Source organism: Pogona vitticeps, chromosome 3 (assembly GCF_051106095.1).
Source record: "Pogona vitticeps strain Pit_001003342236 chromosome 3, PviZW2.1, whole genome shotgun sequence".
NCBI lineage: Eukaryota > Metazoa > Chordata > Lepidosauria > Squamata > Agamidae > Pogona > Pogona vitticeps.
This window is the reverse complement of record NC_135785.1, coordinates 25,254,096-25,398,274: the sequence shown is the minus strand read 5'-3', so window position 1 is coordinate 25,398,274 and position 144,179 is coordinate 25,254,096. Positions and strand designations below refer to the sequence as shown.

The 144,179-nt window shown below is 41.0% G+C and overlaps 1 protein-coding gene and 2 long non-coding RNA genes across 10 annotated transcripts; 1 reads left to right on the top strand and 2 right to left on the bottom strand.

Annotated features, from left to right (window-relative positions):
- Positions 1-38,635: 38,635 nt before the first annotated feature.
- LOC140706045 (uncharacterized) lies at positions 38,636-40,421 on the bottom strand. 3 transcript variants are annotated; one of them, XR_013542937.1, is made up of 3 exons: positions 40,321-40,421; positions 39,411-39,514; positions 38,636-39,142 (listed from the first exon to the last, which is right to left on the bottom strand). It is a non-coding gene; the product is annotated as an uncharacterized LOC140706045 (long non-coding RNA). The 3 variants fall into 3 exon arrangements; XR_012085751.2 differs by having other exon boundaries at positions 40,265-40,390; XR_012085750.2 differs by lacking the exon at positions 40,321-40,421 and adding an exon at positions 40,235-40,279.
- Positions 40,319-120,602, top strand: LEKR1 (leucine, glutamate and lysine rich 1). 6 transcript variants are annotated; one of them, XM_072996109.2, is made up of 14 exons: positions 40,319-40,452; positions 44,053-44,143; positions 53,125-53,339; positions 65,504-65,554; positions 68,248-68,367; positions 70,060-70,235; positions 74,365-74,550; positions 90,137-90,218; positions 103,291-103,368; positions 104,370-104,573; positions 110,309-110,402; positions 115,602-115,757; positions 117,545-117,844; positions 119,971-120,602. In XM_072996109.2, exons 2-14 carry the CDS (start codon positions 44,096-44,098, stop codon positions 120,376-120,378), a joined length of 2,118 nt encoding a protein of 705 aa, XP_072852210.2. In that variant the 5' UTR covers positions 40,319-40,452; positions 44,053-44,095; the 3' UTR covers positions 120,379-120,602. The 6 variants fall into 6 exon arrangements, with proteins under 6 accessions (XP_072852210.2, XP_020637615.3, XP_078245198.1 ...); XM_020781956.3 differs by lacking the exon at positions 65,504-65,554; XM_078389072.1 differs by lacking the exon at positions 53,125-53,339 and having other exon boundaries at positions 40,410-40,452; positions 65,504-66,019.
- On the bottom strand, positions 87,794-89,373 carry LOC144587791 (uncharacterized). Its single transcript, XR_013542938.1, has 2 exons — positions 88,327-89,373; positions 87,794-88,067 (listed from the first exon to the last, which is right to left on the bottom strand). It is a non-coding gene; the product is annotated as an uncharacterized LOC144587791 (long non-coding RNA).
- Positions 120,603-144,179: the final 23,577 nt, after the last annotated feature.

Genomic DNA, 144,179 nt, shown 5'->3' with positions numbered 1-144,179 from the left:
CTAGTTATTTGTAATAAGTACTTTCAGGCACTGTTGTAAAGACCCAATGCCAGATCTCAAGAGTAGAAGTTTGAACCTGTTATTTCATCCCCCTACTCCTTTTTAGTACATGAGGGTTTTTGAAACTAAAGTCACTTAAGGTATCCACAGCAAATAGGTTATTCCCAAGATGACTGTGAGAATCATGCCTGACCAGTTGTGGAGAAAACACCACCAGCAGTTCCAGCAGCTAAGAACAATTTTGCATCTTCCCAGCTACGCTGGTAGTAATATACTCACTGTGGTCAGGAACACCAGACAACAGAAATTTTATGAAGCTCTAAATCCACAACATGACAAACAGGTTCCCAGGAGGTTAATGAAATCAGATTGATTATGCAGGCATTGATGCCTGTGCATTCTTTCCCTCAGCACCTATTCTGCAGATGATAGGAACATATGCAAATAAAGAGGTCAAATAAGAAGTGTGCACATGGAGGAATGTTCAAAACTACAAATGTGCCAACAGTGAAACGTGCTATGGATAATTCACTGAAGTGAGACACCCTGTCTGCCTTCTTAACTTCACTCTGCTTGAAACCTCTCATAAGGTACCTTTCACTGGAACATTTCTGCCGTTAATTCTCACAGGTGGGGGCAGATTTCAGGCTGTGAGGACTAATACTAAGTCATACTCTGTTCTACCCTGCTCCCAGTTTGTGACCAGCAGCCAGTAAATGTTTCTTGCCAAAGTAATGATAAGTGTTGTTTGATTGGGGAAAAGAGGCCGTAAACCCATTGTGGGACAAGCTGTGAATTCAAAACATAGTTGTAATATCAGGAGAATACTTAGGACATAGCAGGGCATGAAGAGGGGCTGTAGCTCAGTGGTAGAGCACATTTTTTGCATGCAGAAGTTGCCAAGTTAAGTCCCCAGCATCTCCAGGTAGGGTTAGGGAAAGATCCTGGTTTGTAAGCTGTGGCCGCTTGGAACTGACAGTACCTGGACTAGATGGACAAATGCTATGACTCCATATAATAAGAGTTTTTTTATGTTCCTCAATTCTGTGTTGGCTGACAGGTTATTAACACTGCTCTCCATTTGTACCTGGACCTGTCCTCAGTAACGGCAGTCGTAAGCTGGGGGAAGGGGCTTGCAGTGCTTCAGCTGTTGATGGTTCACAGTAGCCAACTAACTTAGTCAACACACTTAATCATAGGCGATAACAAGAACTCCAGTCAGACAACAATTGGAGGACCACAAATTGTCCACCCCATATCAAAACAAGAATGGTGGCAAATGGGCCTTACATGAAAGAGAGACTACATCTAGTGCAGTATTTTTTATGATATATTTGCTGGAGAAAGCTCAGCCCCTCAAACAATTATTAGGAACACAGTGAACCTGCTTCTCCCATGCACCATGTTCTGATCATGCTGATCTTGTGGTTCTGGCTGGGCTAGATGGCAATCTCCGTAGATACCGGCACAGGGTGGTATGGAAGAGCTTGTGGGGGAGAGCATTTCATTCAGGGCCAGTTACTGTTACTACTTTTTAGGGCCATTAATTCAAGGAAAATGTAGAATCATAGAATAATTGAGTTGGAAGGGGCCGAAAAGGCCATTGAGTCCAACTCCTTGCTTAAGGAGCCTCGTGGCGCAGTGGTTAAACCGCTGTACTGCAGCTAAAACTGTGCTCACAACCTGGGGTTCAAATCCCAAGTAGCCGGCTCAAGGTTTACTCAGCCTTCTATCCTTCCGAAGTTGGTAAAATGAGTACCCAGCTCGCTGGGGGGGCAAAGTGTAGCCTGCATAATTAAATTGTAAACCGCCCAGAGAGTGCTTGAAGCGCTATGGGGCGGTATATAAGCAGCACACTTTGCTTTGCTTTGCTTTAATGCAGGAATCCAAACTCCAAAGCAGATCAGATGGTTGTCTAATTTTCCCATGAGTACCTCCAAGGTAATTGGTTCCGTTGTCGTACTGTTCTAAGAGTTAATAATTTTAGAAATACTTTTGTCACCTTGAGTTACGAACACAAAAGAGAGTCAGAGATGGGTCCAAAAGCATATACATAGTCTAGCATTCTATTCCCACAGTGGTCAACTAGATGTTCATGGGAAGTCTGCAGACTGGACAGGAAAGCAAGAGCACCCTCCTACTAATGTTACCCAGTAACTTATGTTTAGAAACACATTGCCTCTTATACATAGGGAATACATACTGTAGCCAGCATGATCAGTAGCCATTGGATAGACTCAACCTAGGGTACAATCAGACTGGAAAATAGCTCACATTTTGGACCACTTTTGGCGCAGTCTGATGTGAGAGCTATTTCTCAGCAATCATGTGACCTAAGGGCCATAGCACTAGAGTGTGACCTTGATCCATGCTCAGACTGAATCATCAGCAGAGCAGTTTTCTTTTGAGGACTGGACTGGAGTAATTCCCAAATGGACAGAAGGGTTCATTTAAGATAGATCACTCCCAGCAAAACAGCTGTTTCCAATCAGATGTGATACTTTTTTGCCATCTGATCACCTTCATAGCATTCATCAATTTGCCTACCACCCCACCCCCCCTTTAAAACTATCCAAGTTGGTGGTCATCATCATATCTTGGGCTAATGAATTTCCCAAGTGCATGGGCTTATATGGTTGTATTGTTCCAACTGCTACCGTAATATTGTGAGTTGATTCCTGTTTTGAAAGAAGAAACACCACTTCTTGAATGGATGCCTGGGTGGCTAACACCAGGCTGGTTTCATTTCTATATCTCAGCACTCTGTCTCTTCCTCATCCATTTGCACTGTCTGAGCAACTTCCTCTACAGCAGTGGTTCCCAACCTTAAGTAACCCAGGTGTTCTTGGACTGCAACTCCCAAAAGCCTTCACCACTAACTGTGCTGGCTGAGGTTTCTGGGAGTTGCAGTCCAAGAATATCTAGGTTACCCAAGGTTGGGAACCACTGCTCTATGGAACCAACAGAGCTTTGGATATCATGTTTATTTGCAGAGCATATGCAACATCAGAAGGAAAAATGGCAACCAAGGTGTGGGTGAGGGAGAAGCGCTGTCAAGAAATGGGCACATGGGGTATTCTGAGGGTACAACTAGGCAAAAACAGAGTTCTGGTGTGCTGCAAAACTGAACAGAACAGCACTAATAAATTGAAATCAAAGTCATAAGATTGTGCTGACTTAAGAATGGCATTGAGATCAGCTTGCAGGGTGGAATAAGAACATGTTTCCCCTATACCATATATCATGGAACACCAGAAAGAGCAAGATGCACTTTACTGTATTGTTAAGGAAGCTTATATTCTGTATGGGAAAAAAGAATCACTTACTGTAGAACAGCCCTTATTGGCATTCCAATGTGTGAAGGTTTATCCCTATATACTTGTAGCTACAACTAGTGATTAACCCTAAGCGACAGCACTGTGCTTCTTTTTGTACTGTATTTACAGCTGTAAATACTGCAGTACTTACCATCTGAAAATGAAGGTGAACATTACAAATTTCACAGGCAAATAAACAGGGCAATGGGGACAGTTTTAACAGTAGTGATGAACAGAGATCAAGATGGCAAATTTCACTAGTACTCTCTACATCGCGTTTACTGAAAAATCCCGAATGAAGGGACAGATCCCAAATCTAAAACTTGGGGACCATTTTCTTGAGAAGCCTTAAAAAGTCATCAGTGTTGTGATAAATGTGCTGGTGCCAAAAATTACCAGTGCATTCTTAAGTACTATTCCTGTTCATCTAAGATTCTGTCCTCTTCTTAAGGTTTTTTTCTCCAACATTCCTCTTTACACATAAACAACTGCTCAAGTTCACAATGACCGCTTTTGCAATAATGCTGTCAAATTCCAAGTTCTCAGGATTTTCCTCCCACTATAGGCTTCTAAACGTCACTAAATATGACACTAAGGCTCCAGACATGTAAAATACCACAAGTATTATGTAGCAATGTGTGTGCCATGCACACAGTATGTTCACAAACTCCTATCCTAGTTCTCAATTGTCACTTGGAGGAGAAATGGGCAGCCAGATGAACTGAATCATAGCTCCTGTGGTTTCTCGCTGGAAATGATGGGAGTTGTAGCCCTACACATCAGGAGCACTCTGAGGAAATCTCTGCTAAAGTGTAAAGCACCAAGAAATTGTATTATTCACAATTGCATCACATAAATGTTGGAGTAACCAAGGGTGTACAGTATGTCATGTTTACACAGACTCCCAAACTTTCCTTCTATGAATTTTTAATAATAATAATAATAATAATAATAATAATAATAATAATAATAATAATAATAATAATAATAATAATAATAATAATAATAATAATAATAATAATAATTCAACTGGATTTAAGAGGTGCATGGTCAAACCTCCAATTTAACAAAATTTTTAAAAATCTCTTAAAGTCACCTCTGAGAAGAAAACTGGGCCAAGGCTATGGGGTGGATGTTAAATGCCTCCACCCTAATTGCCATTTCTCTTATCTAAGTCAAACCCAGACATTGCCTTCAGCCATTCAGAGAAAAGAGCTCAATATAATAGAATTTAGCATTTGAAAGAGCAAAACTTCACATGTTCAAGTGTAGAAAATTAAAAGATGCTCTAAAAGATAATCATTCATCTTGCATTCATCTTTTTTTAAACTGATTGATTCAGTTTGATTTGGTTTGGTTTATCTTCTGCCTTTCTCCCAGATGGGGACCAAAGCTGCTCACAACACGATTAAAAAACAGGAAGAGCTAAATACATACAAGAGGTTATTAGTCTGAAATGCTATCTAACGATAGTGTCACAACATGACTAAATTAAAACATTGGTTGTGACAATTTCACTCTAGGCAGGAGAAGAAAAGAAACAAGATTGTCACAAGCTAATCCTTTCTTGGGAGTATGAGGCATGGATGGTAATTTGCCAGACAAGGAAACTGCTACAATTCAAATAAACAAGGTTTTGTGTTCAGGCTGTTTCACGGAACACAGTCAGTGGCCCAGATTAATATTTATCTTTCATTTCCACATCCACCTGATATCTTGATTTAGTTTCTGTTTTGTTTTGTTTGGGAAGACTGTGAAAAAATGATTTGATTCCTAGTGTTCACTCTTAAATTAGTATAGAGGTAAATTGTGTTCCTATCCTCACTCAAAGTCAGTGGGAATTTTGCCACTGAGGTAAATGGGTGCCAAATTGTGACAGGCTACTCTTATTAGGCAATATTTATTTCCTGCTGTGAAACAGAAGGTCAGAATTAAGGCAAGAGTGCATAATAAAAAGCACACCCTGTCCTGTCCTATCCTGCGGGGTTGCCACCTGTTTAGTTGTCTAATCACACCACACTACGAGAGTGATTTTGAGTCACGATGGACAGAATATCAAGAGAAGAAAGAGGGTAAGGGTAAACTTAGGAGTGGTTGGTTTAGCCCGCCTAAAATCAGTGAACATGCCTGGAAGCCCAGAACAGCTAGTGGAAGAAATAAGACCGCCTTCTTCAGGCTTCCACTCACATCTAGACTGGGCACGTGACATAAATTTAGAGAAGACAATTGCCTATTTTGGAAGGAAATGCCCAATCCACAAGCTTAAATGTCCTATGTAGGGCTGCAGAGGACCTGGTCCCCAAAGGCTGTTTCTGCAGCAGAGATTCCACTGCATGTTCTTACAAACAAGCATCGTATCATCCAACTGCCTCATACACAATATTTTCCAATGTCCAACATTCACATGCTCACCCAGAAGGGACTTGTGGAATTCCAGGATGATGATGAGCAACATCAGATCCCTTTGACATCCAAAGCAGAGTAAAACAAGGCTGTGTCCTTGCACCAACCCTGTTTGGGATCTTCTTTGCTGTCATGCTGAAGCAGGCCTTTGGAACTGCAACAGAAGGTGTCTATCTCCGGACTAGATCAAATGGAAAGCTCTTTAATCTCTCTAGATTGAGAGCAAAGACCAAAGTCCAACTGAAATGCATGCGGGATTTCCTCTTTGCCGATGATGCAGCCATTGTTGCCCACTCTGCTGAAGACCTCCAACAACTCATAAATCGTTTTAGCAAGGCCTGCCAAGACTTTGGACTAACTATCAGCCTGAAGAAAACACAAGCCATGTGCCAGGGCGTGGACTTACCTCCCTCTATTACTATCTCCATGCAAGAATTGGAGGTTGTTCATGAATTTGTGTACCTTGGCTCAACAATCTCTGACACACTCTCTCCCTAGATGTCAAGCTGGATAAACACATTGGGAAAGCAGCTACCATGTTCTCTAGACTCACAAAGAGAGTAGGGCTTAATAAGAAGTTGACGGCATACACCAAAATCCAGGTCTATAGAGCCTGTGTCCTGAGCACACTCCTATACTGCAGCGAGTCCTGGACCCTTTGTGCATGGCAGGAGAGAAAGTTGAACACCTTCCATATGCGTTGCCTCTGAAGCATTTTTGATATCACCTGGCAGGACAAAGTTCCAAATAGAGTAGTCCTAGAACAAGCTGGAATTTTCAGCATGTATACATTATTGAAACAGCGCTGTCTCCGTTGGCTTGGGCACGTCATGAGAATGGCTGATGGTCAGATTCCAAAAGATCTCCTGTATGGAGAATTAGTGCAGGGAAGCCGCCCCCGAGGGAGACCACAGCTGCGTTACAAGGACATCTGCAAGCGGGATCTGAAGGCCTTAGGAATGGACCTCAACAGATGGGAAACCTTGACGTCTGAGTGTTCAGCCTGGAGGCAGGCGGTGCATCATGGCCTCTCCCAATTCGAAGAGACACTTGTACAGCAGGCTGAGGCAAAGAGGCATTTCCGAAACAAGCCAAACCAGGGAGCTGGACAGGGGACAGATTGTATTTGTCTTCAATGTGGAAGAGATTGTCACTCTCGAATTGGCCTTCTCAGCCACACAAGACACTGTTCCAAGACCTTCATACAGATCACGTTACCATAGTCTCTCGAGACTGAAGGATGCCTACGTTGATGAGCAACACTGTCTCTTATTTGATCAGGACTCAATTGAGACCAAGGCTGTATTTCCCACTAGAGATGTTAAGTTTGCATAATAAAACCAAGGAAATTGTGTTTTTGCCAAATAGGGCTATGGTAAATGGTCAATCAGATTAACTTGTATATGATGAAGCTTTGCCTTGCATTGTTGCAGATCACAGCCTTACACCTGAGGAAGGAAAGCATGCTTGACCCACTCCTCTCCATCATTGTTTCCATTACCCTCTAGGCTTGGAGGGCAAAAGAAATTGCAAGGAGAGGGTACTCACCTTCCTGATCTGCTAATTCTACTTCAATACAAAACACCTCAACAGGGCTTCCTAGCTTTGCTGCATTTTATGACTTTTTGCCACTAGTGTTTACATAGCATGGTTACTCCTCTAGGTATACCTAAGTATATGAGATATGAAGTGACTGATTCACTAGTAGTGCATTACATCCCCCATGTGTGTATAATAGGCCTCATACTTGAGAAATAGAGCACTGAGCATAGAAACATCTTATACACCCCACCCCCACCTGGTGCACTTTTAGCCTCTTCCTTGAAATCTCTTGATATTAATCCTCTTGGCTTCACCTCCATAAGACTAACAACAATCTCTACCCCCCCCCCAGCCCGTGTTCCAATCTGTATTGAAAACCTTTGTCATCTGTAAGTGTGCCTCGTCCTTCTGCCCATATCACCTTCGCTCTGGCCTTTTTCTGACTCTTGCTTTGCCCCCTTCTGAGCCCGTCCAAATTGCTGCCAAAACCATCTTTTACGCTTGTCATTCTGACCATGTCCCTTTCTCCTCCTCCTCCTCCTCCCAGCCACTTGGCTGGCACAGTGCCTCCACCGTGCATTAAATGCAATCTTCTTGCCTTTGTTTTCAGGCACAGTGCCCTCCCCCCAGCTCAGCTTCCATGCACCAGCCCTCTTTCCATCCCCAACTCTTATGTCTCGCCATGCTGTGAAGCGACTCTCTGCTCACACAGCTTGCTTTATCCCCCCCCAAATATGGCCACATTTGACTCTAAGCCATAACACTTCCTGCCTCATGCCCCCTCCCAATTACAAAATATTCTTTATCTTGGTCTTTTTGCCTTTTCATCTGACCTTCTATAGGCGAATCGTTTACTTCATAACTTTGTCCAGGGCCCGGGTCTAGGGTTAGTGTCTTTATTCATTTATTTGTCACGTTCACATCTCACTTTTCCTCCAGTGAGCTAAAGGAAACACACATGGTTCTTCTCCTCCCATGTATGCTCATACCAACCCTATGAGGTTCATGAGGCTAAGCAACTGTGACTGGCTTAAGATCAGCCAGTGGATTTCAAGGCCCAGTGGGGATTTGAACCCAGGTCTCCTGAGTCCTAGTCCAATACAGTAATCACTACACCACACTGAATAAATCCAGACAATGGAGTAGGTACTCATTTTGGACAGAGAAGATAGGTGGTATGAGAGAGGGTTCAAGGAGGCCATACATGTGCATATAGAAAATCCCTTACTCAAGAGGGGTGGAGGCCTTAGATCAGGGGTCAGGGAACTTTTTTACCTTTTACCCCCCCCCCCAAATTTATACACGCCGACATTCCCCCCTTGATTCGAAAGGAAGGAAATCATACATTATTTGAATTACAAATATTATTGAATCTACACAGGCTGTGTACCGAACTAGCAGGATGCACCAAATTTGATAAAGATGTGCACTATTTTTGCTGGAACACACTGCACTCCAGCCATGGTGTGGTGTAGGGAGTAGTAAGGTGTCCAATGTGCCTAGCAAGTTGCATTAAATTTTTGCTAGCTTGCAGAGGATTTAATCATCATCAGTGGCTGCCAGAGTGGTAATAGCAAAGACATGCTTGCTAGAGACAGCCAACGCAGAATTGGGGGAGGGGCTTTCCCTACTACTTTAATCATTCTATGTGTGGTGTGCAAAAAGGAACAAACCAGGCTAAAGGTCATGTCACACACCCTGGTGCCACAGCCCAATATCAAAGGACCAGTGTGTTTTTTTATCATCATCAATGGAAAACTCAGCAGTGGCCAGAGGATTGGAAAAGATCCATCTACATCCCAATCCCAAAGAAGGGAAGTGCCAAAGAATGCTCCAACTACCATACAATTGCACTCATTTCATATGCTAGCAAGGTTATGCTCAAAATCCTACAAGACAGGCTTCAGCAGTATGTGGACCAAGAACTCCCACAAGTACAAGCTGGATTTCGAAGGGACAGAGGAACTAGAGATCAAATTGCTAACATGTGCTGGATTATGGAGAAAGCCAGAGAGTTCCAGAAAAACATCTAGTTCTGCTTCATTGACTATGCAAAAGCATGGCAAAAAGTGAGGAGGACTTAAAGAACCTCTTAATGAGGGTGAAAGAGGGCAGCACAAAAAATGGTCTGAAGCTCAACATCAAAAAGACTAAGACCATGGCCACTGGTCCCATCACCTCCTGGCAAATAGAAGGGGAAGATATGGAGGCAGATACGGATTAAATGGTTTTCAGTGCATTCCTATGGGAAATAGTGCTTCGACTTAAGAACGTTTCAACTTAAGAACGCAGTCCCAATACAGATTAAGTTCTTAAGTCGAGGTAACACTGTATTTTGGAAGTATCATGTGAAGACAAGAGTCACTGGAAAACACAGCAGTGTTAGGAAAAGTGGAAGGAGGTGGGGGGGGAAGAATAACCTTACATGAAAGGGATTGACTCAAGAAAGGAAATCATGGTCTTTAACATGAAAACCTGAGCAGAGCTGTTAATGATAGGATCGTCTGAGTGAGAAGCAGTTGGACAACATGGTATGCAGAATTGCCCATATAGTGATTATTTCATATTACCTTATCAATAACATTTGATTCTATTAAAAAAGGAAAAATAAGTTATGAGAAATCACCTTCATTCATTCATTCATTCATTCATTCATTCATTCATTCATTCATTCATTCATTCATTCATTCATTTAACTTATATGCCGCCCACACTACCCAAAGGTCTCTGGACGGCTTACAGCAATTTAACTACAGTAAAAATACAATTAAAATATATACTCTGAAAGTTGCCATCAGGACCCACAGTTGATATTATTTCAATTAAAAGCCTTCTGGAACAGGAAGGTTTTGACCTGGTGCCGAAATGTCATCAGCGTTGGAACCAGACAAATCTCCTTTGGCAGGGCATTCCGTAGTCTGGCGGCAGCTGCCGAAAAGGCCCTTTGTCTACAAGCCATCCCTCTTACCTCCTTGAGGAATGGCTCTTTCAAAAGGGCCCCCTGGCTCGATCTTAACTGCCCAGTAGGTTCATATTGAAGGAGACAGTCCTTCAGGTATCCAGGGCCCAAGCCGTTTAGGGCTTAACAGTATATGTCCAAACAAGCACTTTGAATTGGGCCCAGGCAGCAACTGGTAGTCAATGTAATTTAAAAAGAATTGGCTTGATGTGTCCCCTAACAGCCCCACCACTCCCCAGCTGCACAGCTTGACTCTGGACCAGTTGCAGTCACCGGACTGTCTTCAAAGGCAGCCCCATGTAGAGTGCATTGCAGTAATCTATACAAGATGTTTCCAGTGCGTGTGTAACTAATGAGACTCCACTCATCCAGGTAGGACCATAGCTGGTATAATTTCCACAGCTGAAGGAAGGCACCCCTGGCCACCGAGTCCACCTGGGCTTCCAGAGTTAGACTGGGGTCCAGGATCACCCCCAGGCTGTGAAACCTGTCCCTTACAGGGAGTACAACCGCATTCAGGGCAGGGAAATGGCCCTCCAGCCTGTCCGATGAAGCACCCACTAACGGCACTTATGTCTTGTCTGGACTGAGTTTTAATTTATTAACCCTCATCCAGTCCATTATCAGGTCCAGACACGAGTTCAGCACAGAAACCAACTCACCTGGATTGGTGGAAAACGAGAGGTAGAGCTGAGCGTCGTCAGTGTATTGCTGACTCCTCAGCTCAAACCTCCTGATGACCTCTCCCAGCAGTTCCATGTAGATTTTATTAAAAATTACTGTCCCCCATGTTAAACAGCATGGGGGACAGTATCGAGCCCTGAGAAACCCCATAACATAAACGCCATGGGGCATAGCAACTGTTCCCCAGCACCATCCTCTGGACACAGTCAGCCAGGAAGGAGCGGAACCACCATAAAGCAGTGCCCTCAACTCCCAACCCAGCCAGTCTATCCAGAAGGACACCAGGGTCAATGGTGTCAAAAGCTGTTGAGAGGTCCAGGAGTATCAACAGGGTCACACTCCCTCTCTCTCCTAGTAAAGGTCATCGTACAGGGCGACCAAGGCAGTCTCCATACCAAAACCCGGCCTGAAACCCAACTGAAATGGATCCAGAAAATCAGTTTCATCCAGCAGCGCTTGGAGTTGCCCGGCCACAACCCGCTCCAACACTTTGTCCAAGTAAGGGAGGTTTGCCACTGGTTGGTAATTAACCACCAGCCTTGGGTCCAGGTTAGGCATTTTAAGGAGTGGCTAAATTACTGCCTCTTTCAAGGTGGTAGGGACCACTCTCTCAAAGAGGTGTTCACTGCCTCCTGGACCCAGGTGCGAATGCCTCTGGCAGATCTTCCAATTAGCCAAGACGGGCAAGGGTCGAGCGGAGTGGTGGTAGAACGGACAGATCCAAGCACCCTGTCCGCATTCTCATGTCTCAACAATTGAAACTCATCCATTAATATTTGACCTAAGCACGGCACACTGGACACATCCTCTGATTTTACAGTAACGGTGGAGTCCAAACCACTGTGAATTTGAGTGATATTCCTCAAAATGAATGACAAACTCATCACAGCAAGCTGATGAGCAGTTCAGGACCTCCACTGGATTTCCTGGTTGAAGAAGATCCCGGACCATCTAAAACAGCTCTGCTGGATGACATTCTGAGGAAGCAATACGGTTGGAGAAATATTGCCGTTTCGCCAGCCGTATTGCCACGAAATAGGCCCAATAATGGGCTCAAAGTCGTGTTTGATTGGACTCCCAGTAGGATTTCTCCACCTGCACCCCAGCCGTCTCCGCTCTCACTTCATCGCCCGCAGTTCAGATGTATACCAAGGAGCTGTCTGGCCTCTGCATGAAGGGACAGGGAGGCTTAGGCAGAATCGTGTCAACCGCCCGGCTCATCTCCCTATTCCATAGGGTGACCTGAGCTTCAACAGGAACACCGATTATATCAGACGGATAATCCCTCAGAGCATTTAAGAAACCATCCAGATCCATTAGTCTCCGAGGGCAGATCATCTTAATAGATCCCCCACCCTTGCAGAGGGGAGAAGAAGCTAATAGACTAAACTTGACCACGAAGTGGTCTGCCCCGCCACATCCAGACCATAATCTTCCAGTCCCGTTGAAAAAACCGGGTCCAAAGTATGGTCCTTCTCATGTGTCAAGCCAATGACACATTGAGACAGCCCCATGGTTGTCATGGAGGCCATGAAATCCTGAGTCACCCCAGTCAAGGCAGCCTCGGCATGGATGTTGAGGTCCCCCAGCACCAACAGCCTGGGAGTCCTCAACACCAGGTCCGAGACTATCTCTGTCAGCTCAGGTAGGGAGACTGTTGATACGCAGCAGGGTGGGCTGTACACCAACAGAATCCCCAATCTGTCTCGTAAGCCCAGCACACAATATAGTCCCTCAAGACCTCCTCTCAAAGCGATAGGGAGCCTGGTCAAGGAGATAGAACTCCTATATATAGCAATTCCCCTTCCCCGACCTTCTGAGTGACATTGGTGCTGGACTGAGTACCTAGAAACAGCTGGGAGAGGGGACCACCACCCTGTTCTCCCACCCAGCTCTCAGTAATGCACGCCAGGTCAGCACCCTCATCCAGAATTACATCATGGATGAGGGCAGTCTTATTTTGTACTGACTTGGCATTCATCAACATGACATTATGCTTTACATATTTACAAAATGTCCCTTTCAATTTCTCCCTGTTTTGGAGGGGTTGCTTTTTACTGTCAATCTTCAAACCTAGAACCTGACAAATTGTGCACTATAGGACCCCTATCCTAATGTGATCATATATGGTGACTAGGAGTGGCTTTGAATTCCCAGATCTTTCAGTGGATGACTAACGTGCTAGACATCATGCATTGAAGAGGGGGCTGTTGTATGGTATTAAAATACATGACATATGAGCAGTTCTGTATTGTCTTTGCCAAACCTTACAAACATTGTTAAATCTTACAAACTGTACAAAATTGACTACTGTAATGCAGTCTATGTGGGGCTTCCCTTGAGGCTGATACAGAAGATTCAAAAGATCCAGAATGCAGTGGCCAGACTGATTGCTGGGGTGAGGAAATTGAATCATATCACCCTTACTCTGGTCTGTCTGCACTGGTTACCGGTTCACTTCTGTGCCAGGTTCAAGGTTTTGGTTCTAACGTACTATACAGCCTTAAATAATTTTGGACCTCTCTACTTGTCTGAATATGTTCTGCCAGGTTCAACTGACCATCTGATCTGGCCCTCAGAGACCTCATGCTTGTGGATGTCAACACCTCGAGAGGGCTGGAAAACATCAACTTGAAGTTAGGCCTTTTCAGTTGTGGCACCCTCCTTTTGGAATGTGCTACATGAAGAGCTACACCTTTGTGTCTTTAAAAATCATCTCCATAGCCTTTTAGATTAGCTTTTGGGGATGTTCTCCCAAATTAGTTGGGATAGACGAGGAAGAAGAAGGGACACATTTTATACTGAGGAACATTTATTCTGCCGCCCATCTTGTTACTCACAATGACAGAGTTAGTTTGTTGTAATAAATTTTTATATAATGGTTGTTGTGGGTTTTTCGGGCTCTTTGGCCGTGTTCTGAAGGTTGTTCTTCCTAACGTTTCGCCAGTCTCTGTGGCCGGCATCTTCAGAGGACAGCACTCTGTGCTCTGGGAAATTTTTATATAATTTATGTTTTATATAAATGTTGTATTTCCATTTCTGTTGCACGCCACCCAGAGTAGCAATTTATTAGATGGATGGTATATAAACTAAATAAATAAACAAACTGTGTAAATGTTCACATATTAGAGTGTATTGAGAGAACACATCAAATTTCTTCTTTCAAATCTTTTATTTCAAATAGCAATGCTCTTGAGCATCACTATTTTTTAAAGCAAACTCAATGGTTTCAAGTTTGCTTTAAAAATAGTAATGCTCAAGCACCTTCTTTGCAAAGCTCAGAAGTGTCTAGTCTCTTTTATCCATGAGATTGATAAAAAGCTCTCTTCCTCTCTCTTTTTCTCTCATTTCTCTGAAACTAACGTGACAATAACACTCCACAGCAAATCTATTTCACATTAGACAAGGAGGGGGGAAATGAGATATAAGATGGCTGCTTCGTGCACGCAGTCCCATTATGATGAGAAATGAACACTCTGAGAGGATGTGAAATGGTTCAGAATGAGATCTCTTAGCACCTAGCCTCAGACTTGGTATTAGCTTGACTTCTAGATGTATACTCCAGAATTGCCTGTTTCTCCGCATCGTGATTTCTTAAGTGCTGTGGGAAGCCTCACATGTGTATTTTAATGCCAAACCAATATAACGCTTCCTTAGGAGGAAATCAATGGAGAGAGTAAAGAGTTACTGTGTGCCTTTCATATTTCACATATTGCTCCTTCACTTTCTCCCAGAATTGTTTTGTGTATGACTTAGAGAGAGAACATCTGTAAATGTTTCACACAAACCTGCAAAACTGAACAGTGTGGACATGACAAAACTCCTTTTGATGGTCGGTTATGGTTTCCTGACACTCACTGGCAGACAGAAGTCTGCTTGCTGTCACATGTGTGAGAAAAACATTACAGCCTTTTCAGACATGACCTAAGAGGTAGGCCTGGCTTTGCCTCCATATTTACATGCAGGAATGTGGGGCAGCCAATGACTACTACCTGATGAGTGTACTGGTATATCACATATGTTTGCAAACATGTACTTCTCACTTATACATTTTGTGGTATTAAAACCTCTAAGATATGAACATAGTGGTCAATATGACCAGATAGGCAGGGAATATGTAATAAATATGGAATAAATAAATAAAAATTCATTCAGATTCACCTCCTCATTGCAGCTTTTTTTTCTCATGAAGTTCCCAATGTCTCTTAGTAAGGGTAAAAATGGATCTGGAATCATAGAGGAGAAAATACAACTCTGTATGTAAGTGTGTATGCATGTGTGAGAGAGATTCTAAGAGTAGTGCCTCAGCACTAATGGGAGTGGGATAGAATGATGGGTGGAGAATAGGCATCACTTTCTTCCACTGTCTCCACTAAAAACTTCTCTTCCTCTATTTGTCTTCACAAAAGCAACAAATCTTTTCCCAGAAATGTATCCGATTCCTGTCTACCATAAATGTACCATAAATCTTTAGCCCACCCCTTCCAAAATTTTAAGCTCTCCGTGATGAAGTGCTTTCTTGACCACCTTGGGGAAAGTATTACCTCAAGATGGATGCCACACTGAAAACACCTGGCCTTTAGTAGCTGCTTTTATTGAAATGTCACATGGTGAGACTAACCAGAGTACCATTATCCTGTTATTGTCAATGCTTGTGCAAGGAATCATCTTGGTGAATGGCATTCCTTGTGTGCACAAGACAAAGCTTTCTCTGTAGCAGTGCGCTGATTGTGGAACTTCTTCCCAAATGAAGGTAAATAGTAATAATAATACTTGTTATTGTGATGTGCCGTCAAGTTGGAATTGACTTACACTAACCCTAACAGGACTTTCAAGGTAAGTGAGATATTTAAGCAGGGCTACACCCCCAGTGAGTTTCAATGGCTGAATGGGGATTCAAGCCCAGGCCTCCTGAGTCCTAGTCCGTCATTGTTCGTTACACCATACTGGGTATAATTATGTGTTGTCAAATTGATCAGGCTGGTTCTATCTCTGTTGAGCTTTCAACAGACAGTTATGACCATATGATTCCAAAGCTTCAAGGACTGGATTTTAGAAGTGGCTTTTAGGGAATAATATATCTATTTTTAAATGGTGTCTTTAATCTGATGGAAATATTAATACGTACTCTATTGTAAAGCCGTTTGGAAGCTAGTTGACACATAGACAATAAACAAAGGATAAACATATAATAATAAATCATTGTATAGATTGTGTATGGGAAGTGCGAGGGAAAGCACAGGAATGTATTTTTTTTTGCTTGTTTTGTCGTGTTTCTTGCTGAAAGAGCCATTATTAGGCACTTCTAGACTGATAGTCACACTTTATAACCAGATAACCAATGATGTTTTTTCCCTACAGTTGAGGAACCAAGCCTTTGGGGAATCCAGGAGCACTCTGCACATGTTCAGAGAGTCTCACCTAATATAATCCCCAGAACTACCACCATCACTGGTACCACTGTCTCAAACACACCAGGGCACACAGGTGACTCCTTGAAACTACAGTACTAAGAAACACAGGAGCTAAATCTGACATAGAAGGTGAGCAAGGGAGTCCAGTAGCCCTCCAAGGCGAGGCTATCGCTAGGCGAGCAGCCAGGCCAGACCTTCCCAGCAGGCCGGCTCATCCTATACCCTCTGCACTTCCTAGAGCATGTAAAAGGCAAGGTGAGCTTCTGAGGAGACGGCAGCTCTTTCTGGGGCTGCTTGCTGGCTCACTAAGCACTGCGAGGCGCCTAAATTTCGGGAAAAAGAAAGGGGAGAGGAGGGGGCGGCAAAGGAAGGGAAAGGGAAATTTCCGAGTGTTTTAAAACCAGCAAGAAAGCAGGGAGAGCTAAGGGCCTCACCGCGAGGCACAGTGGAAGAGGCTTGTGTGTGCGTGCGTGTGGGTGTGAGCGCGCCTTTTCTTGCCTGCCTCCGTGCCAGCCCCCCCCCGCCTCTCCTCGCCCTCTCACGTTTTAAACTCTGCTCTATACCGATCCGCAAGGCCTTTGAGTCTCCCTCCGCTCCAAGGCGCCCAGCGCCTCCCCCTCCTGCCTTTCGCAACAGCAGAGCGAGCGAGCGAGCGACAGTGCCGCCAGCCAGGCAGCGACCGGGGCGGCGTGCGCGTGTGCCTGCGCCCCGCGTGCCTTCCAAGCCAGGCAGCGGGAGGCTGAGGAGGAGGCGAAGAGGCAGGCAGGGCTTTCATGGCGGAGGTGGAGTCCCTCGGCCTGCTCCCCGACCCACCCACCCCCTCTCCCGTTGCCGGCTGGCTGCTGCGTGACTACTCCGTTTCACAACCACAACGCTGTGGTTATTTAAACTGATCGCGCGGCCGAGCTGCACGACACCCTTCGCTTGGAATCTGCACAGCGATAGCGTGAGAAGAGCCGAGGCTGCTCGGAGGAAACTGTCCCCAGCTTTCTCCCTTCCTCGCGCTCTCCCCATGCCCTCCGCCTGCAGCCCCAAACTCTGCCCCGCCGAGCCTGTTACTACCGTGCGAGTCGCACGCAGGAGGGACATATGTTCAAAGGGCACAATCGGGCGCGGGGAGGAAGGCGCTCCTTTTGTTTCCGAATAATGCCGGCCGAAGCACCAGACTCGGCCTGCCTTGCCTTTCTGCCTCTCCGGCAGGTGCGCAAGGGCCGGAATTAAATATTTCCAGGGATGGTTGAGAACCAGAGTGGTGCCACGACCTTGCATTTATAAGATCTCAGTGGGACTGATTTATTATTATTATTATTATTATTATTATTATTATTATTATTATTATTATTATTATTATTATTATTATTATTATTATTAACAACAACAACAACAACAACAACAACAACAACAACAACAACAACAACAACAACAACAATAATAATAATAATAATAATAATAATAATAATAATAATAATAATAATAATAATAATAATAATAATAATAATAATAATAATAATAATAATAATAATAATAATAATAATAAAAACTGAAGAGCTGGAAGGGATTCTAGGGATCATCAAGTCCAGCCCCTGTCAAGGATGCATCGTGGGAAATTGAACTGCCAACTGTACCCAAACCACTCAGCTCTCCAGCTTTTTAATGTGAACAAACTGTAATGTAATATAATGTGTAAATGTTAAGGCTGGTACCGTCTGGTGGTCATTCATTCAGTAGATTGTCACAAGTGGGAAGGGATTTGAGGGTCTTGTGTGGCTACATAATGGTGGCCATAATGATAATAAAATAGAGTAGGAGGGGCCAGCTCATGACCTATTATATCTGCAAAAAGAAATTGCACTCAATTTAAACAACAAGACACATCTATTAGTGGGGAGGAGGGAAGCCATGTGGGAGTTACACTCAGGTAGGTGTATATAGAATTGCGGCTTTATTATCCATGTAAACTTGTGCACAGCTAACTGCTCAGTGAGATAGGCCTCTGGCTGTGGAGCCACAGGCTGGGAGTTCAGTTCCCCACTGTGCCTCCCAGAAGAGGCTGCCTGTCTGGCCTTGGGCAAGCTGCACAGCCTCAGCATGCCCCCAGAAGAAGTGAATGGTAAACCACTTCTGAGTTATCTCTATCTAGAAAGCCTGTAAAATGGTGAACTACATTACTGTACTACCCAAGACTCCATCTCCTACATGGTGTTGTTATCCTCAGACCTATGTGTCTGTTTTTATAAACATCTTCAAGACAGCAGAAGTCTTTTTGATGTTGCTCTTATGAATGTATAACCCTACCCCTTGGCAGAGCTCATCCCTATAATTACAGATGTGCCTGTTATGTTTACGTTGCCTTTAGCTGAACTAAAATATTTACATAGAGGGCTAGTCTATGTGTAGATCATGACATATGACAAAAGTACATCATTAATGTTGTATTACGTATGGCTTTATGTACACTTCTCTCTTCAACTATGCTGGGGTTAGGGGCGCAGGCTCCCTCCCAATGTAGTTAAAAATCCATATATAACTCCTATACTTCCAAAAAAACATAGCTAAGTTTATTAAAACACACAAATTCAAAACAGTTCTCTCTATTTGGGTTCTTTTCCATAGCACTGAAAATTCTTTCCATACAGCAGGGGTCCCCAACCCCCAGTCCACAGCCCTGTGCCAGTCCATGGCCTTGGCAGGGCCAGGCCCTAGAGACAGATGTCCCACCCCACACGCACCCCCCATGCATGCATGGCCAGCCCACCCGCACGCACAGGTACCCCACCCTTGCAAGGGTGCCCCACCCTATTTGTGCCACCACAGGCACCCCCTGCACCATCCACACATGCACACGAGTGCGCCCTGCCCCCACAAGTGCACCCCGTGCTATCAACACATGTGCGCAAGCACGCCCCGCCACCCCGCAATCGCGGGGTGGTGCCCACCATGCATGGGCCCCACACACCCAACCGGTCCCCACACACTGGAAAGAGTTGGGGGCCACTGCCATACAGTACTGCGTGTAATGAATGAGTCGTAAAGGTGCTTATGACCTGATCTAGAGGCTAAATTAGAGACGTTGTGTTTGTGGGCAAATAGATCACTTTGATGCCTTCAGTGTTGAACTCATGCCCCTGGGTTCTTGGTAACAAGGGATACAGTATTTATTGAATGTTTATTTCTTGAATACTGTACGGCAGGGGTCCCCAACGTTTTCCACTGTTCATTCTCAGAGACTTTAAAGCTAGAGTTGGTGCTGATTACAGTTCTTGGCCCATTTGTCTAGGCCGTTTTGGCATTGGGAAGCTGAACGGAAATGACCACTGCTTGCTGGGGTTTTGCTGTTATTATGGTCTTATAAGTGTCAGCAATATGCTCTTTAATAAGAAGCTTCAACACAGATTTTTCTGGAGACATTCAGGATCTAAGCATTGGCATCAGCTCGATTTGATCCTCACTAGACGTTCTAGCCTTTCTAGTACAGTATTATGATAACCCACAGTTACCATAGTGCTGATTGCTATACAGATCACTCCCTGGTGTGTAGTAGAGTAAAACTGCGAAGAAAGAGAATGTATCACACGAAAAAGGAAGGAAGACCACATATTGACATCAGCAAGACTCGTAATAAAAGAAAAGTGGAGGAATTTGCCCAAGCGCTTGAGGAAACCCTTCCAGGCCCAGCTGATGCAAATGCACCTGAACGATGGGAACATTTCAAGAACGCTGTGTATAAGACCAAAAAGATGGCAGACTGGTTTGAAGCCCATTCGGAGGAGCTGATGCCAGCCATTGAGGATAAGAAGAGAGCTCTAGCAGCATACAAAGCCTGTCCTAGTGAGTACAACTTGCAGGCTCTTCGAGCTGCTCGCAACCAAGTCCAACAGGCTGCCAGGAGATGTTCCAATAATTATTGGCTTTGGCTGTGCTCTCAGATACAGATAGCAGCAGACACAGGTAACATCAAGGGAATGTATGATGGTATCAAGCAGGCTTTAGGTCCAATACAGAAAAAAAATCTCCCTTGAGCTCTGCTACAGGCGTGATCATCCAGGACCGAGCACAGCAGATGGAATGCTGGGTGCAGCACTACTCTGAGCTATATTCCAGAGAGAATGTAGTAACCGAAGGGGCATTAAATAACATCGAGTACCTGCCTGTCTTGGAAGAGTTGGACAGAGAACCAACTTTAACAAAAAATAAAAGTGGCCTTCGATTCCCTCGGCACCTGGGTAGGATAACACCCCTGCTGAAGTGCTGTGAAGAGATAATCACCACTGAGCTGTATGAAATCTTTTGTCTTTGCTGAAGGAAAGGTGGAGTACCACAGGACATGAAGGATGCAAATATTATCACATTGCATAAGAACAAAGGAGACAGAGGCGACTGCAGTAACTACCGTGGCATCTCTTTTCTTAGCTTTGTAGGGAAGCTGCTTGCCCTTGTGCTGAAAAGACTCCAGGTGCTTTCAGATAGAATCTATCCAGAATCACAGTGTGGATTTCGAGCTAACTGACATGGTATTCTCCCTCATACAGTTGCAGGAGAAATGTAGGGAACAACAACAGTCACTCTTTGTGGCATTCATAGAACTCACAAAGGCCTTTGATTCGGTTAGCGGGGCCGGCCTTTTTTAAATACTTCCCAAGATTAGATGTTCACCTTGACTCTTCAACATCATCAGGTCCCTTCATGAGGAATTGAGGGCACTGTAGTTCTTGATGGCTTAACATCAGATCCCTTTAACATCTGAAGTGGAGTGAAACAGGGCTGTGTCCTCACGCCGACCCTGTTTGGGATCTTTTTGGCTGTCATGCTGAAGCACACCTTTGGAACTGCAACAGAAGGTGTCTATCTCTAGACTAGATCAGATGGAAAGCTCTTTAATCTCTTTAGATTGAGAGCAAAGACCAAAGTCTAGCTGAAAGGCATGCAGGAGTTCCTCTTCGCCAATGATACAGCTGTTGTTGCCCACTCTGCTGAAGACCTCCAACAACTTATGAATCGCTTTAGCATCATCCTGAAGAAAACACAAGTCATGGGCCAGGGTGTAGACTCAGCTCTCTCTATTACTATCTCCATGCAAGAATTGGAGGTTTTTCATGATTTTGTGTACCTTGGCTCAATGATCTCTGGCACTCTCTCCTTAGATGTCGAACTGGATAAACACATTGGGAAAGCAGCTACCACGTTCTCTAGATTCACAAAGAGAGTATGGCTTAATAAGAAGCTGACAGCATATACCAAGATCCAGGTCTACAGAGCCTGTGTCCTGAGCACACTCCTGTACTGCAGTGAGTCCTGGACCCTTTGTGCACGGAGGGAGAGGAAGCTGAACATGTTCCATATGCATTGTCTCCAATGCATTTTTGGTATCACCTGGTAGGACAAAGTTCCAAATAGAGTAGTGCTAGAACGAGATGGAATATTTAGCATGTATACATTACTGAAACAGCGACATCTATGTTGGCTTGGGCATGTCGTGAGAATGGCTGATGATCGGATTCCAAAAGATCTCCTGTATGGAGAATTAGTGCAGGGAAGCCGCCCCCGAGGGAGACCACAGCTGCGTTACAAGGACATCTGCAAGCGGGATCTGATGGCCTTAGTCATGGACCTCAACAGATGGGAAACCTTGACATCTAAGCATTCAGCCTGTAGGCAAGCAGTGCATCATGGCCTCTCCCATTTTGAAGAGACCCTTGTTCAGCAGGCTGAGGCAAAGAGGCAGTCCCGAAACCAGCAAAATCAGGGAGCCAGACAGGGGACAGATTGTATTTGTCTTCAGTGTGGAAGGGATTGTCACTCTCGATTTGGCCTTCTCAGCCACACTAGATGTTGATCCAAGTCCTTTATTTAGAGCACATTACCATAGTCCCTCGAGACTGAAGGATGCCTAATCTAATTTATTGAAATATTTATTTATTATTCCTTTAAAATGTGCATAACCAAAATGGACTGCTCAGACCTATGCAATTCAAGAGAAAAGTGTACTAGGGAGCTGGGATTGGCTTTGAATTCCAAGTGATTCGCATTGCCTGTGCCATACAGCATGATGACCTTTTTAGGATTGTGGAAGGTGCTGTTGTTCATAGCAGTTTCCAAATATTTCTGGTGCAGGAATGTTCTCTTGCATACTTTATTATGGTTCATAGTCTCAGCTAAACACAGAAAAGCCATTGAGAGGGGCAGCAGTTGTGCTGATAGGTAAGAAGGTTTTTGAAGTGAAGAGATTTGGTGCTTGAAAAAAAGAGTGCTGTGCAACAGGAAAACTTGCTACTTACCATGATGTTATCTTTTGTTCAAATTTTCTTTTTTTACACAACTGTCCCCAGACAGATATAAAGTTAGAGTCGCTCTCAGTAGACTGTGTCACTCTTCTACACTTCTGCTTCATATCTTTCAAAAGACACATGTGTCATGATGTCATCAAAATTTGCATTTCTCCACTCTAGGTCTAATAAATCTTTCAATAACATTTATTTCCACATTACTGTGGCCACCTATGAGGAGGTGCACCTTTATTTATTTATTTATTTATTTATTTATTCATTCATTCATTCATTCATTCATTCATTCATTCATTTAGTAGGTACGTAGGTATACTTCCCCATTAGTTGAAAGCACTATTGTGCGTGGTTTGCAACAATAGACAAAACATACAGTGCTAAAGAATAAGTACAAAACAATTTAAACATCAGTAGAATAAGGACGAGAGGCACCGAAGACAATTCTCAGTATGATGACATGACAGGGACAGAGAGGTTAGGAGCTTTTCCCTGTACCTGTTAGTAAGGTTTGGGGTGGAGGTGGAGGTTTGGAAAGGAAAGCAAATATACACTGATTTCTAAAGTGTATAAGGAGTGAATGTTTTGCTGTTAATGCATGGGTGTGGAAGACAAATGCAGTTCAAAAGGGATCGTAAATACTCCTTTTCCACCTTGAAATTATTGTTCAGGAAGAATACCTGAGTCTGAAACAAACCTCTTACTTCAATATAAGGCATTCTGCAGCTTTCGCCAACCTGATGCCCTCCAGATACATTGCGCTTGTCTTCCATAATCTACAGTCAGAATGGCCAGAGGTCATGGGCAATAGGAGTTATACAAGCTGGTGTACATCAGCTTGGGGAAGACTTGTTGGTGGTCACAGTGGATATCAATGTGCTCATCATAAATCTAGGACAGAATAACGGGTTAGAAACTGGTCCTTCAGAAGCTGAATTTCAGTTCTACTACCCCCAGCCAACATGCCCAGTGGTCAGATTAAGGGACCTGTTGTCCAACATCTGGATAACACCAGGCTGGGGAATCCTAATTGGGTGCTACCCCCAGTTCATAGACATCTGCCTAAAATGGATTTATCGCTGAATGATTTACAGTGCAAACTCTTCTAGATTGAGGTCCAGCTCCCATTGGCCCCAGCTACTGTAACAAATCTTCAGTGACAATGGGAGTTGCTTTTCAACAATATCTGGAGGGCCAAAGGTTCTTCAGTGCCAAGTCCTTGGGGAAATGACAGGAATATTATCCATTTGGAGTGGGGGAAATCCTGCTTTATGAGTTAACACTTTATTACAGAAGAAGCACCAGCAGAAGCTTCAAGCAGTTGGTCTGACCTTTGAACATATGGCCCTCCTACGTGACAGTACACCATTTGTTAGTTTATAAGGAGCTTTCACCTTGTAAAGCACTATGTCAGTGCTAAGCAGTGTACTAGAGTGATGATTTATTAAAAGGATCTGTAAACTGGGCTGAAGAAAGAAGACTAGAAATATGGGCTAATCTAATAATGTTATCTAGGCCTGTATAGGGGGAACTTGCAGCCTGCTTTGGTTTATGTTTATTCAGAAACTCTAAGCAATCTAGATGCATAAAGTGTTGTGATTCATGTGTGCTCTGCAAATTGTGGGGAAAGAGAGTCTCATGTTTTTTTCTCCCTGGAAAACCAGCCTTACCAAAGCTCCATATTGAAGAGGGAAGTTTGCTCCCTACCTTTTCCCACATATGGAAGGACATCCAAACAAAGTATCACAACCCTGAACAGCCTGCACTATACATATCTACAATTTTAAAAAAATATGCTTGCCAAAGGAGATGCAAAATTCCTGGTCTCACACAACGGCAGCAGGTGTACTTTCAACAGAAAACGTCTGCTACACTCCTGTTTATCCTTTGGTTGCTATGCAAATCAGATCAAATATACTATTGGGGAGGGGGTTAGAGAGAGAGAGAACAGGGTCCAGTTGCTGATATAAAATGGACAGATGGCAATTTCCTTGGGCTATCATCAAAATGCTGCAGATAATGGGGGGAAGGTATATGCAAAACCAAAACTTTGCTTTTTCTTTGAAAGCTTTCGGTTTAGGGCCTCAATATCTGGCGGAACGCCTACTCCCACCAAAATCTAGCTGTATCACCCGATTGAGTCAGGAGGTGAGGCTGAGGAGCCTTCTCGGCGGTAGCTCCTCGCCTCTGGAATAACCTTCCTCTGGAGATTTGTGTGGCCCCTTCGCTGGACATCTTTATAAACCAACTGAAAATGTAGGTGTTTATGCAGGCCTTCCCTACAGTTAATGGTTGATTTCTTTTTTTCTCTTCTTATATTTTTTTCTTTTTCCCCTTTTTTCATCTTGAATAACTTGGCTATTGATGTTTAAAATTTTTGCTATATTTTATATGTGGTTATATATGTTGGTAGCTGCCTAGAGTGGTCATTTGACTAGATAGGCGGGGTATAAATGCAATCAATCAATCAAGCAAGAAATAGTTGTTCTGGGTTTTTTCGGGCTCTTTGGCCATGTTCTGAAGGTTGTTCTTCCTGATGTTTCGCCAGTCTCTGTGGCCGGCATCTTCAGAGGACAGCAACCTGTGCTCTGGTGTAGTTGGCTTGGGAGCACCAGAGCACAGGCTGCTGTCCTCTGAAGATGCCGGCCACAGAGACTGGTGAAACGTCAGGAAGAACAACCTTCAGAACACGGCCAAAGAGCCTGAAAAACCCACAACAACCATTAGATCCCGGCCGTGAAAGCCTTCGCGAATATATCAAGCAATAAATCTTTCCTAAATCCATTTTCGGTTTGTACTGTCCCACGTATTGATATCTTGTTTTGTACTCAAAAGAATAGGAAAGCCCTCTCATTTTCCCAATGCTTTTGCCACTCTGTTCAAATATTTAGATTGATGTTACAATTATACAATCCTTTTATGTCTACTCTGAAGAAGGAGTTCAAGAGGGCTCATGCTTGATCCTAGGATTACAAGACAGCAACCTCCAAGCCATTTTTCACTTATTTAGGAGTAGGAACCATTAAACCCGATGGTTACTGCTGCTGAACAAGTGCATATAGAATTGTAGTGTATGGTGCATCAATTCATACCTTCTTTCTTCCTGGCTTGGCACAAAAATAAATCATAAACAAAAGTATGCCTACTTGAGTGGCAAGATGAGCTGGCCACATCAATTGAGTCTTGTAAGGTACCATGTGTGTGTTCTGTGTTGTCAAGTCAGAAGTGACTTGTACTGACCCTAATAGGGCTTTCAAGGTAAGTGAGATATTTAAGGAGTGGTTTTATCTGTTCCACATTGCCAGTAAGATTCCATGGCTGAGTGGGGATTCAAACCCTGTTCTCCAGAGTCCTCGTCAATTGCTCTGTCCACTACACCACACTGATTCTGTAGGGTGCCATAAAGGATGACAAAGCTGAGCTGTAAGAAATTCTGTGTGTATTTCACTAGAATAGCTGTTGCAAATGTGAGTTGCTACTGTATTCCCTTAGCCAGAATGGCTATTGGTAATGCTGGCAAATGCTGGGAGTTGTATTATACAAAGTAACTTTTCCTATCTTTGTGCAAACAAGCAATACAGAGCATGCAACATGAAGAAATGCTCACTCTTGTGTACACAGAGAACACTTTGTACCCCTGTTTTGCAAACAGAACATCTCATTTGCATTTCTGATTGATTTCTGATCAGTACTTGTTTTCTCAAAGTTACATGTGTCTTTAAACAGACAAGAGCAACAACACAGGTGATGCAATAAATGTGATTTTTGGCTAATAGTTGCTAGCCTATCCATATCTGCAAGTTTTCACTTGGTAGAGGAACTTCCAAAGAATGAACATACATGTGTGAACAATATGTATGCACCCATAGTGTACAGAATCTGTGTCCTGGCTTGTGAACATTGCTCAGAATTTGTGCTGTTCTTAAATATTACTAGCAGGCCAAGCCTTGTTTTCCAAATGACTGCTGAATCACAAGCAGACCTTGTGTTTATACAGCAGCAGGTTCTTCTGTACCAAAGGAGGTATCCTGGGGCTTTGTCATTTTTCAAAACACATCATTGTGATTATTTTTTAATCTCATGGAGAACTGGGCGAAATTCAGAAAGAAAACCACACAGAGGGACATGCAGTTCTGCAGAATTACTTACTTTCTTCTCTGCTGGGAGGAAACCAGTTTTACTGTTTTGTGTCAGGCAGGAGATTAGCAGAAAATGGTCTGAAAGAAATCAAAGTAGTTCTAGACAAATGAAAACTAAGCAGGCCTGGTTTTATAGGCTAGGAAGGATACTGTGTGGGAACAAAGTAAGTTGTATAGTAAAAACAAATATGAGGTAAACAAAAGTAGAGGAACAGCTAGGGAGGGCCCTGGTTAACTAGACGGTGACCTTGTCTTGATGTAACAGATCTACTTTTGTAGCACACTTAACTCTTTCTGAATATTCAGTTAATGATTTCATACAAAACTTGAAAGTGGTGATATGATCCATTTAGAAATGGGCATGAACCTCTGGTTTGCGCCAATTTGTTTTTTGGCCAAGCAAGTCCCTGCCTCCTCTGGCAAGTGCCCACTCAGAGGCAGTGCCTGGAGGAGGAAGGAAAGGAAGCTGAGGTTTCGCCTCTGAGTGGGTGCCTGCCAGAGGAGGCAGGGCTGGGAAGGGGCAAACAGCTGTTAGGCTCAAAAATGAATGAGCACGAACTATTGTACTGGTTCAGCGGTTTGTGCCCACCTCTAGATCCATTCATAATATCATCATTTTAGAACTGCAGAGCTTGAAGGGAACCTATGGATCATCAAGTCCAGTTGCTGTCAAGATACGGAGTTTAGGTTCCGTACGAGGCTGAGGTGACAAAAGTACCAATTGACAGTCTCTTTCCTCTCTGCAAACGAAAGGCGAGCTATTTCCTTGCCTCCACAGATCCTCCAGTTGCTTTAGGTGAGGCCATAGGCTTCCTTGTAAGCATGGAAAAGAAAAAAAACATGGGCCTTAGCCTATGCATCAGCAAAATAAAATAACACTAGGTTAAGTGGATTACAGCCAAAACTGGTAGCCATATCTAAACAGATTGGAACAGAAGGAATCCTCCATTCTGCTTGACTGACAGTCTTGGCTTTGTGAACCATGGGAGTTGAACTACATGCCTGAACACCAAATTCTATAACCACCTTTGTTGATGTAAGAGTCCTAGAGAACTTGTCTTTTAACATTTCGTGAGTGAGACCGTACTGCCTCATTGAGATCCTTGTTACTAAAATGTTGTTTAACATCATCTTAATGGCAAGGAGTCCACAACACAACCAGGAGAGTTCATTTCACACCGATGTCTAGGTACCACTTAAAGAAGCGGGCTTTCTGTTGTAATAATGTGCTTCTTGTCACCCCAGATCATGTAGTACCTGGAAAAGTGCAACAGAGGCACCTCTATGATCTGGGGTGACAAGAAGCCACTGCCAGCAGCAGTATTTGGGTGAGTCAATCAGGTGCTTTATATATATATATATAGGATTTATACTCCGCTCTACAGCTCAAGTTCCCCAGAGTAGTATAGGTATCCCTATGAAAATACACAAGGCAGTCGCTGCCCTCAAGTTTACAATTGCAAAAAGGCAACACACGAAAGGAGGGAAGGGAAGGAAGGCTGAGGCGCAAGGTCTTCCCGTGAACTCGGTGTCCACATTCAGCGAGTCCCTGCGAAGCACGCGTGCGTGCGTTCGTGTGCGTGTGTGCCATCCATCAGGGGGCTACGTGTATCCCTCCCTCGCTTCTCCCGTATCTCAAAATAGCGCCTGTAGGCAGACGTGATAATTGCCTCATTTCCAGCTACAGCGGCGCTGTGGCGCGACCAAGGGGGGGCGTTGCGAGCGAGGGAGGAGGCGGAGGAGGGGGGAATATGCCAAGGCGGCGCGTGCCACGCCTCGCGTCAAAGCCCCGTTTCGTCTCGTGGGTCAACCTGAGCGAAACCAGGTAAGGTCAAGGCCAGGTCAGGCCAGGCCGCCGGGATGATGGTTCCAGCTGGGCGCATGGATGGCCCTCGCCGCCTTTCCGCCCCCCCCTCGCCTCGCCTTCGAGAGATCAAAGGGGCTCGGGGGCTCCGATGCTTTTGCCAAGCTCGGGATTAAGCGATGTCAGGCCAGCTTGCAGGTCGGCACGCAAAGCTCCCAGCAGCGCGTCTCCGAGCCCAGCCCGGAGGGAGCCGCGGCCCTCTTAAGCTGGTTAACACGCCAAGCGCAGCTGAAAAAGAAAGACCGCGGCGGCGACCGCCTTCCAAGGAAGACAGCTGGCGAGCAGAGCCCGGCGATGACGCGCGCCGGGACGGCCGGGGGAAGACCCGGGCAGGGAGGGGCGCGCCGGCCTCCCCAAGGAGTCGGGTTGCTGCCCTACATTGCCTAGAGGGGATCGCGGGGGGGGGGGGGAGAGGCGGCCGCCTCCTTGGCCGATGTCGGAGAGTTCAGCCCTTCTTCTGCCCTGCAGAGAAGAGAGACCGTGCGCTACAAGAGGAGCGTTGCGCTCAGTTTAGCACCGGGGCAGCAAAGGAAGGGGCACCTCCTGCCAAGGACAAGCGGCCCGCGAGGTCCCAAACGGAGCGCGGACGGAGAGCGATCCGGTCCGCTCCAGGGAGGAATGCAACTTTCTACACGTACTCAAGAGGTCCGCTCATCGCCGTCCCTCTCTGGGGTTGCCAACGTGTTGCATGCAGGCTGGGGGCTGCTGTGAATGGTGGGGCGAGCGACGGTGTGTGTGTGTGTGGGGGGGGGGGAAAGGGAACATCCGCACACGTCCGCACTCCCGAGACAGGCCAGGCACACATTTGGCTGCAGACAGGAAGACGAGCAAGGAGTCCCTTCCTTCCTTCCCGTGCCCACACAAAGACAAGCAGGCATTCACCCCCCCCCCCGAGCCCAGCCAAGGAAGCGCAAACAAGCCAAGCCGTCTCGCCCTCAAAGCAGAGCCCTTGCGCCCTCCCTCCGCCTGGTTTCCGAGACGACTTTATTGCCCCTCTTCAAGAGTCCGGGAGCTCAGCGAGGGGGGGGGACCCACGAGAACCCCCGCTGGGAGGGCGCAGGCAGGCCTGGGAGGGAACCGGAGGCGGCCCAGTGCCCCGTTGGCCCTCGCCGGCCAGCCTCCGCCGCGACCGAGTGTCGTGCGTGACGTCGGAGGCATCGCCGGTCTGCGTGCCAAGTCGGTCAAGAGTTGCCCTCGGCAGTGAACCAGCCTGTCCTGGGCCTCTTCCTTCCGAAACCGTGTGCAATCACCCGGCCGGGGGGAGGGGGAGAGAAAGGATGCTTTCAATTTCTACCCGAATAAAATAACCGTCCCGTCCGGTGATAGTGCTTAAAGTGTGCGGGGGTCGAATCCTCACCCCCGAGGTTACTTAGTTTAACTGACAGTCAACACGGAAGCCAGAGGGGGAGAGACTCGTGATTCTTGGTCAGGAAAGATGGGAATACTGTGTGTCGTCGCCGGCGACCGCTTCGCCATTATTCTGGGGGCGTCGTGCCTTGCAGCGCCACATGGATCCCTTGGGGCTGTTCGGGCCTGCCTGCCTGCCCGCCCGCCCGCCCGCATACCCGGGGGCTCGGTTTAAGTCATTTTAAATTGGGGCCCAGGACCCGAACAAAGAAAGGAGGAAAAGGATGCCTCCGATTCCGTTCCTGTCCTTCGCTAGGCTGATGAATCCGTGACAGCCGAGCCACGCGCTTAGCCCTGTAGGATTGGCATCTTGTGGAAAAGATTGCGGGGAGGGGGGATCCAAGAAACCTGAGAAGCGGGTATCTCCGCTACGAACCGAGAGAAAACTGTCATCATCACAATGTCGAGCTTGTACCTGCCAGGTGTCTTGTTAAATAAGGAATCCTGACCGCGGGGCGGGTACCTCTAAGGAGGCTGGCTTCTCCAATACGTGGAGGAACCTAACCACAGCCAGCCAGGGGGGCAACCCCCGCCCTCCTCCCCCCCAGTCGGGATCCGGATCTACTATTCCGTCTGTCACGCCCGACGGGTTCCTTGGGAAACGAGGCGTCCTTCCTGTCTTGTTCTCGCCATTTATACCTTTCCTTTCTATCCAATATTCAATACTCCTGCGAGCCTGACCGCCTCGCCCCCGGGCGCGCCTCGTGCTTTGCAGTGCCAGTTCCGCCGCTTTCGCCCCAGATCGTGACGTGCGGGGTGCGAGAGGAGGGTCTCCCCCTCCCCCGGACCGTTCCCGGCTCAGAGCCGCGGCCTCCAGGGGCCACCCGGCTCCCTCCCTTGCCGGGCGCCCCTTCCCGCTCCGCAAGGAGGAGGAGTGGGGGAGAGGAGACGCTCTCTCTCCGCGAGCCAGATCGTGACGCCGCAGCGCCGGCTGCTCGCTTCCTCCCCCCTCCCCGCCTGCGGGGCGGGCTCCTGGCTTGCGGCGCCCGGGTCTCCCTGGGGGAATGAAGCCACCTCGCGCTCGCTCGCGCGCCTCCGCGTGCACGCGCGGCGAGGGGTGGGGGGTGGGGAGGTGAAGGCGGGGCCGCGGGTCGGGCGCGCGGAGGGCGGGGGAGCGCTTTCCGTGCTGGAGCCCAGCCCGTGCAGTGCCTTGCGTGCGCGGCTGGCACGCAAAGCCAGCTGCCGCGGCCTCCTGGGCTCCTCCGGGCTTGCGTGCTGCGACGGGATCAGCGGGCTGGCGGCAGAGCGCGCACGCACTTGCTGCTGCTGCTGCTCCCGCCCGCCGCCCGCCCTTCTCCAGTGACCTCGGCGCCCTCGCCCTGCTGTTCCCGCCGGGCTGGCGTGCAGGTGCCGCGGCGGGGTGGAGCCGCTTAATCTCTAAGCCTTTGTGACTCCCGCTTGCCGGAACGGGGCCGGCCCGGAGAGGCCAGTCACGCTAAGTCCTCCGGACGAGCAGGGAAGGTTCGTCTCGTCCTGGGAGGAAGCGCCGCAAGCGCGGGAACGCGGCGTCTCCTCCTCTCTCTCTCTCGTGTTGTCAGAGGCGGCGATCGCTCCAGCCAGTCCCAGGCTCGCCGCCTTGGCAACCGGATCGTGTTGACGCTGCAGGGCTGGAAGTGTCACGCAGGTTGTGGAGACGCACACTTCTCGTTGATAACACGGGTGGATGATTATACCCCGAGAATTTTCTCCAAACACGACGGCGTTCTCCGAAGACCCGGGGGGGGGGCCGAAATCTCCCCTCCTCATTTTATTTTATTATGACATATGGATGAAGCAAAAGGTCACTTTCTGCCTCCTTTCTCTTCTCCCACCTTCTCGGCTGCTAAAAACTCTGGTTTAAATGAATCCGGTGCATCCTGAATGACAACAAACAAAAACAACGGCTTTAGGTGGTATGGTGGAAATCTGGAGATTTAAAACTGGTCTTTTATAAAAGGAAGAGAGTTTTGAAGGCGTGTTTCACTTCTGATCATAAACAATCCAGATCTCCCTGCATCCTTCTTATAAGGCAACATGCTGTTATTAGGATTACAGGGATCCTTGCATTTTGAGGCAAAATATTGGCAGCAGTTCATTCCCATAAACTAGGCAGTTTTGAATGGTGTCTGGGTGCCTCCCCAGCAGTTGTCATGGTGCAGGCTAGAGATCACGAGTTTTAGCAAAACTACATCTAAGCTCAAAAATATCAGGAACTGTAATGCTATTGGCATTTACATCTGCTTGCTCAGATGCATGGGTGCCACCTAGTTTTCATTTATGTAGGCATCCTCCCTATCTCTGCTCCTCTACTTCTTGCTACACACCTCATTTGGAACCAGAAGACACAACTTGGTCAGGTGGGAGAAGTATATTGTAAATAGCTTGGCCACATGGGAACATACGTTCAAACTGTCTTGTCTTTTTGTTGCTCCTAAGTTGCATCAGACTGCTGCCACAAAAAATAGACTCAATGGCCAGGTAGAAATATTAAATAAAACCACAGGGTAGTCATAGAGAGTAAGTCTAACAATTATTACTATTAGTCACAATGACAGATACCTGAAAACTCATTGTGAAGCATATGAATCTAAGAGGAGCCATTGTGAATCAGAACAAAGGCCTACTTAGTCCACTTCTACTCAGTGGCCAAGCAATTGTTTATGGGAAAACCCATCAGCCAGACATGAGTACACGTTCCTGCTTGTTCTCTAAGTAACGGTATACTGCCTGTGCTACTAGAGGAAATATCTATCTACCCTGAGAGGCAGGCACTATCTTAGCCATATCCTCCCTGAAATTATTCAGTATCCCTTTAAAGCTGCTCAAGTTGGCAACCATCACAACACTGCAGAGAAGTGAACTCCGCAGTGCACACTCTTTAGAAGTACTTCCTAATCTGTCTTGAATTTCCCATTATTCAGCTTCAGTAGAGGAACCCCGCTTTCTAGCATTAGGAGAGAGGAAGAAAAACTTCTCCATACTATAGATTGTTTTATTTTCTTTGGGCTCTCCTATTCTGTGCTAAACAGCCCCAAGTTTTTAATCTTTCCTTATGGAAGGAGGAGATGGTGGTTCATGGATTAAGGTTCATGTTCATTCACAGATCATCTCTTTTGATCCTGTGAGAGGTAGAGGTGCTGGATGAGACGAGTCTTGGATCTGCTCGAGTGGCACTTTTCTTTTGTTCTCACATTTATGTATCAGGACTACTGTTCAGGGAAAGGCTGTCATACAGAGGAGGGGCAACATCTGTTCTCAATCATCTCAGAATGCAGGACACACAACAATGGGCTCAAGTTAAAGGAAACCAGATTTTGGTTGAATTTCAGGAAAAACTTCCTGACTGTTAGAGCAGTACAACAGTGGAACCAGTTACCTCAGGAGCTGGTGAGTGCTCCAACATTGGAGGCATTCAAGAAAAACTTAGATAATCACCTGTCAGATATGCTTTGATTGTATTCCTGCACTGATCAGGGGGTTGGACTTGATGGCCTTGTAGGCCCCTTCCAACTTCACTTTTCTATGATTCTATGAAAATATCAAAACGTTAAGTGTTTAATATATACCATATATTGCAATTTCACCTTGTGGGCATCCAATAGTGGATTTTGGGACTTTATGAAATCTCTACCTTCTCACCTACAAAATAATGAAGCATCTTCCTTTTACTGCCAATAAGATTACTTAAGTGCCCCTGTCTTGTCCTTGTGGATTGAGGCTGCAATCCTTTCCATGTTTTCCTGAAGAGAGATAAGCAAATGGCTGTGCTACTGATCACATATTAGGTACAAACTCTTGTTCTCCCCTTTTCAGAAAAAGAAATACCACTCAGGAATTGGTGCTACATGAATGAGAATCTGTTTGATGAATGGCACTGCAGTAGCACTGCCTTGTTTCGCCCCTCTACATGCTTACTAAACATTTTTTATAATTCTGAAGAGTAGCAGATGTTTGATCAAGACTTCTGTTATATAATGCAACCAGAATGCACTCAGAAAGAAGGAAATCAGTGGCATACTTTGTCTCTTTAGATAGACATCTAAAAAGGAATGTTTTAGTAATTTAAAATTTTCCATTGCATTTTTGTGGTTAAACAGGGAAAAATGCCTAAAGGTATATAGAGAAAGAAACATTGGAAATGTTTTTATTGAGTCAGACCACAGATCAGTCTAGCATGAGTAGTGTTTGCATTGCCTGGCAATGGCTCACCAAGGTTGCAGGCCTGAGTCTTTGCCAGCTCTACCTAGAAATGCCAGGGACTTAACCTGGGACCTTCTGTATGCAACCAGTCTGCTTTCCCATAGAGATATGGCTGTTTCCCATAACACTCTGCTCTTTATCAGCAGCAATGTGACTTTTGAGTCAGCATACCTGGCATTAGAAAATACGTGTGTTTGTGTTTTCCAGGAACCACCCTATGTGAGTACTAGCACTTTCCCTGGGACTAAAGAAAGGATGGCTTCAGCTTATCTCCATATATCTCTAAGACAGAGTTTGGAGGCGTTCATGGTAGCAGAGTATGTTGGGTAAGCCAATCGAGTGCAGTGCGACAACAGCTGGAGATCCCCACGTTCTCCATTCTTGATCCAGATGAAACCTGACAGATAACCTTAACTGTTTTCAAAAGAAAAACCAACACAGCTTAAATGCAGCAAGCTGGTTGTGTCAAGACGTTGGTGCACAAATAGGAAAATTAGTTACCCTAAAGCCTGGAACTTGGTTGGGTTAGAAGTACTGATCCCAGAGAATGATAAAATGGCCTTATACATATGAGTAAAATTAACTCTACTGGTAAGCATCCATAAGAGAACTCCCTGCCCTGAGGAGGATCAGCTCACTTATTAGTGGCTTTGCCTTTTCTTCCAGCTTGCTTGAAAGAGCTTTCATCCAGGGCTGGCAGAGCAACAGCAGTTCAAGTACAGGGTAAACAGATGTCCTCGTTTAGAGGGATTGACCTAGGTTTAAGGGACAACTCTCGGGTCACAGAGAGTTCTAGTGAAATCAGGACGGTGTGAGTGCTTGTTCATTTCACTAGCATTACACGGTCAGGTGGTTCCTCTGCTCCCTGGCTTTTTCCTCCCATTGAGCCTGGATGTGCTGTGCCTGCTGGGAGCAGTGGGTCACAATTTTAACCAGGAGCACCGCACAGCCTGTGGATTACAAGAGTGCACACAAGGACATGGTAATCTGTCATGCAGCGGCACAGAATATGCTGTAAATCAGGAGAGAGGAGTGTACCCGAGCCAAGAGTTCACAGCAGCAAAAGGGGAAGGGGGTGGGGTGGGGTGGGGGGGAAACCACCACAACTACGTGCTACAATTAGGCTTGCATCCCATTCCATTGCTCTTGGGTTCACTGCAGTTAATTGCTTGCACAGCAGCTGAGAGACGGCAGCTGGGGCACTGTGTTACTGGAAATGGGCTCCAATGAGAAAAAACGAGCATCACTCTACGAGCAGAACATCCCTGGAACAGCTGGTGCAGAACTTGATGGCAATCCTATATACACATAATCTGGAAGCAAACCCCACTGAAACCACTGGGCCTTTTTCCCCTTTAAAAAAAAAAGATAGGCATACATGAGATCTGGTCTAACTCTGTATCTAATTCTGACACACTCATTGCGATCCCATTTCCAGGTTTCATCATAGAAGAGCAAAATATCACAAAATAGTGAAATGCAGGTACTGTACTTCTCATGAATATCATCATAACTGGGCTGCCACAGAAGGTCCAAACATGGCAACTTGTTTTGATCCACATTTATCAGTTCTGACTAGTATCTTGTTGCTTAAAGAAAGGCAGACAGATAGAAAGTCACATATGTATTCACCTACTGCCTGGTAGGCTCTCTGTTGTGCTACCAATTGTGCCACAGATCTCACAACCAGTGCAAGAATGGGCATGTGATGAGGAGCCTGGCAGAATTTGGGGGAGGGCAAGGGGATGCTTACACATTCAGGACAGTAGTAGCCCATGGATCTTAATTGTCCATTCAAGACCAAGACCAAAATAACTGGCATGATAGCAGGACCAGGTCACAGCAATATATCATTGCTGGGAAAATTCATTTTCCCACAGTTATCGTGAGGACTGTAGCTGAGCTGGGAAGGAACAACTGTAGAGGAGAGGAAGGGTTGCTTTATGACATAATTGCCCCCGCAAATCAAAAAGTCACTTTAACCTTGCAAGCAACTGGCTGCACTATATCACTGTAATGATGGAGGTTCCGACACCACTCTTCAGTAAAGGAGGGTCAGCCAAGCAAAATAAAATGCACCTTAAAACACATTTGGAACAATGGGGAAATAAAAAGAAATTTGAATTGTCTGATACAGAAAAAAACAATAATATTGAAGGAAAGTGAGTGTCCTTGGGAAGGAAATTCTGCTTATCAGATGCCATGAGTTGTAATGTCCTGACTACACAACTAAGCAAAAGTAGAAGAGTAGCTTTGAGAACATGAGAGTTCTTTGAAAGCTTATCAGGAGCTTCTCATGAGAAGAGCAGAGACAGGTGACACCGTTATCTATAATACAGCTTGTTTACAAGCCAAGGTATCCACAGAAAGGGTTGGGTTTGCCCAGGGCGCAGCTAGGCAGGAATCCCTTTTGTGGCTGAGTGTAATTAGCACACTGGATTACCAACCAGACTTAGACAAAGGGATAACTAAGGGAGCAGAACCAACTGCTTGCTGTCAGTTATGAGTCATATACAGGGAAACAATCAATTAATCAGTAGAGATACACCCAAATCTACATGTGAATTAGTACAGATAAGGGTTTCTGATACACAACGTTCTTATTTAGGTCAGAGAACTTAAATAAAGATATAATGAAAAGCAACAAATTAAATATTTTTCTTAGGCAGACGCAGAACCCCGAAACTGAGAAATCTCAGCTATGGCAAAGATTTATTTTTCTTGCAATTTTACGTGTTCTCCCTGAGCTACTCAGAAGTCAACATCCTTGGAAATCTGCTACAAATCGCCAGCTTTCTGCCTGTCAATCTTCATCTATCTTCTGCCCTCACTGCCCATTCTAGTGGTTCTTTCAGCTCAACTACATCATTGATCAGGGTCAAAAGAACAAAATGTGACCTAGCCAGAAGCTTTTCCAACATGCCAGGAATCCCCTGCAAACATATCAGAATTGATGCATGGAAGGTTTACATGAAAGGCACTTCCTGAGGCTGGATTAGAGTAGCACACAGAACCCTCCCCTCTTGTGCCCCCAACAGATTCTTCATCCATTCCTATAAGGGAATGATACTTATAGTGGAACCATTTTGAATTTTTGGTGGTAATTAAATTGTATTTGATGTCCTACCATAAAAGTTGAAAGTAGAAATAGCTGATAAAACTGCAATCAGATTGAAAGCTGTTGTTAATCCACTCCATAAAAGAACATCTGAAGTGGAAATGGCACTGCAGCACCTTAATCAAGAATGGAAAATCTGATACAAGCTTATCATAATTCCCTCTCCTTCCAGTATTCACATTAAAAATGGGGATTCTTCTATAAACAGTACAGTGGGGTCTTGATTTGAGAACTTAATCCGTATTGGAAGGCGGTTCTCAAGTCAAAAAGTTCTCAGGTCAAATCTGCATTTCACATAGGAATGCATTGAAAACCATTTGATCCGTATCTGCTCTTTTCCGTCCATAGAAACTAATGGGAAGCTGCTATTCCGCCTTCGACCACTAGAGGGGGATATTTTGTTTCTTTTTTTCTTAGGTCAAGAAAGGTTCAGGGAAGGCAGGGAAAATACAGTCCAGGCAGTACAGTACCAGGCAGTCTGAAGACTGTCTCCCAATCCACTCTCTAAACGCTGGGAGGAGTGAGGAAGCAGACAGGCACCCTTTTCACTGGCCAACAGTTAACTGAAAGTTCAAATTTTGCACTTTCCCTGCCTCCCACGTGGTTTTTTTTTTCAGTTCTTAACTCAAATCTAAGTACTTAAGTCAAGTCAATATTTTCCTATGAGAGTGGTTCTTAAGTCAAAATGTTCTTAACTCAAGCCATTCTTAAGTCGAGACCCCACTGTATTTTGCTCCAGTGAGCTAATGGAGAGTAACCATTAGACTAGAACCACACCAAAAAGGAAATGAACTCAAACTAAAATCAAACAATGGGCAAAACCCTGTTGCATAACTCTGAGCTTAGCAGAACTCCATTTGCGCACTTGAAATGTTTAATGTACACTAATTAAAAGCTTCCTGCCCCACCCCCAATACAGATTAAAAGGCTCCCCTCGGCTTCCTTTTGCCCTGGTAAACTTTGGTAGCCTCAGGATGGGAAGGGGGTCACAACCTTTAAAAGTCACAAATCAACACTGGAGTGGAAGGGATAATCCTTATCCCACCAGCTGTGATTCAGCATAAATACTTGAGTTTTAAATTCTCTCTTTGAGTCCTAAGGCTCCCAAAGTCTTTGCTATGGAAGGGATCCTAAGGAAGTCTCAAATCCTAAAATGGGGGTGGTGGTGGTGGTGGTTAGGGAGCTTTTAATTAGTGCAAATTAAACATTTCTGGTGCTTGATCTGAGTTGCAAAGCTATGCAACAGGATTTTGCCCAATATATTCCATTGAAAATAACAGTAAAAATAATTAAAGCCTAAGCAGTAATTTTTAAAGTATTGCACACGAAGCTGTTATACTACATTTACTAAGGAAACAATGGCAGTATACGCAATATAAATAAGTTAAGTCAAGAGAAGTTTGTTTTCAAAACAGTGGCTTCACCACAACTATTTGAGCTACGTGTTTATCTCAGGAACCTGCTAAACAATCAACCCTATGCAGCCATATCAGACCTGGTCTTTTCAATGGGCCAGGACCTGTAAGACCCTTCTGGACAATGTCAGTTTCCAAGCTCTTGTCCACGCTGTCGGATTGCAGCTTGGTTCAAATTGGAAGTCGAGGGTGCTAATGGAAGGAAAATCTCTATAATCTCTTCTGCTATCCTGTAGGGACCTATCACTCTTGAACGGTGTGTCCAGAGAGTAGGCAGGGCAGGATTCTTCAAAGACTAATGGGTTAGCCGAAGTAAGGAATTCAGTGAGCATAGGTTTTTAGCCAGTCCTTTCTCCAACAGCAGCACTCATCCAACATTCTTCAAGGGAGATGCATCAACTTTTCACAGAAGGATTTCAGCAGCTGTAGGCGGGTTGAGAGATGCAGCTCCATTAGGTTTCAATCTACTGAAATGTATCTGGAATAACTAAAGGAGGAGCATATATCAATGGCAGAGTGGGTATTAGAATGGCCTCTTGTGGTAATTGTAGCATCCAGGTCAGAGGGGATATGAGCAATTTTCTCCACAAAACATCTCAAGAAGTTAACCCCATTGGCTATTGCAGAAACTTACCGCTCAGTCCCTGGTCACCTCTCAGTTTCAAAGATAAACAGGGTCAATTTTACTTACCTGGTTCTGTCCTCCAGTCTACTGCAACTTTGGATCAATTATTGATTTGAGCCACTCTTTCTTCCAGCCTCATCTACTTTAGAGAGTTCTTAGAAATACACCACCTACTTGGAAGAAAAGTGAGATAGAAATAAAATATGTAGATAGATTGATAAAGCATCTAAAATATAGTAAGCATTTAAACAATTAAAAACAACAAAATGTATCATGTTTGAATGCTTAAACAAATAATTAAATCCTCTGTGATTCAGATATTTTTTTGTCCAAACAGTCTATGTTATGGTTGTTGGCAGTTTTCTGAAGGTTGTTCTTCCTGACATTTTGCTAGTCCTCTGAAGATCCCGGCCACAGAGAAAGCCTTCGAGAATACAGTCTATGTTATATTACAGAATTATACATGCCCTAGTCAAAACAGTCAGGTGGTAACTTTCTGAGTTATTGCCTGCATTTTTATAATTCCTGAGTGTGAACTCCCACTGAACTCAGTGGGTCTCACTTTTGAACAATGTATTACAGTTGCAATCATATTTACACTTAACCTAGGAGTAAATGTTACTCAACTTGGTGGGGGAATTAAACATAGCCTGTAAAACTCCACACATTCTGTACCTAGATCACACTCAGGTATCAGGCCTATGCAGTCTGTGGGAGGCTCTATTCTCATATAACTATGCAATACTGCAATTAAGAGTGAGCTCAGCAGGGCTAAAATCTGAGAAACCACCGATGTGACAGAGCTGCAAGATTACTTTGCAAGTATACAGAGTTGCCTGACAGCAAGCCACGCGCTGATCATGGCCAGAATTCTCCTGCATCTACCATACCTATGCTTGCATGATTGTGGGATAGTGCACCTGCCTGGTAGGAATAGGAGAAGCCAGGGTATTTACTTCCGCCCTTAGTAGCTAACCTATTTCCTGTTTCTGGCGGCCGAGAGGACTGGTTTCCAAGACAACGAGGAAACGCGTGCCTCGTGGCTGTCTCTTTATCGAGTTCATCCTTCTGCTTGCCTCCCTCGCTGCGCTGCCGATCTCCCGCTTGGGTGAGTAAGGCTGTCCCCGTTGCCGTCGAGCGAGGTCACGTCAGGAGACCGTGGTTCGCAGCCTTGCACGAATATCGTGCTCTGATTACGTGTGTGTTTGTGTGTGTGTGTCGTGCGCGAACTGGGAACACGGGGATAACAGAAAAAGATCTATCTGGCTGTGTAGTAGTAGTGGGTATCAGGGCCCTTCACATGTTGTTGCCCCGAAACTCCTAGCATCTCTCATCTTTGGCTTTGCTGGCAGGGGTTGATGGGAGTTGTAGTTTTTCAACGTATGCACAGCCTCGGTTTCCGTAGAGCAGGCTTCTTCGCCCCAATTTTGCCGTGTTAGTTTGTGCAAGCGTTTCAGCAAGAAACACAAAACAAAATAAAAGCACAACAAGGCTTTGTGGCACTTTAAAGGCTAATTGCTATATTCTTAGCAAGCAAAAGTTTGCTTGAGGAAGCAGTCTCTTTCCCCCCAAATTCCTGCCAGTTGTTGTTACTCAAAAATACCAGGCACAGTCAGTCAAAATTATAAAAACATTGAGTGGTATTACATAACAGATACAAGTTTTAACCAAAAACCTAAGTATCTGTTAAATATTGACGTAGGATACATGCTGTTCCTAAAACTGTGTGTATGTGTGTGTGTTTTTTGTTGTTGTTTAAGCTCTGATGATGATGTTTCTGGAATCTGAAATTGCTTATAATACTGTATGAGATTTATTCTTAATACTAATAATATTAATTTTCTTGTTACAAACCAGATCTGAGAGCGAGCATTGACTTTTCTATTTTAATGCTGTGGGGGAAAAAGAATTTCAGTAGGGGCAGCCTTTTCCCTTACCAGCAAACTGCACAATATTTATGTGTATGTAATATTTTTATTACAGTTTTGTGGTGCCTTTCCTTCAATAAGTCATAAAATAAAAAGCCCTGAAATTAGGAATGTGGTTTCTGAAGAATTTTCAAGTTGCAAATATATGGAAACTGTTTCAGTAGATCTAAATATCAATTTTCTAAAATAATTATTTACCAAAAACTATGTCTTGAATATATATATATATAAAGCTATACACTCATGCTTTGATATCACTAAGTAGTCAATATATTTAAAAATCTGACTGAAAGGGACAAATAGTCTGGGTCAGGACTTTAACTGATTAAAGCATAAATAAATACTGTATACTGTATTTAAATATGTTGGACATATTAAAAGCAATGGAAATGATAATGAAATATATAGTAAGAATGATCAGGATATTTTCCATACTTAAAATAGTTAATATGGCTATGCTGATCTGGTACAGGATAGCATCATTTTGCATGTGTGAAAATTATTAAAAATCTATTGCTCATTCTATACTCAGGTCATATTTGTTTACTACAGTAGACTTTGCATTGTACTGTATTGTGTTAAGTTTTTAAACAGTAGAGGCCAACTTGTGGCCCTCTTGATACTATTGGACTCTATAGTTCCTGTAACTGTGCTAGCTAGGGCTGATGGGAGTTGTAGTCCAACAGAGAACCATAGCTTCCCTGTCTTGTTTCTAATAGTAAAGCACTGAAAGATAACCCAAATCTCTATTTAAATAAATACTTACTGGAGGACCATAATCTGACAGAAAATTTTGTTCTTCTTAGGGTAATGTTTGTTTTCTGGGCTTGAATATGCTAGGATTGAATATGTTTTGGTCTGTGCAGTAATTTAACAGAAAGGACTATAGGAACTGTACTGTAGTCCCAAAGTCTGGCATGCATAGAGAATATCTCAGGTTCAATCTCTTGCACTTGCAAAGAGGGCTAAAAAATCCTTCCTGGTGAACTGTAGCCATTTACAACAATGGTGGGCTAGGTGGATGCATCATCTACTTTGAAGTTAGCCAACCACTTCCAATGTTCCAATTCCTGTTCTCTGTCTTTCATTGTATTTGGTAAATCCGGTACCTGTTACCTGGGTGCAGGCCCTGACTTCTGGATATCTGTAGGATTGCACTGCTAAGTTGCTCTGCTGACTGAGAAGGTAGCATGGAAGAAATATACTGTAACTGACATTTGTGAATTTTTCTGGATTTCTTTGGCAGAAAACATTTGATAGAAGGTCCTTCTGCACATTTGTTTCCTCTTTTAGAAAATACACTAATATTAGTAGGATAGCAGAATATGGTAGGGGAGCACAGAATGTATAGAAGAATATGGTAGCTGCATATTCTGCATATATTGTAACTCTTTAAAAAGCTTCTTCTACTGAACTATCCCAAAGAAGAAGGTTTCAGCCTGAATTTTTCCTTGTGACTGTAACATTTGTACCCTGGATTTTTATTAGTTCATATAAAAATACTAAGTAGGAAAGAATTTGCCATGATACATGACTGGCTAAAGTTCAGTTTATTACTTGAAAAATAGTTTTCATTATTTCCCAGGCAGCATCTCTGAAACACCAAGTTTGTAGTGCAGTTTGAAACAAAAGCACCTCATTTTAGTTTATGTTTAGCTCATGTTTAGGATCTGTACGTTTGAAATTTAACAATGTTATACTCCCAAAATATTCTATGGTGTTACTCATTTTTGGCATGTTAAACAAAATAAAATTAATAATTTTAAAATCTCCAGTGCTAACTAGCTAGCATCCATTAAAACTAACTTACCCCAGGTGGAGAATACTGTACAGCTATTGACTATAACTATCATGATCACTGTTGAAAGACCATGCTGATGAAGATTGTAGTTCAAAATAGCTGGAGGATACCACATGGAAAAGACTTAATTAAACTTATTAATCTTTAATTCTTCCAGAATAAATAAAATGTTATTTCTCCACATTAAAAAAGTGCAGTGGATGGAGGGGTAGGTAGAGACAAACATAATCTTGTTTACAAACATTAATTAGATGGACTTAGCTGACTGAAAACATCTATATGAAAAGGACATGATAAAAAAAGACAGAATGGGCTTAATATGAGAGCAAATATAACTCATTTTACCTTTTTTCCCCCTTATGTATTCTGCAAGATTATGAACAACTGACCAGTCATGAGACAGGGATTAATGGACAGACTACTTGGGCAGCAATAATTTCAGAAAGATTCATTTTAAATGGAGTGAACTGATGCATTAAGCAGAAGCTTTTTGGATGACAATCTGTTTCTCATATGCACAGCACTCAAATCCACTAAGGTCTGATAACCTGTGCAGCTCTAGAGGTCTATTTTCTGCTCTTGCAGCCCTCTTGGGCCCACACAGACTAACAACAATGCAAAAAACCCCACAAAAATTAAACTGGAAATATGTTAAAATTCACTTCCAGTTTTGTACACTTGGCATTTCAGGTTGCTGGACAGTGTTGGGGAGTTTGTGACATAAAAAATGAATCACCACTTTTTGAGCCTTCAGGCCCTGCTTTCATTCTGCCACTTTTTATGATCAGAAACTAAACATCTGCTATTTGCCTGACAAACTAAAATCCAGGATGGTTAGTGTGGGTTTTCCGGGCTCTTTGGCCGTGTTCTGAAGATTGTTCTTCCTAACATTTTGCTTGGATATGAAATCCAAGATTTCATATGAAGTGCGCTCCCTTCCAAATTAAGCTAATTTTATTATTTTGCAATCTATTAACAGTTTTGGATGGCAGTCCTGTAAGACTGTGTCACAAGCAGAGGATATGGACCGACATACTCCTTTGCATCCGTTACCTGAAGAAATACAAAAGGTATGTTATTATTGAGAAACGTGGCTGCTTCTGTTTTATTCCATGTCTGGCACAATAGATTTCACTGTTTGTTTTCTCTGCTATACTCTTGCTGTATTTCCGATTCCATTTTGACTGTGGCTGTTGGATAATATTTTTATTTTTTCCAGTACACGTACAATAGAATAGAAGTTGCTGTCAGTCTGTTTTCCTGGCTCATTATTTCCTAACCTGGGGTGGGCAAATTTGGTCAGTCCACAGACTGATTTTCACAGCACAGATAAGAAAAAAAATGCAAGAAAAAATAACTGCAAAAACCTGGAAGAGGCTAAAAGTCCACTTCTAATTTTGGGGGGGGGAAATGTATTTGGGGATATTGAACAGTAAAAGGTAAGTCTTGACCAATTTAAAGGCTCCTAGGAGCTGAATTTACTTTTTTGTGAAAATGAGAGAACTTGGCAAGGACTGGGAGCTCAAAACTAGTCTTCAGCTGACTGGATTTTATTCTGGGGCTATACTTTGCCTATTCTTGGTTTGTATTAGAGATTCCGAATCTTAAGTACAGTACTGTACTCAGATGTTCATGAACTAAAATTCCCAGAAGCCTTCACCACTAGCTGTGATTACCAGGATTTCTTGAAGAACACTTGGAGACCCAACGTTGGGAACCACTGGTCTATACTAAGGAAATTGGTAGACACACTGTATAAAACCAAGACCAGCCCTCTGACTGGCCTTCTTCTAAGCTATCTCCTGTATTGTTGGGCCCTATTTCTCTTTTGGGGGAAGCTACTTCACAGTTCCTTCCCTCTCAAAGTCCTTCCACCTGTTTTTTGTTTTGTTTTGTTTTGTTTTTGTAGATTTCACACTAGCAGGGTTTATTCATAGCTCTGCCTTCAGATAAAGGAGATTGAACTTGTGATCTGCGGTTAAACATGTTTTTGCCCACTTTAATACACAGTATTTCTGAGGAAAATTCTGAAGCATAAAGCTAAAAAGATCCTAGAATATGATTATTCCCATATACTTATAGACATGTATTGCTGAATATAGAGATGGAACAAACCAGAGATTATAAATTGTACTGTACTGTATATATCACACATGTAATCAATAAATAAATTGAACAGTATAATAATAAATATTGGCCACTACTGTTTCTAGCTCCAATGTGAGTAGATGCACTGACTCAGTAAGCTTGGCAGAAATGTTGACCCAGCAGTTGATTCACTGGGTCTACACTTGGTTTACGAACGTAATCTGTATTGGAATTAAGTTCGTACGTCAAAAAGTTCGTAAGGTGAGGCAAACTTTTCCATAGGAATGCACTGAAAACCATTTAATCCATATCTGCTGTTTTGCGTTCGTATGTCCAGGCATTGTTCGTAGGTAGAGGCATTAGTTGCCATAGGAACTAATACAAAGCCGGTTAATCCATACTCTACCACTGGGGGGTGATTTTTAAAATTTTTTTATTTTGACCTCAGATGAACTTAGGTCAAAAAAAGGGCAGGGAAGGTTTTTTTCTTTTCTCTTTTTGGTTCGTAAGTCGAGGCTCCGTTCGCAAGTCGAACCAACTTTTCGGGAATGGAGCCATTCGTAACTCGAATCATTTGCAAGTAGGAACATTCATAAGTCGAGGTTCCACTGTATTTTGTAGGTGAGACTATACTGGTTATCACAGTAAATTAAGCATAGGAGGGATGCTACTTAACTTTTTATAAGAAAAAATTACCCACAAAAGCTAATTTACACCTATGAAAAGTTGCCTGGGCATAAATCTACAGTCGGTGGTAGGCCCTCGGTTCTCTCCAGAAGGATGCTAAAATCAAATAATCAAAGGGGAAAGATGGAGTAGAGTTAAAATAAATAATTGTAGTTTTATGAGAGGTTAGTCTGTGCTAGTGTATCAGGCAAAAGCAAAATAAAAAGTAAAGAAGACAAAATGTTGTAACTGCCTTGGGTTCTTTTTAAGGGGAAAGGTAGGATAAAAATATTTTGAATAAATAAATAAATAAATAATAAATCTTAAATCAGTTTTTCCTGACCTTTTTCGTCTTCACAGACCCCTTTTATAATAGCCGGGTAACCTGTGACCCCCTCTGCCACTTTTGCATAAAAACACATTTTAATAGTGTAAAGTAAACCCATTAAAATAGATTTTTTCATAGTATAATTCTAACCTAATATATTAATATTCATATACTAATGCATAATTATTGGGAGGGCTATAAATCAGCCACTACCAGATAAAATTTCAGGAGAAAAAAAATGTCAATACATTTTGAGTTTCATTTACTTTCTTAGATGTAAAAATGACCCTTCGTGTCTCCTTCCCCCAAAAAAGCCTCTTCAGCGAAGAACCCTTCTCCTCAAGCCCAAATAAACATCCCCCCCACTTTGTGACTCCCTTGTGGGTTAAAACCCCCAGTTTGGTAAACCATGCCTTAAAGACTAACTGATGTATTTTAACATGAGCTGCAAAGGACAGGTCCACTTTCTCAGATGTCTGAGGAAGAGGATTTATCCAGGAAAGCTCACATTAAAATATAGCTGTTAGTCTTTAAAATGCAGCAATGTTTTTGTCGTCTTTATTTTTTTTCCTGCCTGATAAAATGAATGAATTATTAAAAACCAGGGAATGTATTAAGAATGAATGAGGAAGTAACATCCTTTTGAACTCAATGAAATCTACTTTCCCATTAAACGTACTTCAGATTAATCTTTCATGCTTTTTTACATAGATAGATAAAATTCTGTCTTAAATTTCTGTTTTGAAAAACAGTGGGCTGTAGTTCAACAGAAGTCCTAATTCTTTACAGTTTTGAATAACAACCTATTGTGGAAAGAAAAAGAGAAGAAAGTGGAAAAAGAGTTGGCTGTTGCATGCTGCTTCATTTTGCCTGTTTAGTCTGCACACTTAATTAATGTCTGCCTAATGCTTGTGACATCTTAAAAGTTCAATTTTTAAAGGCATAACCAAATAATGCATTAATCAACACGGAGAGATTTTTATCTGAGTGTCTTAACGCACACAATCACCCTTATCCATCAGAGGAAGCTTAGGCAAGTTTCCCTACATAGATTTTCTTGCTGAATCAGGAGAAACTGGTTGTGCATTCAGCATTAATTTACTGCCTGTTCTCCAATCAGGGGCCACACATGTCATGCTTTGAAGAGCCTATCAACATTATTAAAACTGACCGCACCAAGATTGTCTATAAAGTATATTAAGAATTGGAGGAGGTGGAGAAGTGTAGCAAAGTTGGTTGTTGTGGGTTTTTCGGGCTTCTTGGCCGTGTTCTGAAGGTGGTTTTTCCTAACGTTTCGCCAGTCTCTGTGGCCGGCACAGTTGTTGTGACTCATTTTTACCAGTGTACGTGGGGCTAATGCGGAGGTTAATGCAGAAGCTTCAAATGGTGCAGAATGCGGCAGACAGATTACTTAGTGGAGTGAGAAAATTCCAGCATAACTCTCCCATTCTGGCTGCTTTGCCCATTCGTTTCTGCACTTCAAAGTGTTAATGATGACTTATAAAGCCCTAAACAGTTTAGGATCTCGATACAGTGGGGTCTTGACTTGAGAACTTAATCCGTATTGGAAGGTGGTTCTCAAGTCAAAAAGTTCTCAGGTCAAATCTGCATTTCACATAGGAATGCATTGAAAACCATTTGATCCGTATCTGCTCTTTTCCGTCCATAGAAACTAATGGGAAGCTGCTATTCTGCCTTCGACCACTAGAGGGGAATATTTTGTTTCTTTTTTTCTTAGGTCAAGAAAGGTTCAGGGAAGGCAGGGAAAATACGGTCCAGGCAGTACAAGTACCAGGCAGTCTGAAGACTGTCTCCCAATCCACTCTCTAAACGCTGGGAGGAGTGAGGAAGCAGACAGGCACCCTTTTCACTGGCCAACAGTTAATTGAAAGTTCCAATTTTGCACTTTCCCTGGCTCCCACGTGGTTTTTTTTTCAGTTCTTAACTCAAATCTAAGTACTTAAGTCAAGTCAATATTTTCCTATGAGAGTGGTTCTTAAGTCAAAATGTTCTTAACTCGAGCTGTTCTTAAGTCAAGACCCCACTGTACCTGGCAGAACGCCTTCTCCCACCTAGATCTACTTGAGTCTCTTGCCAGAGCCAGGAAAGATGACTGAGGGGCCTGATGCTGAAAGGCCCGAAAAGAAAAACAAGAAACCGGGCTTTCTCGGCGGTGGCCTCTTGACTTTGGAACAGCTTGCCACCAGAGATCTGCCTGGCACCCTCGCTGGGTGTTTTTAAGAGGCAATTAAAAACTTGGTTCTTTAGGCAGGCCTTCCCTCCCGCCAATTCTTGATTGTACTTTCTTGCTTTTGTTGTTTATTCTCCCATCTTGATCATGTTATTATTGTAGATTTTAATTGTTGTTTTATTTGTTTGTGCACAATATGTTGTGAGCCACCCTGAGTAGACTCCTGTCTAGAAGGGCGGGATATAAATCCAATAATAAATAAATAAACGAAAATAGTGTGCACTGTGTGACTCACGCTCACTTGAAAGGCCTTTAAACAAGATAATTTCAGTTGCCCCTATCCCCTTCTGTTTGCCCATCTTCTAGTTGCCATATTCATTTGCTTGTCCGTCTCTCCAGGATTGCTATACCAACCTTTATACTAAGACTCAAGGATACTGGAATATTTATATTATATTTGACTTTGCAGGATTGCACTAATCTTTTTTTATTCATCTTAATGCATACTGTAGAAACTATATTCTATGCTGATTTGTTTGTACTTCATGCCACTGAGATGAAGGATGTCATTGGAGACCCATTGATTTTTATGGTTTGTGAAGAGGAGCAGTGCCAACTGGATTGCACTCACATTCAGCTCCATATTGTCTGTTACTCTGAGCACTTTCAGCTTTTGATAACAATTCATAGTGATTATTACTGAAATATATAGGATACTTAAATGGGCAGAATTCCACAGGTCCCTGCCCCCCACGGATCTTACAGTTTTAACCAGAAGCTGACAAGGAAGAAGAGACAAGTGGAAGGGAGGAAAGCATGTCAGCCAGTGCCACTTTCATCTGCCTGAAGCAAGGTACATGGGGGAAATTAAAGCCTGCAGGTGACACAGATCATCTTTCTCCACAGCTTCCTTTAGAGGGATACAGAGAAGGCAAAATCATTTGCTTGAAGACGAAATAGATGAACATGTGATTAATAATCTCTTTTCAGAACAACTGAGTTGCATTAGCAGCACTGAATTCATCTTATTCATGATGAAGAAATCAGCACTTTTGCCACACAGCCATTTATTGCCCTCTTCACTCCACTGTTCTGCTCATCCTGGAGACATAAAGTGGAATGTCTAAAACTGTTTATTTTGAAAGACATAAGCAGCAGTGCTCCAAGAAATCGCAATGTTCTTTTCAGGATAACAGTCCCTCCCCTCCTTTCACATTACAGCTCGGTTTGTCCCCTTTCAATAAGTAATTTCAGTACTTTGGAACCTTATGGTATTTATTCTGAATAACAGTTTCATATTTCCAAGCACAGGTTGTAACTGCCAGGAAAAATAAAATTAATTTTTTCATTTCCTTCAGAGCCACTGTAACTAGGATCAGACTTCATGAAGGAAAAAAAGGAGGATTAGGATAAATAAAGGCTGGTGTAGCAACCCTGGAGCCAGCTTTTCAGCAGCATTATCAAAGTGTGGTTTAAAAGGCATAACGTTTAGGTATGCCATTGGAATCTTTCATTTGCTTATGGCTTGTCTTTTAATTAGAAAACTTGTTAATGTTTATCGTTTCAACTCTTCTCCCTTTGCTCACATTAGAACAATTTTCTTCTCTTTTCAGGAAGCTTTCTTATCTGATATCGGCCCTCCCTTCCCTCATTTCTTTGATTCCCATTGAATCCCAAACATTCTTAATATTTCTAAGAGCTGAGCAAAATATAAAGTCAGAATAGTTGCAGTGTGGTGGAGGACTTCTTTTATTGAAGTATGATGGGTTGTATCTGCTATGTTGTCTTTGATGTACATTTTGGTAATTTGATTATGAGTCTTGCCTTGGTGGCTTTTCGGGGAGAAGAATGTACACTTAACTTAGTTCAGTAAATTTTAAAATGCTCTGACGTGCTGTGTGGTAATTTAGGCTGGATATAGATTGCTATTTACTCTGCAGTGACTGTTGGTAGAAGAAAAGTTCACAAATTTATTGTGACATATTCACTCAGCTTGGATTGTTTGGTAGAAGACCTCTCTTTAGCTCACATAATTCTTCACTCCTTCCTGTCCCCTTCATGCTGTTCTTTGTGCTTTTTCCTGGCATCTAATATGTGGCCTTTCTTGTATGTCCAAGACAGGCTATTTTCCACCTCTCCATCATGTTGTATTACACGGTCAAGTTTCCTTACCTGCCCTCACTGGCTGCAGTTGCAGCCAAGCATAATTCTGAGAAGTTGATTTGCAAATAAAAGAGTGACTGATCACTAGGGGGATGATTTCTATGACACTTCATATTTTTTCTGCAACCTATGCTTGAATTTATGAGTGGGTTTGAACATGTTTATGAGTAGTATGACGAGAAAGGCAAAATTACTTATAAACATGTTTGAACTTGCTTATGTGTCCAAATGTAGGTTGCAGATAAAATGTGAAATGTACTGTAATAGAAATTCTCCCCCTACTGATCACTGTTGCAACAAAGAAGAGTTGCATGATGTTGCTAATGATAATTCAGTAGAACCTGTTTATTTAGTGACAGTATATATATCATTGAATGTTAGGTGCTTGAGATAACCAAGCATGACTGTTATCACCATCACAATCTGTATATAAACTTCTGGAAGAAACTGCCTCTATATGTTGGAAACAAGATGCTAAATTAAATGCACCTTTGCAGTGATCCAGCACTATGGTTGTTATTTCTTTCAAGAACATAGCTTTAGTTAAAGTCCTTGTCAGTATTTTCTTATTTTATATGTTTATATTGCATCTTTTTTTTCCTAACATGGAAAATAGGGTGACATACATGGATTTCCCAGGTATCCTTCCAGTTCATTCACAATTGAATAGTTAACTGTTTAACCTTAGCAAGATGTTTGCAGCATGCATCGAGACCATTCTATGACTATTGTTACAGTTTTAAGGTTCAGAAATAAAACATTTATAGGAGTCTGAAAAATATCTTGGCCTGACTTATTTTGCATGTGGCCAGTAGTAGTTTCTGCATATGTGAAAAAAAATCAGTATCTGTCAGATATACTTTTTCTTGTACAGAAAGGAATAATTGTTATTGTGGCAGGTGAATGTCCTGGGGTGATATTTCTCTGAGAGGGTAGGAGAAAAGCAGCACAGACTCCTGTGGGTAAGAGGAGTGCAGGAACACAAACAGAAACTTATGTGTACATTCCAGATCTATTTACTGCTGTTTGATGCTTCTATGTTATTCAGAATGAGAACAGTTTGAGATTGTGAATCAGTGACCAGAATTGTATTGGTGGTTAAGGGTTGCATATGGGAAATTTCATAAGTATTAGTGAAAAACTGCTCCTTCTTAATGTGGTCCTGAGCATATGTCTGCTTGCATGATTGGGTGCATGCTCAGGAGTGCAATCAGCATATCATTAATGAGCAGTAATTTGCACCTGTAACTTGATGTGATTTTTTTGTCATACAAATATAAATTCTGTCCATAGATATATCGGAGCAAACCCTGTGTACTTAAGTAAAATGATTTTTGCATTTCTGTTTTTTAAGCAAGAATTGGAGATTTAGTTTTGTGGCTTTCGGAAATGTTCATTTTTCCTAGACTCCTAGAGAAGAATTGGGGATTCTGAGAGTTGTAGTTTCAAAAAGTAACTTTTCCAAACTCTGACATGCTCACAGGTAGGAGCAATTAAAGATGTTGAGATGGGGACGCATGAATTACTGAAATGGAACTGTAAAAAAGATGAAGTACTGTAGTAGCAGAGCTGATGAACAAAACCTGCCTCTTTTCGCAAGAAACTCAAGTTTATCCAAACACATAATTGTGTGCTGAAATACATCCGCTGTAAGAAGATAATAATCTCACACCTTCCAAATGTCATCGTTTCTGTGTGACTCATAAGTGCCACGTGCAGCACATCACACTGCACACTGAAGTATTACTCTATTCATGGTTTTGGTGGACCGCAAATGTGGTTTTGTCAGGCAATGATTGTAACAATGCATTTATTTTAAGTGCTTGTTCTGTTGCTCACTTAGTTACAGATATACAGTAATTCTAGAATAAAATGACCTTTGAAATATAAAAGAGAAGTGTTTCCTCTAATTAAGTTAAGTAATGTGTGAAAATTGGAAAGGGAACATTTGGTAGCTTTCAATAATTTTCATCCAGGGTTGGAGGTTTGTCCTCACCCCATCTGGAAGCATGCTGCTCTGTTCTGTTCTCCTGTTATCGGTCTCTGCTGGTTGCAGCAACCAACAGTTAACAGATGGCAAAGAAGGCAGGGTGGATGACTAAAATATCACAACCCTTAGTGGAAGATACTGTTCCATGGTAGAAATGGCTTTTCTGCTTTAGCTCTTCAGCGTTCTGTTCAGTGCAACCACTGAACTGCAAATCAGTACAGCTAGCAAGAAAAGATAATGAAAGAGCTTCCCAAAACAGATTTTAATTGCAGGTGATCTTTGTTGGTTACAAGTAGCAAAATGCTACATGTAACCTAGAGCCAGATTTAATGACATGTGTAGTCCACATATTCTTGGACTACAACAACACCCCTCCTCATTGGCTGTGTTGGCTAAGGGCAACGGAAGTTGCAATCTGACAATAGAACAATGCATCCTCTACCCATTTTTGACAGTTGTAACAGTGGACAATACTGAGCTAGGCTGTCCAATGATTTGACTTATGCAGCTTCCAGTGTTTGATGAGCTTTTAATTTCTTTTCTAAATACATAGTTTCAAAATTTTTAATTAATATATTACTTTCAGTATAAGCAACATATATATTGTACCATTGTATTTTTTTAGATGTCCCGGGATCAGACAGTGTGTAAATATTGTGGAGTGAGTTATTTGATTCTTCATGAATTTACAGTGCTGGAAGAGAAAGTAAAAGCATTGGAAGAGAAGGTGAAGTTTTATGAAGGAAGCATTGAAAGGGAGAAAGCACTGCAAGAAAAACTTCAGCACCTAAGTCGAGAATTGGAACAGTGCACAGCAGCTAGTGAATCAAAAACAGAAAGGTTGGAACATGTTATTCATTTTTGTTTCTCAAATTAACATATTAATGTCAGTCAGAAGAACACAGGCTTTGACTGTTTTAGTAGAGTCAACTTGCAATAAATATAGTTTCTGGCTGAATTTCTTTTAATTAAACTCTAGATAGAACTATGTTTCAGAGGCTGGTGCTTGCTCTTTCATTTAGCACCAGTCAGTAAAATCATGGACAGGAGAGATGGAATTTTATCTTAAAGTTGCTTATCATTGGAGGTGAAACTTCAATATTAACAATTTTGCTTGCATTGAAATTTCTTTTCTTTTGTTGATGGCTGTGGGATCATGCCCTTCCAAGGATGGTGTGGGAGGTTTGCTCTTAACCCTGGGCAGAAACTTGCTACTTACACAGCTGAATTGGTTCTATAAAAACCATGATTCATAAATCAGAATTAAGGTCAAAATAGAGCTTTCCCTTTTCCAATAAAAATGGCCTTCTACTTTTCCTTGTTTGTTTTAGCCTGTGATTACTGTCTGATTTATATTCAGTCATGGTAGACACTAACCAGAACTTCCATACTAACCAGAACTTGAAAACCAGTATCTGAAATTGATTGACAAAGCCAGGTTAGGGGAAAGCTACTTAACATGAGCCATGGTTAGTATTAATGCAGATTAATGTCAACTGCATTAAGCAAAGATGTGGAAATATTTGTGAGAAAGATCAGGACTGGCTTCTGAGTTCTAAATCACTGTGTCAAGAAAGCCATTTTAATGCAGTATTGCTAAGAAATATGAATGTGCAGTTGTCATAGGTCTGAGAACAATTTCTTTAGAATACAATCATAAATCACATATACAATCATAAATCACATAAAACTGCATTGCAATGAAGACATTTCCACAGTTAATTATAATTAGAGGTGAATGTGGAGATGACTCTGGAGTGTTGTTCTTGTGCACATACCATGTTCCCCTGAAAATAAGACAGGGTCTTATATTAATTTTTGCTCCAAAAAAACGCATTAAGGCTTATTTTCAGGGGATGTTTTATTTTTTCCTGTACAACAATCTACATTTATTCAAATAAAGTCGTGTCATCTTCTTCTGGTTGCTGCACAATGGTGGAGGGTGGGGTTTCACTTAACTGGGGCTTATTTTGGGGGGTAGGGCTTATATTACGAGTATCCTGAAAAATAATACTAGGGCTTATTTTCAGGTTAAGTCTTATTTTCGGAAAACGGTACTAGCTATGACATATGCAGTCTTATCAAATTATACTCTTTGTAAAACTAAACAATGTGCAAGGTACTTTATCTGTATTATCTTCATTACCATTATAACAGCTTTGCAAATTAGAGTGGTTTTTGAGTAGCACTGTAGAAAGCCTTTCTTATCTAGATTTGCAGTGGAAAAATATTGATAATCTTTATCCCTACCCTCTTTATCCCTACCCGTCATTTAGTCTTGCCCCTGAACAATTTCTTGTTGCTGACCTTTCTGCTTTCACCTCCATTGTTGCTTACCTTTTTACATTCACCTTCATTAAGGTGGCAGTTGGTGTTTCAATCTAGATAAATAATAGCAGCCCAGAGCCTCTATTTGAGGAAGCATGGGTGGGATCTGATAAACGTCCAGGTCAGGGACTCCATTGTATTACAACCAAGACAGGAACAACAGTCCATCAAAACTCAGAAGGGAAAAGGTTAAAAAGAATAGAGTTGGGGCCTGTGTGGACAGTTTGAGGAAGTGCTTTGTATATACAAGATAAGGAGCTATTGAACTTTTAAATGCATTATATTCAGCATCCAGGTGTTCCCACTTAATTGAGCTGTGGACTTTTCTCCCAGATTACAAAGGGAGAACTCGGAGGTCCTTGATGCAAGTAACACCTGAAAGTGGAGGGTGGGTACAGGAAGATGTCTCTTTGGGTCATGCCTTTTGCCAGTGGACGTGGGAGTGTATGAGAACCCTAGTTTTCAGCAATTTAGCCATGAAGAGTTTGGTGTTATTTGATTGGGAGGAGTTTGCAGTTAAATCATTCTTGGAGTTATTATTCTGTTGTTAGCTATAGAAATACGAGGTTATCAGGCCTATATAATAGGCCTATGAAAATAGAAATGTCATAATATCTTGCTGGACTGTGGATCTGCATTTGTGTATGTTTACCATATGTCCAGGTATTGGAGACCTATTTTGTTTTTACCAGTTTGGAAGGTCTTGGGTTTGAGTCAAATGAGTCCAAAACTGTCATAAATGGCTGACATAATATTGTATCTGGAGCAGATTGTATAGTCTATTCTATTCTTGCTGATGGTACTGTTTGGGAAGCAGATTGTTTGGCTATTTATTTATTTATTTACAAGATGTTTAGCTGCACCATTACCAGTGGTCTCTGAGCGGCGATTTAGAAGGTATATTTGTAGAATGACTGCATGAAATAAAATTAGTGTCTTAAAGCTCATATTCACATTGTTAAGATGCAGTGGAAGCTTGAATTTCATGCTTATGTTACTATGGAAAGATGCTTGTCAATTGACACCGTTGCTCAGGTTTCTTAATCAGGAAAATGTATCTTAATTCTAACATGCAGACATATACTTCTGCGAATTGTAGCCTACTTTATCAGCTACTCAAACTGTTATACTTGGCATGAAATCCATCATTCCATTTATCTATCAAAGTGAGCTTCAATCTGTGTAAATAAACTGATACAACGTGTTAAGTTTTAGTTCTTGTAAAGCCAAAAAATTGTTTTTGCTTCAACAGACTGACCCTGGAAAGCTTTTTATTCATAATTTTCTAGTTATTAATCTCTGGGCCCTGTAAGGTAAAGGTAAAGGTTCCCCTTGACATTTAGTCTAGTCGTGGCCGACTCTAGGGGATGGTGCTCATCCCGGTTTCCAAGCCGTAGTGCCAACATTTTGCCCGTAGACAATCTTCCGTGGTCACGTGGCCAGCGCGACTAGACATGGAACGCCGTTACCTTCCCACCGTGATGGTACCTATTTATCAACTAGCATTTTTACGTGCTTTCAAACAGCTAGGTTGGTCCAGAAGGCACATGTAAATTAAACATGTAATCTGAAAGCTGGACGAAGGGAGTCTCGTGCCTGACAACCCTAGACTAAAGGATGTGACATTCCTTTCCAATATTTTTCACTGTGATAAGACAGAACTTGCTCAAAGCTAAAGACAGACATATGACAACTGATATGTGGTTTGTTATGAATCATCATGAAGAATAACTAGGTAGAAGAAACGAACAAAAACTATCATAGGTAGTTGGAACACAGAAAGGAAGTTTTCAAAAGTTTGGTCAAATTAAATATGAGATTCTGACTTGGCAAGTTCTGAGTGAAATTTATTTTGTACAGGTTTGGTTTCTATGCTTCACATGTGGCTGAATGAGAATCCTTATTTATTTATGTTTTTATTTATTGACCTCCCCATTTGTGTGATGAACTATTCTGAGCAGTTCACAACAAGCAAAATAACATAAATAAAGTAGGATTATTATCAGCACAAAATAAGGTGTGGGATGTTAGATTAGGAGCATTAGACCACTACGGCATGCACAACCAGCCATTTATGATACTTAGTGCACCTCAGTTGGAATTTACACACACATACACAAACACACAAGAACATATACCTTTATTTCTAGTCCTACTAGTTTTCATTTCAGTTAACAGTCTGCCTAATGTATGCAAAGCTAATGGGTTGTGTTACAACAGTTTCCTGTACTGCCTAGGTCCTGTTCAGAAAGAAAGAAAATTCCCAGCTAGCACTGGGGCAGGAACAGGAAACGTGGGTGGAGCTAGACCTAGATAAGCTTTCCAGTTTTCCTGTTGAGGCCTTTTCTCACAGATGAACCATATTTAGGTGTCTTTAAGGTGTGCGTAAGATAAACACCCAGTATGAGCAATTGTGAGAGGCATAGTTCAAGAAACTGAACAATAATGAGAAAGTACGGGAACTCTACTCTGCAAGCTCTGGCTAACTGTTTAAGATGTAAAAAAATCCAGGCTGTGTTTTGCATTTCTTTGAATCTCATGGGGTCTCTTTTCCTATCCTGTCATTTCCACAAATACGCTAATTATATTGCATGGTTTTGAAAGGAGCAAAAAGTTACTTTCCTTTGGGACAGCCAAATCCAATAAAATTAATTTTTACCCCTAGCTGTACTGCAGCATCAACTGATACATGTTGAGAGACATTTTCTTCAGAAGAAATGAAGTTTGCCATCGCTGTTAGTTGAGCAGCTGGTTCTACACTCATGAGGATTATGGATGTTCATTTATTCAACAGTCCCCCTCCCCCACTCTGTTCTGTTCTATTTCAAGACATTTGGTGTTTCCAAGCTATTTGTGATACAGGAGGGGAACTGTTGGAAACAAAAGCAGAAATCTCACTGGCCTTAGTTATTCTGCAGTAGGATCATAACCATGTACCACGTCTGCTTTACTAAAAGAAAGAAAGAAAAACAACCTCCAGACGCTTTGTGTATCACTAGTTTGTCAACAAAAGTGAAAATGATGATCACTCAAATCCTGTATTGTGGCTGTTAACCATTTTAACTGCCTTGGGGGAGGATCATTGATTCTTCTGAGAGAATGCCTCCTAGGCTTTTCTTATTCCATGTCATTCTTCTTGTCAGCACTGGTTATCAAGATGCCACACAATGCCTCTCTCAGTCTGCTGATTTTTTCCTGTTCTCAGCATATGACCATGTGCTATCTGTGATAGCAAGATGTTCAGTTTCACAGTTTATGTGAAAAGTACAAGTGCAGAAGGGATCGCCATGTTCTTAGTTCTTATTTTCCCCCGTTCTCTTAGTGCCCAGAGTTAATTTTTCATGGAGTTTAGTATATTTTCATGGTTTCCAATTACCCAAGGGACAAATATTTCATTTTATGGTTTGAATTTCAATGGAAAAAATCCAGTCAGAAGGAGGTGGTTGTCTTGTACATCGTGAGCATACTTGTCTACTCCTCCGTTAAAAAAATCTAGTTATAATTGTTTATGCCTCAGAGCTTTATGTTTTTATGTGTATTATCCTGGCTTATTCCCTTGAGTATTTTCATGGCCTTAAAGTATAAAGCTAGACCGACTATGGCTTGGTCTAGTCCACCACAGTGACAGATCAGACATGTATGGGGAGACCAATAGGCTAAGTGAGTGCAGTGGTATCCTTGGCTTGCCTTTGCAACCCTTGGTGTTAAAAGACTTTAGAGGCAATATATAGCCATCAAACTAGTAGTCAGAGTAGCAAAACTAGCAGGTTGAAAACGTTGCAGAACAATCCTTGCCCAACCACACTTGAAACAGAAAGAAACTGAATAACTAACACAGGATCTTTAATTTTTAACATGAATCATTTTTGGATTCTTTTAACCAAAAATGTTTGGTTAAACTTTTTAAAACCACTTCCTTTTCCTTTGTTAATTTTTTTTTTTACCAACACACTATACCTGAATCATCTTCTCTCCTCCCTGGTTGTGTGAGTCCAAGGTGAAAAAGCTCTATGGATTCATGGGGACCATTTTTTTTCCAGTGGTGGCACCAACTTCCTCCAAATGAAACTAAAATTAATTAGAAAACTATTTTCCCTTTGAAAATCTTTTGGTGTTTTGTTGAAACAAAATGTGAGGAGTGCCTTGATTTAAAAAAGAACCTGATCCCCGGAGGTGCAGGTGTTTTGTTTTTGTTTTTGAAAAAAAATGGGCACTACAATAGTAGCCTTGTGGGAACCACATGTTCAGGCTGCATTATTCCCATCCCTGCTTTAATGGCAGGGTGGATAAAAAGCAATATTTTTAAAAAATTCAAATTGATTTAAATTTTGAAAAATATCTTTTTAGTTAAAATTGTCAATTTTTAAATTTAAATCATGATTTAAATTGTGGTTTAAATCAATTTGATTTAAATCAAATACACCTTAGTGGCTTCTTAGTTATATTTCCACTGAACTGCTTCACTGAACTGTTTTACATGTACAATAATCCTTGAGCATAGCAACCGCAACAAACCATGTGTTTGTTTTTCCTCAGTCATACTTCAGAATGCTGAAAGAAATATGTATTTGCTTATTGTAGTAAATGGAGTTTAGTGCCATAAATGTCAGGAATGCTTCTCTAGAGGTAACTTATCACATTGGTTTTTCACTGTATACACATGGATAATTATGGCATATCCATGCTTCATACAAACTGGAAGAGCTCTCTCTCCTTTCCAACTATTTCCTGGATGTATTAATTTGCCACCACAGGGAAACGAGGGAAAGCTTTCTTTCTCTCTCTTCCCCCACCCCCCAGAGTGACAGAGGTTTTTAGTTTGCTACCTTTTCTTCTCTCTCTTTCTCTCTCTCTCTCTCTTTCTCTCTCTGTGCTGCAAGGTCAGAAGACCAACAGTCGTAAGATTGAATCCACGTGATGGAGTGAGCTCCCGTCGCTTGTCCCAGCTCCTGCCAACCTAGCAGTTCAAAAGCATGTAAAAATAGCAGTAGATAAATAGGTACCACCACGGGAAGGTAATGGCGTTCCGTGTCTAGTTCTGCCAGCCACGTGACCACGGAAACTGTCTACAGACAAACGCTGGCTCTACAGCTTGGAAACGGGGATGAGCACCACGCCCTAGAGTCAGACACATCTGGACTAAATGTCAAGGGGAATCTTTACCTTTACTAGCTAATTAGTTTCTATCTTTGATAAGATATGTATGAAGACATGGTGGGAGCAGTACTGTGGTGTGTTTATGTCCATACATTTATCTGTTTAATAATTCCCAGGCTCTAGCAGTGTCTAGGAAAGCTAGGTCTGAATAGATCCTTCATTATCAGACTATCAATTCTGATGGATATTAATGCTTGCTAGAGCTGGACCGGCCTGAGTAGGCACAATTTATTGGTCTAATTGCAATTTTTAGGGGATGTGGTGGCGCTGTAGGCTAAACTGCAGAAGCCTTTGTATGCTGCAGGGTCAGAAGACCAGCAGTCGTAAGATCGAATCCACTCAACGGAGTGAGCTCCCATCACTTTGTTTCAGCTCCTCGCCAACCTAGCAGTTTGAAAACATGCAAATGCAAGTACATAAATAGGTACTACCGCGGTGGGAAGGTAACAGCGTTCCGTGCCTAAGTCGTGCTGGCCACGTGACAACGGAAACTGTCTTGGGACAAAACACTGGCTCTACGGCTTGGAAACAGGAATGAGCACTGCCCCCTAGAGTCGGACACGACTGACTAAATGTCAAGGGAACCTTTACCTAATTGCAATTTAGGGCAGGCAGACTAAAAATGAGGGAGACTCACAATGAGGACAAATGACACATCTGTTCAGACTCTATTACGTTTTATTTTAGGGTTCAGATTTTTAAATGAATATGATACATTTCTTTGAGATCAAAGAACAAATGCATGCATGTGTTTATTTGAAAATACAAACATGTCCAAAGGGTCATACAAAAATGTTGTAAATGAATTAAATGCATTGGAATGATTCAGTAGTAAGTAAAGAAACAGAGCAGCAAAAAGATAAAAAAGCGATTCTCATATTTCTAATGTTGAACTGAGAAAATGAGTGCTGAAACTAAGTACTGTAGTCTAAATGCAGCCTTTCTGTTGTGTAGGGAGAATATGCAACATTTTGCTACAGATCCCATTTTTCTCTTCACCAGTGACTGAGGGTCAGTTTGGAAGCAAAATTAAGACAGGGGTTTCTGCATATTTGTGTGATACTATAGGTGGGAAGATTGACAAATTTAAAGAAAACTGTATTCTTGAAGGCTTTCACGGCCGGAATCCGATGATTGTAGGTTTTTGGGGCTGTCTGACCATGTTCTTGAGGTTTTTCTTCCTAACGTTTCGCCAGTCTCTGTGGCTCTGAAGATGCCGACCACAGAGACTGGCAAAACGTTAGGAAGAAAAACCTCAAGAACACAGTCAGACAGCCCCAAAAACCTACAACAACCATTAAAGAAAATTATTTAATAAAACATCTTAAAATCTGCCTCACAACAACCTTTGAGTTTACAGAATGCAGATGGCATCAGAGTTTATAAAGAGAAGGGAGGAGGCAATGCAAAGAGGACTGTCACTGGCATTCTCTTTAGGTCACGTGGCTGTCTCAATGTTCCAGTATCCCCCATTTCTGTTGAACATGGAAGTCAAGAAGGTGGTCCTTACATGTAAGAAGGTGGTCTTCCACTGTCACTGGAATTCTGATTATGCAGAGTTGTAGCTTTAGAAGTGTGTGCTGTTTCCCTGCCTTTACCATGGTGGTTTGTATCTGCTTTCAAGTAATTTGCAATTTTTATTGATCTTATGAATTAATGACCTCCAAAGATCCCATCAATCTAAAAGCCTTGGTTTCCTTTATTAAGTCAGTTGCCCTCGTGCTGAGTCTTCGTCTCTCCCTCCAACTTTTCCTAGCATTAGTGTCATTTGCCCACTATTTACCAATAGACTTGGAGCTACACAGCAAATTAATCGGGTGAAAAAACAATGGCAGTATTTTATTTTTATTTTATTTATATCCCGCCTATCTTGTCAATTAAGACCACTCTTAATAGTACTTTTTTATTACTGCATTGCAAGCAAAAACAAAACAAAAACACCCGAAACAAACCATACTGTGCACAGCTGTAAAAGTTTTACACTAGTGAAGAAAGGTGGTGGGTAAAAACTATTCAGAAGGACAGGAGTTCAGAGGAGTGCAACAAAGGTGATCAGGAGACTGGAAACCAAGCCCTGTGAGGAAAGAGTCTGGGCACGTTTAACCTTGAGAAAAGTAGATTGAGGGAAGATATGATACTATGATAGCACTTATTAAATACGTAAATACTTAAGTATTTAAATATTTAAAATGTAGGGATACAGAGGAGGGGCAGGATCTGTTCTCAGTAATCCCAAAGTGCAGGACATGTAATAATGTGCTCAGGCTACAGGAAGCCAGATTTAGGCTGAATATCAGGAAAACCTTAACTGTTAGAGCAGTATGACAATGGAATGAATTATTTTGGGAGGTGGTTAGTGCTTCAACACAGGCATTCAAGAGAAAATTGGATAACCATCTGTCAGATCTGCTTTGATTTGTATTCCTCCATTGAGTAGGGGATCAGACGTGATGGCCTTATAGTCCCCTTCCAACTCTATGATTCTATAATTCTATGACATATATGCTTTTTTTAGATCAAATCAAACTTGAATTCTCCCTGGAAGCTAAAACCATTAAGTTGTCTATCACACTTCGGAGATAGCATGAGAAGAGAGGACTCAGTGAAAAAGAACATAATACTAGGAAGGTGGAAGGCAGTAGGAAAAGAGAAGGACTTAGCATGAGCTGTATTGATTCAATAAAGCAGGGCTGTTAAAGGATAGAACCTTTTGGAGGTCATAATTCATAGGGTTACCATGTCCACTTTCTCATATACAATCATGGACAAATATATGGCACCCTTGCAATTCTGTCAAAAAATGCAACCGTTCTCTCAGAAAATTGTTGCAGTTGCAAATGTTTTGGTACTCGCATGTTCATTTCTTTGGTTTGCGTTGGAACAATACAAAAACAGAGAAGAAAAGTCAAATGTGATACAATTCCACACAGAAACCCAAAAATGCACTGGGCACAATTATTGGCACCTTTAACTTAATATTTGGTAGCACCCCCTTTGGAAAAAAAATAACTGGAATCAATTGCTTTCTGTAACCATGAATGAGTTTCTTACACTTCTCTACTGGAATTTAGGATCACTCTTCTTTTGCAAACTGCTCCAGGCCTTCCCGCTTCATGAATTGTTGCCTTGTCGTGGCGAAGGGGCTTGAGTAATTCAGAGAAGCTATGGTCTATGGCATCCAGGGACACCCAAGATGGACAGGTCATAGTGGACAGTTCTGACTAAACGTGACCCACCTGGAGCAGGAACTGGCAAGCCCCTCCAGTATCTTTGCCAAGAAACCCCATCAACAGAAACAAAAGGCTAAAAGATATGATGCTGGAAGATGAGCCCATCAGGTTGGAAAGTTACAGAAAATTGAATGCAGACTTCCAAAGAATAGCAAGGAGAGACAAGAGGGCCTTCTTAAACGAACAGTGCAAAGAAATAGAGGACAAGAATAGAAAGGGAAAAACCAGAGATCTATTCAAGAAAATTTGAGATATTAAAGGAACATTTTGTGCAAAGAAGGACATGATAAAGGACAAAAATGGTACGGACCTAACAGAAGCAGAAGACATCAAGAAGAGATGGAAAGAATACACAGAGGAATTATACCAGAAAGATCTGGATGTCCCGGACAACCCAGATAGTGTGGTTGCTGACCTTGAGCCAGACATCCTGGAGAATGAAGTGGGCCTTAGAAAGCACAGCTAACAATAATGGTGATGGCATTCCAATCGAACTATTTAAAATCTTAAAAGATGACACTGTTAAGGTGCTATACTCAATATGCCAGCAAGGATTGGAAAAGATCAGTCTACATCCGAATCCCAAAGAAGGGGAGTGCCAAAGAATGCTCCAACTACCGTACAATTGTCCTCATTTCACACGCTAGCAAGGTTATGCTCAAAATCCTACAAGGTAGGCTTCAACAGTATGTGGACCGAGAACTCCCAGAAGTACAAGCGGCAGAGGAACTAGAGACCAAATTGCTAACATGCACTGGATTATGGAGAAAGCCAGAGAGTGCCAGAAAAACATCTACAGTACTTTTGCTTCATTGACTATGCAAAACCCTTTGACTATGTGGACCACAACAAACTATGACAAGTTCTTAAAGAAATGGGAGTGCTTGACCACTTTATCTATCTCCTGAGAAAACTATATGTGAGACAGGAAGCAACAGCTAGAACTGGATATGGAACAACTGATTGGTTCAAAATTGGGAAAGGAGTACGACAAAGCTGTAACTTGTCTCCCTGCTTATTTAACTTATATGCAGAATACATCATGTGAAAGGCAGGACTGGATGAATCCCAAATCAGAATTAAGATTGCCGGAAGAAATATCAACAACCTCCGATATGCAGATGCTACCACTCTGATGGCAGAAAGTGAGGAGAAATTAAAGAACTTCTTGATGAGGGTGAAAGAGGAGAGTGCAAAAAATGATCTGAGGCTTAACATTAAAAAAAACCCTAAGATCATGGCCTCTGGCTGCATCACCTCCTGGCAAATAGAAGGGGAAGATATGGAGGCAGTGACAGATTTTACCTTCTTGGGCTACATGATCACTGCAGATGGTGACAGCAGCCACAAAATCAGAATACGCCTTGGGAGGAAAGCAATGACAAACCTAGACAGCATCTTAAAAAGCAGACATCACCTTGCTGACAAAAGGTCTGCATAGTCAAAGCTATGGTTTTTCCTATAGTGATGTATGGAAGTGAGAGCTGGACCATAAAGAAGGCTGACTGTCGAAGAATTGATGCTTTTGAATTGTGGTGCTGGAGGAGAGTCCTAAGAGTCCCCTGGACTGCAAGGAGAACAAAAGTATCCATTTTGAAGGAAATCAACCCTGAGTGCTCACTGGAAGGACAGATCCTGAAGCTGAGGCTCCAATACTTTGGTCATCTCATGAGAAGAGAAGACTCCTTGGAAAAGACTCTGATGTTGGGAAAGTGTGAAGGCAAGAGAAGGGGACGACAGAGGACGAGATGGTTGGACAGTGTCACCGAAGCGACCAACATGAATTTGACCCAACTCCGGGAGGCAGTGGAAGACAGGAGAGCCTGGCGTGCTCTGGTCTATGGGGTTATGAAGAGTCGGACATGACTAAATGACTAAGCAACATCAACCAGGGCCTTCAGATTGGAAGGATGCCTTCTCCCAACTGCTGTTTTGAGATCTCTCCACAGGTGTTCTATGGGATTCAGATCTGGACTCATTGCTGGCCATCTCAGAACTCTCCAGTGCTTTGTAACCATTTCTGAGTGCTTTTTGAAGTGTGTTTCTGGTCATTGTCCTGTTGGAAGACCCATGACCTCTGGTGGAGACTCAGCTTTCTGACACTGGCCACTATGTTGCGCCCCCAAATTCTTTGGTAATCATCAGATTACATGATACAGTTCACACAGTCAAGGCATCCAGTACCAGAAACAGTAAAGCAACCCCAAAACATCTTTGAATCTCCACCATGTTTGACTGTAAAGACTGTGTTCTTTTCTTTGAATGACTCAGTTCTTTTTCTGTAAACAGTGCCATGATGTCCTTGACCAGAAAGCTCTACTTTTGTCTCATCTGTCCACAGTAAGTTCTCCCACAAGGGTTGTGGTTTTGTAACATAGGTTTTGGCATACTCCAGTCTTGCTTTTTTATGTTTTTGTTTCAGCAGTGGTGTCCTCCTGGGTGTCCTTCCACATTGTCCCTTTTCATTCAGATGGCGACGGATAGTGTGAGCTGACACTGTTGTACCCTGTGTCTGCAGATCAGCTTGAATTTGTTGGGAAGTTAATCTGGGTTCTGTATCCACCATTTTTCAGTAATTGTGCTCTTCCGTTACCTTACAGTGCCATGGGCTGTAAACCTCTTGATGATATCGCACACAGTAGACACAGGAACATTAAGATATCTGGAGATGGACTTGTGGCCTTGAGATTGTGTATGTTTTTCCACAAATTTTTATCTCAAATCCACAGGCAACTCTTTACACATCATACTTTTCTCCATCTTAACTGGTTGCAAGTGTGGTTACTAAACCAAAGAAATGAACATGTGAGTACGAAAAGATTTGCAACTGCAACAATTTTCTGAGAGAAGGGTTGCATTTTCTGCAAGAATTGCAGGCGTGCCAGTATTTTTGGCCATGACTGTAGTCTCAAACTTCTGTAGTCTCTATCAAGTGGACTTGATCCATGAAAACTCACATTTCAAAAAGCAGTGAGTCTTCAATATGCCACAACATTTTTGTCTTGTTTTTTTATTTTTGTTTTGATATACTGTGCCAAGAGTTATTGCGAAAATGCAGATGTTCATAGCCAAATAAGGGACAGTGAATGTTTGTGAAAACCCTGCATTATATGGTCCTGTCTAAATCACTTTGTCTTTCCAGTGTTACATTTACCCCTGGTTGAATACCAATGCTATTTATTGCATGCACTGCCTACTGGGAGATAATGGGGTCATAGTTTGCATTTTGAAACATGTTATTATCTATATGGAGCCTGATTGTAAGGAAGTTTGCTAAATATTTGGTTTTTAAGAATCTGTAGAATTTATAAAAAGTAATACGCGATGAATCTGATGGGAAATAATCCCAGATACACATGCATTTGAATGATATGTATAAGGCTTATAAATAACACAAAAGCATGTGAGCTCAAGGTTTAGACAGAAAAATTGTTTTCTGTATAAACCCCAAAAGGGCCCTTTTACAAGGCACCGGACACAATTCAGAACTATAAACTAAATAGGATGGCTTGTCTTCACAAGACTACGTGGACATCAATTAAAGACCTGTTGACACTGCAAGAAAAAATCCTTCTCTGCCTCCTATCATAAACGCCTGTGCTGATATATCTGCTTCTAACACCAGTTTGAAAGTCATGTTTTGTTGACCTTTTCCTGACACAGAGCTGCCGCAGCAGATAGTATGTTCCAGTGTTATAGTTGCCGACACCGCAGATCTTTTCATTATCATTGGATTGCTACACAATTTTAAAATAAAAGGAACTCTGATTTTAATTTCCTTATAGTCTTACAATTTGGTATGAAACACAAAGTGAAACTAGTAATCCACTGTAATTCTTTATATTTTAATAACCTCATTAGAACATATAAAATATATGCTTTCTTATCTAATTAGAAAAGAGAAGGAATTTAGGAGAAAGGAATATATTTTGGTGGCAGTGACCCACAGATGCTATTGCCATAATTTTACGTTGGGATTAAAAGCAATTCAGAAACGTAGAAATTAATTTTTAATCCTCATTTACACCTTTTTAAAGACACCAAAGGTTATCTGAATCTTTGATTATCTAAATGTGTTTCTAGTTAATTAAAATTATATTACTATAAATCTTTTTGTTTTTCTTTTACTTTATATTTTTGTATGATTTTAAAAAAGTTATAGAGTTTTGTTGATAAAATATTGATATTTTCAAAGAATAAACTCTTAAAAGTGAAGTGTATGGGGCTAGAGCCAAAAGAATGTCAGCCAAACAAGTTCATTCATGACTGCTATCCTGTGAAGCTTTGCACAAGTATTAGCAGGAGATTTGGTTAGTTGGGGTGCATCACACATACATCCAAAAAGATAATGCATTGTCATTTTTGTTGATGAAGTGAATACAGTTCCTCATTTCCAAAATAAATCCTCATTGCAGAACAACTCTTAATTGCAAGATTGCACTCAGTGTGCATATACTTCACTGAGAAACTACTTGTGCTTGAGCCTCTAGGAGTTGTGCATATGTGTAAGGAATGTAAAGCAAACATCACAAAAAATTTCAAATCCAGAGAAAAATTAGCATGCAGTCTTATACAAAAGACTGTGCAAGGGAGAACACCTCACTAGATTTCAGTTTTCTTCTTCATTGCAGTGCTATTGTGCTAGATTGGGAATTGTCATTCCGTCAACAACAGAAGCCTTCTGTCACCTTAAAGACGAATAAGTGCTATTTGACAAAAACTTTCATCGTCTGCAGTGCACTTCATCACATGTTGTGACAAGATGATTAAATCGGGTGTAGTTCCTGAAAGCTTACACTAAATAAAACTTGTTAGTCTTTAAATTGCCACAAGACTCTTTATTATTACTTAGCGTCTGAAAAAAATCTGTCCTTCCATGGATTATATTTCCATTAGTGGCAGGGCTAATTGATGTTCCCTTTCAGATTTGTTTATTTTTTGCTAGATGTGACCTTCTAGATTGATTTATTTTTAGTCATGGTTTGTTTATTCATTTGCGAATGCTAATGTTACCATTTCTTTCTTTCTTACAGAATAAAAACCTTATCGCTCGAGACTGAAAGTAAGCAAGCTGCAATACAAAATCTAAAAGAACAGTTGAAATGTCTCCAGAAAGAGAAGGAAATTTCACACAAACAGTCCCAGCTCTTACAGTAAGAAGTCTCACAGGGCAATCCATGGGATAATTAGCTTTGTGAAACTGAGATGCAGTGAATTGGTTGGATGTAACAGGTGAAGCTGAAGGAAGATTTACTACGATTCATGGTGTGACAAAACCTGAGACTTGTAGTCCTTTTCTGAAGTTCATTAATCAACTGCAATATGAAACTAGAGTTTGATCCTGGTTTAGTAAATCACGTGAACTCTCTCTCTCTCTCTCTCTCTCTCTCTCTCTCTCTCTCTCTCTCTCTCTCTGTGTGTGTGTGTGTGTGTGTGTGTTTTGACCAATTGTAATCCTCCCTGCAATTGTCACAGTGTGGACTATAATAATCTATCCTCCCCCCCCACCGCCTATTTCACCCCATGTGCCGAAGTGTCCTTTAAATTTTTCTTCCAAGGCTGCTGCTCTTTGGGGAAGAATGCAAAATAGATGATCAGATCTCCTTGCATACTTCTCTGCACCAGAGACACAACGGATGTGGAATTTTCCCCCTTCCCCCCCTTACATGCTTGTGCACACAAGGTTTCTTCGGATTGCATCCTTTGTTTTTCAGTGCTCCCAGTTTCTAGCTGTAAATCATTTGTGGCAGCTTTTCCAAACTCTAGTACAGTGATGCCTCGACGTTAATTCATTCCAGAGAAATCGCTGTAGAGCGAAAACATCGTAAAGCGAAATTAAAAAGGCCATTGAAACGATTAAAACCCGGTTAATGTGTTCCAATGGGCTGAAAACTCACAGTCCAGCGAAGATCCTCCATATGGGTGGCCATTTTTGGTGCCTGTAGAGCGAGGAATCCGTCCCTAAGCACAGCGGGGAGCCATTTTGAGCACCTGGCGGCCATTTTGAAAACCCGACAATCAGCTGTTTTGATTGTAATGTGAAGAATCGGTTCCCAAAGCAGGGAACCAATCTTCACAAAGTGAAAAAACCCCATTTAAAACATCATTTTGCGATCGCAATTGCAATCGCAAGAACATCGTCGTGAAACGGATTTGTCGTTATACGGGGTAATAGTTAAGCGGGGCACAACTGTACAGGAATTCCTTAGATGCTTTCCTCCTAATCACAACTCACTTGAATTCCTTAGAGTAATACAATATAAGTCAGCTTTGAGGGGTTTTTTTAAAACCTGATATACATCTTTTGAAATTGGGCAGTCATCTGAAAATTCAAGAGGCTGATGATCTAAATAATTCTAAATTTTTCTGAACATGACATACTAATGTCATTGAAATAGAATATTAACTGCAAATCCTTTTACATGGGATGATTTCCCCCACCCCAGAAAATCTTTTCCCCTTTATTATACATAGTAAATTCAGTATACTAAGTATAACTGTAGACACTGTCTAGAGGGGCGGGGTAAAAATTGAATAAATAAATAAAATAACTGGTATGTTGGATGGCTAGACATATAGTAAATACAATTGCAATTGCTTTATGAATCAGAGTTGAGAATTTTGCATCCTATTCTAAGTAGTAATGAGCCTGGCTGGAATTAAAGAATATTGTCACTAAATACTATAAAATATTGAATTAGCTGCTTTTCTAGAGTTAAATCAGTTCTTTACGAAAGGCAGCTAATTCAGTACTTTATAGAATCAATGACAATACTTACTATTTCAAGATTTTGTTAGAAAAACAATTGGCCATTTAATGCAATTTTTTGTCTTCTTTTTGGCAGGAAAAGATTAGAACAACATTCGTTCTTCTTGAAGAAAGTGTTTGATATTCTTCGTTTTGTCAGAAAAGAGCAAAATGGCATTAAAGAAAGGATATTTGGCTTTTTCAAACAATGGATTGCCCTGAAAGGAGATATTTGTTCACAACTAGAAAACATTAATATATCAGGATTGGCAGGTAAATTACTGGATTATAACATTCTGGCTGCATCTCATTCTTGGTCATGTCTGTCTATTTGTTCATTGTGATTTACAGTTCTGGTTTGTTTTGTGTTCACAACGAGCATGTATTTATTTACTTATTTATTTAATGTATTTATATATCACTTTTTGCCTGAACGTTCCAGGCACTAAACCTGTCCCCTCATTGCACAATTTCAGGTGGCAGGAGGAGTACGACATAACACTTTTCTCTGCCAGTATAAAAACCAAAATCAAATGTTTTCACTATGCCTAAGCATTCAATCTTGAGAACCCCACTTAACAAGTGGAAGTGGTACCACCCAGTTAAAGGGTTGCCACTCGGGATTGTGATTTCCATTGAACTTTGGAACCATGCAGCTAGATGTGCAAAATCCACATCTGGCAGTCCACAATACAGCTGTGCCTATCAAATTGCTTGAATACAGTTCATGACTCTGGACGGTTTTTTTGGGGGGGGGGTTGTGATGTGAAATGACTTGAATGAAATCCAACACAGGGAATTTTCTGCATCACCAGGAAGCACAACTGTCATCTGTCCCCTTAAGTGACAAAGATGAAAGGTCATGGAATCTGAAGTCTCCAAAGATGCCTCAGGGGGGTGGGCAAAGCCTCCACTGGAGTCAAACTCACTGTGCACTCATTCGCAAAGGGCAAGCGACAGATGCATTGGCAGATGCTTCTACCACTGCTGTCTTATATGCTTCCGTGGTTCACTCAAGGTGATATCAGATTCTTGTGCAAGAATCATATTCAGAGCAACCTTTAACTGTGAAATCAGCATAGTAGAATAGGCCTCTATTGGAATGTGACTGAAGGCTTCTGACATTGGACCTGTATCCTTGACATCAGATGTGCTCTGAGAAAATCCATTTAAAATATGTGGTATCTATGTGTACAAAATACAATACATCGTGAAATTATAGGTCACGTCTTTTGAGTATAACCCATGAAATTTTTTTGCTCCTCCTGATTAGGATGTGCTATTATTTTGGTCATTTATTACAAGATGTTCTGGAAGTATTGAGAGCAGCTGTCTTATTAATTGTGCATGTCTTGCTGAATGCGACAGTCTGCCTTTTTGAATAGCTGGTGTAAAAATGTTCTGAATATATTACTTCAGGCATAAGTGCATGTTTTCCCCTTTCTTTCTTCAAGAGGTACAAAAGCGTTGAAAAAAAACCCTCTGCTTTTAAAGCATGTCTCTTGCTGAGCATGGATAGTGCAAATTGAAGGTTAAGAAACCAAAGAACATCGTGCCCCTCTGCTTGTGGTGCCATTTTTAAAAATGTGTTTTGCTATTTATGCACTTGGCAATTCAGACCATGCTTTATAATTACCTCCAATTCCAGTCTTTCAGCCCTTGCTTTCACAATCAATGTGTATTCTAGCAGTACCAGCAGCTAAAATACATAAATACATTTAGCAAAAGGGAACTTTGCATCTTCTAAATAAGGATGAAGATAACAAGAAGCTCACTTATCAAATACAGAAATATTGTATAAACGAATAATTAAGTTGCAGTTGGAACTAAATACACCCTGTATGGTAAGAAACACTGTATATTTGTTCTGATGGACCCTTATTAGTTATAACAGTGGAGAACAAGATTACGAAAAAGTTTCATCAGTTTGTATAAATGTTTGCATTCTTGTTTATTTTGTAGGTTTTGGATTGCTATACATGTATATATTTATTACATTGCAACTCACTGCAAAAGCTATGATTATCATAATATTTTGGCTGCGTTTTAGCTGTATTATAAATTTGAAACAGGAACATGATAGATAAGATAATATTACAGAATGGGTACAGACAGACCATGAATCAGAGATGTATGAGGAGAGAAGTGCATTCACTGCCCTTTGTCTGAGTGAAAGAACATGAATACTGACACTTTTGACAGTTCCAAATATCCTTTAGAAAGAAGAAATGAGCAAGTAGGGAAGAACTGATGGCGGGGAAGACTCCATGAACCAAAGAAGAGATGCATATCCTACATCTGTACTAGCAGAACTTTGTATTGAGTCCAAAACCATGTTGACAATCCTTGCTGCTAAATTTGGGTGGTTTAAAAACCTTATTTTATTAATTTTCACACAAAAAGTATACAAAACTACATTGTGCTCAGAAATAGTTTAATCTACATTGCTTAGCAACATCCTTTCCTTTATTAGATGTAGGTTAATTTAAACCAGGGGCCACTATACCCTTCAAAAAGGGTGCTCAAAACTTTTTTTGGTGAAGAGAGTACCAACTCTAGTGAAATTCTTTTTGACCCCTAGCATCCTCTTTGTTTGAATGAAAGGATGATACTATACAGTAGAATGGCAGAGACTTACACAGAATAACTTTTTCTAAGCACTTGGAATATACAGTTGTCCTATTTAGGCATTTAGCTGAATGCTTGATTTGGTATGTATGCATCTCAAGCATGAAGGTCTGAAAGGGATTCCATAAACATATTTGGCTGAACTTGCTTTCAAAGCTTCCAGAAGTGCTTTGAGTCAAATACGCTTAATGTCTCCTCTTCAGACCTTTAGGTTCAACATGTGAAGGTCTAACTCAGTGGTTCTTAACGTGGGCGATAATGCCCCCCAGGGGGCGATTTCATTTTTCAGGGGGGCGGTAGAATGAAAAGGGGCGGCGTGGGGGCGCTGGAGCAGAAGGGGAGCGGTAGGGGGGCACGAGCAGGCCAAACCTGTGAAGATGGCTGAATATATATTTTCCTCCAATTTTAATTTAGTTTCAGACTTTTTGTCTTGAAATTTTTAGTTCCTGCATTTGTTTTTATGCCCTTTTTATATTTCTTTTTGCGTCTTAAAATTCACTTGCAACTAAATCATTAAATGTTACTTTTGGGGGGGGGGGCATTTCATTTTCTTGGAATTTAATTTTGTTTTCAGAGATCATTGGATTTAAGTGTCTCAAATAAATAAATAAATAAATAAATAAGATATCATCACCGTGGGGAGGGGGCGATGATAACCTCCTCAATGGCTCAAGGGGGCGTTTCTTTCAAAAAGGTTAAGAACCACTGGTCTAACTGATGTCTGGGTGGTCAAGATGTTGCAGAGGACTTACATGTGTGCCCATGTCTCTACCCTGAATATCGATCTCATACAATCAGTGGAACACATGAATAGGAAGCAAGACATGTCTTTATTTATAACTAGAAATTAAGATCAGAACTGCAGAAGTTAAGGAAATTCACTTAGTCTGCTTATGTATGGATTTAAGAAAATACATTTGATGGTTGTTGTGGGTTTTTCGGGCTCTTTGGCCGTGTTCTGAAGGTTGTTCAACCTTCAGAACACGGCCAAAGAGTCCGAAAAACCCACAGCAACCATTAGATCCCGGCCGTGAAAGCCTTTGCGAAAATAAATTTGAATTGTGCTTCTGATGTTAGTCTTTCAGTTATTAATGATGGCTTTAATTATGCAAACCTAGAGAAGATTTGAAAAGATGAGGCCATTTTCGTTCCTATTTTTTCTCCAATTTAAAGGAGTAGCTGAAAAAATCATACATGAAAGCTCTTCCTAATGCTTACTGAATTTGTAAATACTTAATTGTTGCCTATTTTGCAATGAATCCTATTGGTTAGTTATGCTTGGCATAAGTGCAGTGGGATAAACTGCAGTAAAAGTGCTGCTAATTAACAAATCATTGCTTGTAATTCTCATTACATACCAGCCACGTTAGTCAATGTTAACTAGCAGCACTTTGCCACTGTGGTTTATACCACTTATGCCAGCATACCTATATGATAGGATTCTGGCCAATATAAATTACATGACACAGCCAACATTTCAGGAGTTGTGTAGCAATGGATAAATTACTAAAATCCAGTAGTGTATTACAACTACAGTAGGCCTGTCAAATCAGTGGGGATTTGGTAAGTTAACTGTTCTGTAAGTTACACTGATTCAATAAGCGTATTCTAGCTGTTACGGTACTTACAAATGTATTTCAGGCAGTATATATGAAATAATGCAATTGAATTAGAAAATTCTGTGACCTCAATAGAAGTTTTAGAAGTTATTTGTATTATGAGTTTGCTTGCAGTGTTTTCTTAGATTTTGATCCCAGTTTTATTTACTTTTCAGAATTAAACAGTATGAACCAAAGCTTAGGTGAATGCCGACAGCAAAATATGGTTCTGCAAGAGGAAGTACAACGATTAAGACTGATGTCAGATGCAGCTGAACTAGAAGCCCAGAAACTTGAGTCTTCTCTCTTACGAGAGAGAGACTTACAAAACAGATTCCATGAATTACAAAAGAAAACAAAAGGTAAAAGAAGGTTGGTGTTAATTTTGAAAAAAGTGAGTAGATCCACAGAAAGACAAACCTATGTATTGCTACAGTATACCATTCATCAAAGCAGCCATGAGCTGTTGGTTTGTCTTATGCACCCACCCCTGCTTGAATGGCCAAAAGGCTGTACTCAGACTTCTTCTTCGGTAGCATAATATCCTTGCTACTGTACTGCTCCATCTGCATGTCTGCATTCTGTCTTTTACAGCAGGGGTCCCCAACCTCCGGTCCACGGACTGCTCCTTGTCCGTGGCCTTGCCAAGACTGGGCCATGGAGACAAATCTACGGCCCCCCTGAAAACACAGATGCATGTATGGCCCCTCCCACACATTCATACCCCGTCCCATATCCCTTCCAACACATGCATGGCCCTCCCACACATGCATGGCCCCCCACAGCCCCTCCCATGCTCGCACAGCCCCTCCAATGCATGCACATATGTCCCCCTGCCCACATGCTAAACTGGTCTGTGGAGGCAAAAAGGTTGGGGACCACTGTTTTACACCACTTGCCAAAAACAAGTTGTTGTTGCTACTTTCTCAGGAATTCAGCTAAGGTGTCTTTTGTTCTCCAAATTTTATTTGAATGAAGTGGAAAGAGTAGATGGCCATGGTGGAGCAGCCAGCCAGTTGAGAAAAGCACATATCAATGTTCAGATAACTACAGAAGCATTAAAATGGCAGCTTGGAAGACCATCAGAGTGCTTCTTTTTAATACCTATCTGGATGCCCTTTTTGTGCTAGCTGTTTGATTTGCGCCGGATAGCTTTAGTGGCTTTGGCTTCTATAGTTAGTCTTGAATAGGTCAAGAGACAAAGTTCTTAGAAACATCAAATTTCCATCTGTTTGGCACTATCCAAAACCTCTACTAATTGTGTCTTGCAGTCTGTGTTCTGTAACCTAAGATGCAGGGTATTAATCTATTGTGCTTTTTGTAAGCTTATGGCAGGCAATAGCACATTAAAAAGCCTTTTGCCTTGTTATTTTGATTCAGAACTTCATTCTAAAAGCAATACTGTCATTTGGTCTACAATCCTGACTGGAGACTGAAATATTCTAAATGTGTACAGGTTGTGCTATTCAAGAAGCAGCTTTGATCTATCAAAATGACAGTGTAATTGCAGAGCACTGCATCTTTCACAGTACTGTATGTGATTTCAAGTCTTGAATAGCAGTCCTTATGGTACAGAATGGCTTTCATTGTACAGCCAGCAGTAATGGTGATATAGTAATCAGCTGAAGAATATTCCGCTTTAGGAGTGACTCTTTAACATGGAAGCAAACAAAATGGAATCCATGGATCTGAACACAATAAAACTACTAAATATCTGCTCGATGCTCATTGCTTCCTAAAGAAACTCAATTCTGGCCTCTTTCTGTTTTGTTGTCACCTACTGCTGTGTTAGGTAGGGAGTACCCTGCAAGATACGAGATTGCCAGACTTGGGATCTGTCAAAGAAAAAAACTTGTCTTTCTTCTGGCAGGAAAAAACATTGAATGAGACCAGGGAATATGGTGTTGGCTTTGCAGTCAGAAATATTCTGCTGAGATCCATTGTTTCACCTACTATAGGGAGTGAAAGAATCCTGTCTCTGCAGCTCCACTCATCAGCGGGACCTCATTAGTGCATATGCACCAACACTGTCATCCACAACAGAAGTGAAAGACAAATTCTACGACAATCTGGCAGGTACTATCAAAAAAGTCCCTGAGAGAGAGCCACTGTTCATTCTCGGAGACTTTAATGCTAGAGTTGGTGCTGATCACAATTCTTGGCCCACTTGTTTAGGCCGTTTTGGCATTGGGAAGATGAATGAAAATGGCCAACATTTGCTGGAGTTTTGCTGTTATTATGGTCTTTGTGTCAGCAACACATTCTTTAATACAAAGCTTCAACACAGAGTTTGCTGGAGACATCCAAGATCCAAGCATTGGCATCAGCTCAATTTGATCCTCACTAGACGTTCTAGCCTTCCTAGTATTACAATCACACACAGTTATCAGAGGGCTGATTGCGATACAGATCACTCCCTGGTGTGTAGCAGAGTAAAACTGCGAAGAAAGAGAATGTACCACACGAAAAAGGAAGGAAGACCACGTATTGACATCAGCAAGACTCGCGATCAAAGAAAAGTGGAAGAATTTGCCCAAGCGCTTGAGGAAACCCTTCCAGGCCCAGCTGATGCAAATGCACCTGAACGATGGGAACATTTCAAGAACGCTGTGTATAAGACCAAAAAGATGGCAGACTGGTTCGAAGCCCATTTGGAGGAGCTGATACCAGCCATTGAGGATAAGAAGAGAGCTCTAGCAGCATACAAAGCCTGTCCTAGCGAGTACAATTTGTAGGCTCTTCGAGCTGCTCACAGCAAAATCCAACAGGTTGCCAGGAGATGTTCCAATGATTATTGGCTTCAGCTCTGCTCTCAGATACAGATAGCAGCAGACACAGGTAACATTAAGGGAATGTATGACGGTATCAAGCAGGCTTTAGGTCCAATGCAGAAGAAATCTGCTCCCTTGAAGTCTGCTACAGACATGATGATCCAGGACTGAGCACAGCAGGTGAAGCGCTGGGTGCAGCACTACTCTGAGCTATATTCTAGAGAGAATGTAGTAACCGAAGAGGCATTAAATAACATTGAGTGCCTGCCTGTCTTGTAAGATTCCATAGCCTCTGGCAAAGCACCTGGGAATGATTTGAAGAGTCCCTTATCCAGCAGGCCGAGGCAAAGAGGCAGTCCTGAAAGCAGCAAAATCAGGGAGCTGGAAGGGGACCGATTGTCTTCAATGTGGAAGCGACTGCCACTCTCGAATTGGCCTTCTCAGCCACACAAGACGTTCATTGTTCCAAGTCCTCCATACAGAACATGTTACCATAGTCTCTCGAGACTGATGGATGCCTAATCCTAATGTGGAATGACAACGTTTAGTAATGCCATGTTCCCTTCAAGTGATGAACTTTAAAACTAGGACTGAGCTAAAAGTATTCCCCTCAGCTCTTGGGAAGAACAAAACATCTCCTTGAAGGCTGCATTAATTTTCTGGGAAAACAATGAAGTCATTCGAATTTCAAGGAGTGGTATAGTTTTCAACAATGTGAAAGGAGCATTTTTAAAACTTATTCTAACTTAGCCTTGCTGTTTAAACTTTAAAAGAGTCTAGGCAGTTGCTTCAAGCAGCATCTTCTCTGTTCTTGACAGCCTGGTTGCTGTTACTCTGAAAATTTGGCCAGTATCCCCTGGCAAATGATACTATGCAGTAACAATGGCTGTAGTCCTGTTGTTTAGCATAGTAAATTGCCCTAGAGTAGAACCATTGAATGAGTGGTGATTCTAAGTTGTAATGATGAAGTTCCGATTTGCACAAGTAAGGTAGGCCCATTTGAATCAATGGAACCTACAGAAGGGTTCATTCCTGGGCCTACTCTAGTGCATCTTAGTAAACTCAGCAACAGGATTTCAGCACTTGTGTCATTCCTAGGCGTGATCTTTGGGGGAAGATGCCTGTCCCCAAACCATTTTTTTCCTACAATAGTGCTTTGATGTGTATCCTATAACTCCTGGAAAATTGTGGCCAGATTTTCAAGCGGTGTATGAGAATCAACCTGCCCTCTGGAGCAACAGAGTAACATTTTACCGTGTATATATCAATTCTTAAATAAGCAACCTTATAAGTATCTCATCAAAAAAGTAAATTTTAAAGGACTGCTCATATTATTCTATTCCGGCATAACAGTAGAGAGTCTTGTATCATCCCAGGTATGTTATCGAAGGAAGCAGACTGTAATCTGGAAAAAACATGCTACAAATCTGTTATTTTAAAAGATGCTGCAAGACTCTTCATTACAATCAAACTGTAAGGACAATCCCAACCAAAAAGAATCCCTGCTCCCTAAAAGTCATTATAAACTACTACTGTCTTGCAAATTTGATCACTTACAGCAGTGGTTCTTAACCTTTGTTACTCGGATGTTTTTGAACTGCAACTCCCAGAAACCCCAGCCAGCACAGTTGGTGGTGAAGGCTTCTGGGAGTTCCAGTCCAAAACTCCTGAGTAACCCAAGGTTAAGAACCAGTGACTTACAGAACAAATGTTGGTGCAAAGATGGGGAAAGGAACCTAAAGAGGTGGCCTATACTCCACAAAAACTCATGCGAAATAAGATACATCTGTCTGTAAAGTACCAAAAAAAATCTCTGTTGATAATCCTCTTGTAATATTACACTGACCTTGAAAAATGCTTTAGTGATTGACTAGGAAATCAACCCCCATATCTTAGGGCTACATTTTAATGAAGCTGTGATGTAATGCTTTCTGCAGTTCTGGTGCTTATTAAGTTTTATTAAGTGATAACTCTGCTGAGTAACAGGCAGTAAAGTACAAGTTGTGTCTAATAAGCTAAAAATTGGTGTGTTAATAAAGGTACATTTTGTTCTTGCTAACAAAATTTTAAATATTCATTCTTAAAAATGCTTGTTTTTCATCTGTCATTCTGCTTGGAGAGGTCACTATGACCAGAAAAGTAGTAAAGTGAATTCCTATTTCCCCCCAGAAAGAGTCAAATGCTCCCTTATTTTCAATAGACAGAAAGACATTATGATCAGTCAAAGAAGAATACCCTAGTAAACTGAGTTACTATTTTTTTCAAGAAAGAACTAAGCATGCCGAAGTATATATTGAACAGTCATGTGTTGTGTTTCTGTGTTTCTGCAAACCTACTTTGGAAGTCTGTCTTTTTAAGTGCCTCTCGCTTTCAAAATAATCTGTTTTCACCTAGAATTTGGAAGAACTAAAAAGGGTGTTAGAAACCAGTGGTGTTTCTTATGGCATCATCTGAATAAGAAGAGGATAATCTTGGCTGATGCTCACAGAACAGGTAACAGAAGAGGTGCAAGACTTCTTCCAAAAGGCCATGGAGGAGACCGTGTGTACCTCTAACACCAGCTTTCAGCATCACAGCAGGACATAAAAGATGGGGAATCCAGGCATCAGCCTTTGGGTCCTTGAAGAGAATAACAATAGCACCGTCAGAGAACAATATCTAAGAGGATGAGTAACACTGAAGGGCCCCCACCCCTGATCATGACAGACACTTCTTCAGTCTGAAGTTCTGCTCCTCTGGTGGATGCCCAGAAAATCAGAATGCCCAGCCAAGGAAATCCCATCATTGATATGCCAGCTCCTCTTGAAAGAAAACGTGAGAGGGAAGAAAACAAGACCCCTCACTGGGTCCATGTCATAGCAGTAACTTTATTTCAGGGACCTGTGAACTGAGTAGGAAACAATGCAGACCCCCTTTTCTCCCCCTATTCTTTGCTAAAATCTTTAGCACTAACTTCTACTGCACAGAAATATCTAAGACCATCTTCTCCATTGTGGAAGTCATCTTGGCTGTGTGGCACACAACAAGACTAGGAAAGATGCAGGCATTATTGTAAAGCATGTGGCAAGTGCACGCACCAACCTAATGTGAAAGAGAAGCAAGTCCACAGCTGCTGATGTTAGAGCAGTCCCTCCCACTTCCTCTAATTGTAAGGAGAGGAGTTAGATTTCCCTGCTTTCCTTATCCTCTCTGATAAGGACAGAAGGGGAATTTTCTTAGGAAGGATAAGAGGGAAAGGAAAAAAGCCAACCCCAGTCCCCATATTATTCCTTTAGCTGTCCAATCTGTACACATATACTGTATATGGAAACTTGGACTAGATTCAGATGAAGGAGGAGTTAATATTGGTGGAAGAAAGATCAATAATTTGAGATGATACCATCTTACTGACAGAAAGCAGGAATGACTTGAAACAACTGTTAGTGAAAAAAGAAAGTGCCAAAGCAGGACTGCTGTTGACTGTTAAGAAGATAAAAATCGTGTCTACAGAAGAACAACACAACTTTAGCATTGACAATGAAGAAATTGAAATCGAGATTTTGTATAACTTGGTGCAATCCTCAATCCAAAGGAAGACTGCAGCCAAGGAATCAGAAGAAAACTGAGACTAGGAAGGTAGCAATGAAGATATTAGAAAAGATAATCAAGTGTAAAGATGTGTCACTGGAGACTAAGACCATCCACACTCTTGTAATTCCAATCACCATGTATGGGTATGAAAGCTAAACAGTACAGAAATCTGACGGGGAAAAAACTTTCTTTGAAATGTGTTGGAGGAGAACTTTGTACCCTGGACTTCCAGCAAGATGAATAAGTGGGTTTTAGATCAAATCAAGCCTGAATGATCTCTGAAAGCAAACATGTTGAAACAAAGGCTGGTCTTTGGGCACATCATGAGAAAGCAAGATTCTCTGAAAAAGTTAATGGTGCTGGGAAAGTTGGAAGGCAACAGGAAAAAAGGAAGACCAAATATGAGATGGACTGACTCTCTTTAAAAAAAAAGCCACAGGCTTGCATGTACAAGAGCTATACAGGGCTGTTGAGGACAGGACATATTGGATATTGTTAATTCATACTTAGGGCCACCAGAAGTCAGAGGCAACCTGACAGCATTTAACAACAACAATTCCCATACATTTTTCAGGCTGAGATTTTGAAATCCTATTTTAAAAGGCAGTAAGGATCTTGGACCTGAAGTACCTAGGGTTTCCACTCAAACCTGACAGCCCTCACCTCCTGTCTCTGGTAGTGGTTTATTACTGTTAAATTCTCAAAGATTATTGGTGCCCCAGGAGAATGACAGTATGGTGCACAGCCTGTTTAGAGGAGGTTGATCTTTGAAATATGACTTACAGATTGCACCCTCTTTTCTTTTTGGTAACCACCTCTCCCATCACATGGAGAGTTAGTTTCCCCATCAATATGAGCCTTTTTGAGGTCTCTTGGAACTGGTTCGTGGATGATTGTGCTGCTTCTGCTTTTGTTCTAGCATATTGAAGTTTTCCTTTCCAAGGGACCAAAAGTTTAAATGGGAAGCCCTGGTGGGATCGGATTCCTACCTGCTAAAGAAGTTCAGTGAAGGGCTTTATTCCTTTTCTTATTAGCAGCATCTCTAGGGATACGTCCTGGAATATTTATGTTTACAGCTCTTTTAACTCTGTTTGTTAAAGCTTGCCCAGGAGGTTTAACGTTAGCAATCTTTGTGATTCTCTAGGATTGTTCATGTATTTTAATATGTGGCCTGGTGCTCTGTATGCTCTTTCTATGTTCCAGGGGTTTAATTTTAAATATAGATATATGTCCATTATCAATTTCATGAAGAAGGCTACAAGATTATCACCTCCCTCCTGTTCTCCTATCCCACAAAGGCAGAGGTTGAGGCGGCAACTGTGATTTTCCAGCACCTGTATTTTATTTTGTGGGGTGGTCGTGAGATCATCTTAAGAGATTTAGCTTTCCTTCCTGTCTCATGCGGAAGTCCAAGGCTTTATTAGGCAAGGTTGACAGGAGTTTGGTTCAGTGACAAGCTCATCAGTTTTTCATTTATTGGTTCCAAAGCCAGGTGTTCTGCAGTTTTATTTGTAGTTGTTCAAGGAGAGTTTTATTCAACCTTTCTGAGTACCTGATCTTGATTTTTGTTCCTTTTGTTCTGCCCAAGCACCATGTAGGTATCATTCTATACTCTGTTCAACAATAAATGGATGGATTTTCTGAAACACAGTCGGAGGATTAATCAGAAGTTTATTTCATCCCCTTCTATGTGTTGATTTGAGGCTGAGGCTGGAAAAAATGAGAGTTAAGCAGAGAAGTTTGCAGATATGATTTGAGTTATTAGACTAAGCTATCACCTTGGCTGGTTGCTGGCTTTGCCTCCCAAGATACTGGAAATGTTTTTTGTGGGAAATGGTGAACTCCATGCATAGGTATAGAGTCACTTACCATGTGGAATGACAAAATCAGAGTTCACCATGTAAACATTTTTGTTGATGGATAGCATTCTGTTGCAAGATGGAAATGTTCCTCATATATTGCAAGTGTAAACCGTCAGAGCAACTTAACATTTCCAGTAGAAAAAGTGCAAGTTGCATGATAACTGGCCTTGCAATTATAGATTATTAGCAATTTTAGCCTTTTGCTCAAGTTTTTTTATGATCAACTATGAGCTGCCATTGCTGGCAATTATAGTGTTAATACTGAGGCTGACCTACCTTGGGCACATCATGAGAAGACAGGATTTTCAGGAAAAGATAATGGTGCTGGGAAAGGTGGAAAGCAGCAGGAAAAGCGGAAGACCAAATATGAGATGGACTGACTCTCTTTTAAAAAAGCCACAGGCTTGCATCTACAAGAGCTAAGTGAGCCAGTTGTGGACAGGACATTTTAGTGATCACTCATTTATAGGGTTGCAATAAGTTGGAGGTGACTTGATAGCACATAACAACAACAAATGTGTTTTTAATGCTCTTAACATGAATAATTGGGCTCAATGAAAATACTGTAAGGTCCAATAATGTTATGTACAATTTAAAAAGCTTTATTTCTTCTTTGGTTTGATGTAGGCTAGTAATATAAGCTCCTGGACTTCAATATACAATTGGAAGGAGGCTTTATTTGTTCACTGTTTGGCTGACCCATGTTGGAATATTTGTAACTGGATTATCCGTAATGTCCGACTAAAACTATTACTGAATTTGTTATTTAGTTGTTTGGTATGTAATAGCTGTTCTGTTACTTGTAATATTGTTCTTTTGGTGAACGTGGTTTATTGAGAAGATATTTTTAAAATGCAAAAGTTTCATTCCAAAGTTATTTCAACATTTGGTGTGATTGTGTGGAATCTTTAATATCTCTGCAACGCCTGGGCTGTAACAGAAGGGTCACTGTGACCAGTTTGGTTATAACTGTTGACAATACCTTTCTGACATAATCTGAAGTTATGGGGTGTTATGTCCTTGTCAGATTTTTCAGATGTTTGCATCTGAACAACAACATGAGACATGTTTTAGGAGGAAAACTATAAACTGAGATATTTTGAATACAAATAAAATATAATTTATAATTTTAGAAAAGGAAACTCTGGGTGGGGAACTTTGAGTCCTCCAGATGTACTGGATTCAATGCCCAAAAGTCCTAGCTAGAATAGCCAGTAAAGAAATGGTAGGAATTGAAGTCTGAAATATCTGGAAAACAAAATATTCTCCATTGAAGAGGTGACTGAAAAAGGAAAACTGGATTTGTTGCATCAAACTCTAGTTAATGAAAATGTTTTGAAGTATAATTATGTTGCTAAGCAAATTCACTCCATAGAGACCCAACACATATTTTAGAAAGAGAGAAACAGCTTTAGAAAAGGGGAATTTGGAATAGTGGTGCATGGGATGTTCATTCTTTCCTCTGTAGCATCCCTAATCCAAATTCCTTTTTCCTGAAAGAGATATCTCTTGAACCTTGCAGGTCGGATAAACAGTGGAGTGGGAACTTGGCAATATGAGTCTTGTTAGATTATAGGTCACAACTGATTGTACATAATTTTCTTTGGCTTTTAGAGATTGCTTTTCACATTGTTTTTAACCTGTTTTAAAATAATGTTTTTATGCATTGTATATCACTTCATGAGCCCTGGCATTCAGAAAAACAATAAATACATACTTCTAATAAATATATAAATAAATAAACTCCAATAGTAAATGGCCTTACTCCACCATATGCTATGGAAGTTATAGCTTCCTCCTGGCTTAAGGTTCCACTGGGATGATTATTTTCTCCTGTTCCTCAGTGGGTGAGATTTAGATGGGCCCACAGCCATAACAGAGAGATAAAGTCTTAATGCTAGTTTTGGGGTTCCATGAATTTGTTCAGGAAGATGTAAGAGAGAAGTGTGAGAATCATTTACGTACGGTTGGAAGTAGACAGCCATGTACACAAACTCAATATGGAACAGTCAAACTGGAAGGTGCTGGTTGTCCTGTTATTTGTCTTTGTTGCTGTTATTACAAGTATTAAGTAAAAAGTCAGCTTTCCATCCAGAGAGTGAATATCCAGAGTTGTATTCAACAGATTATTACAAGTCCAAAGAGCTACTCTTCCGGAATGCTAACAGCGCTGGTGTTTTCTAAATATTTTTTCCTTGGGGGTGTGTGTGTCATTTTGTTCAGTCCAGGAATTTTTGAGCTAATTGTTGTTCCTCCTTGAAACAGTTGGTCGTGTAGCTTACATGATTTCACTGCAAGGGAAACAGTAGGCTTTGGAGATGTACATTCAGAGGGACTCCAACATATCCACAGCAGGAAGGAGGAGCCAAGGCCATTTGGCAGCCACTGTGTGCTAAAAAACTGACAGATTACCTCCTGGGGGGGGGGAGTGTCTGTGAAACTTGTTTATTTTCTTCATGGCTGACAGTGATCATTTGCCTCTGGATCCACTGTAACTGTTAAAAGGGTACTGGAACACACACTAGAACCCTTTGGAGGCTCACCCTGCACCCCCACAGGGCCAGTGGGGGCGAAATTACCAGCTTCCAGGATCCTTTTGAGGCGTCACAAGCCTCAAAATGGTATTGGAAGCTGGCGATTTTGCCCCCGCTGGACCCGTGGTGGGGTGGGGGGAGCCTCCCAAGGGTACTGGAAGGCAGACACGGACCCTTGGGAGGCTCCCCTCACCCCCATGGGGCCAGTGGGAGCAAAATTGCCAGCTTCCAGGACCCTTTTGAGGCTTGGGTAGCCTCAAAAGGGTCCTGGAAGCTGGTGATTTTGCCCCCGCTGGCCCCATAGGGGGTGGGGGGAGCCTCCCAAGGGTCCTGGAAGGCAGACTCAGAACCTTGGGAGGCTCCCCCCACGGGGCCAGTGGGGGTGAAATCACCAGCTTCGCTCCTTAAGACGCATAGACTTTCCCACCCACTTTTTGGGGTGGGAAAAGTGCATCTTATAGAGCGAAAAATATGGTAACTTTTTATCTCCTAATCTTAATTTTCCAACTGCATCTAGGGTCAGTACCTGGCACAGTTCTGGTGTTCTGAGAAATATTTACATAATGATGAAAACTGTGCTTAATTTTCCACATATAAAGTGCATCAAGAGAGGAACTGTTTTCAGATTACAAGAAAAAGACTTGCTAAAATTAATGTCTCAGTTGTGATAAAGTGGTGCTTATTAACAACTTGTAGTTACTGTGAATTTTTGTGTGGAATGGTTAGTAACTCACTAGGCCTTGTTGCTGCTGATTTCTGCTTTCATTGCATGCAACAATGCACTGATGTCCAGGACTGGAGAAGCAGAAAAATGAGTGAGCTGTGTGAACTACCAGTTCACATTTTAATATGAGCTTTTCATGATTTGTTTGATAAAGTTGAGGGAGTAGCTTCCTTGTTTGTCAAAACCCATTCAAATTTGTTTTTCCATGCATTAATGAGTTTTCATCCCATTAATAAGATTCTTCTTCTAAGCTAGTTGTCTGAATATTTGCTTACAGATTAGTTAAATATATTCCCAAGACCAGTAAAGATGTGTTATAATGTACAGTAATAAGCCAACACTAGAGTAGGCCATTAAATCAATAGAATTCATGTAGGTGTTGATTCACCAAATCCCCAGTGAGTTGATCGGACAACTCTAGCTGCAACTTACTACTGGATCTCAGCCATTTTGTAATTATTGCCTGATTATTTTAATCATTTGTACCCTTATCAGAAATCAATAAAGAAATAAAATAATAATAATCCCAGGCAAAATTCTGGAACAGATTGCAAAGCGGCCATTGTGCAGGCACCTAGAAAACAATGCAGTAATGACTAGAAGCCAACACAGATTTGTCAAGAATAAATCCTGCCAAACTAATTTGATCTCATTTTTTGATCAGGTAACCTACCTGATACACAGACGAAATGCTGTAGATGTAGTATATCTTGACTTCAGCAAAGCTTTTGATGAAGTGCCCCATGATATCCTGATTAGCAAGGTAACTAGGTGTGGGCTGAATAGATCAAATGTCAAGTGGATACACAATTGGCTACAGAATCGTACTCAGAGAGTGATGATTAATGCGTCCTCTAACTCGGAGGAGGTAACAAGTGGGGTACCCTAAGGCTTAGTCCTGGGCCCAGAGCTCTTCAGTATTTTTATTAATGACTTGGATGAGGGAGTGCAGGGAATGCTTGTCAAATTTGCAGATGATACCAAATTGGGCAGAATAGCTAATACCCTAGAACTGTGATGGTGAACCTATGGCATGTGTGCCACAGTTGACATGCGGAGACCTCTCCTTTCGGCACATGAGCCAAAAGTCACCAGAGCGCTATCCCCTCACCCCTATCCCCCACAGCCGAAACTCAGCCTGCACGATTGTAAGCTGCCTATCCCTTCTACCTTCCTTGGTTGTGGCACTTGTAAATCAGTTCTTTTAGTTTACAATGGTGCCTCACTTGACGAGGATAATTTGTTCCAGCAAAATCGCTGTAGAAAAACGTTGTCAAGTGAAAGTAAAAATCCCATTGAAATGCATTGAAAACCAGTTCAATGCATTCCAATGGGCGAAATACCTCAGTGTCCAGCAAAGATCCTCCATAGGGCAGCCATTTTCCGGTGTCTGTAATGCAAGGAATCCGTCCTAAAACACAGCAGGGAGCCATTTTGCACAGTGGGCGGCCATTTTGAAGACCCAACAGTCAGCTATAAAGATTGTCGTTACGCGAAAAATCAGTTCCCGAAGCAGGGAACCAATCGTCGTAAAGCAGTTTTTCCCTATTAAAACATCTTTCCTGCTTACAGTGGTTAGATTTTGGAAATCTGGAAAAGGAGCTATTGGAATTTTCAGAAAACTGGAAAAATAAATTCTATGACCTGCGTGCAGCACTGGAGAACATAGTGTGTGAAGGGATGACAAAGGACAGCACAGTTGGTAGTTCTGAAAATGAAATCCTTAAAGTGTGGAATTCTCTGCCAAATAATTTTAAGTCAATGAAAGCACTTGGGATTGTTCTTCTTACTTTATTTGGGTCATTTTATGCTTGTGAGCAGCTGTTTTCAACTTTGAATTATATGAAATCTGATACCAGAAACAGACTGACAGATGACATGAGTGCTGCATGTGTTGCTCTCAAACTAATGACGTATGAGCCAAGGTTTGACAAATTATCAGCATGCATACAACATCAAAAATCACATTAATTGTGCAAAAGCATGCCAAGTTGAGTGCATATAATTATTTTTAAAGTTTGTATAAATTACCTGGCTTCAGGCTATGTGTACAATGTATTTCTTTAATATTTTTCCATTTACTAGAGTTAATGGTTATTTTTCAATAAAAAAGTGTTTGTATCATTGAAAGTTTTGTTACTGTGTTTTTCTTTTAAGCCAAAAGGTGTTGATTAGTTCAGACAACTGTATGAGTTTTTTTCTAAACTAAAACCTCAGTATTCAGGTTTAATTGCAGTGTTGGCACTTCGAAAGAAATAATTTGGTTTTATGTTACTGTTTTGGCACTTGGGCTCAAAAAGGTTCGCCATCACTGCCCTAGAATATAGAAACAAAATTCAAAATGACCTTGATAGGATGGAGCACTGGGCCGAAAACAACAGAATGAAATTCAACAGGGATAAGTGCAAAGTACTGCACCTTAGAAAAAGAAACCAATTGCACAGTTACAAGATGGGGGATACCTGGCTCAGCAAAACTACGAGCAAGAAGGATCTTGGAATTGCCATAGATCACAAGCTGAATATGAGCTAATAGTGCTATGTGGCTACGAAAAAGGCAAATGCTATTTTAGGCTACATTAATGGAAGTGTAGTTTCCAAATCCCATGAGGTGCTGGTCCCCCTCTATTCAGCACTGGTTAGGCCTCATCTTGAGTATTGTGTCCAGTTCTGGACACCACACTTCAAGAAGGATGCTGACAAATTGGAACATGTTCAGAGGAGGGTGACCAGGATGATCAGGGGACTGGAAACCAAGCCTTACGAGGAAAGGCTGAAAGAATTGGGCAGGTTTAGCCTTGAAAAAAGAAGAATGAGGGGTGATATGATAGCACTTTTCAAATATTTGAAAGGCTGTCATATAGAGGAGGGGCAAGACCTGTTCTCAATCATCCCAAAGTGCAAGACACACAACAATGGGCTCACATTAAAGGAAGCCAGATTTCGGTTGAATATCAGGAAAAACTTCCTAACTGTTAGAGCAGTGCAACAGTGGAACCAGTTACCTCAGGAGTTGGTGAGTGCTCCAACAGTGGAAGCATTCAAGAAAAACTTAGATAATCACCTGACAGATATGCTTTGATTGTATTCCTGCACTGATCAGGGGGTTGGACTTGATGACCTTGTAGGCCCCTTCCAACTTCACTTTTCTATGATTCCATAGAAGAGCTTACACACTGAAAAAAAATAGCTGTGACACTTAGGCTTATGATATAAAAGATACTATGCACATACAGGACAGATTAGGAAGGGATTTCAGAGGGGCAGGATCCATCAGTTCTTAATGTTACACAGTTTGTAGAATATCCAGCTGAAATGGAAAATCGTTAAGGGGAAAAGGAATAAGTAGCTGCAGGTCTCTTAGCAGAGGTGATGGTAGTAGTCCTGCCTGCATTCCTTCTCTTCATCATCACCACAGCTGGATGGAATGATTGCTGTCAAGTGACAACTGATGAAGGGTAGAAAGATCGGTCTTTGCTGAGGATAGGAGATCACAAGAGGAAATTTATGAATTGGGTGCTACTCTGGGTTTATTGGAATGTAGTATCAATCTGTACTTTGTCTCAAAAGAATTTTTAAAACACATACAGTTTTTACATTTATTTGAAATAAGAGAGCAAGAAAATAAATTTAGAAAGATTCTTACTGATTCTTACTGTTAACGTATGTGTTCTTGAAACACCAGTTCTCACTTCCAGGACTTGACTCAGTTGCTACAGCCCCCAGTCTTCGGAAGCTGCCTACCCCATTTGTAAAGTCTTAACAGGTTTATATTTCACAGGACTCTATATTTACTAAATAACCAAGCTAGATCATCATAACTATTTGTTAATACACAAATCACACTGTAAAAAGATATCTGGTGTAAGATGTTTGAAGTACCTTGGGAGCTGTGGGGTAGAAAGCAAGACAAAACCAGGATGTGTTACGTTACTTTTGAAAAATAATCAACTACCATAATATTTTCAAGATTTAAAAATAATTAGTTACTATTATATTTTCAAGGTTCAAAATCAATTAGTTACAATTATATTTTAGCTAATTATATTGTAGCTACAATTGTAGCAAATTTTTATTATAATTACAATTTTAAACAAATAATTCTTCTGTAACAAATAATTTAAGGTGGAAGTTTTTGTTTTTAGAAATAGGAATGCTGTGTGTTACCGGCCCCTGGTACAAAACACATTCTCCATATGTCCTCAGCATCCACAACAAAGCACAAGGTAAATCATATGCCAATACTTGAAGCATGTGATAATTCCTCTTTCACTATTTGGTGGCGCCATACCCCATAACTATAAAAGTAACTAAAAATCACAATTATACTGCAAAAGAAGTGTAGTTATATGTTGCTAATTATAATGGGACATATTTATTTCTTGCTGAAAAAAGTCTGAATATGACTTTCTAACCAGTTACTTCCGAGCTCTTGTTGGAACTAATAATGACAGTGATGATAGTAATGATAGTAGTTTCTCATTTCAGATTTAACAAGTCAAGTAGAGACAATGGAACTCAAGTTCCAGAAATCTGCTGCTGAAATGAGCCATTATAAAGAACTATCCATGTAAGTTAATTGATTTTATTAAGTTAATTAATTTTATTCACATCAGTACAGTTGTTTCTGCCAGATTTTCCTGTAATTATGTACTAAAATGTAAGATACAATGAATCCTTTAAAGATATACTTAGCATTAAGTAGCATAGATATTTATTTTACAATTTGTAAAACAAAAAGTATGTTATTGTTCTTAGTTATGCTATGCTCAGTTATGTTGTATCCATGTTATGCTGCATCAAGGGGTTACATGCATGAAATATTTTTGAAGAAGCCAAGATATTACGAAAATAATGTAACAGATACTTGAAAATGTTTAAGGGAACTTGGATAAAACCAGTGCTCCATTTACTCTAACTATAGGTTGGAAGTCACTAGTTATACATAGCGAGTTGCATGTAATTAGTTCATTTTGCATAACTAAAACAAAATTAAGTTCCATTATGATTTTAACATTGCGGTTGTAATTGTAATTTTTGTTACCTTTGAGTTACACATATAGCTAAAAAGGATATGCCATCACTATCTAGTTACATGTTTACTCTAGGCCACTGGTTCGTATCAGTCTGATGGTATTTAAAAATTAACTATTTAATTAATTTGAATAAAAATAGTAAATAGATATATTTTGAATATTATTGAAGTGGTAACTATACCAATAACCTACTGCATTCAGGAGGCATAGTGGTATAACTGTAAAGAAGTACTAAAGTAACTTTCCATATTCTGAATCTAGCATCCAGCTTCCTACAGTGGCCAAGCAGGCTAATTTACAAACTGGGGGGAGTGTGAAAAGTTCCTGCTATGACAACCTGATGTTCTCAGCACTTAAGGAATTCCCTCTTCTAATCATAGATATTTGTAGGATATGCTTGGCCCATTATTTTAGTTACTTGCATCGTGTCAGTTTCTAGAAGGGTACTGGGATGGCTCTCATGCAGCAAAAACACCCAAGAATCATATTGCATATTTAAGTGAAGAAGTTTTATTGCAGGAGAAGCTTTTTTGGACTAGAGCCCTCTTCACCTGATAGCACTTGATAAAGTTGATTCCAATCAAGAAGGTAGAACACATGCTAAAATAATAGTAAATTATTGTGTAATCAACAAGGTTTTTTTTCCACTTCCAAGTGTTAAAAAAATCGCAGGAGCAAAATTATTTCCATTAGATCTGATTCCTGAAACACAGAACGGTTTAGATATATACAGTGGTGCCTCGCATAACGTTTTTAATTGGTTCCAAAAAAAAAAAACCTTATGTGAAAAAAACTTTATGCAAAACACCATTTCCCATAGGAATGCATTGGAAACCAGTTAATCCGTTCCAACAGGCACGGATTGGCATCCTTAAGCGAAAAAACCCATAGGAAACATTGTTAAACGATACAATGTTTCCTCCATTGGAATGTATTGAAGCCGACTCAATACATTTCAATGGCTTTGCGAAGTCAATTTTTGCAAATTTAAGTGTGTCATAAAAGGGTCAAAAATGGTTTTAAATGCTTGGATTAGCTTCTGCACCCTCTAAAACGGATGCAAAAGTTAATTTGGCTTTGATCTGACTTTTCGTTAATTTATGCTGAATTTTCCCCCCCAACTTTTGACAGCTGTCAAAATCTGATAGCTCCATTGTTTCCTATGGGGGAGAAAAAAATTCACAAAAAATTAACGAAAAGTCAGATCAATGCCAAATTAAGTATGCACACATTTTAGAAGGTGCACTAACGATTCCAAGCATTTAAAACCGTTTTTCAACATGTTAAGACACTTTTGTAATTGAAAAAATGAACATCGTTAAGTGAAGCAGGGGACCTAAAACCAAAAACGTTAAGCGAAGCATGGTCCCAAAATCGCTATGTGAAAATCGCCCATAGGGAAAAACGTTATACGAAGCACAATCTGACTCTGAAAAAATAAACGTTAAGCGAAAAAACGTTAAACGAAGCAAACGTTATGCGAGGCACCACTGTATTAGGGTATTTAGATGTGGAAAGACAATGAGCTCAGTTGTGTTCTGAAACTAAGAACAAATTCCTAGACTGAGAATATATTCAGAGGCACTCTTTTAAAAAAAATCTAGGCATAGCTGTTCTGTAGCCGGCTTTGGTTCATAACTCTTGAAGGTGTAGTAAAAAGGTAGATCCAAAAAGCCTGAAATCTGCCCACTGAGAATACAATGCCCTGAGAATAGAAGTGGTAATGGGAACAAGAAATAATGAAGAAATGGGAAAGCACAGAGCTGAAATTCAGTCCTGGGAACTTTATTTCTGATTTGAAGGACTAAAAACAAGAAATGATTTTGGTCCTTCGGTAAGTCTAAGGTAGATGTAACAGAGGCAGACCATTCTGTTTAATGATAGAATTACAGAAATATATGGAAAGATGGAGAGGGGAAAAAAAAGAAAAGGAACATACATGTGAAAAAATCTGAATTTCCCTTCATTGTCCTCTCTTGTTTTTTTTCCTCTGCCAGATCCGAAACTGGAACCCAAGTGAGAAATCCACTCATTTGTTTAGTTCTAATGTGTGAACAATTCTAGAAAAAGCAGGATGAAGGCAAATTCAAGACACTAGCCCACACCAAATTTGGAGTGGGCACCTGTCTGAGATTAGTATATCACACACATAATGCCTCTTAAGAATAGAATTTACTGAATAATCATCTGTTCCCCAAAAAGGAATCCTCAAAGTTAGTCTTCCATGTTTCATGTTTTATTTATATATGGTGTAGTTTTGGCTGAGCTATAATGGCTTCCTCCCCACCCCCTGGCCTTCCAAATGATCCAGTAAGCTTTATGGTCAAATAGAGTTGGATCTGAAGTGGCATCAGTATTCTGAAAGATAAAAAAATAATGCTTCAGAGGTAGACAAAGAAATAGAATACAGTATCCTGCAAAGCATTTTATACAAAAATGGTGAAAAGAAAAAGCGGATAGCAAAAATCTATAACATACACAGTGACATGTCATGATGCAGGACAAACCTACACTGGATATTACACTGATGCTGTAGTGTAATATCCAGCAGCAGAAAAACAACAACCCAATAGTATGAAGTGAATGTAAGAGCCTTAAAGAGAAGAGGAAATCTTGCAAAGTCAGACTAGGGCTGGCAGAGGGACCAGGAAGGTTCTCACGCTAAGTGGAAAACACCTGCATAAACCAAAGGCAGGGTTTGTCAAGTAAGAGACCCAGGAAAGGCTACCATGAAGCATGGGTGGCAAAAGCATTGCAGTGCATGACTGCAGAGTATGACAAAAAAGAAAAAGAAGCCTGTGGGTTCATCCTGCAAAACAGAAGTCTATTATTGATCATATGGAAAGGATATAGCCTGTAAATCAGAAACATACTAAAAGAGAAGGTGCTATTGAAAAAGAACAATGAAAAACCCAGTGCTGCTCCTAGTCAGATTTTTAAAAAAGATCCTGTGGTCCAGCTGGTCTAATATCCTGGCTGCAAGCATTAATAGTGGCAAGTAACTTCTCCTCAAAAGGCTGTTTGGTTTTCTGTCTCCCTTGTTTATGAAGGTCAGGGAACCTTCTAGACTAGTACAGTGGTGCCTCGACTGAGGAACATCCTGACATATATGACCATTTCGAGTTGCAACCAACTTCAGCCATAAAATTTTGCTTCAACTTATGGCCGGAGCTTTGAATTGCAAACAAAAGAGGCCGGGGGGGGAAGGCGGGAAATTTAAATTAGAGGGCTAGCTGTTGGTCGGGGAAGAGCTTCTTTGTAGCTCTTTCGCCCCAACGGTTAGTGTGTGCGCGTTTGCAGAGAGGCTGCGGACTGCCTGGTGCTGCTTTCTGCTTCTGGATGAGTACATTTACAGGGTTTTGCAGGGTGGATTTGGGTTTGGAGGGATTATGTTTCTGTGCTGTGAATTTTTGTGTGTGTGTGTGTGTGTGTGTGTTTTTCCCCAGCCCCATCGCATTCCGATGGAGCTGGCTGTGTGTGTGTGGGGGGGGGGGTTGAGTGTTTTTTCCCCCAGCCCCATTGCGCTCTGAGGGAGCTGGCTGTGTGGTGTTTTTGTTTGTTTGTTTTTTGCCCAATGGGGCTGGCTGTGTGGTGTGTGTGTATGTCTTTGATTTTTATCCCCCCAGCCCCATGGCATTCCAATGGAGCTGGCTGTGGGTGGTGTTGGTGTTTTTTATTTTTTCCCCCAGTGGGAGTGGGTTGTTTTTTTGTTTTGTTTTGTTTTGTTTTGTTTTGTTTTGTTTTGTTTTGTTTTGGTGATTACTTTTTTCATCCGGAACAGATTAATGGGGTTTCAATGCATTCCTGTGGGAAATGGTGCTTCAATTTATGACCATTTCGAGTTACGCCCATCTTCTGGAACAAATTATGGTCGTAAGTCGAGGCACCACTGTAGTCCACGGGCTATATGGGATTCATGCCAGCAGGTGGTCATGATCCTTCCTAACATGAGTACAGTCCTCCTCAGAAGCTGGCTTCTACCAAATGTATGTGGCCACTGGTCCATTTAGCTCCCTGTTGTCTACACTGACTCAAATCTCAAGGTTTGAAAAACTGCTCCCAGCTCTGCTTGGAGATGCTAGGGCAGACATGGTTTATTACTGAGCTACAGTTCTGACTTCATTAGGTCTTAGCCAAAGTTTGCAACATTAATACTGCACTTCTCTTGGCTGTGTAATATATATCATATGTAGAAGTAATGTATAATTTCAAAGGACAGCAATCACTATTCCTAAGAGTATGAGGACTGTCTGGACATTACATTTTCTTTATAAGAACATTAAAATTTGCAGCTAGAAGTTTTGTTACTTAAAAATGGAACATTCAGGAAGTGCAATGTACACTTCTTTTATAAGAAAATGTAGACTGCACTTCCTGAGTGTTCTACCTTTAAGTCACAAAACTACAAAAGTTGCTAAGTGTTATGAATGTAATGTAAATGAAAAACACAGTACAGTAAATATGTAAATATGTAGTAATACATTTCCAGCTGCAAGTTTTTGATGTTGATATAATCTGTATCTAATTTAGCAACATGTGTCCTATTGCACTTAAATATAAATTTAAAAATTAATGAGTTATTAATAGGTGAAGTAATGTTATAGTAATTAGACATTTCTCCAAGTTTCCAGTTCTAGTCATGTGAATTATTCTGCTGGTTGTCTATTTCATTCCGGTCTCCTATTTAATTCCAGCCTTACTGAAAGAAAGAAAGAAAAAATCAGTATTTTGTGGTTGGTACAGTAAATGTTTGGTCAGGTGCCCTTATGTATTTGTTTCCTCCTTTTCCATTGATTCATCAGACAATTGTGAAAATCAAACAGGATGATACAGATGTGATTCTATTAACCCCCTTGGTGGCCATTACAGCCATGGTTTGTAGCAGTGCTTCTAATGACGGTGGAGACTGTTATCCCATACACTCTGACTTGTCAAAACAGGCAGCTTTGTCACCCAGACATGGAGATGTTAAAGTTGACAGCATGGGGAATTCTCCCACATTAACAAGGGTTGTTAGGGAATCTAGAAAGAAATCCACTAGAAAGTGTTATTGCAAATGGAGGAAGTATAAGGAGTTTGCAAAATCTATTAATGAGCCATATTTACCAGTGACATTGCACTGTGTGCTTCACTTTTTATTAAAGAGAAGAGTCTGACCAAGCTGCTTCTCAAACAACAACCTTCCGCAAGTATTTCTTCTAAAAAGAGTTCTCAGAAGTATGTTACTAGTATCACCAAATTCACACAGTAATTTCTGACTTCGGTAACTAAACTCAATATCCTTTACTCTTCTTAATTTTTGTCCTGATGCTTAGATTAAGGGGGTTTTGTTCTTTAATTACAATACTGCATTAACATTTGTGATCTCACTGTTATGTGCCTTTACAGCTATCATTTTGAATATTTGAATCCTGTTACTAAAGATTATCAGTTCCAAAGGAATGTCCCCTGGCAATGCTCATTCATAACAATAAGACATCATTTTACATGCCTTTATGTAAAGACTATAAAGCATTATTTTGAACTGAAAACTTGAATTCAGCGATTATATAAATCACCGATTATATAAATCACTGTGATAGCCATATTTGCATAGTAAATTTAAGACAAAATTCCTTAGACTTTAAAGGACTTCCTATATTTTTCAGCAAACTTGTTTACTTCCATGTTGAAGTATAACTTGGCAATCATTTGGCAGATAAATCTTTCGACGGTTGGCTAAAGTTTTTTACTTCTAAGGTTGGAAGAAATAGAAAAGGCATTCTGAAATCCTGTTTTTATCAGATACACAAACGCATACAGTATCAATGGTTACATATTTTACAACAAATTGCTAACACAATAATAATTAGTTTGACAAACTCAGACCTCCAGTGACATGTTGCATAGAATTATGGGTAACCCTCTGGGATAGCTCTTTGGCAGCGTGAAGATTGCACTGGGATGGAAGGAATGCCCAAACGTAATTGGCTTTGGATGCAGAAGTACCCTGTTGGGTATGGAAGCATATTATTGGATTTTTAAACAAACTTTTATTGACAATCCTTGGGGGGGGGGAAGGAATAAATGGGATTATAATACAAGACCTTTATTTATTTATACATGCGTACGTACATACAGTTTATCATAAAAACAATAACAAGGTTCATTAGGATCTACTGTATCTCTTGCCAGCACTATTGGATTTTGACCTTTGCTTCTTTTCTCCTTTAAACAAAAAGCAGCTAGAGTAGGATGAATAATTGTAGGTCAACAGTGGATAGGAGCTACTTACCCCTTTCTTCTCAGAATGGTGCTTATTATAAATTGTTCTCTATTGCTGCCTCCCTTTATGAATACATGTTATAAGGAGAGAATACAGGTATCTTCTGATAACCTGAGTATGAAATCACCTGCATAAACTCATCTAGGCGTAGGGAATACAAAGAGACACAAAGGGTTCTAGTTGTTCCTATAGAGCTGTGGTTCTCTGCAGTGGTACATGTAATACTGGTGGAAAACAGAAGTAGTCTAGGTGGGACAAATGAATTTTATGACAATTAAACCCATGTCTTCCCACAAGAGTGATACAATGTGTCCTATTGTCCATACTCACCGTGGATTATTCATCTGTAATCTTTTAGCACATGAATACTAACGCTGGACACTCAGTGTTTCTCTTCATACTCCTTTTGCTATGTCCACCATCAGTACAATGATATTCTACCTGTAAATATCTAACATTTTTCTCTAAAAAAATGACTTCCTTGTTTTTATCATGGTGAGACTCGGGTTCTTCTGGTAGGACAATTGTTAGGATGTATTTTACCAAAGGCTTAAAAACCTTTTAGCAGTATAAAGCAATTAGCTGTTAAGTTTGAGCTGCTCTCTAAATCCAAGACACTTTGTTTTCTTCTTGAATGAGAGTCTAGGTGGCTCAAAAGCACGTTGCCAGGGTCAACATTTGGAAGGATCCAGCTGTACTATTCAGACATAAAGTCATGTCTTCCATTAATTCCTCCCTATGCACATGGCTGAAGCAGGTTGCTTTAACCTTATAGCACAGCACAAGTGACATTTCTGCTTGCTTGCGTGCCTTTCTACCCACTTCTGGGCTGAACTATTTATTCTCAAACTGTTTCTATTCAAACTTGTCTTGGGGGATACTAGATTGGGCATTTACTGCAATTTGTACCAGATTAGGCACAGATGAATTAAAATTAAAACCTGGTGAGTGCACAATGTAAATCTTAGTGCATGGAAGCCTGTTGAGGAATCATCTTTTTTTTCCCAGCCAGCAGGGGTTGCTTAAATTTGTTTCGATTGGGCTAACATTGTTTTTTTCCAGTTTCTGCCCTGTTTCATCACCTGAGCTAATGCTCATGGGGGAGTCAGTTCCTCTCTACCAAGCACCTGTTGTCTTGAAACAATTGTTTTATGCTTTACAATACTTGCATTGCAACAAGTTAGCTCTATGCCTCTTCCTTAAAATTACCATTCATACAGACACATGCCTTCTAATGTCTGCTTTGTGACAGATCAAAGGGGACTTTCAAAGCCTCACATCCCATATTATGAGGCAAGCTGGAGAGATTGCATAGATCAATGCTTGTTGAGTCTGAGAACTCACATAGTCAGCTGTTATCCCAACCAAGAGTTGCTCTTTGGAAAAGTGATGGAGCTTGCTTCCAAGCAAGGGGATTCTGATCTATGAGTGTTCCACTGGCCATATGTCATCACCAACTAATTGTATATCTGCAGGAGTGACTAAGAACACACTGAGCTTTTATATCCATGGCCACATCAATTTCACCCACAAAAACCAGCAGGGACCCAATTTTAAAAACTTGAATCAAAGGCGATCAAAATTTATTTACCTGCTGTGTAATCACACCTATACAAAGGTGCTTCCTTATACACATACAATAAGCATGGGGTGGGGTGGGTGAATACAGAGATCTGCACATAGACAGAAGCTGGGACTACACAATCATCTCATCAATGGCTAGGTAACGGGAAGAGACACCGGGGTTCCTATAAACAAGTGATTTTGTCTCACATCATAAGATCTGATAATATGTTGGAAAAATGTTTACTACATAATTACGGTGAAGCTCCAAGAGATGGCAGGCATTTGGAGAGGAATGAGAACATTCTTCAGAGTAAAGCTCCTGTGAGCTACAGAACGTACACTTCTAGCATTGTAGTTTGTTACACAGGACAGCATATGCTTCTGTAGCCCACTTTTCCAGTGATAGAATCCATCACTCATGGTTAATTACTCCAGAAGAGAACAATCTTTCTCCAAATTATGGCTTTCATATTGGTCTTATACTTGAATCTATTTAAAATTAAATTAAAATGCCTAGCCAATTACTGTACTTAAAAGGGGACTTGCACAAATGTAGTATATCCTCACACTCGAGCAAGTTAATTTTCCAACAAATGCTCAACAACACGCCTTAGCTCCAAGTGTCCTGAGCATGTGCTAGTCCATATTTACCTGCTTTGGGGAATATTAACCCTCTTTTTATATTAAAAAAAGATTTATTCATATGTATACAAAATTCATGTTTCTCCAAGTTTATTAATACTTCCACTTGTTTCTAAGTAATCCTGACCGGGTTCCATTTCTCTTGGCCTTGTAGGCTAGAATCCTATTACTTACATCAGCATAAGTCCAGTGACATACATTTCAGCAGTGAATTGTTGCCACTTGCTAAGTCGAAGCTTGTGTTTCTTATTGCATGCCAAGTCACGTGTCTGATGTGCGACAAAAAAAAATGAGTGTGCCCTTCCTACCTAGCAACAATTTGCCACTGAGATTTAAACAGGTATACACAGAGTGAGATTTAGTAACTTGCTTACCTGTTGTGTTCTTACATATGCTTGAGTCCTTTAAAAACAACAGGGCTTGCCTTTTTCTTTTCTTTTTTCCCAAAAAGTCAAGCAACCTTCAAAAAACAATGGTCAGAATCCTGTTGGGTTACAGGATCATGTAAGGGCAATTGCATAAGCAGGGGAAAGCATTTTGCCAGCTCTCTGTTGTGCATCTCGTCATCCTTTGGTCACCCAATTGATCACACCATTGGTCAGTGAGGAACAGTTGGCAAACGATGAAAACTACTCGTTCTTAGATGATGATGATTAATTTTCCTTCTGTGTACAATTTTTCCAATATAATTTTTACCATTTTATTTAATATCCATCTTTGATGGTTACATCGGTGCACAGAAATAAATCAAAATAAAACAAAAACTGTTAAACATTTAAAAGATATGATAGCAAGTAAATGTTATCTTGCAATATGATTAAATGACTTGCAAAGAAGGGGTTTTTTTAAACAATGAATACAATGAAAATATAGGCCCTGCACATTTATACAAATTGTGAGTTTCTCCCCTGTCCTGAAGAGATAACTCTCTTTTTCTGCATGAGAGGATTAATCATTCAGTCCTCATTCTGCCTCACCTGTCAGAAAGGATACCGGTTCTCAGTAAGGTTATTGCCATACTGAGACAAACGATTAGTAATTCTGAGCCATCCTGATTTAAATCAATCCTGGCAAAGAGCTCCGTACAGATTCTGCATCCCATCCCCCAGTCTATCCATATACTATCACACAAGATAAACTGTTGGCAATACCAACCAGAGAGGTATATCTTAACTGAAACAAAAACCCTAGGGAAATTCTGAGCCCTGGAATTCTCAGACATTTGACAGTGTGGCCTTGGTGAGCTGCTTTGCAGAGGTTTCATCATAACCTAATACAGTTTGTTGCTCATGGCAGCTTGCATTGACCAAAATGCTAGGATTCTACATAATATAAGGAGCAAAAATGGCGCAGTATAAAATAGATCCAGCAGATAAAAAACAAATTTATCTCTTATAGTATCCATTTCTTAGCAAGGTAAACATTAAATAATAAGGGAAAAAAATCTTCACCCCCTCAACAGAACACAGCCAATGAGGGAAGAGGGGGCCACTGTATATTATACATGAGTCACCTACTGAAAGGCATTTTTAAAAAGCCAGAGTTACAACATAAGCATCTCTTTCAGATCTTACAGAACAGCAGGCAGGTTGGTGTTATAGAAGCTGTTCTGTAAGAAGGATCATTTTTCCATTATACCTTTCAGCTCCCATATAGGGATATATTTGTATATAATTGCCTTTAAAGTGAACAAAAATATTTTCATGGACTTCAACATGTTACTGATGTTTACATCAAAAACAGTGTGTCCTGTGACACCTTGAAGATTTACCATGTTTGCCCAAAAATAAGACAGCGTCTAATATTATATTTTTGCTCCAAAAACGCATTAGGGCTTATTTTCAGGGGATGTTTTATTATTATTTTTAATGTACAACAATCTACATTTTTTCAAATACTGTCATGTCATATTCTTCTGGTTGCTTTACAATGGTGGAGAACAGGGTTTCACTTAATTAGGGCTTATTTTTGGAGTAGGGCTTATATTATGAACATCCTGAAAAACCATACTAGGGCTTATTTTCAAGTTAGGTCTTATTCTTGGGGAAACAGGGAATTTGGCATTGGCTCATGTGGCCTCCACTCCATTTCTTTGGGTTCCTCACAGAGGACAGCTCTCTATGTGTTGTCAAAGGACAGTCCTCTGTTTAAAGTCATCCTCTATTTGAAGGGCTGTTGGGTTGGGTTCAAATCCAGTTTAAGGGGAAAGAGGACAAGAAGGAATTGCAGGGAACATGGTCATCTGTAGTAGACACTGGAGGACAGAATGAAAGGTCATTTGGTTAAGCCTTCCCTTCCATGTAGGATTTATACAAGCATATATTGATTTCACTAAGGCCTTCGACAAAGTTCCTCACTATATTCTTGCAAAGAAGCTAGTAGAATGTGGGATATATAATGCTACTGTTAGGTGGATTTGTAATTGGTTGACTGACCAAACCCAAAGGGTGATCACAAATGGCTCCCTTCATCCTGGAAAGAGGTGACTAGTGGGGTGCCCCAGGGTTCTGTTCTGGGTCATATGTTATTCAACAACTTTATCAATGACTTGGATGAAGGAATAGAGAGCATGTTGATTAAATTTGCAGATTATACCAAATTGGCAAGGGCTGCTAATTCACCAGAGGACAGGATTAAAATTCAAAATTACCTTGACAGATTAGAGTCCTGGGCCAAAACTAACAAAATGAATTTCAACAGGGAGAAATGTAAGGTCCTACACCTAGGCAGAAAAAATGAACTGCACAGATATAGGATGGAAGACACCTGGCTAGACAACAGTACTTGTGAAAGTGATCTAAGAGTTTTGGTAGACCACAAGCAGTGTGACACGACTGCCGAGAAAGCCAATGCGATTCTTGGTTGCATCAATAGGAGTATAGTGTCTAGATCAAGGGAAGTGATAGTACTACTCTATTCTACTTTGGTCAGACCTCACTGGAGTATTGTGTCCAATTCTGGGCACCTCAATTCAAAAAGCCTGTTGACAGCCTGTAATGTGTCCAGAGGAGGACGACTAAAATTGTTAAAGGTTTGGAAGCAATGTCCTACGAGGAGCGGCTTAGGGAGTTGGGAATGTTTAGCCTTAAAAAAAGGTTGAGAGGGGACACGATAGCCATGTTAAATATTTGAAAGAATGTCATGTTGAAGAGGGGACAGGTTTGTTTTCCAGGGCTCCAGAGACTAGGACACGGAGCAATGGTTTCAAACTATGGGAAAAAAGATTCTATCTGAACATTAGGAAGAACTTCCTGACTGTCAAAGCTGTCCAGCAGTGAAATAGGCTGCCTCGAAGGGTGGTGGAGTCTACTTCTTTGAAGGTTTTTAAGCAGAGGCTGGCCATCTGTTGGGAGTACTTTGATGGATGATCCCGCATGGCGTGGGGTTGGACTAGATGGCCTCAGTGGTCTCTTCCAACTCTATGACTCTAAAGTATAATAATTATTTCTAAATTTGCATCTATACATATAAACTAAAATAAGGAAATGGTATCCAGATCTGTATCTTATATTCTTTTCATAATGTACTCGTATTTCTTCTTTTCTGGTAGTGACTTGCTAACTTTAAGCCAAAGCAACATACAAAACAGTTGTAACCACAAAATACATTACTACTGTTGCATGTCCATCTAATTATTCATTTTCTATCTGTAACACTTTTCTGAATATTTGGAGTTGGAATGGAGATAACAGTATATCTGTTCAGGTGTTTTATTAATGCGCAAATAAAGCAGAACAACAGTTAGGAAGTAAGATGTAGCCACTGCATAAACTGAGAAGATGGACACTTACTGTAGCCTGGAAAAATGGTTTTGACTACAGAAACAAAGAAATAAATAACACTGCATTCATATCTGTGCTTATTCAGAAGCAAGACTGATTTAATTTATTAACTTTTTACCAGTTAGCCATTTCCAGGATTGCAGTTTCAGTCTTTCATAGTCTTCTGCCTTAATCCAAATATACAGAAATGCAGTGAAACCAATATTTAATGAAGTTGCAGAGTTTTTTTGTTAGAGTTAAACAGAAACACTCCTGAAGAGAAAAAAAATCAACCGGTGTAAACAACAATGTCACAAAGATTTTGTTGGCTTTGAAAAGGTGGTGCATTTTAATTCAGCTTTTTTTTTCTAGGAAAAAGACAAAAGAAGTTGAAAACCATCAAAGCGAACTCCAAAAATTGTCATCTGAAATTGGAAAAGCTGAATCCAGGTAAAAGTTACAAATGCAGAAATTGCAGTGAAATATGAATAAGAAAACCTCCCATTCAAAACAATGGTTCCCAAATTTGGTTCTTAGATGTTGTTGGACTATGTCTTCTAAAACCCTTGATGACTGGCCATGATTGATGGGGCTTCATGGTTTGAATTGTTTGTATGTTTATTTAAACTTTTTCTTTTTCTTTCTTTCTTTCTTTCTTTCTTTCTTTTTTTTTTTTTTTTTTTTTTTTTGTATTTGCTGTTTTCATCTGGGGAGCCATGTTTGGAAACATGATTTTTATCATGTTTTGTAGTTTGTCTGTCTGTCTGTCTGTCTGTCTGTCTGTCTGTCTGTCTGTCTGTCTGTCTGTCTTTCTGTCTTTCTTTCTTTCTTTCTTTCTTTCTTTCTTTCTTTCTTTCTTTCTTTCCTTCCTTCCTTCCTTCCTTCCTTCCTTCCTTCCTTCCTTCCTTCCTTCCTTCCTTCCTTCCTTCCTTCCTTCCTTCCTTCCTTCCTTCTTTCTTTCTTTCTTTCTTTCTTTCTTTCTTTCTTTCTTTCTTTCTTTCTTTCTGGTTCATTTTATGTGTGTTATTTTGGTTCCTTAATTTTTTGTTTCATTTCTGAATTACCTTTTCACTACAAATGTCCAAGGGGGAAGCTCTTTTCATTTCATTTTATTTTTTAATTCCCACCTACTCTCCCCTTCCCCTGTTTGTTCTAATTTTACTTTCCCTGATTTCTGTCTTTTTTTAAACTGTGAGCACAGCTGTGGGCAGCAGGAATGGTGTGGGTTTTCTCCCCTGAAGTTTGTGTAAACCTTACACATTAAACATATTAACATCATTGATGATAATGTTTTAAAATCTCATTTCTCTTTTGTTTCATCTGTTTGCTGGTTTACTAGAGGAAAGCCCTTTGCATAATGTTTGAATTTACTGTAAGGTCCGTGTGAAAATACATTTTAGATATACATACTGAATGTTGAAATTGAGAAATGTGGTCACGTTTGCTTTTAGGTTTAATCACGCTCTGACGGAACGAGAACAATCTTTGCATGCCTGCCAACAAGTATGCCGACGTTTACAGGAAGAAGTAATTGAGAAAGAGAGGAAAGAAGAAGATCTTAAAAAACAAGCCCAGTATTTGGAGAGTGAACTGGAAACAATTAAGAGTCTTCTCAAGCAGCGAGAGGAAGAAGTGGTAATGCTTAAGCAAGAAAGGTAATCAGAAATGACTGATCACGCGTGTCGTTACAGGACAGGATGTTCTGCCTAGATTTCTGAGAATATCGTCGAACTAAAAGTCCCCCCCCCCACATTGACTCGTTGCAGTTTTTCACACCCCAAATAAATCATTGCAGATGTAATTTTGGTGCAATTAAAGCAATGTATTTTAAAAGAGAAAAATGATATTTGTAGAATAATCCTAAGAATGTACAAGCTGGCTGATAGCTCAGTGATTAAGATAACTGGCTACAGAGCCTGAGGCTGGGAATTCAATTCCGCTCTGCGCCTCCTGTGAGTATCAACAACCCATGTAGCCTTGGGCAGACTTTACAGTCCCAGGGTGCTCCCTAAAAGAAGGGAGCTCACTTCTGTGTATTTTCTGTCTAGAAAACCCTGAAAAGAGTGGCCATAAGTTAGAATAGACTTGGGAGCACATGTTGTTGTTGTTGTTGTTGTTGTTGTTGTTGTTAAGAATGTATAAGCAGGAACAATCACATGGGACTCAGGGGAGCTTACTCTGTAGTAAGTATATTTAGGATTGCAGCTATAACTGTGTAGGGTCTCTAGAACAAATGGTCTGAATCTAGGGGATGTTGATTATGTTCAGGTCCTTTTAAAATCAGTTGGAGAAGTGAGCTGCAACTAACAGAGCCCTAACATCTTTCCAGTGGAATTTAAGCATGACTGATTTCCCCTGGATTGGAAGAAATGGCACAGATATTCAGCCTTGATGTAGTATGCAAAATGCTCAAATTTCATCACATATTTTTATTTTGTCAGTCTTCATAATAGCCTGTGAAGACTATGGGCCAACACAGAGAATCCATTGACCACTCAGCCTCACTATACTTGCTCAACCTGGTGTGGGTACTGTATTTTTCTATATACAAGACCCCCACTTTTCTAACCCAAAATATCTTTCTTTGCAAGAAAGTGGAAGGGGAAGGCAGGGATCAAAGCGCTTTGATTCCTGCTTTCCCCCTCCACTTTCTAGTGAAGAAAGTGCTTCCCCCCTCCACTTTATTTGCAAGAAAGTGGAGGGGGAAAGCAGGAATCATAAAGTGCTTTTATTCCTGCTTTCCCCCTCCACTTTCTTGCGAGGAAAGTGCTTTTCCCTTCTACTTTCTTTAGCGCTCCAGCAAGCGATAAAAATTTCAGGTTGTTGCCTGTGGCTGCAAATCAACATTGCAAGGTAGAAAACTTGGAAGTTTTGAATGCAAAGTACTCAAAACTTCCAAGTGCAAGGCACTATCCTTAATATCACAACCCAAATGATGTCACAGCTGTAAAATTTTATTTTTTTATTAAATGTATTGCGAAAACACCTCCATGCTCAAAAGTAGGTTTAGAGTGTGTTTAATTAACATGTCAGGAAAGGGAAGACACTAGCCCCATGCCCCTCTGATGTCATTTCTGGCATCCTCCTGTGGATGGATGGAGGACAATGAGTTTGAATGGGAAAGTCTCCACTGTGTACAGATGTTCTCCATATGAACTGGAACCTTGATTTGCTCAGGTTCCAACTCCTGTGGAAAGTCTCCACAGATAGTGGGAAATCTCCTGTTCAGACTTTCCCCTCCACACATGGGAAGTCATTGCAATCGGACACAGAAGGGACAGAGATAGCAACCTTCTCTTCCTCATGTGGTGCATGCACATGGTTTTAATGTATTGAGTTTATCCTTCTTTCATTTCTGGGAATTGTGTGTACGGAAGAATCATTCATGTAACATGTATACGCATATATTTCTAAATGTGCTATGAGAAATGTTTGTTGGTCACTTCTGGTGAATATTTCCAAATACGATTTGAAAACGTCACAACAGAATTTGTAAAAATCATTTTGCTGAGTAGTATTACATATGGGGCAGTTTGCATTTTCTTAAGACTGAAAGTTCATAATAATCGCAAAAATCGTTGGGACATCACCTTACTTCTGCAGAATTGCTGCAGAATCATGGCTTGGCTTTTTTTTAACTGCCTTTTTTCATGCTTGGCTTCCTCTCCCCACCAACTGCATTATTAGGGCAAGAACGTGGATGCAACCAGAGGTGCTTGTGCAGAGCCTGACAGAGATGAAGCTGTTAATGCATAGGGGAGTCCCATGCACACATAAATCTGTTGCATGTGCAGACTACCAGTGCATGAACACTTCTCATTCTTTCCAGGGCTTGGATGCTGGCTGAGAGGTTCTGGGAGTTGTAGTCCAAAGAAGTATATTGTCTAATATCTCATTCAAAGAACTCAGTAGGAACTTTCTGAAGCTGGCACAGGAGATCAGTTTCTTTCCCTCCAAATAAGGTCTGTAATGCTGTATATTAAGAAAATGTTAGCAGTCTTAATACTTGGGGTAGGCAAAGTGCAGTTATCCAGATATGACTGCACTGCAATTCCCATCATCTTTCACTGTTAGTCGTATAGGGTATGGTTACTAGGAGTTGCAATCCAACAACATCTGGAGATCCACAGTTGACCACTGGTTCTTCAGTCTTAGTTCTGATTGTAGTTCTAATTTTAGAACTGCAGAGCTAGAAGGGACTCTATGGGTCATTGAGTCTAGCCCCTGCCCAAGAAGCACAGTGGGGCATCAAATTCTCAGCCTCTGGCTCTGCAGCCAGATACCTAAACGACTGAGCTATCCAGCTGTAATCTGTTGTTGTTATGTACTATCAAGTCACTTCCAATTTACGGCAACCCTATGAATGAGTGGTCTCCAAAATGTCCTATGTTCAACAGCCCTGCTCAGCTCTTGCAGACTCCAGCCATTGGCTTCCTTTAGGGAGTCAGTCCATCTCTTTAGGATTTTGGCAGATTCAGTCTCTGTGACTTGAAATAGTTCTGCCAGTATCACATCTACTCATGGTGATTTAACCTAGGAAATCAGTATTATCTAAAAAATGTCCATCCATATAGATTTGTTTTGCACATTTCTTCACAAACATTATTCAGAAGAAAACTGCTAATGGGATTGGCCCATAGTGATGGCAGTTAATTGGACTGAATTATGTTGATATAGCAGCTCTACACATTGATACAGTGAGATATGTTTCTTATTAAGATGGCTGGAAAGCTCAGTGAGTTGGGTATGCTTGGAGTTTTGATGCCCCACTGCGCCTCCCAGGTGAAGGGCCAGTCTGTACAGCCTTGCGCAAGCAGTACAATCCCAGGGCACCCCCAGAGAGACAAACTGGAAAACTACCTCTTGAGTACTCTCTACCTGGAAAACCCTGAAAAGGTCACCATAAGTTAGAATCAACTTAACAGCACACAGTTATTATTTAGAATAGTAGTAGGCAACCTCTAGAGATATAGGGGCTGTATACTGGATGCCGAAGGGCTGCAGTTGCTCCTCACCCCCATACCTTTTCTTACAAAGATGAGAAGTTTTCCTCAAGAAGCTCCTTGTGCTACCTATCACCATATTTTTAGAAAATTAAATTTGAGGAAGCACTGCGGGTGTGTGTGTGTGTGTCCCTCCAAGGTCCTGCGATGCCCTATAAAGATGGCAAAATTGCCCACATGCCCCTTTGAGGGCACGAGGGGACTGTCTGTTTTAGCTATTTTTTAAAACAGTTTTTTTTTCAAATATTAGAGGCTACATGTTACCCTCACCTGCTTTAAAGTCACATAGATACCTGTATGTTTCCTCACTATGTGGCAGATCAACTGAATGAATAAAGTTTCACTGTACGGTGAACTTTAGGATTGTTGATTCCTCATCCAGAGTGATTTTTACCATTTATATATTTATATGCTTCTCATAAGAGGTGTTTAACAAATAAGCAAACATTAATTAAAACTGGACCTCTCAACATATAGTCTTTGTATGAGATGGGGACCCAATAAATAGAGAGATCTTTAGGTGAAATGAGCTGTCTTGTTTTTTCTGTGTGGTGCCTATACACCACAGAACACAGCAGCACATTTTGAGGCATCATTTCAGATCATTAAATTGTAATTAGAGTTCCAACTCTTGCCAGCTTCCTTGAAGTCAAAAACTCTTGCAGAGCAATACTTAAAAAGCAATACTTTCAGAAACCTCTGCATGTCACAGAATGAGCCCAGTTTGAGTCCTGGAATTCAGAAAGTTAACATCAACATTTTCTTGTTTCCAGAGTGATAAACTTCTTATGGACAGGATTCAGATGGGAAAGAAATTTTACCCAAACTACCGCTTACCTTGAAAAAATTGGAATTAGGGATGTTAGTAATTGTTTGACCTCTGTTTCTAAAGAGGAGAATGAGTGAAGAGCTATTGGGGCATGGAAATAGGGGCTAAAAATCATATGATTCAACAAGCATGTCTTTTGTAACATGGCTTATACTTTGTGGACACAATTGCCAGACAACCAGCCTTTTGTACACTGTGCAAAAAGTGCATCGTTTTCTGTTGGCATGACTGACATTTGCTGCAGGAAGGAGTTACGTTGGAATCTACTGCACTTCCATGCATCACACCTGGCATGGCGCAAGATAGTCTTGTGACCAGAGTGGGAAGAACAAAAGAGGCACTCTAGCCTATAGTCTTGTGATCAGGAGGAATGCTCTAGTACACATTGCTACTTCAGCCTGCACTGAGATCTTTCCACCCAATTAGTTATTCATGCTACCCACTGTGGAAAATAAGAGGTTAAGCTAGACATTGGTCTGATTCAATGTAGCTGGGCTTCTTTTTTTTAAAATGTTATTTAGACATCAAACTGTAGGCTGCTAAATGATGTCTCAAAGTCAATTCTATTTCTCCATCTGCCAAATTAATTGTTAGACCTCATACATCCAACTCTAAATATGCTGAATGATAGATGCCACACACTGCTACACATCATATATATTAGCTCTTAGATAAAAATACCAAATTCTCAGATTAATGTTTTAATGTTGTGTAACAGTTTTTGAGTCCTATGCATTAAAAACCATTTCAGACAACAAAATACAGTATTTTAAATCTATTCTGCTACATAGATCTGTTTGCACAATGGAGTGCTGTCACCAGCAGTGGTAGACCACCTGTAATTCAAAAGTTTCTTTTTCAGTTTTGAGGTGCACATGACTTCCACACAATGATATAAAGTTGTGCATGCCCAAAATTGAAAAAGAAACTTTTTATTTAGTATCAATCCGATGATGAAGAAGAAGCAGGAGGGGCTATACAACAGGATACTGGGCAATGTATAATTAAGTTGGCTGGAGCCAAAGATTGAGAGTTTGATTCTCCACTGTGCCTTGTCGAACAGCCAGCCTGTGTAACCTTGAGCAACCTGCACTGTCCCGGACCACCCTCAGAAGAAAGGAATTGGAAAACATTTCTGTACTTCTATACCTAGAAAACTCTGGTTAGGGTTGCCTTAAGTTGGAATCTATCTTAGTCTGTTATCATTTGTTTTACATTGTGCTTGATTGTCTTATTTTGATGTTTTTATACACCGCTCAGAATAGTGCTTGCAGTAATGGCGCGGTAAATAAATAAATAAATATCAGATAGCTTTCAGTTATTATTGCACGTAGTATTATGAACACACTAGAAAACAATAGAACTGTGGTTGGCCATTTAAATATTTTGAATGATATTAATTAACGTATCTGCAGATTCAAATTCTTTGCTGGTCTTGCTGTAAAGCAATAAACATTCATTGTAGCTGAATTATAAAGAGGAAGGGAAATCTCATAACCTAAAGCTATTTTCACAGCCTCTTTGGACTATTTCATTCATGGATCTTTGTTGTGTTTAGGGAGTCTGTGCTGATTTCACATCAGAGCAGATTGGAGCAGCTGCAGGAAACATTAAGGCAGAAGGTGCTGAATGAAAAGAGCTGGCAGGAAAAGGTAATAGTGGGATTTCCAACTATCGCCATGTTGTTCCTGTTAACTTTAGTCAGCTGTCATGCAAAAGCAGCCAACATTCATTTCTTAGTAGCTTCTGTTCTACTGTTCTTTAGTATTTTTCATCCAAAGTTAAGGTGACTCCACAAAGCAATATCATTTGTTTATTTATTGAATAAAAATTGTTATACATGGCTTTAAAGAGCCCTAAAGGCAGCATATAATATTAGAAATAAAAACACCAGAAACATTGCATAAAAACAAATGTAAGAAATGTAGCAAGAATAATATAGAAGATTACTCCAGTATTTTTATTAGAAGTAAAATGTTCATTCATGTACCTCTGAATCTGTAACTCTGTGGATTTGCAGAGGAGGGTTTGGGCATGTTAAATACAGCTCAATTCAGTCTGCAACCTCAAATATGACCATGCTTTTTCTGTGTTCGCAAGTTCAGAGTCTAGTCCTCTTCTTCCCAAGTTTTTAATTCCTATCGTAAATTCTCTCTTCTTCCCTTCCTTGAATGCTGAAGCAATCACCATACAATTCTCATGGCTAGCAGCCATCTCACTGCTCATTTCCTTTCTTATTCCCTTTGCTGGGACAGCTTTTATAGTTAAGGATTAAATTATCATGTTATTTGTTTTGTTTATAAAACTTCATTTCTGGGAGAGTTCTGACTTCATCTATGTGGTTTTTTGCAGAGTGTGTTCTAAGGACATTCTGCAATCCAAACCTTGATCCAGAACTACTTGTGCTGATATCCTGTGTACTTGTTCCACAGCTAGCTCTGTCACGGACAGACAGGAACCTCTCCTTCAGAATAGTGGCACGATGGCAATGCAGCATCCTCCAGCATTCTTGAGTTAACACACACACACCAGTCATTTGTATGTTCCAGAAAACCGTACTCCCGGAGCACATCATTTCGGGCACCTTGGAGGCATCTGCCTTGTATAGTGCTTAGAGTACTAGACAAAGTATTGGGAAACCTGGTTCTGAATTCCCAACGGGCCATGAAACTCATTGGAAACCAGCTATATTCAGCTTGACCCAACTCACTATATTGTTGTGAGTGTAATGGAGGAAGAAAGAGAGCCTTGACCTTGTTGAAGGAAAGACAGGATGTAGCTGTAAAAATCAATTAAAAATTAATGAAAAAAATAGGCACATGCAAACCCAAACAGAATCAGAGTAGTCTTGGAGCAGAGGAAGAAGACACTGTTTACCTGGGTAGAGCAACACCACAATGGGTCCTTTGTATCCTGTTCAGCATTGGTAAAAAGATGGTCAATGATATGAACTGAGAAAAGGGGAAATTGAAATCAATACAGTAGGCTCAGTTGCTGACATCAAAACACAAGTTGAGGACAACTGAACTCCCAATAAAGCCCAAAATTTCTCCTGGATATTGCAACTACTTAGGCACTAGACTGGGGTCTCAGGCTGAGCTCACTCCATGTTGACCTCAACCTGTATCCCGTTTGTCTGGTATAGAGTGGATTAGTAGTCTTCCACCTACACTTACAAGAAAAATATTTTGTTTGAATTAGTCTTCATTTTGCTTGATAGTAAAGTGCTATTCATAGCAAACAAAAAGCAAATGAACAAAACTACATTAATGTTTCCTATTGTTGCTTCTAGAACATGAACTTAAGCATTGCAGGACATCTCAAATTCAAATAATACAGTGGAATCTTATATGTTTCTAATAAGCCTTCCTGAGTTGAATGGGACATATTCCCAGAGAAGTATGTATAAAGGATTGCATCTTAAGCGAGAACTTTTCTGAAATCTTATCATGGTAGTGAGGCTGTTCTTGGTCTTCTCAATTTCTGCAAGCCATACCTCTGTTACCAGTAAAAAGAAGGAAATTTGGTCAAACACCAGAGATGGTGTTTTTTAAAAATCTTTTTTGAACTGTTCACACATGCATCAATTCCGTTAGACATCACACAATGCTTTTCAACAGAAAGTGTGAACTGACACCACTGAAACCCATTGTTTGGATATAATGCAAATTCTGATACGTATTTGAATAGTGCTGGTTCTTTATATACTTAAACAGTTTTTGGGGTGCTGTATTTAAGAGATAAACACAGTTGTACAAATAAGAAACAGATATTTTCAATCTTCTATTGCAGATGCTTAGACTGAGGAATCAGCAGTTTTTAACTTCCTTAAAAGTCTACTTCTCTTATTTTCTTCATGGCTGGTCATTGAACTTCATGTTTTGAACACCTGGCTTTCAGATATTCATATCTTTCTGCTCAGTTTATTCTGATTATATACACTCAACATAATTTTTGGCTTTTATTAATACATACATCAAGCTGTCTTACCTTACTTTCTCACACACAGGCTATAATTTTAGCAGGAGGTCAGCCTGTTTGCAAAATCAGAATCTGTTGTGCAGTTTGCAATTTAAAATGGGTAATGAACTAATAGGAATAAGAGACAGCAGTTACATATTTGCTAACAGCTATTAAAATGCGCTGAATGTCAAGTGTGCGGAAAATGTTCTCATCAGACCAAAGAGATGTTGCTGTCTTTTTCTTGGGTCACTGTGCCATTACATAGGCATAATGTGTTCTCTTTTTAAAGAGAAAAATCTTTCAATCCATGTGTTTGTCAAAAGGGGAAAATCTCTTTCAGAATTAAGTTGTTTAAAGTGGTGTTTTGGTGTTTAATGCATTGGGTAGGGAAAATGTTCTACAAGGGGAAAGAAATCAATTGTTGCTATGCAACTTGAACAAGATAATTGAGGAACATCTTTCAGCCTGCTTATTATTGTTATTATTAGTTACCCTAATTTCAGGTGTTAACCAAAAGGGAAACATTTGCATTCTGAGATCAGCTTCTAATGATGTCACTACAGACGTATCAGCCGTTATTGTAATTTTCTGTTGACAATGTTTGGAGAATACTTCAAGCCCCTCCTGCCCTGCATACTCAATAGACTCTTGTGCCACACTTCAGTAGTTTACCTAAAAGAATATTGTGTCCAGGTAGGAAAAACTCCACTTTCTTATACTGAGCACAATCTGAGCAGGGCTGAGTGAATAAGAACACCAGCATTCTGTTCCCACTATGGCTAGTCAGGTGCCCATGCTCATGGGCAGGACATGTGCTCAACAACACTGTAGCACCTTGTATAAAGAAGCGTTTGATGCTGGGGATAATTTATAGCCATCATGAATAATAGGTATCGGTACCTTTATACTTGATGATCTTACCATTTGGTTTCACTGATGACCCCAGATTCTAATATTATGAGAGATGAAGAAAACTACTAGACCAGACATTTAGCAAAACAGGCACCCAAAGATTGAATGGACACATGCATGTGAATTATTCCTTTCTTGATTTCCTCTGAAAAAATTCCTTATACTTACTCCTGAAAGTTTCTACAGTAGATTATAGTACCATGTTTTAAGATTGGAGAGAGAGTGTGTGTGTGTATATGTAACTCTGAGTTTCTAAAATCTGACAGCACTGTACAAAAAAACAGGAGGCACGTTTTATGGTTCAATTTTATTCTATCAACCTTAGCTTATTTAAATATATTGATTTGCGTATATTTTGGACTTGCCTGTCCTCAAGTATTTCATGGTTTCTGATGTTTATCCAGCTATACTGGACAAAATTCAGTTTCAGCACAGCTAATTCACAAACTTTTAACTAGTACAGTATAGATATCACAAATAGCATTGCTATTGTGTGTTTATTTTTAAAGGACAGAATTAGGAAGGTAATATTTGTTGTTTATTCTAATATTATTTATTGTTATAACATTTGTAAAAAAAGTTTGCATTTCTTGAAAATGTTCATGAGATGATAATAATGGCATGATAGTACCTCAGATTAGAAATCTGAATTTAAAAGATCACCAGTTTTGTAGGCTACAGTGATTCCAATAATTTTCCTTTGAGATACAGTCCAACTAGAACTTCTTAGAGCAATTAAACATTTTGGAAATCCATTTTTCATGGATTAATTTACACATGTTCCCAGCTTTTTAAACAGTGAGGAGTCCATTGAAAGACCAATCTTAGAGATGACTTTAAAGTTTAGACTTAAGACTCTGTTGGATAAAAAAGAGAGCAGTGGTGCAGTTCGATTGTTTTAGACTGGAGTTTGAGGGGGAATATAAGTGTATTTTCCTTTAAAATGTGGTCAACCATCCTACTGTGTTTGGGCCTCTCCTGATCATTCTGATGAATGCGGCTCTGGTTTGTTTGTTAATTAAGACCCTTTTGTGAAATCCCTGAACTACATCAAGAAAGCTTTAAATCACAAAATGTATAGATGACTGGCACCTTGGTGGTTTTAAAAGAGGATTAGACTAGTCTGGTTTGATCACTCACAGCAGCTTTTATTAAAGGCCCAGAGTCAATGTCTACTGTCCTTTCCCTCGCATGCCCAAAGAGTTGGGTTTCCAGCACTAATCTCCTGGGGATAGTCAGTCCAGCTGGGTCCCCAGCTGACTTGACTTGGATTCCCAAAAGTCCAGGTCCAGCAAAGTGGGCAGGACATATGGATCCCAATCTAGAGTGCAAGAGCTGGTAAAGTTGGGTGATGGGTGCCAGGCTCCATAGCATTGCTCCTCCCAGAGCTGCCTTTGCTTCACCTGTTGCTGCTTGTGTCTCCAGCCCTGAAACTGGGTTGGGACAGCAGAGATGCCAAGAGTAGGGTGGCGCTGGGTCAGCTACGGCTTGCATTGCCAGAGAGCCTCAGGTCCCTGACTCATTCATTGGCCAAACCATATGGGTAAGAGGAGGTGGCTCTCCTTGTCCTCTATCCCTATTTGCACCACCGTGGAGATGCAGAAGATGGGGTCCCAATGCTCAGCTGTTTCCCCTTCATTTGAGATGGTTGACAACAACCCTGAGCCCTGAAATGCCTGCTCTTTTATTCCCACTTTAGCACCCTCCTCCAATTGTTCTACATCAGGAGGTGGCGCTTCCTCTACCTCCAGCAGTGAATCCCTGCCAGCTGGGGTGCAGGAGGCTCACTCTTTTCTAGGGATCCCTTGGGCTTGTGGGGTGGGGCCAGATGGCCTGCTAGGGCACTCGAGGCAACCCCCTCACAGCAAGTTTCCTTCACAGCTAACTTTTTAGAAGTATTTTGTGCTTATGTTTTCACTGAAAATATGGGGTAAATCCAGCAGATATTTATTTATGCCCAATCTTTTGCTTTTTAGGTCGAAGCTGAGAGAGCACAAGAACAAGCCTATCAAAAAGAACAAATTCAGAGACTCAAAGAAGAGGCCAGAATTGAACTAGACATTGAGAAACAAAAGCATCAGGAATTAATTGTGAAATATCAGAAAGATCAGGATGAGCTGTTACACACAAAGGTTTTAACTACTGGAAATAAACTGCTTCAAGATTCTTTCAAATGTGCAGGGAGAAAAGCTGTTCACTTAATTTAATCATGAAGGTCAAATGGTACAATGGAATTGTTAAACACAGTCAGAACGTCCCAAGTTCCTTTCAGATTTTGATGACCTAGAGCTGACATTAATAAACAAACCCAGAATCAACCATTTTTTGTTGACAGGGCAAGCAGAGGATGTGTCAGTCACAGCACAGTATTCAAAATAAGAGCATTTATACTATGAAAGTCTGGGATTGTCATCAGCTTCAAACATGGTCCTATATGGGGCCATTTACAAATCATTGTTCTTTTTGCATCGTTTAGAAAAAGGAGCCTTGCTCCTGTGCATACTTGATCTTTCATAGGATCAAAGGGGATACACATTTCCTGAAATTAACAACATTTTCTCCTTAAGCACACAATTTCTTCAGAGCTTCATGCTTGAGCAATTAGGCTTGGAAATAATTATAATCTTAGAACTGCAGAGCTGAAAGGGACCCTATGGATTAAGGAGACAGAGTGGGGAATTGAACTCCCCACCTCTTGGCTCCACAGCCAGAGGAACCAGAGGAACTATCCAGCAGTTCATCCTGTGTTTACTGTATTCCATGTGTAACTCTTGAATGGATATAGGCAAGCCCAAAGCTGTTACATAATAATAGCTTCCCGGGGACATGGGGGGTGGAATGGGGGGTGTTCTGCTGCATCCCTGCAACAGGAGTAGTTGAATGATCCTACCATACATACAAACCCTCCAATATAGAGATGTAGGAAAATTCTCTGTTTTCAGGGAAATTTGGTAGGAATGTAACATCAGAGGAGCAAATCACGTAAAGATGCTTCTTTGTGAGTGAGGCTTCTGTGCTCACAGGAGCTATCATTTATTTCATTGATTACTCATGGATGCTCCAGGACTTTTGCTTTGAATAGCTCTGCTATTATTCATTTGATAAAGATCAGCTCAGACTTTCTCTCTGGGTTTAAGAAGCCTGGTCATCTTTGGAGATGCCATGCTTTGGACTGTCATTAGGTAAAGCTGGATATCAAGGACAGGGCCTTTGCCATGGCGGCTCTCCAGCTGTGGAACTTGGGAAATCAGCAAGCTTACTCTCTTGCCTCTTTAGACATGTTGCAAAATCCTTTTTGTTCCATAGTTATTGTTTTCTATTAGCAGGTTTTACAATGTTTATGCTAACTCTTAGACATTGACAAGAACCCTATAGTGGATTTGTGTACAATGTAACTGTAGTTGTGTAAATCATGGCAGCGAATTGCCACTAATTAGCATGCTGCCATTCTTAAGCTGTGTCAAGTTGCATGATTGGTTCATGACTAAGAACTGGTGTAAATTCACAATAAGGTACTGACTCCTCTTATACAGCTTTCAGTTAATATATGCTAATGATACTCTTTTCAGTAGTTCTGAATTACTGCTTTTACTCATATTGTAAGCCATCCTTGGAAGATTTGATTTTGAAAACGGGGGAATGAATGAATGAATGAAATGATAGTAAATGCTCCCTGCTCAGCCAATTTATTCCCTCCATGATGTTGTGCATATTGCTTACTAGCATCCTCTCTTAATATTCTTCTTCTGTAAAACACTTTTTTAAAATGCCACTCATTTTATAAGACTACAAAGTATTGTTGGTCTACATCCTTATGATGTGGTGATTTTACATCATTCTCCCTGTCTTAAAATCTCTCATGTTTTAAATCTGTTTAGCTAAGGGAATGAAGTAAATGAATCTCAGATTTGTCTTTCAGATACCTCTGCTGATATCCAGTGCTACCCATAGCCTGAAGACGGAAATTGAGGCACTTGAAGAGAAGCTCCAGGTAGCCCAAACCAAGCTTACAGAGAAGAATGAAAAAAGAGAACAAAAATGGCAAAGTGTTAGAAACCAAGTTGCGGAGCTTGAAATACAGTTGAAAGAAGAACAGAATACACACCATTCAATAACAGAAGAAATGAGACAAGAAATAAAAAAGAAGTCTTATGAGCTGGACAGACTGACTGATGAACAAACACAGTTGATTCAGAACTTGAATCAAGTTCAAGAGGAGGTATGAATTCAGTGAAGGTTTAGACTTCATTAATCATTGATGTCTTAAACTCTTTTCATTTATTGTCTTGGTTGAGGCATAGCAATCTTGGTCCAATAAACATTGCTGAACAGAAATCAAGATACGTGCAACACATTCATGCACCTTGTTCCAAAATATCTTGGCTCCTTATACCAGTGCTTGTTATGATTTCTGAACTGGAAAACTGGTTTGAGTGATTTTACAAATAAAACGATGGTCAAAACAAGATCAAATTTTGATTTCATATCTTGGTGTATAAAAAGTGTTCAAACCCATTTATGGTTTAGCTGTCATAGGAAACTTTTGAGAAACCAAGGGATATTGAACTAAGGGACAGCATAGAGAGAAGACACAGACGTAGCTCGTTCTTAATTGAACAAACCAATATGAGGGTATCATATTCTGGATATATGACAAGAGTCTTTGGAAAAGTCAACAGTGCTCAGAAAAGAAGGGAATAAAAAGGAGGAAGACCTTTTAGTCAGTAAAAGAAGCCATGGCTTTTAAGTTTGCAAGAGCTGAGCAGTGCTGTTAATGAAAGGAAGTGATTGATTCCTAGGTTTGTCATAAGTGAGAAATGACTTGACAATGCTGAACAAATAAAAACAACACTGTTGATCAATGAAAGCAGAGACAAAATCTGTAGTTCCACAAGACATTTGTGAGGACAAATTAAAATTCCACAAAACTGTGCAGGCTTTCAAGTTCTCTAGAACTGTCCATCAGGATATGTAGCATAAAAATCAGAATTGAGGGTGGAGGCAGCAGTGAAAAGAAAACTGCAAATGAGTTTGGCCGGATATTGTTGTGGCCATGAGATCCACTGTTAGTTAATCTCAGAACCAAGATGGTGATTTCACACTGGAGAAGGCAAGTCCGCAGATATCAGATTATAACAAGCAGTCTTGACTATGATGAAGAAATGATGGCTGTCCATTTCTCCAAGGCTTGAGGCAAGTGATACTGCAGACATTTCTAGATGTTCTGATTTTCCTAGGAAGAACGAACAGTGATCTCATCCTGACAAGGACTTCCATTGTCAGCAGATCATTTAAGCTACTGTACTTGTTTGAAAAGTAGGCAGCCCACATTAATATCAGTTGTGCTGCAGTACAATGATGTTTCTGTTGGATTATACCCTCTGACCCATGAAAGTGGGCTATGCTCTATTTATGAACATAAATGCAGCTTGAGTATCTAATATTAATATCACTGGTGTGTGTTTTTTCAGCAGTTTTAAACCCTTTCCTCCCAGTTAACCGTAACAACACTTCTATTCATGAAATCATCAAACTGAAGCAGGCAACTCGGGGGAGACATTAGAGATGTGATACGTTCACATGATACTGAATCCCAACCCCAGCACCTTCCAAATATGCAGGCCTACAGTTTTTACTGTTCCCAGCCGTACTGCCTAGATGCGATGGGGATTGTAGTCCTATAAGGTTTAACAAAGTGTGGCTCATGGGCTACATGCAGCCCCCAGCCATTTTTGCACCCCCAGAATCTCCCAAAAGAAAAAGGGAAAGAAAAACAACACAGAATTGCTGTTGCAGACTATGATGTCTCTAGTATTTATACAGCTTTGCAGCAGCAGTGAGCTGCACAGCTATTTTCCTTTTCAGTTAGTGTGATTTTATTCAATTCACCACTAAAACCTATGAAAATTATTTTTTAGTATTTTAAAAAATGTAAATTAAAATTAATTAGCCAATTGTCCATGCCTTTGTACTTTGGCTATGCCTCTAGGATTCGTGGCCCTTGGGATGCTAGCAATTTGGGAAAGAGGCCCTTGAGCCCTCCAGGTATGCCCACTCCTGACCTACACCATCTGGAAATCAGATGTATTCGTCAGGAATGGGAACGCAAGTGTGTTTTCACCAGATCAGGACCAGAGAGCATAGCTGGTGATATTTGAGGAACATGGATACCTTGTTATCTATAATATGGCCACAAGTGTTTCAGTACATAACCTGTTTCCTGCGCACTCAGTTCTCTAAGTAATCTCCATGCGGAGGAATTCGGAAAGCACCCGGGATTCCTGCCCTCTTTTGTTTTTGTCTTGACAATGTCTGATGAAATATGTGTTTCTTTTTTCCTTGCAGAATGCTCTTCTCCAGGACACAGTGCGCAGGGAGTGTGAGGAACGCTATGAGCTCACTGAAGCTTTAGCTCAAGCCAGAGAACAAGTTGTGGAGCTAAAAAAACTCAGTGGAAACTTCCCGTTGTCACACTGTTCTCTTAGTCAGGGCAGCCTAACCTCTTCCACCCCGTCGGTCAGCAATCATGGGCAGAAAAGCCCAAGCTGTGGGAAAGGAATAACACACTCAGGCCTTTGTAGGATTTCAAGAGCCACTAAAGCACCGATTTGCAGTCAGTTCAAAAGCAGCATGGACACAAGCTTACCTGCTTTGCCAGCTCTACAATCCCCAGGTGGTCGAGTGGCTTCCCTAGATGAATCCAGAAGGAAGAGGATCACCGCGGTTATAAAAAGACAGCTGAGTGAACTGTGATGAGTGAAGGGCCACATTCTTTTGATAAACGAGGGCAGCCAAAGAAAACCATTGGCACAAGTCAAACGTTAGCCAATATTATTTTCTGCCAAGCCACAGTTTTATAGAAGTAACATCAAATTATGCTTAAAAGTCATTTTATAAAAGAACACTCAAATGTTTATGTTCCAGAATGTAATCATGAATCAGCATTTTCCTCAATAAATGTTGGTGATTTAGGTCTAGTTGTTACTGAGGTAGAAAAATTATGTCTGGGCTTACTGGTTGTTTCAGTTTACATTGTGAGTAGATGCTTGTGTGATTTAACATACCTCTACATAAAACACTCCCTCCATAAGCAAAACCGTCAGAGAAAAGCATGCTGGTGTAGCCTAGTCCCACCACACAAAATTAGAATGTGAAGACAGATGGGCTAGAACTTTTTCCCCTTTTCTTTTTATTCTCTATCCCCTTTTTCAACAGAGAAAACTGTTGTGTATTAAATGAGGCATTGGCCACACTAGGAAAGTGGGTGTTACAGTATTTTATTATTTATTTATTTATTTGGCTTTTACCCCCATCCATCTACAGTAGATTCTAAACAAATCTACTATGGGCGGCTTACAGTCCAAGCAATATAAAACCAAGAATTAAAACAAACAATATCAAACAATGTCAGTAAAAACAAAAACAAACAAACAAGCAAATGTCCTTAGCTGTCCTGGCGTATCTCCACATTAAATCGTTCTCCTGAGTCCCTTTTCTCAGTATGCCAATTTGGTGATGTGAATTCGCTTTGTATCAAGGTCTGAGGCTAGCTGTAGTAACAGCTTTAAGAAATCAGCTTCCTCCACAAGCTTCTGCTTAGCAAATCTCATTTTTCTTGCATATCCACATTTTCATCTCCAGGCCTGAACTGCTGTTGTTACCATGAGTCCTAGTAAGAGCCCCACCCCAAACTTTCAAAATTCCATGAAACATGAAGCATCTTGTTCAGCCAGAACTTTGCTGATGTTTTTGGTTTCTTTCATAGGAACAATGATGTGATTCACTGGCTGCAAGGTTTGGTGGACTTTGGTGCACATTTTGTCTCCTTGCAGAATAACACGACAAAAAGAGCATGGTTTGTTCTGGAATATTCCTTTAGTTGGGATACATTTGAAGAACTCCAAGGAGGTGATATTTGCGGTGGCTTTGGTATGTTCTGTGTCCAGTATGATTTCACTAATAGAACGGTATGATCTCTTGTCTGGAACGAATCAGGAATGGTTCTGCTGAATTACTGTCTGCTCCACTGGAAGACTGAAGCACAGAAAAGCTGCCATCAGGGTTAAATATGTTCAGTGAATGGGATAGAGATAACTCAAGTACTGTATGGATGAGACCGAGAAAACATTTCAACATACTTTACTCCCACATTCACGTTTTGGCACAGTTCTGTGCCAGTCGAAAAAGGAAAAGGTTAACTTTCACTCTCCTAGAAATGCAACATTGTCAGTCTTATCCACAGATCTGGAAGGCTGCAGTAAATGGATTTAGTAAATCATGACAAGAGACCAAAAGCCCATATAGTATAGTATTATCCTAAGAGGATGTCATGAAATAATGCACTCTGGTGATGTGATTGTACTATCTATGATGGGGCACCCTTTATGGAGTGGAACAGGTGATATGTGTCTCTGCTGGGTAGCTATATTGTGGAACTGCAGACAATCTGGCCTCTCGTATTAAAACCTGAGCATGTGATTGCTCATAGGACAGTAAAAATAACTATTATAATCATTATAGTTCAGAAAACTGACTGCTCAGTCTGCTGTCCAGCTGCAAATACTGTAGTAGCTTCAAGTTTGCCTCTATCCATTTTAATGGTTAAACTGTACCTGCAGTCAACTTCAGGAGTGTGCTGTATTGTATAGTAAGACAATATGGCTGCCCTACGGTCATTCTAAATGCTATTGCATCTGTAGCAGCCATAGCCAGGTGTTTTCTGAGTGAAAATACAGTGGCCGCTGGCTAGTTGGAACAGAAAGGAGTTTATAAATCTTCCAGGATCAAAGTGCTACAAATGCCAGTGCAAAGAGAGCAAGCCACCCTAGCTGGTGTTAGTGTGACAAAAAGATAGTAGAATGCTTTTAATTTCCCTTTTAACTTTCTGAAGTCTTTAGAAAACAGCTAATACCAATGGAAATGTTATGGGACCATAATAAAATTGCCAGTTCGGCAACATTGCATTCCCTGGACCAAAACCTGAGACCGGGGGTGGAGGGGAGGGAGCAGGGTCTTGGAGTGCCACAGGGTAAGCACCTGTGATGTCATAGAGGCAGGCTAGGCAAGAATTTGGAAGGTGAGCAAGATTTACTTTTGGAACATCTGATTGTGAAAGTAGGTGTAGGGGGAAATCTGGTTAAATGGTCTCAGAATCTGGGTAAAACCTGGCTAATCAGTTAATATAGCAACCTGAATCGAGCACAGTGGCAGTTGCCCACTGGGTGTCCCCCATGTCTCCTACTACTACGCCTGATTTTTGGTCAACCAACAGTTATGCAAACATGACATACAAATAATGTTGTACTAAGCCAGTTGAGTCCAGGCACCAGCTAGCAATAGGTGGAGATAAGATAACTTTGAAGCCACCTTAGACCCACCGCACCAATCATCCTTCTTCCCCCCACAGTGTCACATCCTGAGATTTGTTTTCCTGCCTGAAGACCTGAGGAAGGGCAGTGGTTCCCTGAGGTGAAACCTTGAACCCTAGCAAACCCAGTCATAGTCAAATGAATTGTATACCACATTTCCCAAAATGTGGTGTATATATTTCCCCTGTGTTGCTTAAACCAGTTGACAAAAACTAATAAGTGTAGTTATCATAATTTATAGATAGGTAGGTGTCTAGCAGAGACAGGTATGGCCTGGTAGGTCACTCTGTCCAGCCATCCTCAACCTTTTTTGGGCCATGGGCATAAACACAATATGAAAGAAAGATAGGCTGAGTCAGGATTTTATAAGTCCTATAACGAACCTTATAAGGTAGTGTGTGAAGAATTGTTTTCAGTCTGTGGCCCTCTTCAGATGTTCCAAGGCCTCCCACGGGGCCATATGTCCCTCATTGAGACTCTGTTGCTGCACAAACAACGATCATGTGACTTAAAGACTAAGATATTTATTTGGCAGATGCTTTCATGGAATGCTTCTTCAGATACATGGACACATCATAATTTTAGTTCATATACAATTTGTTTAGATGGTTCAAAAGTTTAGAAGAAACCAACCAAGTCAATGACACCTTTCAAATACCAACAGAGTCATATAATCATAGAACTTCAGGAGTAGCCCTGGGGAAGGAACCCCAGGGCTGCTACTCCTAGTACTGAAATACTAGCATTGGTCAGATGGAGAAACCTATTCCCTCAGCACATACCTTTGTTAAGTAGCATGGTGAAAAAGACACTTCAGGAACCTTCAAAACATATGTCTCACTAGCCTTTCTGTCCCCCCATCACCAGCTGCAGGGAGTATGCCACACCCAAAATGTCATGCCACCCCCTCACAAAGAAAATAGGGCTTGATTTTCTTTTTTGGAGAGTAGCTTAAATTACTCCAAAAGAAGCCTTTGAATTTCTGTAACTCACTCATCCTTCATCGAGATTCTAAAAGTGGATATTACTGGGTATGATGTTCCTTTTACCCTTTTTAAAACACGACAAATTACACAAAGAGAGGGAAGAGAAGCAGGCAGACACATGTGCACCAAACTTTATTTTCAAAAGATCTTCGCAAGCAAGGTCTCGTTTCATGGAAAATGTGAGCACTAGAGATCTATTTTGTGGAACAGACAACCTGAAGCTTTCACATTGTGCTATGTGAACTCCACCCCAAAAAGATGAAATAGTCAACTTTCTCCACAAGAGACAAAGCCTTTACAGTGCCATATGGTTGCCTGGCCTCCAAGAGCACCAGTAAGATGACAAACATTCCATCATTAAAAGTTTTCCATCTGGATTTTTTTTTCTCATGAATATAATCCTGTGCCAGGATATAAATGACCCTGCGTTCCTGATGAATAAAAGGAAGTTCTCTTTGTACCCGCATGCTAGCAAAGATTCCGTTATCAGAGAGTTACACAGAGTTCTTTACACTGCAGTATACAAGGGAAACAACCTAATTGTTCTGATTATTGAAACGAGGGGAAAAAAGAGAGAGATCTGTGTATTGGAATTAATATGATTTGACGAAGTTTTTCAGTGTCCTAAGTGGGCAACCATTAACTATTAATTTTGTATTCAATACAGTGCAGTAGTTAAAAGTATTTCACTGGGATCTTATAAAAAATTCCTAATGGGGAAATGATTGACTGTTAACATATCTTAGAATAAATACCCAATATTACTAGCGAACGTACCGTACCTGTCACAGGACAGAATGTTATTTCATAGGCTCCCAAAACTCTTGACCCTAAGGGTTAGTAATACAGCACAATCTAGCCAAAGACGCCTAGTTCTGGACTGCATCAGCCTGAAGATCACAGCGTACTGTGTTATTAACACAAATCCTTTCACACCAAAATTACTGGCTAGAATTTGCTGCAAAACCCAGCTGTGAGTCAGTAAGACTGGGGGCTTTGTCTTAATCAAAATGGCTTCCATTGCTAGTCATCCACACTGCTGGAGACTTGACACATGTCAACAGACAACATTGTCTTGCTGGATGTCTTCGGTATTTTTACTAATGCATTCATCCTTGCAAATACCAGTTCTCTCTTTAAAAAAAACTTTTATTATAAATCTTACCCCTTTTCAGGAGTGGGACTTCTAAGACTTGAACATGTATTTTAATGTTAGATACCTATCCAGAAATTGAAATAATGATTTTTTTTTGGGGGGGGGGGGAGGACAGCTCTCCAAATAACTCAACTAGCATGGCCACTTGCCATGGTGGCTGAAGTATTTTGGGAGTTGTAGTCGAAACAAGTAATTTCTCTCATCTCACTTCCCATGAACATGATAGCGTGGAGTTAATAACAAGCATCAAGGTGCTTAAAAATAATTATTAATTTGGTTACAGTTGACCTCCTGGGTTAATAATTACGTCAGTCTTTGGATATTTATTGCACAATCCACTCCATTTGTACTCTAAGCTTTCTGTGATTGCAAACCTGCCTTCCTATGTGAGACTTCCCTATTCCACACTATATTAACATTTAATCTGAAATCTAGTTCCTGTTTCCTGAATTTCTGATCTTGAACCAAAGTAGCAGAACAATGTACTCCTCCATCATCTCTCTAATCTGCATTGGGCTACCCTACTTTCCAATATCATGCTTACACCTGTTCATTAGAACATATCCCATATTCCCAGATAGTTATCTCCAAATTAAACTCTCCCATGTTATGTTTGAGCAAAGCTAGGCAAACTAATTGTCACATGAAAACAAGGTTGGGAATGGCCAATAGATTGCCATAGGAAGATTCCATATTATGCACTGAAAGTTATCTAAAGGTATGGCAATACAGTGGGGTCTTGACTTGAGTACTTAATCTGTATTGGAAGGCGGTTCTCAAGTCAAAAAGTTCTCAGGTCAAATCTGCATTTCCCATAGGAATGTATTGAAAACCATTTGATCTGTATCTGCTCTTTTCCGTCCATAGAAACTAATGGGAAGCTGCTATTCCGCCTTCGACCACTAGAGGGGGATATTTTGTTTCTGTTTTTCTTAGGTCAAGAAAGGTTCAGGGAAGGCAGGGAAAATACAGTCCAGGCAGTACCAGGCAGTCCGAAGACTGTCTCCCAATCCACTCTCTAAACGCTGGGAGGAGTGAGGAAGCAGACAGGCACCCTTTTCACTGGCCAACAGTTAACTGAAAGTTCAAATTTTGCACTTTCCCTGCCTCCCACGTGGTTTTTTTTCAGTTCTTAACTCAAATCTAAGTACTTAAGTCAAGTCAATATTTTCCTATGAGAGCGGTTCTTAAGTCAAAATGTTCTTAACTCAAGCCGTTCTTAAGTCAAGACCCCACTGTACTTCTAAAATACACACATTATCAAGTTGAGGAAATAATCTGTGAAGAGCCTTCTCCAAATGCCTTGACCAAATGACGAATGGTATAAGTACTGTGGGAAGCACTGTTTTGGTGGCAGCACTCTGGTTACATAATGTTTTCCCAACACAGGCTTGCCTGGAGCCCTCTTTAAAACCATTTGTAGCCTAAGATAAAAGACACTCAAAGATCTATGTACTGTATTTTTTGTCTAAAAACTTTTGTCTAAAAACTTTAGACTAAAAATTGAGGGTCGTGTTATACACAGAAGTAAGCTGAGGAGAGAACAAAAACAAGTGGAGGGGAAAGCAAGGATCAAAGCAATCCTGCAGCGCTTTGATCCCTTTCCCCCCCTACACTTGCTAAGCCTCACTTAAGATTTCTTAATTTTGGATAAGAAAAGTGGAGGCGTCTTATACAGGGGGCGTCTTATACATGGGAAAATATGGTATGTTAAACTTGCTGAATTTTAGATCTGCCATTCTTTTAATGATGTTATACAATGGTGCCTCGCATAGCAAGGTTAATCCATTCCGGATTAACCTTCGCTATGTGAAAACTTCGTTAAACGGAAAGTAAAAAGCCAAATCGGCTGAAAACTCACTGTTTTGCGAAGTCTTCCCATAGCCGGCAGCCATTTTTGCGCCCTCCCCTCGCTTACTGAGGGCGTGAAAACGCTGCACACGGCCATTTCGGCTGTTCTGGTGGCCATTTTGGACCCGCCGAACAGCTGGTCCGCGAGTCGCAAAGCGAAGGTCGGTAAGTGAAACGCTTACCGACCTTCGCTATGCGAGTTTCGCCCATTGGGGCCATCGGTAAGCTATGCAATTTCGTCGGTATACGGTGCGCTCGTTAAGCGAGGCACCACTGTATATGTTACTGCAAGACCCAGTATCATGTAATTGATAGTGTAACAGACTAGAACTTAGGAGGCCTGGGTCCAAATGGCTATTTGGCTATGGAAACTCATTAGAAAGCAATGACCGTGGTAAAGCCACTCCTCAAACAGCTCGAGTACCTTGAAAGCTCTATTACAGTTGCCATAAAATGGGTGTGACTTGATGGCACATAACAAAAGATCTTACTGTACCATTATAACTGCTGGATTATTTTGTGCTGCTTTTTACTGCTGACTGGTGGGTTGTTAACATTTCATTGTTGTATGCCCAAAAAACACTTTTATAAGGCATACAGATAACAGTAACTAGAATCTGAAAATGTTTCTTAAAAACAAGTTCACTATCAAATCTGTGGTGCCGTTCAAAGTCCAGGATCTATTAAGAAATCAGAGACAAAGCACTGACTGACTCCCAGCCTTGGTGCTCTTGGACTGCAACTCCCATAAGCCTTCACCACTAGCTGTGCCAGACAGGGTTTCTGAGAGTTACAGTGCTAGAACATCTGGAGCCCTAAAGGTTGGAAAGCACTGGTCTACAGTAAGTCAAAACCTACAGCTGTTAAAATCCTTGGTTCTTTTTGATTACCTGCAAGTACTCCATCTATAGGATTCTCTAAATTATGGCTGGGGGACCTTTGTCCATTCCTCAATGTTGACCAACTGCTACTCCCCTGATCCCCCACCAGTGACCAGGCTGGGTGGTGCTGAGAGGAACTGTTGCCCGACAACATCTGAAGGGATAGAAATTTCCCAGCCCAAGCTTTAAAAAACAATACTAGGTCATTGGTATATCTTTCAGTTCTGCAGAATGAGTTATTTCACAGCCGTTTCAAATGTCAGCTTGACAAGAGAGTTATTTTAACAAGAGGAGGAGGACATCACAGAACCATAAATATGTCAAAGAGCAAGACTTGTGGAGGTCTGCACTGAATGCAGTCCAAAAAAAAAAAAAAACAACTGCCTTCCCTGCATTTTTCTGAGTAATGCTGGTAGCAGAGACTTGTCAAAATGTCTTGCTTCATTCTTGTGCATGCAATAAAAACACATTGATTCCAAGCACCAAGGTGTGGGGCAGAGATTTCAGAGATCTGAATGTCTCAATTGCGGCAGAAAGTTGAAGTGTAATCTAGCATAAATAGGCATTTGATTACACTGAACGGATTCAAACTCAAAAGGCCAGCTGCATTGCTGTGAAAAGGTCTTTAAAACTCATCTCAGATGCTTGTTTTCAGAGGGACAGGACTGTGTATTAAAGTGAAGTAAAAGGATTAAAGATGTTCCCACCTGCCTCATTTTGAAACCCAGTTCTGGCACCTGTGGCCATTTGAAGTTAACAAATAGGACTCCTTAGAGAGGTCAGGGGGCTTGCTGGCATTAGTTTCTGTGAAAATGAATGATATTTTTGTGCAGATGCTCAGCCTTTGTCTGCAATCCCAGAATCATTTTCAGAGCAGAATAGAAATTCTGAGAAAATAAGCACAAAGGTGTGTAAAGAGTGATCAAGACTTGGCACTGGAAATCCTACACATAAACACGTATATAGGAAATCAGCAGAACTTGAGAAAAGGGTATGTGTTTTTTAAAAACTTAAATTACTAGAATGGCCACGCTGGCTGGAGAATCTTTGGATATGTATTTTTTTTTTAAAGCATTCCCCCCAGGCTCAACAAATCAGCCAGTATTTTTCTGGTCCACACAATTTTCTCTCAAATAGCAGGTTAAAAGCTAAACTTAAACATCAAGGTGAAATGAAGCTCTTGTTCAGTGAAAATGTAACTGTAATTATTCCGTTTCATGACAGGAGTCATGGCTTTGTTGATGTATATGGTTATCATTTACCAAACCCAAAGTTTGCCCTAGACACCAAGAATAATAGTCTTTCGTCATGAGACACTATTCTAGAGTAAATGGTTTCAAGATTGCATATTTTTGTTGTTGTTGTTTAGTCGTTAAGTCATGTCCGACTCTTCATGACCCTATGGACCAGAGCATGGCAGGCCCTCCTGTCTTCCACTGCCTCCCGGAGTTGGGTCAAATTCATGTTGGTCACTTCAGTAACAATGTCCAACCATCTCGTCCTCTGTCGTCCCCTTCTCCTCTTGCTCTCACTCTTTCCCAACATCAGGGTCTTTTCCAGGGAGTCTTCTCATCAGATTGCAAAGTATTGGAGCCTCAGGTTCAAGATCTGTCCTTCCAGTGAGAACTCTGGATTGATTTCCTTCAAAATGGATACTTTTGTTCTCCTTGCAGTCCAGGGGACTCTCAAGAGTCTCCTCCAGCACCACAATTCAAAAGCATCAATTCTTTGGCAGTCAGCCTTCTTTATGGTCCAGCTATCACTTCCATACATCGCTACTGGAAGAACTTTAATTCCTCCTCACTTTCTGCCATCAGAGTGGTATCATCTGCATATCTGCGGTTGTTGAGATTTCTTCCAGCAATCTTAATTCCTTAATTCCGGTTTGGGATTCATCTAGTCCTGCCTTTCACATGATGAATTCTGCATATAAATTAAAGAAGCAGGGAGACAATATACAGCCTTGTCATACTCCTTTCCCAATTTTTAACCAAACATTTGTTCCATATCCAGTTCTAATTGTTGCTTCCTGTCCCACGTATAGATTTCTCAGGAGATAGATAAGGTGGTTGGACACTCCCATTTCTTTAAGAACTTGCCATAGTTTTTTGTGGGCCACACAGTCAAAGGCTTTTTGTGTAGTTAATGAAGCAGAAGTACTGTAGATGTTCTTCTGGCACTCTCTGGCTTTCTCCATAATCCAGCGCATGTTAGCAATTTGTTCACTAGTTCCTCCGCCCCTTCGAGATCCAGCTTGCACTTCTGGGAGTTCTCAGTCCACATACTGCTGAAGCCTACCTTGTAGGATTTTGAGCATAATCTTGCTAGTGTGGGAAATAAGTGCAACTGTGTGGTAGTTGGAGCATTATTTGGCACTGCCCTTCTTTGGGATTGGGATGTAAACTGATTTTTTCCAATCCTCTGGCCACTGCTAAGTTTTCCGAACTTGCTGGTGTATTGAGTGTAACACCTGAACAGCGTCATCTTTTGAGATTTTAAATAGTTCAACTGGTATGCCATCACCTCCACTGGCCTTGTTGTTAGCCATGCTTGCTAAGGCCCACTTGACTTCACTTTCCAGGATATCTGGCTCAAGGTCAGCAACCACACTATCTGGGTTGCCTGAGACATCCAGGTCTTTCTGGTACAATTCCTCTGTGTATTCCTGCTACCTCTTCTTGATGTCTTCTGCTTCTGTGAGGTACCTACCATTTTTGTCCTTTATCATGTCCAACTTTGCACAAAAAGTTCCTTTAATAGCTCCGATTTTCTTGAACAGATCTCTGGTTTCCCCTTTCTATTATTTTCTTCTATATCTTTGCACTGTTCATTTAAGAAGGCCCTCTTGTCTCTCCTTGCTATTCTTTGGAAGTCTGCATTCAAGTTTCTGTAACTTTCCCTATCTCCCTTGCATTTTGTTTCCCTTCTCTTCTCTGCTATTTGTAAGGCCTCGTTGGACAGCCACTTTGCTTTCTTGAATTTTTTTTTTCTGTGGGATGGTTTTTGTTGCTGCCTCCTGTACAATGTTACGAGCCTCTATCCAAAGTTCTTCAGGCACTCTGTCCACCAAATCTAGTTCCTTAAATCTGTTCTTCACTTCCACTGTATATTCATAAGGGATTTTTTAAAAGTAATTTTAAATATAGAATTATATTATTTGGCCTTTTAGCTGCATAGCAACTTGTCAGCACACCCTGCTTTGTTTCTATGTAGCTAGTGCTGTGCTTCAAAGATCAGAGTCTGAAAAAGTTGGCTAGGGGATTCTGGGGTTTCTGTCTAAAAAAGTCACTTCCAACCTGTGCTGAAAAGACCAACCAGCGTAATGTCTTTGACCGCAAGTTCTGCTCAAAGTGCTTGTTGGCAGGTTGCACTTCTGTCTGTGGCTGGTTCATGCTACTCCATTTCTAACTGCGTATCATTGCTGTTCAGACGTGAGGCAATCTGAACAGTGTTTTATATCTTTAACAGGGGTATCCATTGGAAGACTGAGTGTAAAGAACTTAAGCCAGAAATATTAACAAACATTTTTTTAAAAAATCGCTGAACTGCCAGAAATATGGTTTGAGAAGGCTACAGAGCTTCATTGGCTATTGCCAGTTTAGCCTAACTGAAACAAGCAGGCTGACCTAGAAGGTGGCTCTGCAGAGAATGACTTTCCAAGCCACCTTCTAGGTCATTAAAAAAAAGGGAGATGGCATCAAGGCCTAACCTCATCAGGTGTTCCCAAAGGCCTGCATCTCAATGGTGGACCGTCAGTAAAATGCCAGAACCACCAGGGCTCTTCTCCTGCTCTCTAAGAATAATGTAGTTATAGAAACAGCAGGGATGAGGAAGAAAGATTATTAGAGGACCTCTGTTAGGAACGGTTAAAGGGTTTGAAGCACCTTTAGTTTGGGGGGGGGAGGGGAAGTAAGTGAAGGGCAGAGTAGAAAAAAAAGAATAAAATAATAGAATCATAGAATCATAGAATAGGATGGGGCCTATAAGGCCATCAAGTCCAACCCCCTGTTCAAGGCAGGAATACAAATCAAAGCAGATATGACAGATGGTTGTGCAACTTTATCTTGAATGCTTGCTGTGTTTGAGCACTCACCACCTCCCGAGGTAATTGGTTCCATTGTTGTACTGCTCTAACAGCTAAGAAGTTTTTCCTGATATTCAGCTTAAGTCTGATTTCCTGTAGTTTTAGCCTATTATTACATGCCCTGCTCTCTGGGATAATTGAGAACAGATCCTGCCCCTCCTCTGTATGACTACCTTTCAAGTATTTGAAAAGTGCTATCATATCTCATACAGTGGTGCCTTGACTTATGACCATAATCCGTTCCAGAAGATGGACGTAAATTGATATGGTTGTAAGTCAAAGCATCGTTTCCCATAGGAATGCATTGAAATGCAATTAATCTGTTCTGGTCGGAAAAATAAATCACCCCTGCCTTTTTCTGTTCGTAAGTGGAAGCTCCAGTCACAAGTAGAAGCAAAATTTTGCGGCTGGAGCTGGTCATAACTCAAAATGATCGTAAGTAAGGACATTCGTAAGTCGAGGCACCACTGTTACTGTTTTTTAGTTTCTCATTCCTAATACTAGAACCTGTGGCCATCCTATGATGCTAAATACTGGGAGATGTAGGGCAATAAAAAGAATGATTTCTTCATGAGGACACATAGCTAGAACATGGGATTTGCTACCACATGAAATGCTGTAGGATGTGATGGCTGAAGAAGTGCCATGTAATGTAATGGTTGCCAGGTTGGGCAGTTTCCAAAGAGGGCTGGACAAACCCATGAAAGATGGGTGTTATAAGAAGCTAGTGCCCATATAGGGCTGCGCATGAACCAGTGGCTCTCAAACAGGGCTATATGCCTCAGCATTAGGCATATGATGATTTTAGGGCTGATGTTTGAGAAGAAAAATGAATAATACAATATATATTTCCAATCTAGAAAATAAGGGAGGAGACTTTATTTCTCACATGTTACTGTAAAGTTATTTGTACATTGTTAGTGCCACTATACACCTCCATCACATCCCCTACAAGCAAACATACCACTCCTGTAGTACCAAAACCAAACCATTTCCCCAGTCCTAATCAATTTTAAAAAGCAAGTAAAAATATTAGGGTAAGAAGATTTGAAAGAGGTGGCATGTTTATTTTTATGTTACCCAAAGGCATTGTTGGTTTAAAAAGTTTGAGGATCAGATCACACATTAAAGCAAATGTGTATTTCCTCCTCTTGCAACGGTATACCTTCGGGCATGTAAATTTTAAGTGAAAGGTGCCTGAGCCATCAGACTTGCATTCCATGCCAGGTTTTCTCATGACCAATAAAAAGCAAGCTGATTTGCGAAATGGGGATTGGGGCAAATACTGATTGGAATTAACAGACAGACTTGTCCTCTTAAGGGTGCACTGCTTTTACATATACTGTAGAACCAGAGCCTCATGTGATGAAATCTAGAGAAACACCATACGAGGGGTCACAAAATTTGCTGTATTCCAAGTATTTCCTGCCTTAGTGTGGTTAAAGACAGTGGAGCATCCAATAACTACTGCTTTGGTAGACAGAGAAAGCCCCACGAGAAAGGGGAAGAGTGAAGGGAGAGGAGAAAAGTAAAGCAGCTGGAATAAAGGATGTTTAGTCCTCTTAAACCTCAGTACTTCTGCTACCTCATAATTAATGGTTTGCATAGTTTTTAGGCAAATGGCTCTCACATTTCTTGGACTTCAGCTCTCAGGAATATACACAGCCAGAATTGACTTTAGCCAAGAAATTAAACTCCTCACAGAAGTTTTCAATTATTTACAGGTGGACAATTAAGGCTCTGTCAGCCATTTTGTTCCTGACAGTGGAAATTGGTGGGTATGGCTAAGCTCCATGGTAATTGCAAAGGATTAGGAGACTATAACTGTTTGAGAGGCACCCTAATGGGATAATGGCCATTAGGCAAAGAACAAGGCCTCTTGGGCAAAGAAACTACTTGTCCCCTAATCATTTGCAGTTCAAACAGAGCTTAGCCACTCCTTTTTCCTCTGTTTTCTTCACAGAACAAATGTGTGTGATTGAAAATTCCTGTAAGGCTTTGATGTCTTTGCTAAAGCCTCCAGAAGCTTGCCTGGGGGAATTCCAAGAGATACAAAAGTTCCAAACCTAGTAGTTTTATTTTGCTTTTTATAACATAAAAATTCGGAGAACTGAAGGGCCTGAGTTACTAACACTACGTCCTTCATACACCAGTTGTGGAGGACCTCTTGATATCAGCAAGGTCAGTGGTATACATACAGATATTACATTAGAAACACATTGGCATGCAGAGTCGGATGGAGAGTCTCTGAGGAGTCATTACCAAGCAGTATGATCATGTGACTGAGTGGGCAAACATTCTCTCCAAATCTCAAGTCATGCTTAGGCACTTCTTAGAATGCAGTTTTTTGACAAGGCTGAAAAACTCCTGCAATAAAGGAGGAGTGCTCTTGTGTTCCTTTTTGCCATTGTGATCCCACAGCTGTTTCTTATCTTTTCAGGGACTCTTCAATCAACCACTCTACTTTCTGAGGCAAAGTTCTCTGAATTCCCACAAGGCAGAGAATAAGATGCATTCACTATTAAGTCTTGCAAAAATTGTTTGCCTCCTCTTAACAAAGGTAATAGTTCTGAACGCTTCTCGTAATTCCCCCTGAATTTAGTGAGATTTATTTTTGACTAAGCATGCTTAAGATTATTTTACACAGCCACAGTAATAAACAATAGTTAGGACAGGGATCTAGGAAATCTAAAGGAAATCAACCCTGAGTGCTCACTGGAAGGACAGATCCTGAAGCTGAGGCTCCAGTACTTTGGCCATCTCATGAGAAGAGAAGACTCCCTGGAAAAGACCTTGATGTTGGGAAAGCGTGAAGGCAAGAGGAGAAGGGGACGACAGAGGACGAGAAAGTTGGACAGTGTCTGCGAAGCAACCAACATGAATTTGACACAACTCTGGGAGGCAGTGGAAGATAGAAGGGCTTGGCGTGCTCTGGTCCATGGGGTCACGAAAAGTCGGACACGACTAAACGACGACGAGGACAGGGATGGGCAAAGTATGGGCATCTCAGTGTTGTTCACTTCAAACCCTTTCAGTGCCAGCCATCGCAGCCAGTGGTGAGGAACACTGGGAGTTGTAGTCCAACAACATCTGGAGAGCCTCACTTGGCCTGGCACATGACCAACACCTTGCTAATCAGGTGCAGTTCACCACAGACACTTCTGCAATTCCTCTTCTGCATGCATAAAAAACCTAGTAGAAATCTGGCCAGTGAAATGTGATTCCTGTGTAAACATTCTGGATAGCTCAGTCGTTTAAGTGTCTGGCTGCAGAGCCAGGGGTTGAGCGTTTGATTCTCCACCAGTCCTCCCTGGCGATGTAACTTTCTCCAAGCTCTGAACAGCAAAAAATACTGGTGATACAAAAATGAATTGTCCAGATACAGAAGCACTTGAAATGTGAATCTAGTGAGAGATGACAAGAACTTCAAAGACCGAGGGGGTCACCAATGAAGAAGTGCTGAAGCAAATGAATAAAGACCAAGAAAGCACAGAACACATAGAGCCAATGTGCTATTGCTTAAGCTAGTTGAGGAAGATAAATCACATAAGTATCCTATCTCTCTGGCAGCCTTCCTGTTGAGTATGCCCAATCTTACAACAAGTGTGACAATGGGCATTAACAAGGAGGCTGCTGCAACAGAGGGAATGGAGGATGTTTGTAATTTTCCTTTCTGCTCCACATTTAGGCCACAAATTGCAGCAAGAAAGAATCTTTTGGCCATGTAACGAGAAATAAAAAATACAAATTGTTATGGCTGTTCATTCAAAACAAAATACTTAGGAAAAGAAACACAAAAGGAGAAGAATTTGGCTGGAAAACCTTGGAGGATAGATCTGGCTCATCTAGGATCATAATAGCTATGGTGGTGTCCTGTCTCCAACAGAATAAGGAGAATGCAGCCATGAATTTATATCAATTCAACTTACCATATTTTTCCATTTATATGCCCCTGTTTATAAGAACCCCCCCCCCACTTTTCTAACCCAAAAAGTAAGAAAACTTAGCTTTGAGAATTCAGCCTCTGGGCTCAGAACACTTGGGCATTAGGAGTCCCTTTTGAATCTGAGCCTACAGGCGCTACATCCAACAAGGTGTGTTCCAATTGGTTTGTTCAGCATCAACTGATGTCAGTTCCATAAGGCTCCTGATTGGAGGAAACTAAGCCTTGGGATTGATGGAAGCCTGTTTACAGAAGCAAAGTACGGCCATTTTGTTCTCTCCGTGTTCTCAGCTTAATTCCATGTATAAGACGCCCCTCAATTTTTAGTGTAATCTATGATTTTAGGAAAAAGTAGCATTGTATAGTACATGGAAAAATATGGTGATTTACACAAGAAGATAAGAGTGCGTAATTATTACTACTAGTTCCCCAGCAGAACCGACTAACTTTCTTTTAACTAATTAATAAACTACTGGATAACTTGGTGGTTTGGAAATCTGGCTGTAGAGTCAGAGGTTGGGAGTTTGATTCCTCACTGTGCCTCCTTGACAGGGGCTGGACTCAATGATCCGTGGAGTCCTTTCCAGCTCTGCAGTTCTATGATGATGACAACAACAACTCTGTCCTACGGTGTCCGCTGCTCCGTTACTGAAAAGCAGAGCATTCTTACAAGAATGGAGGATGTTTTGCATTCAGTTTACATATGTTATTTTAAACCAATGCACACAAATATACCCTGTTTCCCCCAAAATAAGACCTAACCTGAAAATAAGCCCTAGTATGATTTTTCAGGATGCTCATAATATAAGCCCCAATTAAAGAAACCCTGTCCTCCAGAAGAAGATGACATGACTGCATTTGAATAAATGTCGATTGTTCTACATTAAAAAAAATCCCCTGAAAATCAGCCCTAATGAGTTTTTTGGAGCAAAAATTAATATAAGACCCTGTCTTATTTTCGGGGAAACAAGGTACAGTTACAAATGGACATTATAATTTAAGTGAAAATACACAAATGCTCACCATATGGACCTCAACTGTGACTAAATAACCCTCTTTGGATACGGCGTTAGATTAGATTAGGCAGTCTCGAGAGACTATGGTAATGTGCTCTGTATGGAGGACTTGGAACAGCGTCTAGTGTGGCTGAGAAGGCCAATTTGAGAGTGACAATCTCCTCCCACACTGAAGACAAATACATTCTGTCCTCTGTCCAGCTGCCTGATATTGCCGCTTTCGTGACTGCCTAACTGCTACTTCCCATGTTGTTTTGACACTATATGCGAAGCTGGAGTGTCCTCTCCAGAGCACGAAGCCTGGGTAAAATAATATGGAGGATAGGCTGTTACCCAACCAGCAAATCCCCCCTCTCCACATTGCTGAAATAGTCCAATGGAAAGGCAAGAGCCAATACAACTGGTTTTAGCGATGTCGCAGGAGTTGCCAGAATGAAATGAACTACCTCCGGGACTCCGGCTCTGGATTTTGCCTCAAGGTTAACTCCTGAAGCCTTTTCCATCAGTGGATATAGCCACAAGGCAGTGGAGGTTTGAAATAGGAGTTTTCCTTCTCCTAGATGGGCTGCCTCCCAAGGCTGACGAGCCCCACTTACCCAGCCTGCTCTCTAATGAGGAGGAATTAAAGAACCTCTTAATGAGGAGAGCGCAAAAAATGGTCTGAAGCTCAACATCAAAAAAAAACTAAGATCATGGCCACTAAAGAAATAGCATCAAGTTGACAGGACTCTTCCTCAGTTTGGATGCTATGCTGAAGAAAGATAGCAAAGAAAAAGTATGGACATGTGGCTGTGTTTGGAATCTGTTATGGTTTTTTAATGGCCTAATATGAAAGAGTTTGTCACCTCAGAAATGTAGTGAATATATTGTTCTGAAATTGTAGATTCAGAATTATATACAAATGTTGTTTCCACTAGTCATGAAATTCTCTCTATACATGTGATGGGATTATGATAGGTGTGTGGAGGAGTTAAGAGTTAATAAAAATTACCTTTTGGCCACAACTGCCAGAATCTGCGGCTGACATGGCAATGCTGAGTGGGAAATTTGGAGAGCTGGAGTCCAAAAAAAGTGACTTTCCCAAGTTCTTAGATACAGCAGATGTAAGGTTTGTACTGGTGCCACAAAATACCACTTGGACCTTTCTACACTTTTTGTTGTTGTTACTTGTTTCCTTTATTATATTTGTATTCTGGCCGTCCCCCGCAAGCTCAAGGTTCTCCTCCACTGTATTGTCACAGCAATTCTGCAGTGGGTCTGTAGATCAGGCTGAGAAAGTATGGCCTAAGATTACTGAACTTGCTAGTTGTATAGCTCAGTGGTTTAGGTGTCTGGGTGCAGAGCCAGAGAGTGGCAATACAATTCCTTACTGTGCCTTCCAGGGGGAAGAGCCAGCCTGGGTGGCCTTGGGCAAGCTGCACAGTCCTCAGGTGGTCCCAGAAGAAGAGAATGGAGAAACCACTTCTGAGTATTTTCTGCCTAGAAAATCCTAAAAAGGAGTTGCCATAAGTCAGAATTGACTTGACAGCACACAATTGTTATTATTATTAAGATTAGTCAGTGAGCGTCATGACCAACTGGGGATTTCTCGAGTCTTAAGCCAACACCCTAAACACCGCACTGCACTGCCTCTCAAGCTGTTAAAGGATAAAGCCTTCAAGAATACATTATTAAAGGATAACTTTGTAGAAGAGCTCAGGTATGAACAAAATACTTTGGGTCTCCTCTTCAGTTATGGAAGGAGGGAGAAGAAGAAAGAAAAAGGATAGCTTGGCTGTACTTATCTTTCAACCAGTCCTTAGGTCAAGTGAAAATACAAGCTGACAGCTGTGCACTATTATTACATTTCAATTACTTAAATGGAGTGCCAGGGTTCTGGTGACACGTTTTACGACTTTAGCAGTCCATTAAATGGTGTGCAGGGGACATTTACACCTTGCTTGGCGCTTAAGGTATAGCCACTGCAAACCTGTTCTCAGCTGACTTGACATCCTATAGGTCCCTCAAATGAATTCTTGATATGGGAGGAGGCGGCAGACTGGAGCCACCTGAGGCTGTTAAAAAGTTTTTTTCTTTTTTTAAAAAACCTTCTAGGCAACAATGCAATGCATAGCATGTGGCAAATGTCTGAGTGGGTCAGTGACAAAAAAAAAAACACATGAAAGTGCTATTTAGTGAAACCAAGTTAATGCCCATGAAAAGAGGTAGAAATCAAGGAGGAAGCAAGGCAGAATAAATTAAAAACGGGAGTAATGAACATTGAATCAAACTAGACAATACAGTTACCATGTCATTAGATGCAGAACATAAGAGGTAAAAGTTGACTGGTTATCTTAACATGCTTCCCTTGCCACACTCTGCATGTTGCCGATTAGATGGTGTGTGTGTGTGTGTGTGTGTGTGTGTGTGTGTGTGTGTGTGTGTGTGTGTGTGTGTGTGTGTGTGTGTGTGTGTGTGTGTGTGTGTGTGTGTGTGTGTGTGTGTGTGTGTGTGTGTGTACACTTTAAAGAGCTTTAAGGAAATTGTGTGTCTGAAAATGTGTCCCTATTAGTTTAAATAGGCAATTTTTGCCTTCTCAGGAACCTTCAGTCCTAATGATAATGCCGTTTGAGACTGAAATAGTGCAACTCAGAATAAAAGCCTTGTCCAGGAACACCCTCATACCATCTTAGGATTTAAGCATTTATCAGGGGTAAAGTAGAACAACTTTGGAAATGCCAGAGGTATATGAAGGGACTGACACAATAAATATGCAAAAGGCATCATAGAACCAGTCAATCATTCCTGCTTACTCTGGTCAGTAGAACAGATCTCTTTTGTTGTATAAGAACAGATCCATGTAACCTGTTTGCAAACAGTCAGGACAACAATTCATGGATAGAGGGCACAGGGCTGTTTGTTTTGGTAACCAAAGCAAAACAGTGTGGATGGCAATGAAGCTTTGTTTCTAAACTGATGGAAAGGTTGGTAGTGGTTGTTCGACTTGTTCATAAAAGAAAGCCTGACCTTCCTGGCAGAGGTGAAAAAATGGTTTTGTTTAGCCTCCAAGTGTGAAGCTTAGCGAAAGGGAAAAGTTTTAAAAGACACCAAAACGGAGTCAACTTGGAGCTGTCTTGTGAGAAAGCTTAACTAGTATGTCTGTCTGCTGATAGTTCTATAGATAAATCCCCTGCTCCAAGTGAGCTGTTTCACATTTAATGAAGGCTTTCCTACCTTATGTCAAAAGTTATACTTGCCTTTTTCTGAGATGCAGACCTGGCAATCCTGGTGAGAAATGAGCCTGTAGATCCCTAAGATCAGTTGGGGGGGGTAGTATTTGATACCAAAACAAGGATAGACAAGTAAGGCAACTTTCTTATCCCAGGACTCTGTGGGGAGCACATTAGCCCCTCCAAGTGAAGTTGGAACTGACCAACCCACGTTTCCATCTTTCCCCTAGTTCTCTCTCCATCCTTCTGACTGTCATTCCCCCACCACCACTCTTTATCTCCCTAGTACTTCTTACCCTCCATTCAGGTGCTTTTTCATTCTTTTCTTTTAGTGGCTCTCCTCCTCTCTCTCCGAACTTACCAGGTAGCAGAATCTTCTCTCGGTTTTATGTAGCTAGAGTCCATACGCTTATTTCCTTCCAATTACTATAGCAATACTTCGTTTCCGTTCTGTACCTGTCGTGTCCATAATAATTATTACGGACACTATGCCTTTCCTGAGTGTTCTAAGGAATGTAAGTTGGCACCATGTTATCATAATACTATATCTATTTTCCTTGGTGAATGTGGAAGATACGGTAGCAGTTCACTTAAAGCTGTATTACTCTTGTGGAAGCAAAGGATCCTGTCTTGAATCAAAGATATACAAAGGGGAACTAGGAAGAGAGAGAGAGAAAAAATGCAGAACTAGACAAGATGCTTCCAAAGAAATAACCATTCAAAGTTGCCTATCTGCCCAATCAACTTGCAAATGAAGCCCATTCTTATTCCTTGATGGCCAGGGTATAAACAAAGGCCAGGCAATCCATAAGTGGAACAGCTGAGAAACTTCACACTAGGATAAACAAATGAATGCTCACTTTATAAAAGAGCCCTATTCCTAATGATATTCTCACTGTAACTCTAGGATTCCAAATGGTTTAGAAAATAAGGGTGTGACCATGCAGAAGTTTGTCCTGGGCTGGTATAAACTTCTCTATACTGCACCTGGCATTTAAACCACTGCTCTGTTTTACACAGAAACGGCTAATTATTGTGGGAAGGTGTGGTTTAAGTGGCCACACATTACACAGTCCCCCTTCTTTACCACTATTTTCACTCTCTTGCCCACCTCTTATCACCAGCATTCAAATCCCTTCTCTCTTTTTTAATGTTTAGCAAGTGAAACAAAGCTAAACTGACAAGACATCGTAAGCATTTCACTAAGCGCTGTATCAGATTAGCATTGTAGCTATAGTGCTAAACTAAGATAAAAATATATATTTTTAAAATTATAATTTCCAATTGCATTGCAACTGTAGTCCTTGCAGGTGCGATGCAATGTATGAGCAGAAGGCATGCAAAAGGACTGGAGCTCTCTCCCACACCACAAACGACTTTGTCGTCAGTGATTTCATCTGGACACGCACAACAATGACCCCAAACAATCAATACAGGCAATCATACAAATCAAAAACAAGACAAAATAATGTGAGTGGAAATGCTACACCCCCAAAAAAAATTAAGAGAAAAAAGAAAAGAAAACCCATACCCTGCTGGCTGTATAAAATACATTGCATGCTCTTTCCAGAAGATAGGATCTGCTTGCAATCAACGCTAACATCATATTGCTGGCAGAATAAATATTGAAAAGAACAGTGAGAAACATAAATAACAGGACTAATGTGCATCTAGTCGCTCCCTAAGGAGAGTCAGAAATTGAGGATTGAATAAAGGAAGGCAGTGGGTTTAGAGTAGTCACGTATACTTTTTTTTTCTTTTAAATTTACTGGCCAGGTATGTAAACCATACCCCGAATTTAATATGGCTGCCGGCCACACTTAAAAACACTAATATCTCAAAAGAAATCATATTAGAGGTATCTGCACATTCCCATTGCCACTACAGAACAGAGCAAAGGGCCCAGAGGCATTAATGAGGCAAATGTGCACAACCACGGATCCCTCATATTAAATCCTGTATTCATATGTCACAAGTGGAGGTGGGGATGGAAAAAGAAATGCACAGGAAGACAAAGGAGAGTGTGCCCTTTACCTTAGAAACAAGTGTTTCTTGTCTTTCCTGCTGCAAAGCCATTGATTAAAGCATCAAAGACTTGTGGCTGCAGCAGCACTAATTTCAGATCCAGGGAACAGAAAGCGGGGGGTGCGCAGAGAGAATGGACAGAAACAGCATGGTGAAGAGCAGATTCCCTACATTGCCTTTCAAAGAAAGAAATCATAGAGGCCTGTGCCCATTTGTCAAGTCATTAGACAGGCATGGCCTTAGTGTGTGTGTTCTTGCCATCAAGTCAGAACTGATTTACAGCTTTCCTAATACGGCTTTCAAGGAAGTGAGATGTTTAAGGAATGCCACTCCCCCCGTGAGTTTCCATGGCCAGGTGGGGATTTGAACCTTGTTCTCCAGAGTCCTAGCCTATCACTCTATCCACTACACCACACTGCGAATCTTAGAACACTATATAATTTAGAACACTCCTTGACCCTTAGAGAACTGTGTGATTTATAACACTCCTTGACTGTTCACCCTTGATCCTTAAGCTTAAGGGCAAAGGAAAGAGAGAACCTGCTAACCTGTTCCCATTGTGTAAGCCAGTGGTTCTTAACCTTGGTTGCCCAGGTGTTTTTGGACTGCAATTCCCAGAAGCCTTCACCACCAGTTGTGCTGGCTGGGGTTTCTGGGAGTTGCAGTTCAAAAACACTTGAGTAACCCAAGGTTAAGAACCACTGGTGTAAGCCATCATTGCTGAGCCTGCATGTGTTAGATTCCTCAAGACCATTCTCCAGCCACCATCAAAAGAGAGTACACCACCAGAATGGCTAAAGCTTCAGGTTGTATGTTTAGAGGAGGAAGGAAATACTCATCTCTTTTTCCTTTGCTTAAGACTCATTTTGACAAGCATTTGTCTCACTTTGGTAGGAAGGATAAGGGAAGTGAAATTATTGTGTTGTTATTTGGACTCTGCTAGACCTTCACTGTTATGCTGAATCACATTCATTTTTTTTAAAGTTGCCATGCAATTTGTTTCTGACTTCCTTATTGGGCAATATGGAACCTGTGGCAGACTTCTGGGAGTTTCCTATTGCCATAGCACCTGAAAACAAATAAAACAAAAGGAGACTACACTGGCTACTAATATCTTCATAAGTCTATGAAGGTAAATAGCCTGTTCAAGAATGTTGCCTTTTTGATCGATACACTTCTAGCCACAGTCAAAACAAATCTGTTGGCCAAAATCCTTATAAATCTAAGAATTCAAAGCAAGTTAAAAAAAATTGGAATCTATAGTGCAGTTATTTTATTACAGGGCAAATTGTCTGTTGAGTTGAAAGGGCTGTGAGGATCTCCATCTGTGTAAAAAGAATAGTCAGGAGGTTAATATATACTTTATACCAGTGGTTCTTAACCTTTTTGAAAGAAACGCCCCCTTGAGCCATTGAGGAAGTTATCATCGCCCCCCTCCCCGCGGTGATGATATCTATCTATCTATCTATTCTTTTGTCTCCTGACCACATGGCCTGGGGGTGGGGCCTAGGGGTGGGACTTCCTGCTATAAAAGAGCGTGTCCCAGGACCCTGGACTCTTTTCCCTAGGAAGCTGGGCTGAGGGCGAAGGTCAGGTCTGTTTGCATGGATGCCATGTTGAGTTTTTTTTCCCCTGGGCTTTCTTTTGTCTCCTGACCACATGGCCTGGGGGTGGGGCCTAGGGGTGGGACTTCCTGCTGTAAAAGAGCGTGTCCCAGGACCCTGGACTCTTTTCCCTAGGAAGCTGGGCTGAGGGCGAAGGCCAGGTCTGTTTGCATGGATGCCATGTTGAGTTTTTTTTTCCCCTGGGCTTTCTTTTGTCTCCTGACCACATGGCCTGGGGGTGGGGCCTAGGGGTGGGACTTCCTGCTGTAAAAGAGCGTGTCCCAGGACCCTGGACTCTTTTCCCTAGGAAGCTGGGCTGAGGGCGAAGGCCAGGTCTGTTTGCATGGATGCCATGTTGAGTTTTTTTTTCCCCTGGGCTTTCTTTTGTCTCCTGACCACATGGCCTGGGGTGGGGCCTAGGGGTGGGACTT

What these genes read in the sequence shown, in the direction of transcription:
- LEKR1 (XM_072996109.2), top strand. Translation starts at nt 44,096, where the DNA reads ATGGACCGACATACTCCTTTGCATCCGTTACCTGAAGAAATACAAAAG. An exon ending in AGTGAATCAAAAACAGAAAG is followed by an intron (nt 53,340 to 65,503) that starts GTTGGAACATGT and finishes TTCTGTAAACAG; the next exon opens with TGCCATGATGTCCTTGACCA. An exon ending in ATTACAAAAGAAAACAAAAG is followed by an intron (nt 74,551 to 90,136) that starts GTAAAAGAAGGT and finishes TTCTCATTTCAG; the next exon opens with ATTTAACAAGTCAAGTAGAG.